Genomic DNA, 140,710 nt, shown 5'->3' on the forward strand with positions numbered 1-140,710 from the left:
GATCCCGGCCGGTACCGGGTGCTGTGTCCCGGGGGATCCCGGCCGGTACCGGGCGCTGTGTCCCGGGAGGATCCCGGCCAGTACCGGGCCCTGTGTCCCGCGGGATCCCGGCCGGTACCGAGCGCTGTGTCCCGGGCAGATCCCGGCCGGTACCGGGCGCTGTGTCCCGGGGGATCCCGGCCGGTACCGGGCGCTGTGTCCCGGGCAGATCCCGGCCGGTACCGGGCGCTGTGTCCCGGGCAGATCCCGGCCGGTACCGGGCGCTGTGTCCCGGGCAGATCCCGGCCGGTACCGGGCGCTGTGTCCCGGGGGATTCCGGCCGGTACCGGGCGCTGTGTCCCGGGAGGATCCCGTCTAACACCGGGCGCTGTGTCCCGGGCAGATCCCGGCCGGTACCGGGCGCTGTGTCCCGGGCAGATCCCGGCCGGTACCGGGCGCTGTGTCCCGGGCAGATCCCGGCCGGTACCGGGCGCTGTGTCCCGGGGGATCCCGGCCGGTACCGGGCCCGGTGTCCCGGGCACTCGCCCCGCACTCGCCGGGATCATCCCGAAGCGGCCCGCGAGTGCCCTCCAGTGGTGCCGGCAGGAAGAGGAGGAGGAGGAGGAGGAGGAGGAGGAGGAGGAGGAGGAGGAAGATGATGGCGAGGAGGACACGGCGGCGGCACCCCCGGGACGGGACCGGGGGGATGCGGGTGGAAGCCGGGCGCAAAGGAGGGGTTGGCCTGAGAAGCTGAGGCTGCCCCTGGATCCCTGGAGGTGTCCGAGGCCAGGCTGGATGGAGCTTGGAGCGCCCCGGTGCAGCGGGAGGTGTCCCTGGCCATGGCGGGAGTGGGGCTGGGTGGGCTTTGAGAGCCTCCCGCTCGGCCCGTCCCCTGGGCTGCGCACGGGGGAGGTCACGGCCTGAATCCTGTGTCCAGTTCTGGACATTGAGGGGCTGGAGCAAGTCCAGGGAAGGGCAACGGGGCCTGGGAAGGGGCTGGAGCAAAATTCTGGTGAGGAGAGGCTGAGGGGGCTCAGGGGACATCTCGACGCCGTGACAGGAGGGTGGAACGAGCGCAGTGTCAGCCTCTTCTCCCCGGTAACAAGCGACAGGGTGAGAGGAAACGGCCTCAAGTTGCGGCAGGGGAGGTTTACATTTCGTAATAGGAAGTTTTTATGTGGAGAGGGTGGTCCGCCTTTGGGACAGGCTGCCCAGGACAGGCACCATCCCTGTAAGCCCTCAAAAACCGCTTGGATGTGGCACCTGGGGACACGGTTGAGTGGTGAACATGTTGGCGCTGCTGAGGGAACGTTTGGATTCGATGATCTTGGAGATCTTTCCGCGCCTAAACCATTCTGTCACTCCACGTCATGTCGCCGCTCGCCGACACGCGGATGCGCGGCTGCCCGGAACCTTCTTGCGCGGGGCGCGTTTCCCGCGGGCGGCACGGGCGCGCGTACCGAGGCGCGGCGGGGGAGCGTGTTGCCGGACGGACCGGGGCGGGCGCGGGCCGCCATGGCGTCGCCCCCGCTGTCGGCGGCGGGCGGGAGCGGCGGCGAGCTCAGCTCGGGCTCCGAGGCGGCGGCCACGGGCGCGGCGCTGCCGGACCGGGACCTGCCCGCGCTCTTCGAGCAGGCGGCAGAGCGGCTCCCCTCGCTGCTGCCCGCTGCCAGCAAGGAGCAGCTGCTCTATCTGTACGCCCGCTACAAGCAGGTGAGGCGGGACCGGCCCACGGGCTGAGCGGGCCGGACCGGGGGGCGAGAGCGGAGCGGTGCCCCGAGGGGCCGGGCCTGGGCTCTGCAGAGGGGCTGCGGCCCGAAATGTGTGTGCCCAGGAGGGAAGTTGTGTCCCGGGGGGATGGAGGTGCGGGGGTGTTTTCCTCCGGGACAGCTGCGGTGGGGGTGGATGGAGTCCGGTGGGACAGACCCCCCGAAATTCGGGAAATCTGGGGGAAGAATGGTTGGGGAGTGCCCCAGCGGGAAAGGAGCTGGCGGTGGTGGTGGGCAGCAGCTGAACATGAGCCCGAGAAGGCCGAGGGCTGTATCAGCCGTGGTGTGACCGGTGGTAAATAAGGCAGAGAAGAGAAATTTTCAGTTCCAGCAGGACCAGAGCAGTGAGAAACCCCCTGTGCTGGGCATGGGTGAGGCTGCACCTCAAATTCTGGGTTCAGTCTGGGACTCCTCGATTCGGGAAGGACCCTGAGGTGGTGGAGCATGTCCAGGGAAGGGAACAGAGCTGGGGAAGGGTCTGGAGCACCAGTCTGGTGAAGAGCAGCTGGGAGGGCTCAGCCTGTAGTAGAGGAGGCTCAGGGGGAACTTTGTTGCTTTCTACAACCCCTGAGAGGAGGTTGTGGCCAGGTGGAGGTCGGGTTCTGCTCCCGAGTAACGTGTGACAGGACAAAAGGAGATGGCCTTGAGCTGGACCACGTGCAGTTCAGGCTGGACATCAGGAAAAATTCCTCACTGGAAGGGTGGTCAGGCATTGGAAGGGGCTGCCCAGGGGAGGCAGTGGAGTCACTGCTCTTGGAGTTGTTTAAGAAATCACTGGACGTGGCCCTTGGCACCGTGGTCTGGTTGTCACGGTGGTGGTAGATCTAAGGTTGGACTCTGTGATCTCTTTTCCAACCCAAATGATTCTGTGAATCCATCACCCTGGTGGCTGTTCCTCACCTCTCACCCTCGCTCAGCGCCGGTGGCCCTGACACTGCATCCTTTGAACAGGAACCAGACTCAAGTTCTGCCAGCAGAGGTCCAGGTTGGATAGTAGGAGAAACTTCTTGCCCGAAAGAATGGGCTAGTGGGCACTGGAATGGGCTGCCAGGGAAGTGGTGGAATGACCAACCCTGGAAATGTTCAAAAACCGAGCAGAAGCAGCACTTTGCCATGTGGTTTAGTGGGAATGGTGGATGGTGGTGTTTGGCCAAAGGTTGGACTGAATGATCGTGGAGGTCTTTTCCCCAGTTAATGATTCTGTGGTTTGGCTTTGGCAGAGTCCACAGTGGTTGAAATTGGTGTGGAGGAGCAGCTCCCCACCTGAGCTGGTTGGTTCTGGTTGTAACCTTGAACACAGCCCCCACTTCCCCTTCAGTCTGGGTGAGCTGAGCAAGCTATGGGGTGCATCCTGTTGGAATACACAATGTAGCTTCTTCCTTGCTCCCGTGGCAGAAGTTACATAAAACAAACCAAACACAGCACCAGTTGCAAAGGACTGTAACAATCGTTTAACTCTGAGAAACAGAAAACTGTAAGTGTTGTTACACCCAGAGTATGAAAGAATAAAACTATAAATAGAGGCTGGATGGAGCTCTGAGCAACCTGTTGTGGTGGAAAGTGTCCCTGACCGTGCCAGGGGGTTGGAACTAGGTGATCTTTCAACCCAAACTGTTCTGTGATTCTGTGGTTCAAGTGTGTGGCAAGAGGTGCTGCCTCAGCTTGAGAACGGGATCCCACTCATTTGGATGAACAGACAGAATTGGGTGTGCACATCTTCCATATGTGTTCCTCCCACATGGATTACCTGTGTCCTACTACTGCCATGTATAAGTGCTCTCAGTTTTTCTGTGCAATATTTAATTATCCTCTAAGCTGGCAGCTCCCAGGCTGTGGTTTGTGAACCAGTAATTATGTTAAAAGCAGGCTGGTCACGTGAGGTTTTGTTTTCAGACTGTGCTTAGTGCTTAAACAGGACTCCAGGTTTCTCTTTCCCTCGTGAGAAAAAGGAGGGTAGGAAAAAAAGAAATACAAGGAGAATTTTACAATGCCCAGGATGAGAGGAAAAAGGTGCCTTTTCTATAATTTTTTGTCTGTATTCTCAGGATGCTTGTTGCAATAACATCTTTATTTTTTGCTCTGTTTCAAATGCTTTGTGACTATCCTAGGTGGAAATGGGAAGGGATTGCTTGCTTGTCAGCTCATGATTGTCCCCAGACTACAGAGGGTTTCCTGGTGTTAGCTCTGTGAGACCAGTAAGGAGTTTAATGTTAAAAATTGCAAAAATCAAAAGCTGTTTCACAAGATTTTTGATACAAGTCAGGAAAAGCTGACAATTAACACTTTGTCAGCACAGATTTCCAGTTGCTTTCCACTGAGAAGAACAGGGCACTTCTGTGTCCTTCTCCTGTGTCCCTGACCAGCCAGGATGTGACAGGAAGTGCCTTTGTGCTCCTTGGTTTCAGGCTGTGCTTGGCTCCTGGATTTCTGTGCCTCCCCAGTTCAGAAAGGTGCCCCCCCTGTTACAGAGTGCCTGGCAGTGCAGTGCTGGCACTGGAGATGGGAGAGGTTTGCTAGCACAGCCACTGCAGGATTATGCTCTGCTAACTTGAAGTTTTGCAGCATTTTGTGCTTTAAATTAAAACGAGGATGTTTAATGCAAGTTTTCTGTGTTTAATTACAGCAGCCATATCAGGATGCATAACGAGCTGCTGATATATTGCCCCCAGTGGATGGTGGAATTGCTGGCACACAAAGGTGCTGACTCAGATCTGTCCACTGTCCTTGATTTGGCATCCTTGTCTTTTCCCAGTTTAGTGTTTTGTGTCACTAAAGGCTTTGATTTAAGGTACAGCATCGTCATAAAAGAGGTGACAGTAACAGCTGAGCTCTCTGTTAAAATACTGTGTATAATTTATTTCAAACTGTTTGGGTATATAGGCATTTCCCTGGAATTTTATTACCTTTTATTGGAGGCCATTTCAGGATTTTATTACTTTTCTCTCTGATTTTGTTTATGTGTCAGAGACCTGAAAATAAGGGAATTGCTTAGTTGTCATCTCCAGTGAGGTTTTTAGAAGATGTTGCTGAGTTTATGACTCTGCCCCACAACAGGAGGAGCAGACTAGTCCATAAGGCTCTGGACTGGGACTGATTTTTCTTCCCTTCCATTGCTTTCAGTGTGGCTTTGGGCAAATCACTAGTCTGGGCCTTGTGTCTGCAGTGGTGAAGTGAAGGGAGCACTTGCCTGTCATGGGGAGTGTGTAAAAATCTGGGGTTCAGAAGGTGCAGAAATGGAGAACAGTGTAGCAGTGCTGATTTTGATTGGGGGGGGATCCAGAACTCACTGGAAATTACTGGACTGGGAAAACTGCCCTGCCAGGAGGAGGATGTGTCCATGTAAATGTTGAGTGGTGCTGGCAAGCTGGAAATCCACTGCTGATGGCAAAACAGGGTCTGTATTCTCTCCCAGTGTGGGCTCAAGGATATGATACCACTTTTGCATGATGTCTTTCAAGTATTGTGGGATGTGATGCCACAAGACTGCCCTGAACACAGGAATTTTTGCCTGTTGCATGGAACTGTGCCATGGCACTGTCTTGGTTGTTATCAGTGGATAACAACCAGGGGCATGATGTCCCTGGGACATGCAGTCCCTTGGACATCACGACCCCCCCTTCTGTGGTTGGTGTTTGCTTGCCATTCCTTACCCCCCATTTTCAGTCAGGGCTTTCCCATGGGTTGGGACAGAGCTGTGGACAGGAACAGGCAGGAATTGCTGTCTTGAAAAAGCAATTTAGCTTACTTGGCTTGTGTACAGTCCTGCTGTCCATGGAGGTTCTGTTCCTGTTATTGCTCCATAGGGAGGCTGCAAATACAATTCACCTTACAAGATTTACAATCAGGTAGGAGTATTTGGCTGGAACACCCTGCTGTATAAATATATTGGCAGAAAAATTAGCCAAGGGCCATCCAGGGAGGGAGAACCAGTCGTGGAGTAAGGTGTGAGGAGAATCTCAAGGTTTCTCACAGTGTGGAGCAGCAGCTGAAGGTCTATGGGGATGGTGAACAGCATTAACACATCTCTGAGCATCTCTCCCTCTTCTAAATGTCATTGACCTTCAGCTCTCAGGTGAAGGCCCTCATCCAAATTTATTTTGGCCACAGATGGAGCTGGCTGCAGACACGGCCTGTTTGGGGCTGCCTGGGTCATGTTTGTGCTGCTCAGGAGAATAGTGCCTGCAGGCAACTCTGCATGCATGCAGAAGCAATACCAGGAAGTTTTTAATGCATTCTGCCTGTCATGTTCTTTTAATGCAGCTGATGAACTGTAAGTGAGGAGAGCTGAGCATCAAGTGACCAGTCAGCACCCCAGAGACCTTCAGTAATTATTTTCTGGACACAGAATGAGAAAGTCTTAATTTAAAATACTAATACAGGCTCTTGGCCTTGTGCTGGCTCTGGAGTAAAACAGCTTTTGAGGTCCTTTAGGGAAGTAGCAGGAGGACAGAGTCCTGCACAAAATTTTGCCTTTTTTGTCAGTATTGGCATGTTTAACTCCCCTTCCTCAGCTGTCAGGCTCGGATCCTCTTTTATGTTAAATTCCTCGTTGGTTTCTCCTGCAGCAAAAAGAGAGGAGCCAAAATCCTGTGTTTTATTCTTTCCAACAAAACCACTGCAAGCCTTTTTAATGTACCTTAAAATAGCAAGCAGGGCACAAGTGCACTTTTTTCCCCTCTTGATGGATGAAATTTAACTACTGTTCCTTGATTTGTGTTACTATCAATGTTACTAACAGTCTTCCCCAATGCTAGAACAGCCTTTGAGTGCCAAAGCCCCAGAGAGGAAACTGCTGTCGTGTTTTGATGATGGCAGTGGAAAATTAATATTAAATCAGATTTATTTTTTTATCTATCTTGGCCAATTTCTGCAGGTTGGCTGTTGAACTAAAGAATTGCCAAGCCGGCGTTTTCCATACAGATAATGAATTTACATTTTATTCCCTAGTTTGTTTTGCTTTTTAAAACAAGTGGTCCAATCCACCTCAGAGCATAGAAAAAAACATTTAGGCTACATGAATTGTGACTGATTTATAGAACTTAACTGTTGCTAGCCTATTCTCCTATATCTCCCTGAAATGCAATATGTTGTTTTAAAGGCCAGCTAAGATGTTCTAATTTGGATGAATTGATCACTGGGAGACAGTCAGATGTACAGAAAATTAATTTCAGTTACAGTCACTCATATCTTCTAACACTTGAAATGAAAACATAGTGGAACTAATAAATATCTCTCAGCACGGGCATGCTCTCTTTAAAGCCTGATTAATGCTTCCATCCTCAGCATAAAATCCCCACCCTGGTAAGGTGAAGAATTGTTCCTTGATTTAAGCACTTCACCTGCCTGAACACTTGGGCATATTTCATAAAACATTTGCTGGATGCAGTTTGGTTTTGCTTGGCCAACAAAACATTTCTCCAGAAGCCTTTTCCCACCTCCAGGGTGTACCTGTGTCCCCTCCCTGGGGTCCCCATCTGTGCTGTGTCCTGTCTTAGGGGGCCTTGCTGTGGTAACTGCTTCCCAGGAGCTCTGCTGTGGCTCAGCTCTGATTTCTAGCCTTTCACCCATCATTCTATGTAAAAAAAATTTTACATGTGGAAAACTGCTCGAGTCCCACTGGCACTGAGTTGATTTGACACTGGCTATGACACTTTTTTCCATGTATCTGTCCCTGGGTTCTGGCTCGTTCCCTTTCTTCCTTGTGTTTTTTCATTTCACCCCCCCTCCCCCACACACACAAACATTTTAATTTCTGCCTTCCTTCTGACAGATTGGCTCATCTCTGGCACTCAGGCCTTGACTTGTCTCTCATGCAGTGCTTCCTGCAGCCAGGTGCCTCGGAGCAAATTCAGGAGCTGCCTGGCATTCCTTTGCTCCAAGTTTGTCTCCTTGCCTTCCAGAGGACCTTGAAAATAATTAAGCAAAGTCTGTTTACTCCAGCTTTGTGCAGAAGCAGGTGAATTTCAGCAGTAATGAATAATCATCTCTGTGGAAACCCTAATCAACAGAATTTTTCTTTATCCTGGTGGAGGATGAGGCATTTGGCTGGGTAATAAACATAACATTAGTGAGAAATCACTCCCTGGTTATCCCTGTGGGTAATACATGCAAAAGAAATGAGCTGCACAACAAAATTGCTTCCTGTGCATCATGCAAAGAAAACCCAGGGATGCAGAGGTGCTAAACCAGGGGTGAGATGGGGTTGATGAAGTTGTTTCCCAAAAACCCCTTTCTTCTGGCCTTGTGACACAGTTCCCTGAAACCATCAGAACACAGAATTTTCCTTGTGCAAATCCCCTTTGTTTTGTTCTGACAGAAGGAAATTTCTTTTCTTTAGGTGAAACTTGGAACCTGTAACACCCCCAAGCCAGGCTTCTTTGACTTTGAGGGAAAGCAGAAATGGTAAGAGGAAATCCTTGTCACTCCTAGCAATTCTGGCTCTGCATTTTGTTCCATCTTGTCTCATCTATAAACAAATTATGGACCTAGGGGAGTTGCCCCTGAAATGGCTTTAAAATTCTTTGTTTAACAGGGAAATGTTTACTGCTATGCCTGATACAGATGTGAAATACCAGAATCCTTTATTTACTGTCTTCATCCAGAGCTGGCGTGCAATACAGCGAAAGTGTGAGAGCAGCTGCAGCTCTGTGAACACAAACTGTGTTCCAGCCTGGATCAGGATCCCCTGAGAGATCCTTTCTCAGCAGAGCTGCACTGACAGTGGTCATTCATGGCCTCAGAGAAAAGGTGACCATTTCAAGCTGAATGAAAGATGGCTTTGCACGCCCTGAAAGGATTTTGATGAATCTGTTTGCTGTGTTCCACTGCTGTCATTATAAAAACACCTCGTGCTGTCTCTGAGGGGCTCACTGATGTTTTGCTGTTGCTCCTAGGGAGGCTTGGAAAGCCCTGGGAGATACCAGCCCTCACCAAGCTATGCAGGAGTACATTGCTGCAGTGAAAAAACTCGACCCCAGCTGGAATCCACAGGTAGGAAACGTGGAAATATCATTAGGAAAAACCAACCAGCATTTGTCTTTGGGAAGCTGACAATGGTTCAGCTTCTCACAGGCTTTAATTGCTGCATGGCAAACTTCATTTTGAAGAGATTAAAGTCTAAATTCATTTCTAAAACTCTCCTTTTGTTATGACTGAAGCACGAAGAACCATCTCTCTCATTCATAATGATCTTCATTACAGCCAGCGCATGCACAGGCTTGGTTTGGCTCTAGTGATCTAATTTATTTTGCTCTTATTGGTTCATGCTGTATTTAGCATGTAAAGATACTTTTTATCCTTTTCTCATCCTTCTCTTTTCAACTACTCTTTAAATGTTGATCAATAGAAAGCAATCTCCATGAAAGTGACATGAACTGAATGATCAATTCTAAAAATGTTTCCTTTTTGTTTCCATGCAGCAAATTACCAAATCTGATTATGATTAGGTACTCCAACATAACAAGTCTGTATCTGTGTGTTAGAGGGAGACTGTACTGTCATTTTAATTAATTTGTCTTTCATCTACCAGGTTTATTACTTGATTGAATCCTTAAGGATATCTCCTGTTTATAGACTGACTTTTATACAATTTTTAGAGAGGATTGCTCTTTAGAAAAAGTATAGCCTTTGAAATAGAGTGGAGATATTTCACTAATAGTAAAATGCTGAAGGCATGGTGATTTCTTCTCATGGTAGGAAATTTGTTCTTCTATACTCCCGTGCTTTGGAAGCAAAATCCTGTGTGGGCACAATCTTGTGAATCAAGAATTTGATTTTGAGTTGTCTTCTGATGCTGTTATTGAGGTTTAAGGATATTTTTTTTTTTTTTCACTAGTGCATGTTCCATGCCATTCATGGTGTTTTTGCAGCAAAGGCAGGCTGTCATTTAGAAAAAATCCTTTTTAATGCCCTTGGAGAAAATAGTTTTATGTGCTGTGCAGTTAGCCAAAGTTGGCTGCTTGCCGGGTAAATTCTTGTCCAAGCTAAAATTCTCATACAGAAATAAAGTAATTTGTAAAAATCTATGTATAATCCTGAATGAAGTAAGTGTCAGGTGAAGCACATGAATATTAATTTAAAAAATGAAAAAAAAACCCAACAAAACAAAATACTCAGTGCTTTCCTGGACAAATTGTTCAGCGTGGTGACAGGTTTAGCTTTTTGGGTATTCCCTTCACTTCCTTGCCTCAGAGAAATACTTACTGTCAGAGCTGTGAGCTTCAGGTTACAAAACTATCAGCCAGAAAAGAGGTGTAATATGTTTTTACAAAATAAATATTTTAAAGAGCCCATACAGCAAACACAGAGAGGTTGGCAGCACTGTTCATCCCCTCTTCCCCTAAGGTGAAGAGGTTGTCTTAGCAGAAAATGTAATTTAAAATTTCAGCATTGAAATAAAGTTGGATTTGCTTTCTTCACAAGAATTCACCTGTCCTTGTTGCATCATCGTTTTAATTCCACTTTTATAGGACCAGAATGCTTTCAGGAATCCTCTCTGATGCATCTTGTGCTGCTCTCCCTTTTTTCCTTTTCCCCACCAAATCCACGTTGAGGAGCCACGAGAGGGAGCTCTGTTCTTTAAAATGATGGAGATGTATGTGTCAGAGGATGGAGATAAAATAGCTACTTTAGTCTTCAAATTTCAAATTGGATTTATAGAAAAGAGCTGTGGGTACATTACAAGGTGCTTCATCACTGTCACTGTGTCTCCTTTACATGCTCATCTGCTGTTTTCCTTCAGATTTTTCTTATGTACCATAGATTCTGAATGAAGTACTCCAAATGCTTGGTTTGAAAGCAGTATAAAGTGCACATTACAAATTTGAAAACTTTGGCTTTCATATAATTATGAATCATAAATAGTAATTACAGTACAAAAGTGTTCAATTTCTTGTTGTGTTGTGCATCCTTGTGAATTTTGCTATTTAAAAGCTTTCTCAATGTTCCCAACTTTTATCTCAACCGTTTATCTCACCCATTAAAATTGTTCTTTTGTGTTATTTTAAATTCTCCTCAGTCTCCTGTCTCATATATTTGCAAAACAGCTTAATTATCTTGATCCTTCAGTAAAATGTTAAGCTTAAAACCACTTATTTTTTTCATAGGTTCATCTTTTCCTCAGCAGATTTGCTGCTGTTCTGCAGCCTTCAGGCTGTCAGTGTTTATCTTAATAAATAGAATGGAACTAAAGGCATTATTTCTTGTATAGTCCAAATAGATCCACTTCTTCATTCCTTTTTCTTGTTTCTCCATTGATTCATTCTTTCATATTGAAATTTCTTCATTAGTACCCTTCCAGCATCAGATTTTACCTGCTTTAATTTAGTATCTTTGTTTTGGATGGGAAAAAAAAGCCCTGAAGTAAAAGGGTTCTGGTGCAATAGGTCTGCCCTGAATTTGGGTCCAGAAGCAATAAGCACTCTCACAGCAGCCCAAACCTCACCTGCTGCTTCCTATTCCTGCACTGACTTTGGAGTACCCACACTACATTAGGAGACAGCTGAATGTGGAGAGGCAGCAGCATAGCTGATCTCTGCTCTCTGAAGTTTCTGTGCCATTTTTGACTGTATCTGCTTGGCTATTTCCAGTGTGGTTCAGTTTCTTTTTCACCCTTGCTGCCTGCAGGTTGTCTCATAGTCCTGCCTAATCTTCTCTTTCAGAGCTTTTGTCTAAAACCTGGGAAAAAATTATCATACTGTGCACTTTTTTCCAGCAATTTTATTTCCTGGAAAATCTTCAAAATGAACAGGTAGCCTCGAGGGTGTTTGAGGTGAGGTCCATTGTCTTTACATCCAGGAAGCCACGGGAATCTCATGGCTGTGTTGGTCTAGAACAATCACAATTGCCTTTCAGGACATTCTGCAATCCAGCCCTTCTGTGTGGCATGGTTTTACTATGTGTTGGGGGTTCTTTTGCTCCTTTTCCCAAGAACAGCTGTTAGTAGGAGGTCAGGAATATTCTTTTCCATGCTCTATCCATTCTCCTCTTGATGCAGTCTTCCTTCGTCATCTTCTACCTTTTAGCACATCTCTTGTTTCTTGTGAGTCATTCCTTTCAGTCTGAAGTTCCAGGCAGTGGAAAGGTAATTGCTTGGACCAGCTCAGCTCTATTTGCATATTTCAGAGACATCACCTGTCCTTCAAGTCTATTCACTCTTCTTCCAGAACAGAGAATAATTTATGAAGGCATTCTTTTGCATTCTCCAGCCTGAAACAGAAACATTTCATGCCGTCAACACCTCCCACTGCTTCGGGTCCTTTACAAAGGAAGATGTGTCCTGGCTGTTCCTCTTCTCCTATGTTCACCTGTCCTCTTCCTGCTTTACTGGCAGCAAATGACAATTGCTTTTGGTGGCTTTGGCTGGTGTGAGCGTGGTGGTGACACTCACCTGCCCTCCCTGCCAGCCACCGTGTGCGTGTCCCTCTGGCTCTGCATTCCCACTGTCGTGGTGCTGTCCTGCAGCCTCAGCAGTGGGCTCAGGGATTTGGGGAATGTCACCTTCAGAAGGTGGGTGTCACCTTCAGAAGATGGGTGTCACCTTCATGCAGTCACTTTGTTCTCATGTACATCGCTGCATAATTGGGCACTTCAGTGCTTGCAGCTTTTGAGAGTCCTATTGTTTCCAAATTCTCATCTCTCTTGTGTACTGGATATCACAAATCCCCGCTGGTTTCAAGTTTTTCAAACCCAAAGAAGCAGAAGGAGGCCAGCACTTCCTTTCTTAGCATTGACCAGTCCCTTCCACCGAAACCCTGTCGCAGGGGCAGTGGGTGGAGGTGTGACACCACACTGCAGGGGTGGCCGGGAGCTGTTATTGATCCATTCTTGTAACGAGATGGTTATATGGCACAGCTCAAACAATAAAAATAAATAATAAAAAAAGCATCCAGATTTGCTCAGCACATTTAGCCTTCCATTTGCTGATTGCAATTTTGGCATCGCTCGGTTCGAAATATTTCCTTTTCCTATTTTGTATATTACATATTTACCAGTTCAAATCTGAACAGCTTGTCACTACTAACTTCAGTGGCATCCTTTCCCAAACACTTACATTCTTCTTCCTGTTTGCTTTGAGTGCTGAAACTCCCAGGAGGACTTAAAGAGTTATTTCTATATCAGAGTTTAAGAAGTTGGCATTTTAACTTGTTTGACTCGGCTTCACCAATAATGCTGTTAGTAAAATTTCTGCTGTGTAATGAGGAAAGTTGGAGATAGGAATCTGAAGAGCAGAGACTTCTCTGTAAGGGAAAGAGAGCTCCTCTTCTGATGTTTACAGGGGAGAAAGTTGCCTGTGTTTTTTTAAGTACTATTCTGTGCCTTGTTTGAGTAGGGGAGGATTTAATTCTCTGTAGTCTGGCCCAAAGAGTGAATGGGAGTAAAATCTCTCCTATGCTGGGTTGGGGTGGGAGCACCAGATCATGCCAGGAGAGGACCCTTGGGGGACAAAAAAGGCTCCTGAAACAGAAAACAAACTTCAGAGTGAATAAAATAGCAAATCCACAATTGCTGCAGGCTCTGGGCAGTCCAGTAAGCCAGAAAACCTTTGGGAATAAAACAAATGGATTTGTCCATTGGGTGTTTTTGCAGGAAGTACTGCAGGGGGCAATATTTGATAAGGTGGGTGGCCAGGTGCCCTGTGCCCAGGGCTGGGCTCCATCCCTCCTGGTGAAATAACCTTTCTCTGTCACATTTATGTGCAATAAGCAACTCAAAACTAAAATGTGGGAAAGAGAATTTGCAGTTCAGTGATACAGTGAAAAGCAGGAGAAACAATTCCCTGATTTGCAGAAGAGCTGAGGTCTGTGTGTGCTTTTGGCTGGTTGCACCAGGTGTTAACTGAATTATTTTAATAATTGATTTAAATTGATGAGCCTTAAATTGTGTTTAAGTTAGCTCTCCAAGGCAGCTTAGAATCTCTGTAGTGTAGGATCTGCAAGAGAACTGAAAAATTTCTGTAATGACTCAAATACAAACTCTGTTTCCAATGACATTTAAAAAAATTGGAAATCAAAACTTGAATTTTTCTTAAATTTGGATTCATTGCTCAAGTCTGCCCTGTTGATATCTGGAACAAGAAGCTTTGATCTTTTGCAGCTTACAGGTTTTATGTCTGGTCAGCTTCTAAGAATTAGATTAGTGGCTGGTAAATGCAGTTTCAGGCTGAAATCTTTGGATTTCTTGGTTAGTTCTGCAGGCCAGCAGAATTTCTTCTGGAAATTAAGAAATGCATTAGAAAAACTGTTGTCTGTAAACAAAATGAGTGCACCCATCGTGTTTTCCTGTTTTGCCTATCAGTCAAACAGATGTCTCCTTTGATAATCTGGCCCAGCAGCCACTGTTTGTGCTTGGGAAAGAGCAGCAGAGTGGTGTGGGCAGGATTACAAGGGGGATGGGAAGAGCAGGAGGGGAAGGGACCTGTTTGGGTCTCTCTCTGCCTGTCACCAGCAGCAGTGAGCTCAGACACCTGCTTTGTTTGGGGAAATATCTCAATTTATGGCTTGCTGTGCTGCGAGGTCAAAAACTTTGAAAAATAGCGACTTTATTTCTTTTGTACTATAAAAGCAATTTAATTGCAGCGTGTAAAGTGGGCACTAATCAAATGATGGCTGTGCTCCCTAAAGCTTGCTGTCCTGTGCTAATGCAGCACGCTGGGAAGAGGAGCTGTGGAGCAGAGCTGCAGGGGCTTTGCTCTGCACATTTCTTTGTATGGATCCTGCTGTGGCACTTGATCCTTAGGGAATTTAATATCTGACTTTTTGTTTGGTTTTTTTTATTTACCTGAATGTTGTTGATAACAATAACAATCATTTCTAACAAAATATGGAAAACAAAGATCACTGTTTGCTCTACTTTTTTTTTTTTTGAAAGCTCTTATTTCAGTTGTGACCACATTGGAAGAAGCATATCACTGAAACAATTTTTAAACTCTAATCAAGCTCTTCCCCTTTGAAAACAAAACAAAGCCAAACCATCAAGCCTGTATTTTTTTTTTATTAGTATTCTTTTAGCAGAAAATTAAGTGCTAGAAATTAAGATTAAAACCAGAAAATGGATCCACCCCAGGCTTCTGGCTTTGGGGTGTGTGAGACTACAGTGTCCTCTGGGTTTAGACAAACTGCTGAGTTGGTTTTTTGGGAACCACATTGGGGTATGTAATAGTTTTTGAGGATTTTATATCCTGAGAAGGTTTAGTTAGCACACAGAGGGATCCTTCTGTATGAGGGACAGTGTCTAGCATGCAAGTGGGGTTGGTGGAGAGTGCAGTTATTTACTGTGCATGGCTCACAAAACCTTGCAGTTTGGTACACTTCACTCCTACTTGTGAAACTAGAGGTCTCACACCTTATTTTATCCAAGCTGGAAAAAAGGCAGGCACTTTGTTATCTGCAAAATTAGACTTAAAGTGCTTTGCTTTTGGAGCTTGCTTTCAGAACCAATTTATCTTATTAGAAAGGGGACACTTTGTAATTCCTGTTGTGTCAGAAACTAAAATACCACCCTACAAACATGAACTAAATTTCCCCATTTTCCACAATTAAAGGTGGGTAGTGTTGTTTTGCTGCATCTTCTCATGAGGAGTGTATGCTGATGCTGAAAGTCCCTGACACAGATCCTGCTCACAAAAGCTGTCCATAGGTAATTTGCTGCCTTTCTGTCCCTTTCTTTGCAAGGACCTCATCAGCCAGGCATTGGGGAATGCTGTGCTGGTGGGGCTGGGATTTTGTTTGTGGACAAGTTTGATCAATCACAGGGTTTTTTATCTCCTGCAGCCTTTTATTGTACAGCACAAAACAAAGTGCCAGAGCCACACTGTTGTTTGGAATTGTGGCTCTGGCAAGCTGTGCAGAAGTGAAGAAGTTAAAATGAACAAGCATTTCATACTAGAAATATAAACAGCTGGAATATGTGTCAGCCTCCTACCCCCTGGGAGTGTGTTGGATTGTTCTCTTTGATTTTACATCTCTGCAGAAATTTATGGTCTCAGCTCCTTTTATTTATGACATTCTGATCCTCGACCAAGCGATTGATTGAAATACAACAGTGCCAAGCTGCAAGTCTGTATTTCAGAGAGCCTGAAGTTTAGGAAGCAAACCAGCAATGCAGTCATGGATTGAAGGCTGCCCTGAAATCCTGTACAGGGGTTGCCCACATTTCTATGCCCCTAAGCTTCTTCAAAGGAGAGAATTATCGTGGCAAGGGTTATGCCTCTTCTCTCTCCCTCCTTTTAAGCTGCCTGTTCTTGCTGAAAATATACTGTATGTTAAATATGCAATCATACCAGCCCTCCAAGGGCTAACTTTGGCTTGTAGAGATGCTAGTCCTCGTTTTTGCAGCTCAGATCCAGCAGTGTTGATGCACTCTGGTGTTAGTGTGCTGTGGGTAGCATAATGTATTCCCTTGCAGCTGCTTGGATGTAAGAGTAGTGTGGGGGGGTCACTATTAGTGATTTTGGTTAAATATTAATATTAAAATATTTTTCCTTTTGAATATATCACTGAATTAATTTTCACCATCTTGCACTGATTACAGAAATATTACAGAAAATACTATTTGGGATGTATTGAGAAAAAAAAGAATAATTAGAGGCTTAGCTCTGCCTTGCTGAGTGTGCTGCTGCAGCAAAGTGTGGCATCCCAGCATCATGATTCCTGGCTTGCAGGTGGATGAAGACACTGCATGCTAGCCAGATACACCAGAGGCAATTGAAGAAAACTAGCAAGTAAATTTATATATATATATATAATCTCAAATTACTGGCATACAGTGATGACATGATGTAACAGAGTAAGACAAAACACTTTACTGTGTAACTTTCTGTGCAGTAGGGAATTTGTTGCTTTTTTGTTATCCCTGTAATCACTGTCCAGAAGTAACAGGGTCTGTTGTCTGCCTGCAGTCCCACAGCACCTGGTTCTTCTGTCATCCCATGGCTGTGGGATTGGAAGCACAGGTTGCAGCTGAGCTCTGGGATCTTAGAACTTCACTTGAGCTCTCCTAGCTGAGAGAGCATGTGTCAGGGACCTGATCACCAGATTAGGTGTCAGTTGCTGCAGATCCTCTGATGAAGGTTGTTGCTTCTGTGGCTGAGTTGACAGAAAATGGTTAAATACTGATATTTCCAGGGGAACTTGGCTTAACCTGAGGTGGCAAGGTTGAACTTGTTAAAATTTCAGACCAGAAGCTGAAATGACTAAGATGCAGCCAGAGGTGCCCTCTGTCATTTCTGCCTTGAGGTGGCAGTTTCTGGCAAGGCAAGGAAGGTGTGTGAATGCCAAGTGCAGCTTTCATTTGTTGCAGATTTTAGCAACAATGCTGCTGCTCCTCAGCCACAAAAACGTGAATGACAAAAGCATTGAAGAGCTCATTTTTGTGAAGTAGCTGTGTGAGGCTGGAAGCAGGAAAGAGCAGTGTTGTGACATGAGAAATGACTCCACCAGCCATCAAAACTGTCCTGTGAGGTTCATTTCTGTACTGAAAACTCTAAAACAAATCGGTACATGATGCTTTTGGTAGTGCTGACATGATAAAACTGGGGGCTGGGAGAGCTGCAGGGTGGGCTTGGGGCAGAGCAGAGGTGTTGAACCAAGCAGGAAGCTGCCATGGCAGGTCAGCAGCTTGAGGCAGAGAGCAGAGCCTCAGGGGGAACAGGAGGTTTGGAAGGGGAGGAAGAATAAAGAGGAAATTGCAAGGTGAGGTGAGGAGGACCAGGAGGGCAAGATCTGCTCTCTCTGCCCAGTTCTAGCAGGGGCTGGAAGAAGGTGACCATTGAGGTGCTCTCCTGCCCAAAGCATTCTGTGGTTTCTGATGATGATTCCTGCTGCCCAGGTCGCTTCCTGAACAGGAGAGAGCCTGCCTGGCACCCGTGGATCCCAGTGTTTCCCTGGAGTGCCCAGAAACATGGGAAAATCCTGTTTATGGGATAGCCAAGTGAGGTGGTGAGTGAGGGTGGGAGGAGCAGGGACTGACTCCTCTGCTTGTGGCATTTAATAGACATTCCAGAGGGGGCTTTGACTTGCTCTGCTGCTCTCTTGCTTGCTCTGCTCCTGAAACTCCTGCTCCTATTTTGCCAGCAACCCACCAGGCTGGACAGGCAGCTTTAAATTGGGAAAGGCTTAACCTCTAATTACAAAAAAATCTGATTTTTCCAAGTAATTGAAGCTGTTGCAAGACTCTCAGCTTGCTGTGTCAGAGGCTCTTAAAAAATTTCAGGAACTTGGGTAGAAATTGCAGGTTTATCTTACAGTGGAATATTTAATACATTGATGTTTAGGTGTGGAGCTGTAGACAGTTACTTGAAAGCATTCAAACACAGGAAGGGTCTGTGTACCCTGCTGCTTCACGTGGCAGGGCAAAGGCTGGGTTAAAAGAGAGAGTGTGTTAATTAAAAGTAGCTTCTGCTTTTGGGTAAGAGAAACCAGATGTAATTGTTTTGTGTACAACATAAGCTATAGCATAAGTTAGCTGTTTCTTTAGTGAAAATACTGCTTTTTGAATTAGGACAAGGTTAAGTGGCTATGTTTAGCTTGTTCTTTACAGGAAATATCAAGGAAGTATTGAGTGTAATTACTGGAGATTAAGATTTTGTTTGGATGTTAACTAACAGGTTGGTTAATGTCATGTAAACGCTATTTGTCTCTTAAATTGGAAAAAGTTTTCCTTTAAAAGGACAGCTATTGTCTCCTACTTGGATATTTGGACACTGTTGTACCAAATTACTCCTATTCTGAGGAAAGGTGGCACTGCTCAAAGGTCTCTGGAGCATCCTAGAGGTGCTTTGAGCTGAGCTAACCAACACAAAGGCAGGGAAAGGCTCAGGCACAGCCTCAGTGCTCAGCACTAAGGGCTGCTGCTTCCAGATCCTGCATCCCTCTGGCTGAGCCTGCCAAGGGCTGAACTGTACATTTGGAAACCTCCTTGTTCCTGCTTGGGACCAGTGAAGATCTCTTCATTCTGCCATTCCTGTGCCTGCAGACCTCATAAATCCACACTCTGCCTTCACAACTGAGATGTGCTGTGGGAAACAAATGTCCATGGCACTGCTCTAGCAGCCTCAGAGCTCTTCCTTTCACCAGTGGGGATGTTGGCCTCTGCAGTGATGTCTGGCCAGAGAGCACTCCAGAAAGCAGAGGATGACTGCTGATGCCCTTTATTTCCCAAAATTTAGGGTTGCATTCAGTTTTCAGGCTTTAGAGCACCTGTTTCATCCCAAGCCATGGCGTTATTCAGTATTTCCAGCTTGGCTCAGAATATTTTTCATGCTCCTACAAATGTCTGTGTAAATCTCTATAAATATCTTGTATTAAATTGACAAAAACCCCCAACAATTACAGTACAGGCTGTGTTTGTGTCTGTAGCTTGGTCCCCTCTGCTTGGGCATTGATGGGTTTTCATACAGGTGATGGGACAGAAGGGATTGATTGCTCCAGGACTGACCTGCTTTCCTTCATGCTGGAAGGGTCCAAACAGCACCAGTGACTTCACCCTTTGGGCTGCAGGCACTGGGAACATGCAAGTTTTGGCAGAGTCCATGGAAAGAATGAGGAAAGGAAACTGCTGGTGGTCTTGTGCTTTCCATCTCCATGTCTGCTTTTCCTTTTAAAAAAAGTGCTCCACAAACCAAAAACTGTGGAAAGCCACTGCTTCAGGGCTTTTTTTTTTTTTTTGAGCGTAGCATTTCCTTCCTCTCATATGCTAAAATGTGTACAGTGAGTCATGAAATCACAGCTCCTAGCAAGCATTAGACTTGCTCAAAATGATGTTACACATTTTACATTTATTTCCCTTCCCCTGACTGTCTTTACTACTAATTTCCAACTGTGATTATGGTGCAGTTATTAATTAAGTCGTTAGAGTTAAATGAGTAATCTGCAAAGCTTTGCTTTAGATCACAGCACTATTTAACTATGACATTACTTATAGTATGTTGGTTTTTAATTTTTGACTGTAATCTGGAAAGTATTTTCCCTGTCTTAAACAGTGTTTTTTTAAAGGGAGATTCTCTGATGAGACTTAAAAGAACCAGAAAACTTTACGTAGACATTATTGGAATATTAACTAAACTGCCACTTTAATATTTAAAACAAACAAAAAAATTAAATTAAAAAAACCCTTCAACCCCACCGTGCTGGCATTTTTCATGGGCACTTTGCTCAGATTGTTCAGATCCTCAGTGGGTTCTTGAAAAGGCTCCAGGTGCTGAGTCATGTGCACGCTGGGGCCGAGCTGCTGCTGGGAGCCAAGAAGGATTGTTGAGAGAGGAATATTAAAATATTCTGTTTATGACAGTCATTAATAGGGCTGGTGTGGAGGGTACGGCAGCCTTTTGTGAAAGGGGGTTTTGCAGAGGCTGTCCTCAGCCAGGAGAGATTTGTATCTTATTTGGGTGTTGTGGGAATCCATAAAACCAGAGGGTTTGGGGAAAGCTGCAAAGGCAGGCCTCAGAGACAGCACAACTGTGATTGGAGCTCAGCAGCAGCCATGAGACTGGCCAGCAGAAAAATTGTGTAAAAAGTAGAAAAGTAAGGACAAATAGAACAATGGTCTGGGTATTCAGGCTTGTCTAGGATAACTCCCTAAGCTGCAGAAAAGTTTATCTAGTGAGATATTAGGAAGTTCTAAGCTTAATAATGGAGCTCTGTGCATTGTGTTATAAGGCTTACAAGCAGGTATTGTATTCTAAATAAGCAAGCATTGTTTAACCAAAGGTACCTGTGCTTATAGTGCTTGGATAGAACCACTGTCAATGTGCTTCTGCTTTGTGTGATTGGTCAAAAAGCTTATAAAGTGAGTTGTAACATTAAGATGTTGGTCTGCTGCCTGGGATGTGAGCTGATGGCATCTTCCCATTGTCATAACCATGGAATGAGAGTGATGCTGGAAAATCGAACAGCTCAAGGCACATTCCACAGCAGTCCTGTCCCGTTTGTGATTTGTACATAAACCCCCGGCTGGCAATAGGTGTTCCTGCCTTGCAGTGCTTGGATAGAACCACTGTCAATGTGCTTCTGCTTTGTGTGATTGGGCAAAGAAGTTATAAAGTAAGTTGTAACATTAAGATGTCGGTCTGCTGCCTGGGATGTGAGCTGCTGCCGTCTTCCCATTGTCATAACCATGGAATGAGAGTGATGCTGGAAAATCAAACAGCTCAAGGCACGTTCCACAGCAGTCCCGTCCCGTTTGTGATTTGTACATAAACCCCCGGCTGGCAATAGGTGTTCCTGCCTTGCAGTGCTCCGTAAGGAGAGTGAGAAATGCTGAGCTCCTATCTTAGTCCGGAAGGAAGGACTTGATGAATTTAAACAATGTCAAACAACGCCTAATTGTATAAGTGGTTAAAGATATATGTCCTGTGGTAGCATCACCTCCAAAGGGTTAATATTTCCCTTCGCTCCCGCTGCAGGTAGCGTGAAGTTCAGCCGAGCTGTGAAGTCAGAAGGGTACAGGTGGAGAATACCTTTGGAGGAGAGCATTGTTTGTCCTCATTTCACGCCTCATTAGCCGCGCTGCCGGAGCAGCCTCCCGCTTTGTTCCGGGCTCAGGAGCCTCCCGCGGCGTGCGGGGACAAGGGACATCACCCATCCCAGGGCTCTCATCTTCGGACCACCTGCGTTTGGGGTGGAGAGCACCCTCCTCCCCTTGGCTCTCCTGGCACTGGCCTTAACTAGCGAAGGAAAAGACGGCAGCAATTATGGCACAGACAATTAACGAGCTTCTAATCTCCAGCCTTGTGTGTAATTGCTGCTGTCAAATACAATTAGTCTCTGCCCAAGTTCCCTTCCCGGGGGGATGGCCAGGCCGTGGCACACGGGGAGAGGAGGGGGGTGACTGTCTGAAACTTTAGGAGAGTTTGCATTTTCTTGTTGTTTCCCCAATAATCCTCGCTCCTCAAATAGAGAAATGTTAATCCAGAGCATTAGGGGAACATGGTGGCCAGCAGAGCAGGTCTGCTCTTGGGTCTGAAGGGTCTTCTCTAAAATTTCTCACCTGAGACTATACCAGCTTAATTACAATTCAATCAGCACATGTCAGGGATTTACTGGTACCTTCCTGTGAGCCTGACAGGGCTCCAGCACATCACCTGTCCTTGCAGGTGTAGCTTGGGGAGCTGGGACATGGGCCAGTGTTTCTCCTACCCCTGCCAAGCAGATCTCTGTGAGCATCCAGCAACTGCAGCTCCTCCAGGCTTGGTGGCTCAGGACCTTTGGTTGCACTTCAAAGCCCTGCAGCGCTTTGAAAGGCCATGAGAGATCTTGGTGGCTTCTTTGGTGGCTGCTGAAGGCTGCCACATTCCTGCCAAGGAAAGTGCTGCTGTGTGTGCACCTTGCAGACAGGTACAGAGCAAGGTGATGTGTCCCTGTCCCCAGGGCTGGGTTCTGTGCCTGCCTGTGCAGGAAGGCCAGGGAATGTGCCAGGCTGACACCTGCACTGGAGGAGCAGGTGAGCTGGAGAAAGGTGAATTGTGCAGCACAAATGCAGATTGGAATCTGCACTATGCATTTGCTGCTGCATGAATGCTTTGACTGGAGTCATTTTGTTAGGAGTATTCCTTGTCTGCATCCCTCAAAGCTGGATACAGCTGCTGCTCTGGCTCAAGCTGCATCAGAGGAAGAGGAAGAGGAAAATAATACAATAAGTAGTGCAGACTTCTTCCATGCAGTGTGGTGCCTCAGGTGTGAGATCCTGATGCATCACTCTTGTTTAAGTTGTCTCACTTTTCTGTTTCCAAGGTGCCTGGTGCTGAAAAACCTCACTATTGACCATTTTAAGGCATTGGCCAGGATCACTTTGAAGATAAGTATTTTGATGAGATGAACCTTTTTTTTTTTGCTGATGGCTTTCTCTTCTTCTCAAATATGTATTTATGAGAAGTTATTTAAAGGTTTTGAGTGTGGAGAAAAGCCAGAGCAAGATGTGAGGGAACTGGGGGGATGATAGATGTGCAGTGCAACCCAGCCACATGCCTTGCCAAATAGCTATTGCTGTGTTTGCTGGGTGTCTGGGCCTGCAAAACCAGCCAGGCAGAGTTCCCATGTTGCTCTGGATAAAACTGAGATGCCCTACATTTAACCTATGCCTGGGACCTAGCTCTTCTGTTAACTGGAAATTATGGTCTTTCATTTTTTTTAAAGGCTTCACTGAAACTTGTGCTGTTCCTGCTGTTTTGTAGTATTTCTGTAGGACTTCTCTGTACCTTCCTTCTGTCAGAATTAGGAGTCCCTTGCCCTGCATGTAAATAGCTGTGTCCCGGTCCATCCCAGCTAATCACTGAGAGTGAGTTCATTTGCATATCTATGGCTACTGCTGGCTCTCGAGCTTGAAGTGGGTCATTGGGAGGACCCATGAATTTGCCATCTTGTTAAATCTGTTGTAGCCTGTTTTGTGTAGATTGGAACAAAGCTTGGGTGTGGAAATGAAAAACAATCCATCTCTGTAGTGTCTTCGGGGATAGGGCAAGAGAGTGATCCACCAAACCAGCCCCTAACAGGAAACTACTGCTCCTTCTCTTAAATGATAATTTTCATCCCACTCCCCAAAAATGCCTAAGGAAAAATTGATCATTATTGCAATCATGGGAGACTTTTGTGACAAAACCCTCACAAAGAAAATGTTTGTCTCTGATTGTTTTGCATTTCCATAATGCTTAGTATGATAAAACCATCTTCTCTTTCTCCTTTATTTTTCAATCATGATTAGGCTTTAATGTTGTTAAAGCTTATAAGTGAGTTTGAGCCACTGTCTTGTTGAAGAGAAGATGGAGCTGAAATTTTCAGTGAGGCATTGGACAGGGTTTTTAATGTGTCTGCCATTATATGTTAACCTCTGAACTGGGACACGACGTCTGTTTTATGGCTGACAACAATTTAAAAGTATACATCTTGACATGGTGGATAAAGGAAGAAGGGGGAGTGGGGAAGAAAAAAAGAATTAATGATGTTAGCAAATATTAGTCCCTGTATTTCCATTCAGCTCCAAAAGTGGTTGTCAGGCTTTGAGGCTGCCTGGAGCAGCATTGCCAGTGACAGCCAGCCAGGATGCCATTGTCCCTTGGATCAAGCTGGGCTGTTATTGACAAACCCAGTGCACTGAGGCAGGGATGAGGATGCTCCACTGTCTGTTCCTGGGGGAGTGTGGCTTTTCTCCTGGCATTCCTGGTGGCATTTGAGAAGGGTAGTTCTGGGCTTAGTGGAGTGCCCTGTGCCAGTCCCCGAGCCCATCTGGAGTCAGGGGGTAGAAGATGTCTCTTCAGGAGTACATTTGCTGCATGCTGAAGCCAAGATTTGCCTGTGATTTTTGCTGGGTTTGGCCAGCCAGACCCACCCACCAAAGTTAACTGTCACAGGAGCAGTGACTTTGACATCAGCCTTAATTGTACGCCAGCCACAAAGAATTGGTGGGCAAGGGGAAAACATGAGAAATTTCACTGTTTAAGGCATGTCTTACCCTTCTCTATCATCTTTTCCTCTGTTTCTTATATACCACTGCCTGTGCTTTGGCACACAAGTGCAATCCTCCAAGGAGTCTTCACGTGCTGTCATAAATTCCTCTGTATTCCCACAGTTTTTAACTGGCATTTTAAGAGCAATGTCCTGTCCTTATTGAGTCCACAGCAATTTTGTCTTTCCTACAGCACCTCTCCTGCATGGTCCAGCTGTGGATGCTACTGCAGTCATCTCCCTTGGGTTCAGGTTCCAAATGATGGAAGCCCTGGATCATGCTATTCCTTAACTATTATTAGTTCCATGTGCACCTGCAGTGCTTCTGGACAGCACTGCCAGCTGTGAAAGAAATGGAGCTGGCTTAATTGAGAGCCACATAGTTAATTATTAGTGCCTTTTTAACAGAGGAGACAGGAAATTTGCAGTGTCAGTTTTTAATTTCATTGTGGTTTGCGAGGTAATGTGACTTTAAACTCCTGAGTCATTACCTGCATATAAGTAGCCCTAAAAGCTCTCTTTTGCAGTAAAAATTTCAAAATATTTAAGAAGGAAAAGGGCATCTGTGTTTTACTGATCCCTTCAGCCAGGATAAACAACAAATAAAAATACCAGTTCTTGTCAGTGCTGACAGTAGCTGTGACGTGATTTGGAGGGAACTGCTGCTTCTTGCTCCACTTTTTGTGTCACTGAGTTTGGAACATGATGCTCAGATACTGTGTGGAAGTTCTGGCAGGCTGGGCAGCAAGGATTTTGGAAGTGGGCAATGAGCTCATGGATAGGCAGGTTGTCAAAGGCAGCTGGAAAGAAACCAGTTTGTGTCTGCACTGAGAGAAACCGGTTTGTGTCTGCATAGAGAGAAACCAGTTTGTGTCTGCACTGAGAGAAACCAGTTTGTGTCTGCACAGAGAGAAACCAGTTTGTGTCTGCACTGAGAGAAACCAGTTTGTGTCTGCACAGAGAGAAACCAGTTTGTGTCTGCACTGAGAGAAACCAGTTTGTGTCTGCATAGAGAGAAACCAGTTTGTGTCTGCACTGAGAGAAACCAGTTTGTGTCTGCACTGAGAGAAACCAGTTTGTGTCTGCACTGAGAGAAACCAGTTTGTGTCTGCACAGAGAGAAACCAGTTTGTGTCTGCACTGAGAGAAACCAGTTTGTGTCTGCATAGAGAGAAACCAGTTTGTGTCTGCACTGAGAGAAACCAGTTTGTGTCTGCACTGAGAGAAACCAGTTTGTGTCTGCATAGAGAGAAACCAGTTTGTGTCTGCACTGAGAGAAACCAGTTTGTGTCTGCACTGAGAGAAACCAGTTTGTATCTGTGCTGCAGCAGAGTTAACTCTTTTGGGAAGCCTGGACACATTCCCCTTTGAAAGCCCCCTGAGGATGAAAGGTGGAGCCTTGTCTCTGTCTTCATGGCTAAATACATGGAGAAAACAGAATATTTTCCTGGACCTTCTTCATAAACTTGTTCTACATATCAAGGACTGTGATGGAATAAGCTTGCTTCAACATTCATAAATTGAATATTGAATTACCTATTTCTGTGTGAAAGAGATGAGATAAAAGCTACTTGGACAAAGTAACTTGTATATGGATTAAAAACCAGAGAAGTTTTTGCCTGAGTGTTCTGGGAGAGCCTTTGTCACTAAGTTTCCTGATGACCTTATGTGTACTCAATCAACGTGATTAATCTTTGGTAGAAATGCATTCGTTGTGCAAAGAAGGTGAACTTAATCCTAGAAATCTTTTTTTTTTTACAATTTCTGCCTCTAGAAAGATTAAATGTATTTTTTGAAATGTTTCTTCTGACTTGGAAAAAAAGCAACGACCAAGAACTAGAGTGGGAAGAGATAAAAGAATATAGATTAAACATTTTTTGCAGTTTCTGACACTGATTGAATGCCCATCATCCCTCTGTATCAAACAGGATAGGCTAATAGTAAGTATAGCTTCATTGTATAGGAATAACTCTTCTGTGCACTTTCAGGTGATCTGAAATTAATTTTATTTCATTAGTGGAATCGAAGTAATTGATGGACAGTAAGTTTCTCTGCTAAATAATTTTTTAAGAGGGGCACTGCACTGTTAAGACTCTGAAGCCCTTTGCCTTGAAGAAGGAGAACTTCATGTCATTTTCTACTCTAAATTAGAAGGAGCCTGCTTGCCATGGAATAGTCTTCAAAGCCAATTTCCTTTCCATGTATTCTTATAAAGAAGTTTGTAATGTCTGCAAACCTAATGTTATGGCTTTGGGCTGGTGCAGGAGAACTGAAAGGTGGAACTGGTTGGCTCAAGCTGGGCAGAATGTAGAAGTGAATGTATTATAGGGAGCTAGTACATTGATCAACATCTTTCTAATTAGGATTCTGATGGTACAGCAGTGCTTTTGGGTGTAATGAAGGGATGAGATGGGATAGAGCACCTCTCCTATGAGGAAAGGCTGAGAAAACTGGGATTGTTCAGCCTGGACAAGAAAAAGCTTCGGGGTGATGTAATGGTGGCCTTGCAGTATCTGAAGGGAACCTACAAGAAAGATGCAGAAAGACTTTTTACAATGGCTGGAGTGACAGGACAAGGGGGAATGACTTCAAATTGAAAGAGAGTAGGTTTAGATTACATATCAGAAAAAAATTCTTCCCTGTGAGGGTGGGGAAACCCTGGCACAGGTTGCCCAGAGAAGCTGTGGCTGCCCCTGGATCCCTGGCAGTGTTCCAGGCCAGGCTGCACAGGGCTTGGAGCATCCTGGTCCAGCAGAAGGTGTCCCTGCTCATGACAGGAGAGTGAAACTAGATGAATTTTAAGGTGCCTTCCAACCCAAATCATTCCAGGTTTCTGTGATTCTGTGTATTGCAGCTACAGAGAAGCTGCAAGAGGCTGGAACTTTGCTCCTGGTCTTTTTCACCCTAGGTGTGTCACTCTGCCATCACAGGAACCCTCAGACCTGTCCAGTGGCAGCAGCAAGTTGCAATGAATGGGCTGGTTTTGTGAGGAATTGCTGCTGCTGCAAATTCCAAACCTCTTTTGGCTGCTCATACTTAATGCCATGGAAGAGTTGGGGTCTCTGGTTTCCTGCACCCCCTAACTGGGTCAGACTTTCAGACAGCAGGCACTTCCCCCTGCTGAAAGTCTGGCATCAGTGGAAAGTCAGGCAATTGCAGATCCCAGGCTGCAGGATGGTTTTTTGAAAAGGTGGGCCTGGGGCTCCATATCGATCAATCATTATTCTAATTGTTCATTTCTATTATGGTGGGAATCATTCAGAATCCTAGAGTTCCTGGGAGTAAATCATTTGGAAATGCTGCCCATTATAAAATTTAATTTTAAATCTATATTAAATAGATTTATAAAGGCAAGCTTTGCAATCTAGTAACAGAATATTATGCTGCCTCACAGAGGCTCAGCTTTTGGGTCCTGAGGGGCCAGGGCTGGGAATGAGAGGTGGGAATATGGTGGGAGCCAGGATGCTGGACCAATCTTTCTTTTTCTTTCAGACACCAGAGAAGAGGGGAAAGGAAAGCAAAACTGTATTTGGAGGCCCAGTCATCAGCTCATTATATCAAGAAGAAGAAATAATCAGGTGATTATCTGTGCTGGAATTCGGATAAAAACTGTGTTTTTCTAATGTCATTTTTTTAAGCTTTTTTTTTTTTAATATTGCACAAGTGTGGTGGCAACTACAACAGGATAATAAATGACAGGAAAGAACTTTTCAGGTCCATAATCATTTAAATCAATATCTGCCTGTATCATTGCCAGGTAGTAACCTTTCCTTAGCACAAGATGTGGGGGAAGGGCAAGGCTTCCCATTTTTCAGTTATATGGCTTTTAAAAAAAGGCAATATTGGATATTTTTAATAGAAAGCTATTCAGGCACTACCTTTTCCAAATAGTTATTTCTTTACCAATACATTCATTAGGGACTGCTCAGTGAAGGTTTTAGTGTTGGACAATGTTTGCCTTCAGGGACAGTTTGTGCCTTATATCAAATTAATTTTTTTCTAGGCTCTGCAGCTAGAAAAGCCAGCTCTGCATTTACTGAACTAAAGTGGCTGCTACTTAAAACTGACAAGGTGCAAGTAATAAGTGACATGAGCTACTGAATAAGGACACCTGGATGGTTTTTGTTTGGTTTATTTTTCTTCTGTTCCAGGCTACTAATCATGGGTATAATATTAAAATCCAATACCTAAATGATTTTGTGGAGGAAATTTTAGAGTACTGTATCATATTTTTAGTTAAAATGAACAGTCAAAGAAGACTAAATTTTTGACAGTGTTTCCCATCATGTAGTCACCCATTTACATGTGTAAATCCCATTTTTTAATGAATGTCTTGCATCTTTTTACATCCAGGAAATGTGAACACTGATTTCTCAACATGCAGTCTCCAGCTGAAAACTTACCTAGAGAGTTAAAACTCTAGCACAGCATTTCTTTGACTTGCTGTCACAAACCAAGGAACAGAAATGTTGATCAGGTGGCTCCAAACCTTTTGCAAAGAGCTCAGGTAGGAATGGAGGCAGCTGTTGTAAGCAGGCAGGGTGGCAGATGTGTGCTTGGCAGTAATGCAGGCATTTCCCTTGGGATTGCAATCCACTTTGGAGTGGAGTGGAGTGGAGGGGAGGACTTGGCCAGGAATAGCTTCCTCCCCTTGCATGGAGAGCCAGCACATCTTTGTCTTGCCCTGGCCCTTGAGCAGAGGTGGTCAGGTGTGACCTTGGTTTAACACACTGAGGAATGGCACTTCTGCTGACCACCAGCTCTTTTTTTGTCCCTGATCCACCAGTGCAGGTCTCAGCCTCACAGTTTGACTTTGTGGTTTAGATCATGATCAAACTGTGTTTGATCTCACAGTTTGACTTTGTGGTTTAAATCCTGTTCAAGCTCTCCTCTTAGGGGCAGAGCAAATCCCTACTGTGCTGTCAGTCTTGGTTATCCCAAGTGCTGCCTATGCCATTTCTTGGGTTTGAAATACAGAACAATGTACAGAAAAACAGAGTTTGCTCTGGTTGCCTTGACCAGCCTAAATCTTTTCATGTGTTTGTTTTTATTTCCAAAAGTACAGCTGCAAATACATTTTTCCAAACATACCATGAGGAACATAGGTGCTGTTTGTTTAGCACAGCACAGCTGTCCTTACAAATGAGGCTGTAGGCAGGTGCAGTCTCCCACACAGCTGGAACAGGGTGATTCTGCTGGAATTTGTTGAATGAAGTGTCCTGACTGTGCTGGCAGAGTGGAAACTCATGTAGTCCATCAGCTCAGTTTGACTGCCAGGCATCAGTGTCTTCCTTGCAAGACAGGAATGAGCAAGTGTCACCATCATCTATCCCCAGAGCTGGACAGCTTCACATTTCCTGGTTCTTTTGTCTACTGTTCATTCTCTTCCTGGAACAGGGAATAAACATGCAAGTATAGACACATCTCTAGTGTGATAATTCCACTCATAAAAGCATAGCCTTAAACAGCAAAATTGCTCTGGTACCAAACCTGTAAGCAGATAAACCAAAGAGGGAGTGGCTCTAAACATCAGGGTTGGTGTCCAGGTTTGTCTAGAGCAGGTATTGGTTCCATAGCTATAGAGAAGGGTGACTTTTGTGAGGCTCTGAGTGGTTACTTAGAAAAACATTAGCTTAGCATTCAGTAATACTACATAAAACAGAATGTTATCATAAAAAAAAAAAAAAATAAGGCATTTTCTGTAGAGGAAGAACATGAAAAATTTTAAGGGGAAAGATCAGCTTGATCCAAGATAAGCTTTAACCCACTGATTGCTCTGGGTAAGTGCTGTGCTGTCAGTTCAGTGTGTATGTGTGTGCTCCCTCAAAACCTGCTGTCTGAGAAAAGGAACTTTGCTGCAGACTCTTTTATTGACTCAGTTATCCTTGGTGGGTCCAACAAGCATGCAAAAATTTGAATAGAAATCAAACCACTTTAGGTTTTTTCCCAGCACTGTTGATAGGTTAAGTATTTTCTTGTTAGAGGATCACTAGAGAGGTCAGAATAAGTAAGAAAAACCCCTTATTTTGTGTACTAAAAGCTAAAACTCAAGTCACCATCAGCCCTGAGTCCTGACAGACTGCTGGAAGCAATTTTTCAGCAGGTATTGCTCTGCCAAACACAGCCTACCATGTGCCCTTTAGGATTCTGCTGATCCAAAGGCAGGAAAAGGCTGTTGATTTATCTGGACCTCAGCTTGCACCAGGAGAGAGATAAGAATGCAGGTGCAGAGTTTTGAAGGGTCACCAAGCAGATTCACTTGTTTTATTCGTTACCAGAACCTTTTGAACAGTTTATCAAACAATTAAAGCCCTCCAAGCTGTTGCTGTGTAGTATGAAGAGGAGAGATTTTGTTTTAAATAGAATAAACCCCTCTTTTCCTACCAGCAGTAGTTAGCAATAAAGCAGCAGTGCCATTGATTTCAAACTGAGTGTCTAAAATGATTCCTAAATAATGCTTACATTCCTTTTGTGGAACGAAATGTTTGGGGTTTAGGATGCAGATCTGTAAATGATGGACAAAGTGAAGTTACCATACCCTGCCCTAAGTGGATCAGCAGTAGGAGGAACTCTGGTGGTTCCAGGGCCACTTTTTTTCCTTATCACTAATTCTCTCAAATGTTTCTAATTGAGAACAAGATGGAAAAATGGTCAGTCTGACTCACAGTACATTGCACTGATTCCAAATAAATTCAAGAGCATCCACAGAAACAGGTTATACCGATCTAATTAAATCAATTTAGAAAGAGATTCGGGTAAATCAGTGCAATCTGTGTGTTCATAGATCAGCCCTCAAATCAGGAGAAGGTCTCTTGAGCTAATGAGGCGTAGCAGTTATTTACTTTGGGGTACTGGGCACTGGTCATCAATTAGGAGTCATTAATAAACCCTGGCAATAAAAAGCTCAAGTACCCCCAGTGAGTAATGGGGAGCAGTTGCAGGATGTATTAGCATAGTGCTCTGCCTCTGGGTTTCTCTGCAAATCACTTATCTCCCTTCAGGCATTGCATAAAACTCCTGCATGCTGGTGACTGATGATGGGACTTGGAGGTTCCCTTGGAAGGAAAAATTTAGAAATTATCAGTGATTTCAGGCTGGGTATAGTGGTTGTTTGGGTTTTTTACTGCTACATAAAGCTTTATGTCCCTTTTCTGGTCTTATTACCAGAACAAAGCAGTAGTAGTGGAGCACTGTCGTGATCAAAGCACTATAATTGGAGTTTCACAAACCTGGGAAATGACCAGTGATCTGAGGTTGACTGATGTGTTACCAGTGTAAATCTCATCCAAGACACAATCTGAGAGATGTGCCAAAAATACCACAGCCTTGGAAATCCAGCTTTATTTTTCAGGGTTTTTTTTAAGCCGGGGCAAGGAGTAGGCAAGTTATAAGTGTTCAGGAAACAAATACATTGATTTGGCAGGTGGAGAATGAAAAAATAACATTGCCAAATGTCCGTGTCCCTTTCCACTTCCACTGGAGGAGCCTTCCTGCACTCTGCCATGAGCTGCTTCCCCAGGGCCTTGGCATGCCAGGATGGGAATGACACCTGCCAGTCAGCACAGAGGCCTCCCTGAGCTGTGTTTTACCTCTTCCATCCAGAAGTTTGCTGAAGAACCCCTTTTCTGGTCGAAACTACCACCCTTCTCCAGCCATTTGGGAGCAACCCCAGTCATGAGTGGGGCAAACATTTAGGATGTGGGTGTGGAGCAGGCCCCCCTGGCAGGACCTGCCTGCTGCCGTGCAATCCATCAGAATTGTATTAATCCCACTAACGCAGCCGCCATCTGGTCCCGCTGCCGGGCCGGCTCGTGCGAGCCCCCGTGATGGATGGCCCTGGGAATTGATTAGTTGTTGTGCGAGACAAATGAACTGTTTTGGCAGAAAATACCAGAGGTCGCTGCATGTGGTCAGGCACAAAGGCTGCTGAATTTTAAAGAGCTGCTTCCAGCATCCATTGCAAGGATGCTGCTTCAGAGCAGTGACGGCTTTTGGGATGAGCTAAGTGCTCCAGAGCACGGTTGGGGTTTTGTTATCTCCCTCCAGCCCTACTTTTGGGAACACCAGCACTGGAAATGAGTGTGAAGCTGCAGAGACCTGTTGGGAATTAAGGGCTGGTGTTGTGCATGTGGGTGGCTGCGCCACAGATGTGTCACTCACTTCAGTGCTGGGCTGTGCAGTCCCTGTGGAAGAGCTTTCCTGGTTCTGCAGAGCTCACGGTGTGCTCAAGCAAAACACCTGTGGGTCCTGGCAGCTGGGACTTGGGGCTTTTCAGGTCACTGTTGCTTAGAAAGGGGTGCTGTCACGGTGATGTTCAGCAGACCAATCTTTTGAGTTTAAGATGATTGCCAAGGTTATTGCTTCCCCCTTTTTACTGTCCCCGGAGCGGTGACCTTTGGGGCTTTGCTTTGTTGTGCAAAGGGCTCATCAGGCCTGCCTTTCCTTTGGAGGGCACGTCCTTCTGTGGTGGGTCCCACTCAGCGTTTTCCTGGCCGCCTCCTGCGTGGTGCCGTGCCATGCAGTGGGTGGGGAATTGGATGATGACACATGTCCCGCCATGTCCCAGTGGCTCTCCAAGGGATGGCACACCAGTGTGCCGGCAAGTGGGCAACACTTCCCTCGGGATGGCCTGCCGGCTCCAAATAAACTTGAGTTATGGATTTATTCAACTTGTAAAACCTCAGCTGGCATAAATAATTGAGAAAGCAAAGGTTTGTCTGTGGAGCGTACCTCAGGGACCTGCTCCTGCCTCCCTCCCTCCCACCACCCTTTCTTATGAAAATGATCCCAGTTGCACTGATAGATAATAACAACACCAAGCAATTAAAAGCTATGGGTGGCTGGAGAGAGGAGAAAAGGTTCAGTTAATGAGCTTTTCCTCTTCCTGTGCCCAGGAGAGCCTCCAAAGTGACGAGGCGATTAAAGCAAAGAGATAATTATAGATTATGTGAAAATGGGTCCCTTGGGGGCCCAGGGCCCTGCCATAAGCAGCGAGTGTTGCGAGCTCCTCTGGCTCCCCGCGCACGTCCCGTTCCGCTCCGCCGCCGAGCCGAGCCGTGCCGCTCCTTGGGCCAAGCCACCTGTTAGTGGCACCCGGGGCCACTCCACTGCAAATCCACTGGGATGTGCCTTGGACCAGCCCCAGGAACGTGGGAGAGGATGCCCAGACTAGAGCCTGGTCTCAGTCCTCTGCCCTGAGCCTTGCGTTGGAGGTAACCTGTGGAGGGGGAGGAAGGGGACAGGGCAAACCTGGAGGGTGTTCTCTGCACAAGGGTAAAATAATGGGAATTTCAAATCTCTTCTTTGCCCTTTTCAGTAGCAGCCTTGGTGCTGTTCAGAAAGCAAGGAGTTTTACAGCACTCCAGATAAGAAGGAAATTATCAACTGGCAGCAGATCTTTTCCATGAGCTGTTTTAAACCTGTTGGTTTAACACATGTGTTTTGGACAGCCTATGGAGAAAGCTTGCAAAGCCCTTTAAGCCTGGGGAGAGATGACTTGGTTTAAGTTCTTCCAAATCTTTTTATTCAAGGATGGAAAAAGCTGCCCATGTGTTATTTGCAGGCAACAGGTACACTTCAACTCATCTTTAAATCAGAATTACCGTCTCTTACTGGGAAGTGGAGAGAGCACAAGGAAATAGCTTTGGGGGCCAGCAGCAAGGGAGAAAAAAACCCCTCTGGCCATCCTCAGGAAATAGATATAAAAACTCCACCTGCCTCTATTGACAGGTGCTTGCTGACTTGAAGACTCCTTTTTATCTCAGCAATTTGACATGGAAAGATGATTGCATCCAAGTCTTCCTTTTAGCTACAGGTTTTGCATTATTGTGCACATCTCCATTAGGTTGAGGTTCATGGTGTTTCTCATCTGAAGATGTCCTGAATACTGTATTTTTTATGTAAATTGAGATTTTTCTGAAAATACTGATGGAAATGCTATGGGTTCTCTCCCCCATAACATGATCTAAGCATGTCTTTGCACTGTCACTTCTGTATTTCTCACATGTTTTTGTCTGGTTTTTGCCTGCTTCTACCACTCTCTGGGCCTTGCTGCTGACTCTTACCAGTTTTATGAGGAGTGCAAATTCCTGCTAGCAACAGGTCTGATAAAATCATTACATCCTTTTCCTGTACCTACTACAGTGGAGGTGTTATTATATACACATACATACAGGTAAAATAAAGGAAGGGAAAAAAACAGAGTTGCCAAGTTTTCAAGCTCTTTCTTATTTGTACTGTGTGGTTTTCAATGCAAAGTCAGCAAATAACAGTAACTTGTCATTATTCCATTCACACCATTCAGGAAGAATGCCTTCCCTAGTATTGGTCCTTCCAAAAATCTGGGTTTAACTCCTCTGAGCTCTTTCCTCAGTTTCCCTTCCTGGTTTTAGCTGGATCAGGTTGTTTTAAATGTCTGGAGTGCAGCTTCATATGATTACTTTATTTGTAGGTAAAATGTTTTCATTGTGGCTGGAAAGAGCTTGTTTCTCTTTGTTAATATTTATAGAAAAGTTGGATTATAATATATGCTTAATTTTTTTTAAGGAGGGCATCAGGAGCAAAGCAATGGTTTAAAGATTGAGAAATAAATGCAGAGTAGAAGAACGAAATTTCCCGAAACCTTATCTTCGGGTGGGGAAATTGGTATTCTGGATTAATTCCATTGTGGACACTTCTGAAAGAAAAGTGGCTTTTTGGAATGGGGATATATAGAGCATTTGCAGAGTTGGTTATTCCAGAAAACTAAATCATATCCAAATAGCTGTGTCAGGTCATTTTCCCCTTACAGACAGTAATATCCTCGGGAAAAGACATTAAAAGTCCTGTCTGGAGGCTGTGGTGGGAAAATGGACTGGTTGTGGTAGGTCAGGGCTGCTGTGCCCTCTCAGCTGGCACAGACCCTCTGGAAGCTCCCTGTGGAGCACAGTCAGGTGCTTAATGCCTGCCATGTCCCTGCTGGTACCTCTGGTGCTGCCCTGTGAGCTCTGTCAGGGCTCTGTAGCGTGTGGAATGATGAGGTGGCATCACTGTCAGGGAGGAAAGGGCACAGCCAGAGCTCATGGTTATGACATGGAAAATCACCCAGGAGTAACTGGGGGTGGTTTTGAGCCTCTCTAGTGAGAGGGGATTGGGGTTTGCTTTGGTGTTCTGGAAGAAAGAGTGATCTGTATTAAATGAGGGAGGTGTGGCTGTGCAGTGGGGAACCAAGTTCCTGTACAGCATTGTTTGAAAAGCAGCTTCTCCCAAAAGGCTGCTGTCGGCAGCCAGGGCTGTGTTGGAGAGGTTGGGCTAACAAGGTAGGACTGGAGGGACTTCCCAGCATATCACATCAGCCCTTGTTAGCAGGGGCAGGCATGTCTTGTGACCTCCATCATGAGTCTGTCAAGCTCCATCTCGAGCAGTATAAGCTTTTGCCTTTTCTAATCCCACTCTGAGATTCTTTTTTTCCCAGAATTCAAGGTAATTGCATTTAAAGAATTCAGTGATCTGTTTCCCAGGAGCCTACGTGTAACGAGCGGGCAAGTCCTCCAAGGAATAAGTTCATGACAAACTGGTTAAGAAACTGGGAGCCTCCTGTAATATCCTTGGGCCTAAACACAGAGTGTGGAATCCTGTGTGGCTCCCAGCTCTTCACTGGAAAGGTGCAGCTCAGGTGTCTCTGCAGGGACTGCCTGTGTACAAAGGGTAGGGGTGATGTGCTGGAGAACAGTGCTACTGAGGGAGCAAGGTGAGAAGAGGAAGTGACTTCTTTGGAGAAAGCAGTGATCTGCCACTGGAGCAAGTATCAGTGCTTTTTCCCACCTTTTTCTGGCACCCTAGCACGACACAGATGCTTGAGGTGTGAAGAATCAGACTGTATCTCAGCAAGCCAGATGCATAACTATAAAAGACAAAGTCAAAGTTGGGTCATGGTGCTCTGCAGAGGACATGGCCTTGCTGGCATTTCATTTTTGGGAGACTACAGGTTGAAGAGTGTCACTTTTTCTTGGTAACCCATTGCTCAGAAATGCCAGCACTATCTAGATTTTACTTTTCCTTCCTGGTGTTCTTCAGCCTGCGAGGTCAAGAACAATGCAGATGAACAGAAGTGTTGTTGCCTTTTACCACCAGGGGATCAGTTCTCAAATTTCCCTGTTGAATTTCTCCTGCCCACAGCAGGCTGAGCTCCTTCCTGGGTCTGAGCAGCTCCAGCAAGCTCCCTTTTGTCTGAGTAACTGAGGCTGTCAGTCTGAGTTCTGCTGAACATCCAGAAGGTCTTTAGTTAAGGTGATTGAAAACTGGGGATGTCATGTGAGGCAACGACTCTGTGTTTAACTCTGGTGAAGCTGCCTAGTCCCAGAGCAATGCTGATGGGCTCGTGTGAACCATGGTTTTCATCTGGAAACTAGGAAGAGGGAGGATTATGTGGGCTTTTTGGTTTTCTTCTGGAAAACCAATGGCCTCTTTTCTTTATTCCCTGCTAGCAGCACAGTGGTATCACTGTACTTATGCCTAAAGGTATTATTCTTGCAAGAATCTGTGAAGGGTCTTAACTTCATTAGAGGTGCTGTTTGTTTGGCAGGAAAGGATGGGAGTTCTACTGTGTCTGAAGGCAGAGTATTGCTTTTAGCTGTTAGAAGAGCTGTAGGTGTGACTCAATCACCTGTGACACCATCATTTGATCTTTCTGCCTGCAAGCACTTCTAAGCCAGCCCTTGCTGGTGTTGTATCCAGGATCCATCCAACATGTGTTCAGCCAGGGACAGGTTGCTTTGCAGGTCTCCTGTTTGTCCTGCTGTTCTCTCCAAGCCATGTCAGTGGCCTCTGTCCAGGGTGGATGGCACTGGATGGGACTTTGTTGTGACCCAGAGTGACTCTTACAAGAAGAACAGCTTTAGCCTTTTCTCTTCTGTGGGATTGCAGTGATTTATACCAGAACTTGAACATGGATTTTTCTGGCTGACTTCATACATGTCTTGTGCCATTTCACAGGAATAAAATGGCATTTGTCTGGACATAATACTGTTAAAAACAACCTTTGTTTTTCTAGGAAGCAGGATCTTCTGTTCCTTAACTTGGGGGAGGTGGGGAAAAGCACATTATTCTGCATGTGCAATACCAGATGCCTGTTTGCATCCAATGACAGCACTGAAATGTCTGTAACAAAGTTAGAGCATATAATGTGCATGTGGCCTTTGTGTTGTGCAGTAACATGGTACTTCTTTTGCTTTTGTTTCCTGAATAGGGAAGAGGACAAGAACATTTTTGATTACTGCAGAGAAAACAACATTGACTATGTAACCAAAGCCATTCAATCAAAAAAAGTGGATGTGAATGTCACAGATGAGGAGGTATGGAGAAAAGATAAGGACCATCAATCTTTTATCTGTTTTGTGTATTAATTCACTGCTACTCCTTTTTAAAATTCCATGGATAGAATTGTAACAAGGTGCTGCAACAGTTGGACAAACACTGCTGCATTTCTGGTAGTGTGGATGTCTAACTGTGGGGCTGTAGCATGTCAGATCAGAAACTTAGTTTCTATATTATTCTCAGCAATACCAGCAGCCACTTGCAAAGTAAGATCTTCTGAATACCTCCCTTTCCCCACTTTGTGCACTAAATGTGGTCAAACAGAAGTAGGAAGTGAGGGAAATAGCTTTTTTGACCCATGCAGTCTGTTCAGGTTGAAGGGAGATTTCTGACATGCCACAAGCTTTTCATCATTTCAGACAGAGGGGAAATGAGTTGTGGCATTCACATTCTCTGAACAGAGAGACATAATTCTCTCTCTCAGAGCTTTTTCCTAGAAAAACACAGAGAGAAGAAGAGAAAAACAATTCTTATCACTGCTTGCTATGCCTGTTATTTTGCACATGTGAAATGTGTTAAAATTGTTTACCTAAAATAATTTGTCAATTAAATTCTGCTAAAGATTGTTTTGTTTCCTTAACCAATTAAAAAAAGCTGTGTCCTGACTGTCGGGAGACAATCACGAGTTTTCTTTAATATTCTTTAGTATTCTTTGTAGTACAGTTATAATATAGTATAACATAGTATAGTATAATTAATATAATATAATATAATATAATATAATATAATATAATATAATATAATATAATATAATTTAATATAATTTAATATAATATATAAAATATAATATAATATAATATAATATAATATAATATAATATAATATAATATAATATAATATAATATAATATAATATAATATAATATAATTAATATCGAATTTTCAGCATTCTGAATCAATAGAGTCAAATACCAATCATTTCCTTCATCAAGAACAGCCTAATTTTACTATAATGAGTGACAGAGGTTTTCCAGCTTCCCAAAACCAGTGGCATTGTCCAGTTTTTCTCTGCTCATCACACTCAAACCACCATTTCCCCACAGGGAGGTAATACAGGCATTGCCAGAAACCCCAAGACAAAACAGTCTAAAACTGTGAATTGGCTTCATCCTTTTTTGGTAAGAGCAAACACCTGGTGGGGGCAGTTTCCTGTTGATCCTTCAGGAGTTGTGGCCGTACCAGGTTTGTCAGCTGGGTTTCCCTGCTTGCACACTGCCACCTAGCCCTGTCCCTGGTCCAGCCTGAGCACAGCTCCTTCCAGCACGTTGTGTTTTGGTGAACAGATGAAGTGCTTAGACATTCATAGACTGAGACGCCACAAATTCAGTTGGGTTCTCCTGTAGCTCTAAGCAGATTTCTGCCCTCTGAGCCATGACAGCCCCGGCTGGGGCTCTGAATGCTGATGGCAGGGCCTTTTATTATTAATCAGGAATTCATGTGAATTAATTTTCAGAGGAGAGGAGGGAGGGTGTTCACAATCAGGATTGGAATTTCACATCATAAATTCAATGAACTGCAACTGTCATGTGCCACGCAGTTGCTGCAGCAGCCCTGTTCCTGAGCTCCATCCTCCTCCTGCTGATCACAGCTTACAGGAGGAGATGTCCAGGGCAGTCCCACAGAAAATGCAGCTGGAGTCTGTTCATTAATAAAAGCTCATTTTTAGGATCACATGCTTACAATAAGTGCATGTTAGCATTGCTTTGTTTCCACTGCAAGATACTCTTTTGTAATTAGCAGCATTCAGAAGCTTGTATTTTCCTTTCTGTTCAAGGAATGTCCTTGTTCTGTTCAAATATGCTTGTTTTCAGCCAGAGAAATACTGTTTTAAAAAAAATATATATTTTTATTAACTATTTTAGTGTTACTGTGTAAATACATCCTGCCAAATCCAAAAGCTGCCTCACCTGGCTTCTGGACATAATTCACACTATCAACCCTTTGATTTAAATACCTCTAAATTGAAAATATCAGCAGGGTACATACCAAGATTTAACTTCTTATGAAACAAAATCTACTGAAGTACCAAATAGGCTCGTGCTAAGCTGCAGAGACACTCAGCTCAGCCTTCCTTGAACAATTAAGACTTGGCTGGGGTTTTAGGGTGTTTAGATTTTATTTTTATGTGATATGGTAGTACTCCATCTAATTGTATTCCCCCCTTTTTGTGCAAACCTAGAAGAAATCAGTGAAAGGAGAGGAGAAAGAATAAAAATGTAAAGTGTGGATGAGCCAACTTGGTCAAAGCAAAAGGATTTCAGAAAGGGCAGCAGAAGATCCTGGGGTTTAGATAGATGCACTGGGAAACTTCCAAAGCATAAGTGGCTTTCTCCCCAGAAGAAGTAAAGCTCTTCATGTGCAGCATGCAGGCCAGCATACTGCTAACAGTTTGGATATGATAAACTTCAATTTAGAATTAAACAAAGAACCTAATGACAGTAATCATGTGCAAGCTTCCATTTACTGGATCTAAATTGCCCAGAGTTCAACAGAATTGCTTGCATTCACTTATAAGAAGTAGCACAGACTAAAACAACCTGTTTTCCTTGTGTATGTCAGCAGGACTAATGGAATAAGAAATGGACTGTGGCTGTGAAGTCACCCCAGGCACATCCTGGGAGTGTGGCTCACTTACTACCTTTTTAGAAATAGGATTTCTTCACCTTCTAACAAACCAGGAGCTGCTCAAAGGCAGAGATGAGTTACTTTTGTAATTTGTGCCAAGGGCTGTGGAGGTTGTACCTAGATAATTTTTTTTTAATTGTTGGATAAATCCCAGTAAACAAACATGTTACCTGTGTGCAATGTCTAAGTCCTTGCCAAAACCTTAATGAAAGGCATCTGACAGGATGCTCACTTGGTCCCTGATCCTTGTGCTTTTGAGACAGCAAGTGCCAAACTGGTGCCAGCTTGCCAAGAAAAGGACAGGGCGAAAATGTATTTGAGGAAGGGTCACATACTTCTGGATTTATAGGCTTTCTCCCATTAGAAAAGCTTTACCAAACATTTCAGAGCTCTGAAAGTGATTGACTTCCAAGTGAAGTTTACCTGTGTAATTGTAACAACAACCCTTCCATTCACTGTTTCTGCAGTCACAGGGGGATGCAGCCATTCTGTAGAGATCTGTCTCTTCTTAATTACTGCTCATAGAACACTTGCCACAAGTTAGAGTGGCTCATTGCTACCCAGCCATTATAGCTGCAAGCATGGTGCCTGGAAGTGTAGTTTTATACTGTAGCACATCCATTCGGTTTGGCTTTGTTCTCCCCTTTCTCTGCTCAGGCTAATTGATGTGAAAATCATTCCCATCCATTTGTCTGCCCACTCAGTGTATGGGAGACAAATCCCTGTCCTGTGCTTTGTTTGTGAACACCCTGTGACTTGGAGCTGAGCAAAATTGATGTGCTGTTGGCTTGAGAAACTGCTGCAGGAGCTGGCCAAGCTGGCAGCGGTTAGCCAAGCAAAGCTAGAAGATTTAGAAGGCAGGGTTACTGCACTGGGGCTATTTTTATGCTTTTATTTTTAATACTTCAAAGGTGGGGGGGAAATGCATCTACTCTCAAGTAAGTTCTGCAACAACTGTTGTGTTTGAATTGCAGGGAGGGAGTACCTTGATGTTTGCATCTAGCCAAGACCTCACTGCTGCAGTGCTTTCCTACATGAAATTATTCATGTTGCTTTGAGTCTCTCACTGCTTAATGAAATAGTCATGTGGGAATTGTTTTGGGAAAGCTCAATCTGTGGCCCTTAAGATTTCTGCCACATTATTTAAACACACAAACACATGCTATATGCTGATATCAAGCATCAGCTGGGCAGACTAAAGAGTTTTTCAGTGTGCAGAGGTGATATCCCTGCTAAGCAAAGACTGGGGCTGTATGTTCAATTTAAGCTTGACTTATCACTATTTTAAGAAAGACATGGGAAACAAGTGGATTTTGTAGCTGTATAGCTGCCTAAGTATGTCAGCTTCAACTATTGACTGTTATTCTGATTTTCTACAAATAATTGTGAATATTATCTAGTTTCCATAGAGCCATTAAGGTTGAAAAAGACCTCTAAGATCATCAAGTCCAACCATTTTAAATACCAAATTTGTAGTAATGCTTTTTGTTATGCAATAAGTGGGTTGAGACTCTTCTGGAGGTATTTTTCCTTCTGCATCTCCTGGTGTGATCTTGCACAGAAGGTCTCCAAAGCCCCTTGCACCCCGTGTCCAGGGCGTAGCATGCTGCAGACATTTCTTGGGTGGAACGTGTCAGCTCTTTAATAGTGCACAATTACAATGCAGAGCCATTTAAGGCACTAATTAGAAAATATTGTATCCATTTAGAGTTGTGGAGAAAATATATAGGTAAGCAGAGTGTAATTACCCAAAGTGGAATTGGCCCAAGACTTGAAATCCATACTCCTGCAAATAGCACAAGGAGATTTTTAATGACTGTGGATGATCAGGCTTCAGGGTTTTGTCTTGTTCAGCAGGCACCACGTGTAGCAGAACCAGCCTGCCAGTATCATGGGCAGGAGCAGTTGCACAGTGCTCTGGTCCCCCTGAGCTGTCACAACAAACTGTTGGTTTTCCTTTCCTGGACTTGGTCTGAGCCAAGTTCAGCAACAATAAAATAAGATTCTCCTTGTCCAGAGACAAATGCAAACCAAGATATTTTAGCCCCTAATCTGTAGCATGGATTTCGGTAAAAAGGATAGAAGTACCTTTATTTTATCATGTAATTGTACAATGAATACATTTGAATAATTGCAATATTATTCCTCTACACATATATCAAGTCACTGAAATAATCTGTTGAAGTATTTCTTGCTGTTGTGCATATTTCAGATGTGCCTCTTCCTTTTGAGATAAACATCTGTGGCTTGAAAAAAGTTGGTATTTGTCCAACTGAAATCCTAAGTCTTAAATAATTACCAGTTCCAGAGATGAGTTAAGGATGCTACACATGAATTAAAGATCTCTCCATACTTACCAATTGTTTTAAGTTGTACTCTTTCCCCCTTGTAGACTTTGATAGGGGTGTTGAGTGCAAGAATATGAATCATTAAATGGCCTGTGGATGTCATCAGTGCTTCCATAGAAAGTCACTGTCAGAAAATTCATTCCAATGCAAGCATAATCAGTGTAACATTAAAATTACATGTTACAAATTAATTAGTCGCTGGGTCAAAAAGAGTGAATTTCCTGACTTAAGATCATGCTCTACCTCTGCTGGCCTGCCCAGGAATGTCCAGCAGAAGCAATGTGAGCTTTGGTCACAGGTGTCTTCTGCCCCTCCTGCTTTCTGGCACTGTGGCCAGGAAATTTGGCTCTGAGCTCCCATTAGCAGATAAATGAGTTGCTCACCTTGTTCCCACTGCTTTGTCAAGAGATTTATAGCCAGGCATGGGCTAATTTAAATGATTTCTTTTGTGAGGGTCTGTGACTGTTTTCCTTGGCATATTGAAAAACACAGGTCAGCCTGATGGTGTCACAGCTTGAGGGAGGTGATTCCTGGTGATCTGCAGGGTGATTTCCAAGAAATTCCCTATAAGTGTGTACTGTCCTAAACCAGGAGAGACTGATAGAACATTAGGGCTAATTTGCAAAGTGTATTTAGGAGGTTTTCTTCTTTGTTTGCCATCTCAAACTACTTTGAGTTCACTCAAAGTAGTTTCACAGAATCACAGTAGTTCACAGAATCACTGGGTTGGAAGAGACCTCCAAGATCATCGAGTCCAGCCCAGCCCCAACACCTCAACTGAACCCTGGCACCCAGTGCCACATCCAGGCTTTGTTAAACACCCCCAGGGATGGGGACTCCACCACCTCCCTGGGCAGCCATTCCAGAACTTCATCACCCTTTCTGTAAAAAACTTTTTTCCTAATATCCAACCTGTATTTCCCCTGGTGCAGCTCCAGGCTGTGTGCTCTGGTTGTGTCAGTGCTGCTGGAGAAAGAGCCCAGCCCCAGCTGAGCACAGGCACCTTTCAGGAGCTGTAGAGAGTGATGAGGTCACCTCTGAGTCTCCTTTTCTCCAGGCTAAACAACCCCAGCTCACCTTTCTCAGGGATCCTAAGCTACTTCCCATGCCCTTGGGCATGCAGGAAGATCTGAACTCCCATTACATCCATCCCGTGGTGGCAGACACCTGTAGAAAAGGGATGGGAAGAAAACTCTGAAGGTTTGGGAAGTGCTGGAGGTATGGATGCAGCAGCCTGCCCAAAAGAGGACAGTCAGGGGTGCCTGACCAGACATCCAGTTTTAATCTTCTTTTCCAGCAGAGGCAGGACCCATGGCTTGAGTGCTTCAGACCTGCCAGAGGAATGAGCTTTTGGGGACTTGGCATCCAGGTGACTTAGGCAGCACTGAATATCCTACCCTTGCTGTGTAAGTCATTGCTCCCAGAAAAGTCAGAGGTGCCAAAATCCTAAATCTATACAGCAAAACAAATAATGTGCTGGCTCCTGCGTTTCATACTTTGCTTCTTTTCCCCTCTAAATTTCTAGCTGGCTTGTGGGTGTGGTGCTAAATCAATAAAAAATTGAACTATGTGTCACTTTTGGCATTTCTAGCATTTGTGTGGAAGTCCAAATCACCAGTAAGTGACATACTAGTATTTTTTTGTATTTTTATTAGGTCTGTGTTAATTTTAGAATTGGTGCTTATTACTTAATAGCACGACTGATTTTCCATGGGTTTTGGGGGTTTTTTTGCTTGGCTTTGTTAATTTTCTCCTGGCTGTTTCAGGGCCGGGCTCTGCTCCACTGGGCATGTGACAGAGGACACAAGGAGCTGGTTTCAGTTCTGTTACAGAACGCTGCTGATGTGAACATCCAGGTAAGAGGAAGCACACAGGTAAATGGGATTGATGTGTTACACAGCCTCCTGACCAAATGTTTCCATAAATTCTGAATTCTTCCCAAACTCCACAGCAAGTTCTCTTGGTGTATTTATCACAGAAAAGCTGCTCCATTCTGGTGAGACCCCACCTGCAGTGCTGTATCCAGCTCTGGGGCCCCAGCAGAGGAAGGACATGGACCTGTTGGAGCAAGTCCAGAGGAGACCACCAAGTTGATTAGAGGGGGTGGAGCACCTCTCCTATGAGGCTGAGAGAATTGGGATTGTCCAGCTTGGGAAAGAGAGGATTTCAGGGTGACCTAATTGCAGCCTTCCAGTACCTGCAAGAAAGACAGAGACTGTTTACAGGATTGTGTAGTGACAAGGGAGAACAAGTGAAACGGAAAGAGAGTAGGTTTGGACTAGATACTAACAAAAAGATTCTTCCCTGTGAGGGTGGGGAGGCCTTAGCACAGGCTGCCCAGAGAAGCTGTGGCTTCCCCATCCCTGGAAGTGTCCAAGGCCAATTTGGACAGAGCTTGGAGGAGCCTGATCTAATGGAAGGTGTTGCTGCCCGTAGCAGGGGTTTGGAACTAGGTGATCTCTAATGTCCTTTTCAACCCAAACCATTCTGGGATTCTCTTACAAGAACATCCCAAAAAAAGTAATCTGAGAAAAATAACAAAATTTTGAGCCACTGAGGTTTGCAGCCCACATGTCTGAGCTTAGCTAGCACCAGTTTTAGGATGTCTGAGCAGACCAGGTTTTGACCTAAACTGGTTCAGCCACCACTTTGCAAACGGTTTCTTCCAGCCAACCAGTCTGCCAGTGCTCCTGAGTCAACACTCCCAGTTCTGTCAGCTTGTTGTAGTTAAGGGCTGGTCTTAAAAGAAAATGTGATTGTATTCAGAAATAATTGTCCAATATATTCCTGTCAGATTACGACTGACTTCTCTTTACCTTCATGGAACTTTTTGGCTCTGCTCTCCTTCCCAGTTTGGACACAGATACACCTTTGCTGATGAATCTTTGAGCTCTTACTGGTGAGATCTGAGCAGCCTTCCACAAATGCTTGGGTAATTTGTCAGAGGTGCATGTGAAGCAGAGCTGCAGTCTGAAGGCTTGTGGGCAGAGCTGAAGTGTTCCCAAGCTACAGATAGCTGTGTTGTATTTACATAGCCATCAAATTGTGGAAAAGTCTATCTTGCCCTTTCCTGGGCAGAGTTTCTGGTGGGATGGGTATGAGGAAGCACAGCTCTCTGGTGGCTGGTGAGATCTGTGTGTTTGTGCTTAGGGCTGCAGGGTTTCAGCTGTAATGGATTTAATAGGAGTTTTTCCTGACACAGAAGAGGGGTGGAGTGAATCCAGTGCAAATGGGAGGCTTTGCACATCCTGTCCATCTCCTGCCAGTCAGATTTAGGGAGTGCTGTGTTGGATACAGACAGGAACAGCTTTCTGTTGCAATTGGGAAGGAATGGAAGCAGGCTCCTGCCCATCCCCTTCGCCCTGGCAGCCTGGGAGATGGTTCTGGATTCTCTCTGAAGCATCTCTTCTCTTTGACACTTGTCTCATTCCATTGGAGGTAAGGTTTGACTCTTAGAAGAAAAAGCAAAAGAGAGATTCATCGTATTTTTTCCCCCCAAGTATTAATTTTCTGTTAAATTCTTCTCTTTTCTTTTTGATGCATTGCACATTTTCTAACCAGATTATTTTTGGCCAGTAACAAAAGGTTAATAATAGCCATAAAAAGAAAAATCAATCTTTGATATGTTTTTCCCCACCAAAGTAATAAAGGAGAATTTTTTATAAAGGTCTCTATTTTCACGTAGGTGTGTTCCCAGAGAAGGCAGACACATTTTTATTTTCAGCCATATATAAATTGCAATAACATTTCAAGACTTTGTGACTTAATGTTTATTTCTCCTTTTTTTTTTTTTTTTTTAATTTTGACCTTTACCCTGGAAGAATTCACATCCAAACCAAAAGCAGGAGAAATTTTAAAAGCAACCAGAAGGAAAAGGGAGAGGGAGAAACTCTGGCTTCCTAACAGGCCATAAACACCACAGCACCTGCTATAACACATTACCAAAAGCACTAACAGTTAATGTGTAGGCTGTCAAGAGCAGTGGGTTCAGTGTCAGGGGATATCTGGGGAGTGGGTGATGCTGTTCTTCCAGAGTGATGTGCTCCCAGCAGAGGTTTCCTTCACACCTCTGTCAAAGCAGCCTCCACAATCCCACCTGCCTCTCCAGGTCTTCAGGAATTCTTCTGTCTTGTTCAGTTTTGCAGCAGCACCTTCATTCAGGCAGCATGAGAGATAAAGAATAAATTAGGGATAATGAGGGTTATGAGCAGGTAGTGAAGGAGAGGAATGCTACAGACCAATTTTTTTTTAATTGCCTGTGTTTTAGTAGGCTTCTAAAAAGTTAGTCAAACAGCATGACAGATTGATGCTCTCTTCCATTACCTTTTTAATAAATGTTCTTCCATCTTGGCTCTTTTGCAGCATGCTAAAGGATTTTAGCTGCCCTAAGCAGGCAGTGACAGTGGTGCTCTGCTGTGTGACCTGGAGCAAGCCTTACCTGCTCACTGTGCCTGTACATGTGCCTTAATACATTTTTGCTGCCTTATCTTAGTTGCCTTTATACTGTCAGTTGTCAAAGTACTGCAGTGTCTGGATCAAAAGGGTCTGCAAGAGTCAGCTTATTGCTCTTTGCTGATAAACAGCTTTAGGAGCAGGAAGAGAGAGGTCTGGTGGCTCTGCTCATTCTTGTAGCATGCTCAAACCCACTTTGTTCTGGGAATAACCCCATGCCCCTGGACTGCAGTGATCCAGTGCCTGTGCTTTTTGTTTCAGCAGTGGTGCTGCAGTTTCCAAAGGGTGGTCACTGAAAAGCTGCAGCCACTGAATCCTCTGCTTGTTCATAATTAGCTCTAATAGCACATTTGAAAAGAGGTGCTAAAGCAATTGCCATGGGCAAGGGAATACAAAAAGGCAACAGGCTGCTCTGCTTTGTTGAGAGGGGGCGTTTGTGTAATTGAATTACCTAAATCTCCAGTGCCAGGGGCCATGTCAAAGTGGGTGGTGGGATGGTGTTTTGGAGCTCTGCTGGAAATACCCAGAGCTTGGGGCTCAGCCTGAGAAGAGCCTCCTTCACTGGAGCTGTTTGCCTACACCAGCAACATGGCAGTTGATAACATCATGTTAAGGTAAAAGATTCTAAGCATAACACAGTGGTAACATAAGAGTTATGAAGGGGCTCAGCAACACGATTATAATATCCATTTCTGGCTTTAAAACATAAGAAGACACAAATCTTCCTTGCAGAGGATGAGCAACAAAGGAAAACCCTTTTCCTCTATGGGGAGAGCCCCTTCTGGATGTGAGGTGCTGCTCAAGCAGCTTTAGAGGAGCTCCTTTAGTGTATTTGGGGGACATAAACCATAGGTGTTCCTCCTGGACTTCTTGTGGCTGCATTTTGTTTCATTTGTGGGTACACTGTACTCCAAAATAATAATCCATGTGTTCATGGCATGCCCTTGGGAGTGTATGGGGAACTATCTGGGAGTGGTGCTCAGCAGCTCAGCTTACTCTGGTAAAGCTTTTCAAGCCTATCTGGCCACTTGAGCAAGTCTTAACGTAAGTATTGTGAGTTGTAAAGGGAACTGTATCACTTGACACACAGGATAATTAAGAGCTGTGCACATATCTATGAGGTAGAGCAGCTGAGTTTAAACCATATCTAAATATTTTATGATTTTTAAACTTTGTTGTGCAATTGCCAATGTTACAGTAATAACGTTATGTGCTGATTTTTTTCTGTAATTCTGACTAAAAGGATGGAAAAAGCTGTAACTGATCTTCAGTTTTTATTTCCTGACTTTTCACTTTCCTGGTAAAGTGCAGATCAGTGCACTAAGACTTTAAACCACTGGTCAGCAAGTTCTCAGTAGTCACTCATGGACCCTTCAGGTGTTTGAGAAGGAAACTTGAGACAAAAGCTGAAAATCACCAGGTTAAGAAAGCTGTTGCTAGTATATGTGTGGTTTATTTTATTCATTCCTATATAGTAGTAATTTCAGTGAAAAGCATCTGTTGTCTGTGCTGTCTGCAGAGAGCATTGGTTGACTTTTGGTACCAATGCTGGATTTGTATCTTGTACCAATTCATGCAAGGCTGCTCAGTCATATTTATGCACTGGGGTGGTGCTTGTCAGCATATTTTGAGTTAGACTTGGGGGGGGTTTTTTTCCTTTTTTTTTTTTTTTTAAGGCACTTAAGACAGTCTGAGGAGGCAACCATGTTACTTTTCTCCCAGTTCTCAACTTCCCTCCTCTTACTTGCATCCTAACACTGATGATCAGAGTGTTCCTGGAGCCATGGAACATGGAGCAGCCATCCCCTTCTAATACCTTCACTGACTGGGGATTAAAAAACCAGAAAAAACCTTTTCAAATGAAGACAATACAAACATAATAAATGGCAGGGAGGGTTCATCTCCCTCATGACTCAATCCTTTTCAAACAACATTATTATTGACTGACCTATTGGTTGCCAAAAAGGAAAATCAATTGTACTAGAAGTAGTTGCTGGGCCACAGATCACAGTACTAACCCAGCAGAGACACGTTGATTTTTATCAACTATCCAAAGACTAATTTCCACCATTAGCTAAAAATTAAGTAAAAATTATGGATATGTCGAAGATTGCTAAGATTGGTGGTCTGTTGGTTTTGTGTTTGTGTGGGTTTTCTGTTTTTCTGCCTGACTCTTAAAAGGCTTCTGTCTGTGCAGGGTAAAAAGAAGAAAGGAATAGTCAGGCCTGCTTGTATGCCTGCTTTTTTTTCTTTCCATCCTTCTTCATTTGGATTTCACAGCAAGGGTCTTGTGTTGGAGGCATGTAGATATTTAAAAATTAAGCTGGTCTCAGCAAATGTGCATCCCTTCCCTGCCTCCTGCACCAAACTAGTCATGCTCTCATGATCCTGTGCCTGTAGGGAGATGGAGAAATTGATGTGGATGTTTTGGCTGTTGTGACCAAGGACAACAGGCTCCATCTACATATCTTTGCCCCTCCCCAGTGACATGGGGGATGCAGAAACACTTGTGGGTAGGGTGCCAGCTGCCAAAGTCCTCTGCTGTTATGACCATTCTCTAAACCTGGCTGAGATTAAATAGGAAGGCGAAAGCCTTGTGCCCTTGCAGTTAATGTCCTTAGGATCAATTTCTCCCTAAATATACTAAAAGCCTGGCTCATAAAGCCAGGAGGGGTCCTGTCCTGGACTTGATACTGCAGCAAAGCTTTGGCATAGGTATGCTCACAGCAAGCAAAGGATGTCACTGGTACTGCTGAATTGACCACTGCTGTGGGAGGGAGCTACAGTGGCAAATGCATGGGGACACTAAACAGAGATGAAAAGCAAAGCAATGAGAGCAGATTTATTAACCACAGGAGTGTCCTCATTCCCTTAACCACCCCCCATCCCCATCCCTGTCTCAGTATTTCCGTGGTCAGGTTTGTTAAGCAGATCTCTGAAGACTCTGCAGCCGTGTACCCCTTCAGTTTTGACACTGCTGCCTGTGGGTGTGAAAGCCATTAGCCAAAAGAAAGGAGAGATCTGCTTAGTGACAGAGGGTAGCATTCTACATTAAAGCATTGACATGGTGCCAGTCACACAGTTATTACAGGTGGCACAGCTCCATGTCTCCCCTGCGGGTCTCTCTGTGGAATGTAGATTGGCAGCAGGTTGAATGTTAAATGGTCACCACTCAGCAGATGCTGTTTTTACCTACTGGGAGAAAAGTCCCTTTCAGCAGAAACATTTGCAAAATATTTGCACTCTAAGTATATGCTGGGAAAGGCAGAGATTTATCCCTGGTTTGCTCCTTAGCTTCTGAAGCCACCTCAGGCCTCATCAGCACTAACCATCAGTTGTACAGATGATGAGATGTTTCCTTCTACTTGTCCAGGCTGGGCTTTTTTAGCATTGTTTCTTATCTTCCAGCTTGACATATGCAGTCTTTGTTTCTTCTGCTCCCTGTAGACAGATGAATCATTGCTTCATGGCTGGTGCAGCAGAGCAGTTGGCACCCTTGCAGGCAGCCCATGTGCAGCACTGCCTGCAAAGCAGCTCACCAGCCAGGAACTGCTGCAGGCTCCTGTGTCCTGCAAAACCAGAGCTTGAAAAGTGAAATCCAAGAGCTGGCCCTGAAAAAACTCGCCGTGGTCTCTGCTGCTTTTCCCTCAAAGTCTAAAACTGCTTTTGGGGTAATCAAAAGTCAGGGTTTAAAAAGCCAGGACCGAGGACAGTGGCACGTGTTAGTGGCTTCTGGGCCTTGTACTGTGCAGAGGGGAGGGGAGGCATTTCCATGGCCAGTGCTGGGCCAGGAATGCAGGCTGGCAGAAAGACACAGTTTTAGCTCAGGGAGCCTTGTGCTTGATTCCATGCCTGACACCACAGCTCTGTTGTGGTGCTCTCCCTGTCAAGGCTCACAGTAGACAGAGGCCAGCAGCAGCAGTGAGCTTTGAGGTCAGTGCAGGTGGCACCGTGGAGGAGAAACAGGTATCTTGTTCCCTCCCCACTGTGTTCATGTGTCCCTGCAGAGGCAGGAAAAAGCCTTACCTTGAATGCCTCCCTTTGAGGACATGGGATGGCCCCGTGGCCCTTGGTCCCAGGGTCATCTTTGAAATCAGCATGTGTTAAAACACCTGTAATTCCTGAGGTCATTGTTGGAAATGCTTTAGCCCCTCATTAAGGTGTTTGGGTAACTGCACAAACAGGATACCACTGGCAGCCAAGCTGGTTCTTCAGGTGAAGCATCACCCTAGGAATGGTCTCTAATCACCCTAGGAGTGGTCCCTAATCACCCTAGGAATGGTCTCTAATCACGCCAGGAATGATCTCCAGCCTTGCTTCATTTCCTATGGCTTTGGTGTCACTCCTCCCTGTCACCACCAAGCCATCAGCTACTCTTTGCTCAGGAGAGATGGTTCCTAGAACATCTTATTTTACCATCAGCCTTTTGGAAAAGCTTTCCCTGTTTTGAAGAAGTTCTGCCACTCACCTTCTCAATTTGAAAAAAGTTTCAAGGCTTTACTTCCAAATGAAATTTTGTATTCATCTGTTGTCAGTAGCTGTTTCTTCTGGTTTGCTCTAAAAATCAAAACCAACAAACCCACACAAGAACAAAAAAACAATGACAACAAAAAACCCCAATTCTAGGTAAATCATTGGGGCATCTCAAATTTGCAGTCTTCAGCACAAAGTACTTTTAAGCTTTGCTAAATAAGATTGTTCTAATGCTTTAGATATTGGGGCAGTAACCCTTTACACTTATTTTGGTTCGATTTTAAGTAAGATTTTTCATTATGGTTGAAAAATCCATGGATTGTAAGTGGCAGAACAGCAATGAAAACGGCAAAGCTAATTTAGTAGGTTCCTGTTTCTCAACTTGCACACGTTATTTTTGCATCCATGAGGACAGTGTCAGTGCAGGAGACTTTCTACCTCACAGTCATGTCTCTGGTGGCAGGGAAGAGTGAATGCTTAGGAGACAGAGTAGGGAAAGCATACAGTGATAATTTCGTATATTTTCCCAGAATTCAGGGCTTGGAGGCTTCCTGAACCACTGTTACTATTTTTGCACTTCTGGATTTTTCTTTGATAAATTTCTTTCATCCCTCTTTGAATTCCCAAATATGTGCTAGTGGGAGTCCTGTAGTTTAACTGTGCATGTGCCTTGCATTTACCATGATCATTTCATGTGAGACCCCATTTTTCTTGTGTAATGAGAAACAGTAATTGTTCCCCCAGTTACCTTCTCTGTCCTGCTTTTGACTTTCTTGGCTTGCTTGATTCCCCTTGATCACTTCTTTTTCAGACTGAGGAGTTTTATCTGTTTAATCCTACCCCATTTGGAAGCTGCTCAGTAACTTTGTCACTTGTCATTCTTTGGATCATTTCTAGTTCTTTATTCCTTGCAGATGAAGGGAGCAGCACTTCTCCCAGTGCCCAAGCTGTAAGTGCAATATGTGAGATAATAAAGCAATATAGTCATGTTTTATTTCCTTTTTTTTTCCCCCAGTGTCTCCTTGTTTGTTTTTTATTAACTGCTGTTGAATTCTGAGCTGGTGTTGTAGAGCTGTCTGTAATAACTCATGATCTGTCTCCACAGTGGTTGTATTAGCTAGCTCAGAACCTATTGCTCTGGATTTAGACTGAAGATTGTTTTTCCATATGTGCATTACTTGGTGTTTTTTTAGAGCTGAATTTCATCTGCAGGCTTTTCATCCTGTCACCTTTAGATCCTTTTGTAGCATTTTACAGGCAGCTTTTGGTTTAAAGGACTTGGATAATTCACTCTTCACTCCCAGCCTGCTTCCCCTGTTCCCTTCTGTGGGCTGAACAACCCAGGCCCTTGCACTGATCCCTCAGAGGCTCCAGCTCTCGCCAACAATTGTGCAAGCTGGTTGTTTGCTCCTATGCAATCTCTAATTTTGCAATCACTTCTCAAGCAAAGACCTTCCCTCTTGCTCTATGATAGCATCATTTAATAGTCTTTGGTGAGAGGGTGTGTCCAGAGGCTTTTGGAAATCCATGTGAGCAGGCATCCCCACTCGTGTGGGACAGCAGAAGTCTTGGGACACCAAAGGCTGGTGCCATCCTCTCTCTGCCTGTCACAGAAAATCTACTCAGTTGCTCCCTTTTGTAACAAAACAAGTAAATCCTATCTTGGAATAATCTTCTAGTTTATCTAACACACCAATGGACTGTCTCACCTTAGGCACTCCACGTTGCAACGAGTCTTCCCTCCTCTTTTAACAGTGCTCAGCTTGGCTGGAATAGAAGTTTGTTACAAAGCAAAGGCCTGAACTTCCTTGAAGGTGTGTTGAGGCTGTGTGTGGTGCTCCTTCTCAGGCTAGGAGGTGCCTGTCTGCAGGCTGGGTACCAGCACTGGAAGAACTGTTGAACTTCCATCATCTCAATCCTTTTCTGCCGTTCCAGCCAATTAAACATTAAAATGGGCATGACAAATAAGTGTTTGTTTATGGGTCAGTAACTCTGGAGTGTGGCTGTGACATGGCTGCCGGAGACAATCCATTTCAGGGCAGGCCTGGGCAGCCTGACATCCTGGGGTGTGTAATTGCTTTTATAGGGAAAGGGAAGCAATAAGGATAATGCAGCTATCAGGCCCCGACTCACTAGTTCAGAAACTTCCCCTTGCCAATCAAATTCCTTTGGTATTCAACCAGTTTTAGGCTTGTTCCAAAGGCATTATTGTGCTGTCAGAAAATATCCTGATGGATATATGCATTCTCTCCAGTGTTGGATGTTACCTTCTTGGTTTTGTCCACCAGCCAGCCCTCAGTGCACACTTTATGGCAACAGACAGGCCTGTCTTGTCCCTCTCCCTTGCTTCCCCCTCCCCTATTATATTTTTTTTTTCAGCACTATTAGATTATTAAATGCTTAATGACTATTCCATTCCTGCTAACTATACTTTTGATGAGCTGCAGCTATAAAACTTTGTAACAGCGAAGCGTGTGTCTGGTTCCTTTATAGGAAGGGCACATTTGGGGAGCTGAAGTAATGGGGGATAAAACTCAATTAATGAATAGAAATAAAAAGAAGTAAATGAAGTAATCAAACTCAGAGAAATTAGTATTGGCAGGTCTTAAATGATGCTCTTGGATGAACAATCTTTCAAAATCCTTCCTTGTATGCCGCTGCTGTCTCTTTATTTATTATTAAAATAACATGATCCATGAGGCGCTCGGGGTGACTCCCAGCCTAGCTAATTCTAATTAATCCAGTCAGGGAGAGCAGCAGGGTAAGTGGAGCAGTCTATCGGATTGAAATTCATAACTTAATTGAGGTCAAAGTCCTGGGTTGGGAGAACAAAAGTCTTTCACTGGGACCAGGCAGATCAATAGCAATAAATATCTGGCTTGGATGCAAGTAGCTTATAGTGACGGATTATCTGACACTGGCCAGAGGTCTTGGTCCTGTTCAGGGCAAAGTCCTATGGCATGTACAGTGGAGGGTGACTTTTGCCAGTGTTCCCTCCAAAACCCGAGACAACTCTTGAAGGACTCGTGGGACCCTCAGGAGAAGGATGTCCATACAGAAGTCCACATGAGTCATGCTGAAATTTGATTTCTCAAGGTACAGGTGTCTCATTGGTAGCACAAGGGCAAGTGTCACATTAGTGCTGATGGAGGCTGGAAGAAGTTGCTCAGGCTTACAGGAACTTGGAGCTAAATCACAGTTTGTCCAGAAAATGACCTTTAGGATCAGGGGAAGCTGAACCGTGGATGGATGGGCTTTATGCCAAGTCTGTATTTATAGCACGTTTACATAGGAGGACAGAGGAAGGTTGGAAGAGGGAAGTGTAAATAATCATTAAGTTGGGTTTGTAGTGTGAGAGAAAACAGCAGAGGAAGATGTGGTGTTGCCTGTACTTCAGAAAAGCATCCAGTGTCTGCTGTGACCTCCAAAGTGATCTGTTCCAAGGGCTTTGCATGTGCTAAGGATGGCCGCTTTCCCAAGCCCTTGCCCAAGCATGAGTTTGGGCATTGCCTGAACTCCCAAACCAGAGAGGAAGCCTGAGGTCCTGCCTGGGATCTGTGGCCTTGCACTGTGCACACAGCTTTCCCTGGGAGTGGGCACTGAAATACTCATCAATACCAGCAACTGCAGAAGCTTCTCTGAACTTTGAGAGAAGCAGGTCCTTCGGCTGGAGTTCAGAATTAAAATGCAATCTTCACCTAGGCCGTTATTAATGCAACATTTATGCAGATTGGAGTGTTCTGCTCGTATCCTCTTTGCAGAGGACAAATCCTGCTGTGGTCAGCACTTGATACATCCCAGATGGATGTTGTTCTGCCAATGCACTTCAACACAGCTTGGAAGAGAGATGGAAACCGCAGCTTGGACCCAGCCAGGGACTTGGTTTGAGACACCTGCTCCTCCCATTAACACTGCATGGGTCTAAAGCATCTCTTCTTGTCCAGCTTGTCAGAAATGTTCAGAAGATCTCTTTGCCTCCACAGGTCAGGTTTTCAGTTGTAGGGCAAAAGCCTTGGCTGGCCAGGTGTCAGGTTTTAATGTGATGAGCAACTGTTGGTTTTTCTGGGTGTATAAATGGTAGTTCACCCTTTTGAAACTGTCTCTGGGAAACACCTCTTGTTTTCCACTGCAGGACATTTGTTTTGTGTGGACAGAATGCAGGGAACAAGGCAGCTGTTCAGTGCATAAATATAAATATATGTACACACATACACTTGCTTTTACCATATACTGCTGTTTTTATCTGCTGCTTGCTATTCCACTCCTTTCCTCATTCATGTCCCAGCCATGGCACAACCTCCTCCTTCCAAGCTGGTGGTTTCACTTGTTAGAACCCTGGTTACTGGGAATTTTAGACAAAAACAAAAAAAATCCATTATTCACTCTCCAGATTCTTGGATTATTTGTGTGTTCCTGCTTCATTCCTGCCCAGCCTGCAGAAGAGCAGAAAGTTCCTAAGGCTGTTAAACACTGCAAGCAAAACTGCACTGGCAACTGTCATCAAGGGGAGAAAGGGTTGAGTGATTTATTTTGCTCAATATAAAAGCTAACAGAAAAATCCAAGTACTGAACAATGCATGACTGAACGGCAAGATCTCGTGAGCAACGCATCTTAATATACAGAACTTTGAAATTCACTTTAGTTTGAGTCATGGCTCTTCTAAGGTTTAGGAGGAAAATAATTTAGAATATGAACATTAACATTTTTTCCTCTTTATAGAGCCACACCTGTGATGCAAGTGAGAGAATTTGCTTTTTTTTCATTTGAGAGAAATTACAAGATCTGTCCATTCAGAGCTGGATTTCCACAGTTTTATATGTTATTAAAAACATAGCAGTAGATGCCCAGATCTGTAGAATATCTGTGGATTCTGTGAAGAAATTCTGTTTATGGCTCTTTTAGAGTCAAGTTTAGGTTTCTAATTCTCCAGTTTTGCTACAGAATCCCAGCGTGACCTTGAACAAGTCACTTGATTTCTTTCTGCCGTGGTTTGCCATTTGGGAAATGGTGGGGCAAATAATCGTTCTTTATCTCATGGATATAACAAGATTATAAAAATATGGTACTTTTAAGAACCTTAGAAAACTGATGAAATGAAATTAAACAGATCCTGCAGTCCAGATAAAATGAGATGAAACAAGCATGAAACTATTAGTGAAAGAAATGTTTCTTTATCTTCTGCAAATAAAAATGCAAAGTGATTAAGTGGGTCTTTTCTAGCTATTAGCAATAGCAGCTCTAGCCAGCTGACTTCTGCCACCCTTGTAAATTAATTTGTGGGATACAGTCCTGAATTTAGGATCCTCACAATAAATACCCTTAAAAATTTTGTCACCTTCTGTGATGCACAACATTACTGCCATGACAGTACTGCAGTTAACTTGCCCTGCAGATAAAAAGTGGCTGCTTTAAATGAGATGCTCTAACACAATGCTTTGCAAATTTCTTTTAATTGATTTTTCCCCTCCTCCCTGTGATATTTCCTGCCTTTACTGTATATCCAGCAGTATTTTTGTGAGGCAGGGGAGAGGAATGGGAATAAAGTTAAAGGTTTTTCTTGTCCAGGACAGGGTTGGAGGTCTGGTGGAGCAAAGCCCCCATGTCCTGCTGCTGGCAGCAAGGCTGAGCACAGTTAGTGATGAGCTTTGTGTGGCTGTGAGGTGCTGGAAGAGGAGGAAAATCCCAACTCAGACTGTGGGCATTTTCCTTCCCTGGCTTGGTGACTGGATGAAAGAGTCTCTCTTTCAGCACAGCTCTCAAATCCAGGTAAGGATTAATGAGCAAAACAGGAAGGGAGGAGTTTGGACTGGTTGACTTTATCTAACACAGAAGGAAGACAAGCAGAGTATTTCAGAAAGCAGTAGGCTGGAGCATGGTACAAAGAAACTTTGACATGTGTGCTGGGACTCAGCCAGAGGCCAGGTTACCTGTGTTCAGGAAATCTCAATTTACTCTTCTTTTCTTTTAGATTTTTTGTTGTTGTGTTTGTTTGTTTGTTTGTTTAACTCAAGTTTTAGTCACAATTGGACTGTGCAGATGAAATCTGGATCAGAAGCCAGATCTGCCAAAGCTGCCTGGTTCCCTTCTCTGTGATGTCCCATTCCTGCTGCCATTGTGGGGATGTTTTGAAGCAGTGCTCACAGATTACATGGTAGTTTGGCTTCTGAAGTGGTATGAAATTGAGCATTACACTGTGAATTCCAGTGGTCAGACTCAGAAGAGATTTGTAAAGTTACGGCTCAGCAGTTGCAAATGATCCATTTTTCACAGCTTAATGACCAAGGGCTTGTGTTTGCAGTGATGGGAAGTGATCACACACACCCTTACCTCCAGCACTAATTGCAGAGTAAAAGAGGTTCATTTAAACCTTGGAGGCACTTTTGATCTGGGTCTTTCACAGCAGCAGGAAGACTCAGAGCTGTGGTGACTTTAAATCATTCATTTTACCTCTCAGGAGGAAAAGGTAAGCGTGGATGTGCTCAGTTTGCTCTCATCAGCTGGAAAGAAACAACTTGCTCTAAGCCCAGTCAGCTGGGATAAACCACAATGTAAAGGTTATAAATGTGTATTGAGACAAAAATGGAAGATTATATGAACTAGTCATTTAGACATGGATTTTAAATCATCCTTTTTTTGCCTGTCAGTACAAGTGTTCCTCTTGTTCCCTTTTAAATTTTAAGTCAAGGCATTAAGCAATAGCAAAGACATCCCTATCCCAAAGAGATCATCTTGGCACCAGATCCAGTGCCACAGGTAGTGCAAATGGGAAGGCTGACTGAATGGAAGTACAAGAACAAAACAGAGATCAGCAGAAAAATGGAATTCTTGGCTCATGGCTTCCCCAGGCAATGCCAGACAGCAGTGACACGGAGGGTCATGGCAGAAGGAGTCTTAAAGGAGGATTTAAAGGATGGGAAGGTGTCATTACTGAGGACTTCTGGCAAAGGATAAACACGTGAATTCCTCCCCTAAATCAATGGGACTTTTACTGGCATGTGTACTAGGCCTGAGTGTGTCCCTTGCTGGGATCAGTTTAAAAAAAAAACCTGCAAATGCTGCATTTTACCACTGGGAGGAAGAATCAGTGATGGAGAAGAAATGGGAGACTTTTCATAGAGAAAAAGAGAAAACTGCTTCATTTGCATAGGAATGTATCCCAGCTGTACCCCATGCAGAAAACATTTCCTTCTGGGATAGGGTGGTTTAAAAACACAGTCACCCAGCTGCAAAATTGGTTCTGACCCAAGCAGACAATGGCACTCATTTCTGGATGGATGCTGCTTTCAATCCTGTGCCCAGCTACTGAAAACACCTGGTAAAGTTCTGGTCTCCAGGACATCATCTTCCAGTTAAACATAGGAGTTTGGCTGGTTCTAAACAAAGAATTTCTGAGCACCATTCCCAAGCTGGGGGAATTGTCCATCTAGATTTGCCAACCACAACCCCATCTTGTTTGATGTGGCTGCTTGATGGCTTCAATGGTAGCATCTCCTCCCTCATCAGATAGCACAGAAACACCTTTTCTATCATCATTTGGTCTTTGAGACACTTGGTTTGTAGCTGGTGCTACACTCCAGTGGCTCAGGTGTGTGTCCTGAGAATCTGGAGTTGTAACAAGTCATAGGTGATCCAAGAAATCAGAAATACCATTTTGGGGGTGCCTGGTGGGCTTTTAGCAAAAATCCAGGCAGATCTGTGGTTCTTTGATCATTGTTGGCTTCCAGGAAACACTGCTGTGGAGAAGTAACAAGGCACCAAAAAGGAGGGCCTCACCCTGTTTTGTTGGCTTTAATTCTCTTGGAAATGTGAGTTCTAGTTATTGTTACTGCCACTAATTTATATCCTACCCTAACCTTAATCTAATCCAATATCTAAATTGTGGTGTCCTGGCCAGGTGTGGTTTTTCCTGTTCCAACAAGAGCCTTTTTGTTTCTTCTCTTTTCAAAACACTCAACCAGTTTTCACCTCCATTTCTCTCCCATGTTCTTCAGAGCTACAGCTCTATAAAATGTTAGGTTTTATCTCTTCAATACCATTTAGGAAGAAGAGAGGAATACAGGAAATATCTGATCTTTAGCACTAAGGGTTCTTTTCTGCTTTTAAAAAAAAATCCTAAGCAGTGTTTTAGCATAAGATTCAGAAGGTTTCAAAGAGACATCAGTTAAACCTGCCTGCTCAGTGAGAGCCAACAAGTGGATCTTTCAGATGTCTGAGTGTTCCCTGGGGGTTCACATTATTAATATCTGCCTTATGACAAGGTGGCTGTGCTGATGCCAGGCTTTTTTTCCCAGCCAGCATGATTAATTTTTCCTTCCTTTCTTAATATCTCTGAGCCAGATGCTTCTAAATGTCCTCACAGGGTGGATTGCTGTTCTTAGCTACTCCTCCTTCCCCCCTACCCCTTTCCAACTAATTCATATAATGGCTCTGAAGATGCATTTTGTAGCATCACAAAAAGCAAAACTGTGAAAGCCTCCTAAGGTGATGGACTCGACACGTGCAGCTCTGGCCTGCCGACGCTCCTGGTGGGCTTGAAAGCTTCCTGCCAGGTAGTCTGTCAAGAACATTTCCCAATTCAGAGTGTGCTTATTTGCCTAGCACTTTACAGATTATATCCATGCAGAAGTGCTGAAGTGCAAGTATTCCTGGTGGGGAGGTTGACAGCAGGGTGTTGCACTGACGTTTTGGAGACAGGAAGTTTTGGCCGAGGCAGAGGAGGAACGTTTGCATTATTTATGGAAAGTGCAGTGGATCTTCAAGCACTGATTTATTTTAAGGGCTTCAAAACATTGTGGTACTCAAAAAGGTCTTTGTTCTGCAAATGGAAATTAATTCTCCTTCACAGGTCTGGTTCCACAGTGCAGCTGCATGGGCCTGAGTGGTACCAGCTGAGAGGGAAGACCTTAGCAGGCTCGACAGCTTGTTCCTGAGGTGTTCCTGCTTAGCAAACTGATATCCATCAGTTTCCTCCATATAACAGATTTGTGGGTCTTCTGTGTTTATCCTCAGTCATTAGTGCATTCACCTGCATCTCAGGGGATTTTTGCTGGAGGAAGCAAAACCCATAAAGAGAATAGTTAGTGGTTAATAAATTAAGATTTAGTTGTTTCTTCTTTGTGAGTGTTAATACTGTCTGTGCTAGGTAGATCAGTGCATTAAATGATGGAAGTCTTAATTTAAGAAGTCTAGAAAATAGCATTTCTTAATTTCTTGTAGGATAAGCTAAAATCTCACATCTATTATGTTCTACTGTTTGGGGGTGTTTTTGCAATTTAACAGTGGGAGAAGGTATAATATAAAGCAATTCCTTTGCCAGTGCAAATAGAGCTGTAATTAGGAGAATCAAGTCTTCAGTTTTAGTCTGAAGTTCAGGTTTTTTGTGAGAAAATGAGGATACTAAGAACATCCTGAGAGTAAGGATGCTCTTTAGAGCATGTTTGTTCCATAACAGACAGCTGGCCATTTAGCCATGTGTAAGGCAGCCTCAGACAGCCCTTTGGCCCACAGCAGTGTGGGAATTAAGTTAAAATTAACCTGAGTTTGGAAAACAACTAGCACCACTTTATTTGTCAATTTAATTGAATTATCTGACGCTGTGTAAGTATGCTGACCCACAGACGTAAATTGCTCCACCCTACCCATTTCCCTCCTTAATTCTCTCATGCTAATGGAGCTGATGGGATGTTGACTGCACAGAGAGAGAGGCTGGAAATAAAAGAGGCTGGAAATAAAAAGGGACTGTTCCAGCCTGCTGCAAACCTTCCCCTTTGGTGAAATGCTCTGAGTGCCACAGCTGCACTAACTGCACTGTGATCTTTGTTGCCATTAAGCTGATTATATCCACAGAAGGATTCATCCAACTAATCCCACAATGCTGCAACCAGTTGCTTTACATTTAAACACTTTTTTTTTTTTCCTAAGAAATAAAAAGTCAATCAGGCTTCACCAGATTCTCAAAATGGTTCAGGCTCTTACAGGGACCCTTTTTTTTTTTTTTCTGTTTGTTTAATAGAGGAAAATAGGACAAAGTAATGGGCTCCATGCATTAGTGGATATGCTTAGTTTGGGAGCCTGAGGTGTAATTTGGGGTGAAGGTGCTGTGTGTGACTGTACCTTTGGCACTGCATCACTTTGTGTTTGGCTGGGTGGCCATACCATAGAGCAGCAGCTTTGCATCCAACAGTGACTCTTAGGAGGGAGATTCTGACAGGTTAAGATTGACTTAATTGATTTAATAATCAATTTATATCTAGTTCTTACTTATTTTTCTAAGGAAAGGTTGATTTTCATTGGTTAGTAGTCATTAAAATGTGTTCATTTGCAGCTAAGTATAACCTTTATAGTAAATTTAATTCTTCATTTGCTAATCAGGTACACAATGTCTGCCCATGTTTGCTTAACTATGTAGTTCAACCTAGTCTATTAACATTCTTGATTTTTGCATTTGAATCAGGATAGAAAACAACAAATGAGACATTTCTTCTGTTAGACTATTAGGTTTTTTGTTTTGTCTTGTGCCCAAGTACCTCTGAATAGAATTAGAATTTAATTTTAAAAAAACCTTTACAAGAAAATTTTAAAATGCTTCTTAAAAATAAATTTAAATCACATCTTAAATATAGTGTGTTTGGTTTTGAAAGGAAAAAACTAAATAGAATTTTCTTTGTATTTATGAATTACATACTACTTAAAGGAGACTGTGTCTGGCACATTCAGGTAGTCAGCTTTCCTCAGGTTTTGTTAACAAAAATCAGGGATTTCAGGAGAAAAAGCAAGGAGCAACTGGAGAAAGGCCTTGATTCTGTCATTAAGCATTCAGTGTTGGATAAAGTTGTATCCTCTTTTTTCATGCTGTCTGTTGTCTGCCCTGAGAGTTTGGGCTGGACTTTGGCTGAGCAGCAACACTTCCATGTTCCAGGCCAGCTGGGAGTGGACAGAACATCCCGTGCCTTCAGCAGCATAAATCACAGAGCATTGTGCCTTGAGCCTTACCATGATTTTCCTGCAGGATTCTCCTAATTCCTTGTCTTCTAAAAGCCATTCCTTCAGATTTAGTCTGTATTTATCACTCAGCTGCTTTAACTTTTTACAGTTCTCCCATACTACAGGAAAGGCTGTTGTACACAAAAGCATATGGTCATTCCTTCCAGCTCCTCAGCATTTTAAAGCCCTCTGCTGTTGTCTCATACCTAATTTTTATCCATTAGGAGTCCAAAGCTAGTCTAATACCTCAAAAAGATGCTTAGGGTGACTTAGCAGAGTTTGACTTGCTTTAGAAAGTAGCTGTCAGATATGTGCTGCTTGAAAACACACATCCTTTTACACTGAATGTATGGATTTTATGGAATTGTATTCTGTTGGGTCATCATTTGTGGTGTCCTAACTTTGAATCTATGAGGGAAGTATTTTTTTTATTCTAGAGAGGCAAAAAAGCATTGGATTTCACCCTTCCTAGGCACTGATTGCTACCAACATTCTTTGCCCTCATGGAAGCTTCTAAAAAAGAATTGTTTCATGATTCCAAGTACAAACTTTAAGGGCCCATTAAAAACTGGTGAAACAAATGATATCAATTCCTTTGGAATTTTTGTCTTTAACACTTGTTTCATTGACCAGGAGTGGTTAAGCTGCCTGCAAGCAGAGGAGGGAGAAGACTGAAGATAACTGTGCAAAAGTAGGTGCCAGCCCAGCCACGGTGGCTGGCAGAGTCTGAGTTCTCAGCTTTTGGTTTTCAACTTCAATGTTTGCTTCCCATATCACAAAGTGAAAGCAAGAGTGTCCTTCAGTGTAGACTTGGGTGAAGCCAGATCTTAGAAGACTTAGTGTGGAAAAGGACAGTGTGTCCTGACAGTCCCAGCACAGTGCTGGGAGCTCAGCATCCCAAAACTAATCCTGCCTGTGGGTGCTTTTCCTCGTTTGACCTTGAGCAAGTCAGACAGTGGGGCTTCTTTGTGTGTCTCAGTCTGTGTAACCACCGTGGGAATGCTATGTGTGTATATCCCTGGGTCTTGCCTAGATTAATAAATCAATATTTGTAAAGTAAGGCTTGATAAATGCTAACTGTATTACCACGTCTACTTGAACCCTGTGCAGAACTTTGGGAGTGTGCCTGCATTTCTGCTGTGAGTGGATGGGGCCCAGGCCAGGGTGGTCAGCAGCCACAGAGACAGGTTTGGGTCATTTCCTTCCTCCCATGGGACTGCCTGTAGCACATATCTGCAAGAAGGTCTTGAATACAACTTTTCCACTTAACATGCTCCCCCATCACCCACTGTCAGCAATGAGATTAAATTCTGTGCGACTGCAGAGGACGTTGCATGATTAAAATCCTCTTTTAGAAATTAATATGTACTATGTCTCCCCAGCACTGTGCCTCCTCTCAGAGAAGGGTATTGTCTCCTGAGCACTCAAGGTGTGAAAAGCCACCCAGGGAAGCTGTCTATCTTTGAATTTTATGCTGTTGCACAGTTGCTCCAATGAGAGCTACAACTGCATAAAAATCGCAGGGACTTGGGGACTTCTCCCTTCACAGGGTCACGAGATGTGGGGGAAGTTTTGCAGAACAATTAATAGAATAGCAAAAGGAGTGTGGGAACTGGAAGTCCTGGTTACAGGACTTGAAGTTCTGTAGGGAGGGTAGTCAAAGTCATAAATCACCTATTTTCCTTAGGAAACCTCGGGTGTCCTGGGAAGAAAATAAAACTTTGTTTCCAGGTATTGCTCAGCTTTTCCCAGCCTTACTGCCTGTATCAGCCCAGAGAGATACAGTGATCAGGGCATTTATTAGATCCAAGTTTAGTATTCATTAGGCATCAGGCATTGATGCAGCCCACAGAGGGACTTCACTTGCATAAACTCTTGGTAGATGGAATTAGGTGTTCAGGGCTGCTGCATTCAGTACAAACTGAAACTCTTGAGCCATCATTTCCAGTCTGCTTCAGGTCCTGGCAGTCTTTGTGGCGTGACCAGGATGTGCAGTAGGGTGAGTTTTCCTGAATTGATTGGTGATGGCTTTCTGATGGAGCTTTTCTAGAATCAGCTGAAACTGCCCTCCAGGAGTTTGAGGCACAGGGACAAGTTCCCCAGCTGGAAGGAACATGACATTATACAGGTGGGGAAACCGAGGCACAGGGTTTGTCCCATTCTCTACAGCAGAGCTTCTTCTCACCATGCTGGGTAGTCCCTGTCTCCCCAGGGAAGACAGGCTGGAACCAAGACTCTGAACACAGATATTTTTACCACAGGGACTGGATTATGTGGCAGGCTGGACTTGTGCTTGCTGCTTCATGTTCTGAGTGTGGGTTTCTGCTAAAGCCTTTCCCTGGCTGCTGGCAGGCTCCTGCCTTCCAAGAGCTCAGCCCTGTTCTTCCTTCAGAAAACAGAGGATCTGGAGGAATTTATACAAACTCTAACTCAGAGCAGCCCTGTGGTTTCCAAAATTTTATCTGCCTTTCCAAAGCTTTTAGCAGAAGGGTTGATTTGGGTCAAAATGAATGCAAACACTTGTGTAGATCATTTAATGTTTAGGTTATGGACCTGTTAAAGCAGCAGGATCATCCCTTTAGATTACCCGTGTAATTCCTAGTGAATATTTATTTTAAAGATACTTCAGTGCCCTCAGTCATTAGCAAAGATTGGTAATGCCTCTCACAGCTGCCAGGCTCAATGCAACAGCATTTGTCAATGGGAAGGCTTCTCCTTTTGTTCCCTCTCTTTTGGTTTGTTTGTTTTTTAACATTTCTCCAACTCTTGCCGGCTTAATCCCGTGGGCTCACCTCTAATCACTGGGAAGCCTCCGAGCTGCCTTTGCAGTGCTGATTTCCCCTGGAGCAAGGCCGAGGAGGGAGTTCAGTCCTGGGCTTTGCTGCTGCCTGCCGAGGCTGTGGGGTGGCCGGGCTGCGGGAGGACGGGGCCGGGCGGGTTCAAGGACGCGCTCCCGCTTTAGTGTGCGCAGACATGCTCCCGCTGCCTCCCTGATTGGCAAGGTTAACTCCGAGAGGCTGCAGCTTTTTCAACTGATTTGATTAGACCCACTACTTTATCCCATTCCCTCCCCCACTGCTTGGCCCACCACCTCCTGATCCTTTTAACACAGCCCCTGGTCCAATAACCAGCCAGTCTGATTTTTTTTTTTTTTTTTTGCTTTTTTTCCCCTACCCCTTTTTTTCCAATTTTAGTGCTGGATTTTGACATTTTGTAAAATAGATTATGAAACCCTACAGGGAAGATCAGTAGGCAGTGTCTTGGTCTCAGGGCTGGGTTTTATTGGGACTGTTTGAGAGGCTGGGAAGTGCCTCCTCTTGCTCGATTTCCTGGGTTCTGCACCTTTCCCAGCTCTCAGTGCACCTGTGTGAATTCTGGAACAAGAGACTGGAGGCTCACATACCCCAGCGTGGATGCTCATTGCCTTCCAGTTCCTCTTTTCTCTGTAAAACCAGGCTTGGGGAGAATTACACACTCAAAATGATTTGGCATCCCAGGTCCTGTCTCACTGTGGTATGACATGTTCACTGTCTGCAAAAAGCAACATGGACAGCGTGGATAGAGACCTCCCATATTCCACAGGAGCAAAATAATGGTGTATTTTAGTAGCAAATGTGACTAGCTGGGGCTGCTTTGGGACATCAGAGCACCCATGGCTCCCTGGCTGGCTGACAGTGGGATGAGCACCATGGGGCTCTGAAAAGCTGTTTTGGCATTAATGCCCTCAGCCCTTGGGACAGCAAGGCTGGAGTGGGCACCAGCCCAGCCTTCAAAGGTGTCATGGTCCTGTTGCCATCTTTAGCCAGTGTGCTTTAGCCAGTTTACAGTCCTGGGCTCTGCTTGTGATATTGCCCTGTTTGTCTTCTTAAATATGCCAGGGGAATGGGGAGCCTTATGTACAAAAGTGCCTCTTGACAATTCTCCCTGGCTCTCTTATAAATAAGTGAATAAAGCCTAAAAATGACAGGCTTTTCCAAAACCTGAGAGTCCCAACTCACAGAACAAAATCACTGGAGACTGAGCAGCACTGCTGAATTTTTGGTAGTCCCAGACTGGTCCAGGGAAAGCTGCATCTCGTTTTCACTTGCCTGTTTGTTCAGCAGACCTGATCTGAAGTGGTGTGGGCTGTTTGAGCAGCTCAGTGCTGACAGGGACCAAATCCAGTGACCAGGACCGACCCTATGGAGTCACCCTGGTGAAACAGCACAGAATGCAGACAATCCCCTGCACACAAGGTATTAAATCTTGACATACTGCATTACTTAAGAGGTCTCAGGGAAAATTAAAACCCTTTTGACTGGGTTTTGCAATGCAGGGAAAATTTTAGTGACATTTAAAAGGTTTCTCTTGTGTTCCTCTAATGGGATAAATAAAAAAAGGCTTGTTTTAGGCCAGCAAATGGGGGGACAATCCAATTTCCCTGATTCCATCAAGACACTCTTAAAGCATTAGCTTGTGCAGTTTTAAAAAAACCCGCAACAGACTGAGTCCTCTGCCTGATGGCTTTGAAAAGTGTCCTGATGTGGAGGTATTTATCCTACACCACATGCTTCATCCAGGCACTCCAGCAGTGCTTGGAAATATACTCCTTTTTTATTAAACTGTTTAGGAGGACAGCATGCACAGCAGGAAACACAAACACCAGTTTATTATTTACTGCAGCCATCCACACTGGGGCTGTGCTCAGACTAATGTGTGATGACATGCTCTTTAAATTTGCTGGAAGGGGAAAAGGGTGGCATTAACTTTCTGATGGAAGGCTGATACCTAAGCCTGCCCTTAACTTTATGTTTTTAAGGGTGATTTGGGCTCAATATAAATAAAGATTCCCCTGTGGAATGTTTGTTTCCATCAGTCAGAAAGATTAATGTATCAACACTTACTCCAGAGGGGGCTCTGGGGATTGATAATGGGAGATATGGAGCCTTTCACCTCTAGGTCACTGGTTCAGCACTGCCCCACATCAGCTGCCACCACCAGCACCTGCCATCTGCTCCAAGGGGCTGGGCCCAGTTCTAGGCCCAGCTGGTCCCAGTGGGCTCCCTGGGCTGCTTGAGGAGGAAATGGGATGGAGCTGCTCAGCCCAGCCCCAGATGTGGCAGCAGCCCCAGCGCTGAGCACAGAGCCAGCAGCACCAGGGAACTTGACCTTCTGCCACGCTTGTACAAGCCATGAATGGAGAACCTGTTACCCCTGCCCTGTGCAGAATAACTCATTGGAAGAGCAGGACAGCCCTGAACATAAATCTGTCTGTTATAAAGTTGGCTGAGGTTTTCCCTGGTTGCCTCCAGTTCCTGCTGAATTTCATTAGGAACATCTCTATTATACAGCACAAGGAGAGAGCAAGTGTTGCCTCTAGACTTTGAAAGAGCCCTTTAAAGTGAAGATCAATTTTGCATCTCACTAAATACCTAATGACAGACCAAACTGCAAGTACTTAGTTCAGCTGTATTTTAATAGCACTGTGGCTCCATGGAGAAATCCCAGTTACTGATAGGGTTTGATGTCCTGAGGCAGTTTTCTCCAGATATTTTTCCTTTTTCTTTCTTTAGTAGTAGCACTTCATTAATAGCTGTTTGGAAACCTAACTGTCTGTGAATAAGCAGTACCAATAAACCTTTTCCCTCACTATTTATTCCTCCTTTCTTCCGTTAGGAAACAGCCCCAGTGATTACAGACTGAGTTTTCATGTAGTTGTACTTGGTGGAGCATGAGCAAATGAAAGAGCAGCTTCATGCCTTATAAAATAACAAATGGTAAATCAGCTACTAATACAATTCACAGAGGCTGCTAAAAGGCTGCTGGAGGTCACAAAAACAGCAACCCTTTGAGGTGATGAGATGGGAGCTTCTTAAGTCAACACATGCAGTTGGCTTCTCCCTGGCAGTGCTCCACTGGGGGCAGGAGCCAGGCTCTGATGCCTTCCCCCTCTGGCAGACGGCTGCGAGTGTGTGAATGTCCTCTCTAATTCCAGATTAGCCACAAAGAGGAGTCGTCATCCTTAAGGAACAGGCATGCTTGGAAAGGAAAGGCTGTCTGGAGGCTGCAGGGCACAGCGCTATCCTCAGCTGCTTTGAGATGTCTGAGCAAGGTTCTTGGCACTAAAGGAGGAGAGAAAAAAATGTGCTTTTCATGCTGAGGGCTGTGTGCCACTGGAACTCAGCTTCCCTGCTAGCCCAGGCTTTCTCAAGCTTGGCTTAATAAAATCCAGATCTCATCTGATGAGTTCAGAGGATGCTTCAGAATGTCTCAGTGTGGAAAGTGCTGATTTTGCACACCAAGCCAAGGAAGGTTTATGGCACTAAAAGAGTCTCCAAAGTCTTTATCCCCCCTGACTTGAAGGAGAAAAAGCTCCTGAGCTGTTAGCAGCACCTCTGCTCCTCCTGCAGCACATTGTGACTTGGCTTTTATTGCAACCATGCCTGTCCTCACGACACAACCTCTCTGACAGTGCTCCAGCTCTGCCCTGGCATTCCTGGGCATTTCACCTGGGCCTGCCTTTGCCCAAATCAAGGGAATCAAACCCGTGTGTTTGGGACAGGCATTGCTTTAGCCCACACAGGAGTGGTTTTTCTGCTTTCCTCTGGATTTTTTTCTCTCTCAGGGTCACTCAGTTGTTGGCTTTAAATGGCAGTTTCCACAAAGAGGACATATGGAAAGGCAGAGTGGCAGCTCTGAGCCATTATAATTGACAATCAAAAGTGCAACATCTCCTCCATCATGCAGGGGTTTAGGTCCAAGCCTGCAGAGGAAAAAGGGTTACTTCCAAAGCCCTGAATCCTTTTAAATAAATATCAGCCAGCATTTGCCTTAGAGTCAGCACCAAGCAGTGGCAGCAATGTTCTCCCTAATCAAGCCTCCTTCTCTCTCTTTACTGAGGTGGAGCCAGTGGCTGTTGGCTTACTGGTTGGTGCTGGATCCAGCCCTGGTCCTGCAGGTTTGCAGCCCCTGGGCAGAGCCTGGGGCAGCCATCTGTGGGGCAGCAGCACTGATGGGCCACCTCTGCCTCCTAATCTCCCTGCTCCCCTCCACACGTGCTGTCCTGATACCCGACAGCCGGTCCCATGTGGGCATCGTGCCAGCAGTGACTTTACAGGCTTTGTGGCAGAGATTATTTAAAGGAGATTAACCCTTCTAAACCCCTTAGATTTTAATTATTTCTGTATGTATTTATAAAACCTGCAGTCTGCTAGTTCCAGGGCACGACTGCCCCAGTCCCTATCCTTAACCTGGATTCTTGAATGTACAATGCACCCCTATTGCAGGGCAGGAGCTGGGCTGGACAGGGCTCATTGAATTTATTTATCTATTTATTTAGTGCCAATCTGGAACAATTCACATCTGGGATGAAAATTAAACATTATGGTTTCCAACTGTAAAAAGAGCTAATAACTTGAACCACTATAAAATACTAATAGGGCATTAATTGAATTGTTTGAGTTGATGAGGTGTCTCTGGCTAATTATTTTGGTTAGGGCAGCTCTGTCATTAATGCCTCCCCACTGCCCACGTTGTGAGCACACTGTGACACACTGTCTCTCTGAAGACAGGACTCTACCTGTAAGGTTGATGTACTGGAAGCCAGGAGAGGGAAGGACTGTTTCTTTCATTCAGTCTCCTAGCAAGTTTATTATATGCATAATAATGTTATAAGACACTGCAGTCTTGAAAACTGTCATGACTAGAAGCTACTAGTTATAGAAGGGGGAAGAAAGGGTGTGCACTTCCATCCTTTCATGCTTTCTCTCCTATTAGTCATGTTAGTGCTGGGCTAACTAGTTTGTTAGAGTTAAGGAGGGATGGAGGGAGTGTTTCCACTCTGCACATAAGCTGTAAAACCCAAATACCACTGGAAATACCTTATTTCTGCTTCACAGCACAGCCTGGCTTATCTTGGGTGATGCACACCTTGCAGGCTTCAAAATATAGAATGGTTTGGGTTGGAAGGGACCTTAAAGACCATACAGATCCAACCCCCAGCTATGGGCAAGGGCACCTCCCCCTAGACCAGGTTGCTCAGAGTCCCATCCAGCCCACCCCTGAACACTTCCAGGGATGGGGCAGCCACAGCTTCTCTAGGAAAGCTGTGCCAGGGCCTCCCCACCCTCACAGTAAGACCCTCACATACCTGCCTGTTTTGTAAATGCAAGCATAAAGGGTGAGTGCTGGAAGCAAAAAAACCCCAGGGCATTATGGAACCCAGTGATGTGAGAAAAAAAAAATAGGGTCATTTTGAATGAATTCCTTAAAATCAGATTATTTTTATTTATTCTTGTCTCCTGAAAAAGGAAATAAAGGCAGACAGTGCCAAGGACTCCATAAATAAATTTTGTTCTCGGAGAATCTCTTTAATATGCACACAGTCCTGCTTCTGTGGTAGTGAACATTTGACCAGTAGCAATTAATTTCTTATCACAGTCTTTCTATGAGGTAAGAAAACATTAGTGTCTCCATTAGGAGGTGGAGAACAGGAGCTCTCCAAGAGCAAATGACGTGCCCAGCTTCATTCCCCTGCCCCACAGCTTGCCAAGAGCTGTTGGAGGGAGAGGGCATTGCAGAGATGCCTCTCCTGCACCACAGCTGAATGTTCCTTTCCAGGCAGATCCATCCTGCTGATCAAATGATAGACTCAGAAAACGTTCAATATCTGTATGTTTCAGGAGAAGTATCACTGAGCTGATGAATTTTCAGCAGCTTACTGTGAAGCATACAGCATTCCCTGTATTGGCAGGTGGAAAAGAGAGGAGAAAAAAATAATAAAGGTCCCTGGTATGAATCTCTTGTGTGTGGAAAGGGTGAAAAAGAAGGTTTCTTACAGAAAATACCATGACATGTCAATGATTAGGCAGAGTATCCCAAAGGTTAATAAATCTTTTCTCATTTAAATAAGTAGGATCTTCAGCTGAAGGTGCTGGACCCTGCCTCCAGCCCTGGGGAGGGGGGAGCGGGGAAGCAAAGGGTTAAATTTCGGGGCTGTAGAAGCAGATTGTGTTTTCCTTCTATGATGTGGGCTGACAAGACATCAGTATTCTATTCATCTGTTGGGAATTAGGCTGTTAATCCAATCAATGACTCTTGAGCTAGCTGCAGCCTGCCTCCCCACTGGGGAACAATCGGATCAGACGGGAGATTGTTTAAGAGCACAGAGCTCCCGGTGTCAGGTGGAATTTCCAAGCGTTCCCTAGTGAATTGGGGATGGGAAAGCTGTCTCAGCCCATTTATCCTGCCCCTTAAATAAGCAGGTATCTGCCTCAGCCATGCTAAAGTGATAAAGCAGTACAGGAGCACTAACTTTTATGCAGGGAGGGGGCAGGGAAGCCCCCTGAGAAGAGGATTATTAACATCCTGCCCTTTGGAATATCATCCTGTCCATAGCTTGGGATGGCATTGGCATGGTTTGCCCGGGGCTGGCTCAGCCACAGCACTGTGACACTTGTTACAGGTTTAGGCACTGACTTCTCCAGACACAGTTTTGATCCCCGCAGCTTCCTGGCAGTTTTTCTATTGCACCAGCACACTTGTTTGATGAGCAGCAAGATGCCTGGTGCTGAAAGTAACAAGCAGTAGCAAATACTATTTGGATAACCTAAAAATATGTCCAAATACACAGCTGGGCACAGAGTGCTGGCTGCAAAATGGGTTGAAAATGCTCAACAGCAAAACATCCCTGCGAGTTTCAGTGTTGCTGCATGAGCTGCTGCATGGGTTCAGAAATCAGTTTGTTCTGCAATTAATGACAGCCATGTCTGCAGTGGGATATTGAGAGCCTGTATCTGTGCCAGCAGCGCTACATGCTGATCATAGTAGATGTGATAAATCCCACTGAAATTGCACTTGGAAATTTAGGTAGAGCACCAGTTAGAAACTAGGGCGATGAGGGATTAGCATAACCCTGGCACAGTGAACTCCTCGGGCTGGGGGCCTTTGGGAGCATTAGCAGATGCAGGCTGTGGGAGGGAGCCAGGGGTGCTTCCTGGGCATCCTCTTCTCTCTCAGCTTTCTTAGATCTGCTTTTAAGTGCAGCTTTGTAAGCAGAGGCTTCTCCAAATTAGTAAATGAACCACGAGTATGAGCTCCAGCAGTGAATACAAGCAGGGAGGTCCCCAGACAGAAAAATCCCCAGCTCAGAGGCTTGCCTTTAAAGGGCGTCAACATCCCTCTTCCCTTGATCATAATTTTGAATCAAACAAAAGCTAATGCAATTTTCTTTGCCTTTCAGTAGCAGATTGTGCTGTAAGGGTTCATGCCATTAGAAATGTAATAATTGCTTCTCTATGCAGAACTAATTTATCTGTGAGGCACTTAGAAGATAGGCCAAATGATGGCCTGGCAGTAGGCTCTGGAGAAGGGCCCAAGAGGTGATGGTAAAAACCAGTCTAGCACCTTCCATCCTGGGGGATATCTGCCTGGCACAGTGCAGGAAATGGTTAGGATGGGAGGAATGAGCAGAGGAGAGAGCTGGGAGCTCTTGGAGAGGGACAGCTCAGTGAGAAAGGGATCTCTGCCAAACCTGTGTGCACACACAGGGGAGGTGGGAGAGCTAATTGAGGAACCAAACTTGAGAGGATGCCTTGCACTTGTCAGCCTGGGTTATTTGCAATCCCTAAAAAAACAGCTGTTCATGACCAGTGCAGGCTTTTTGGTTTTGCTTCTAGCAGAGATTGCTCTGTATCCTTTGTCCCATGGTGTTGGTCCTATTGGCATTGGCCTGAGCTGCCTTGGAGTTGGGACCAAGGATGCATGTGAGGATGTCTCCTGCTGAATCATCTGGTGGAGTTCAGACTGGTTCTGTTTCCCCCCATTGCCTGGTTTTAGTATTGGTGAGGATTAGCATGTAAATTCTGGTGTGCTGAGCTATAGCCTTACCCTCAGTCTTCTTGGAGAGAAAATTTCAGAGAGAGAATAAGATGATGATGAGGTTGAAGTAAATTGTTGGGAAGTTAAAGTCTAAAGTAGAAACAAATGAGAAATAAAACCCTTTTTAAAAGTGGAGGGAAGAATTTTCCTGCTATTTTTCATCTCCCTGGCTTGAGTGAGTCTGTGTCGTGAGGCTGCAGAGATTTATATTACAGCTCCTAAGCATCTGTGCTTGTTCAGAGTCTGTATTATTCTGGCCCTTTTTATTCACTCACTTTCTAAAGATGTAGTGTAAATATTTGTCTTCCCTCTGGCCCACGGCGCGCCCAGGACCCAGTGCTGTTAAACACTCTTATCACCTCATCGTTCTTATCTCCTGCGATCCCTGCCAGCATTCCGGAGTCTGTCAATGGGAACGAGCCCTGCACCTTAAAAGGTGCCACAAATGAGCAGAAAGGAGATATGGGGGGAAAAGTACCTTAAAATAAAGAGCACACGTGCTACCCCTCGAAAGGGCAGGGTTAGTGTAGAGGTTTCCTGCTGTGCTTGGGTCTGTGCTTGGGGAGGTGGCTGAAGGTGTTGAGGTGAGGTCTCGGTGTGGAGCAGCACTCAGGGAGGTGTGGGGTCCCCTACACATCCTTGTGCTGTGCCCCAGCTTCATCACCAATATGGGGTCAGGCTGGACCGAGGCTCACCCAGGTAACCAGCATGGATTTGTTTTTCCTCTTTCTCCGCTGGTGCTGAACAAAACAGGTGAGATGGTGGAAGAGGCAGTGTCTCCCTCCAGGCCACCCTGCCACTGCACACAGCCTGGAGGGCGAATGAAGCAGCTCTGAGCTATCAGTGTTTCTACAGCACCGCTTTTAAAACTGTCCCATGAAACCACAGTCAGACACTGGCCAGTCAAAGTCTACTTGAAATGGCAAATTATGTCTTAACAGAGTGCACAGCATCTCAGCGGGTTTAGCCAAGCCATTTCCTTGTCTCTGCCCTTCAGTCCAGACCTTGTGTTAGGTTAAGCAGGGAACAGAAATTCCCAAGGAATGAACATGGGATGGCAGCACCAGTATAATCCCATCAGCTATAAGACAGAATTCATGTGCAGCAGCCACAGTACCACTTAGCAGATAAGACAGTTGGTCCATCTGCGCTCGCTCCATCTTCTCCCATTTCTCTTGCTTAAATTTCTCAGGAGCAGAACAAAATCCTGTTATCCAATAAGTTATCCACTGGTAGTTGGATTTTCATTGAGTGACATCTGTCACAGACCATGCATGTAGGAAGTACCAGTGATTTTGTAGCATCTTTGTTTTGATGGGTTTGGTAGGCATGGACATTTGGGGTCTCATCTCCCTTAAAGGCCGTGCAGCTCAGCTGTCACCCTGACGTGGCCGGATGTGTCAGGAGGCTGTGGAAGCCACCAGGGATAGCACAGGGCATTAGGAGGCAAGAGGAGATCTTGGAATCAGATCTGTTGGTGGTCAGTAATGTGTCTGGGAGACTGAGCACTCCTACATTTGAGTGTGTCATGGTCTTTCCTTCCTGGTCACTTTCTGTCTGCGTGTGTGGGTTCTGCCATTTCCACAAGCCCCTCCTTTTTACAGATGGAGAATTGCTAAAAGGGCTCTGGGATGAGGGCCTACCAGTGCCTTGCAAGCCTTTACAGAAAGTATATTGCTGCTTTGAGCCTGGCTTTTCCCCTCTTTCGTGATGAAGTTCACTGAATCAGAACAGGTTTCCTCCTTTTAAACCTGTGACAGTGACATTTTCCCAGCTGATACAGAGGCATGAAAGGGCACTTCTCAGAGGCATCCTGGCTCAGTGTTGGCCCAGAGCTGCCTGTCTCCTCTTCCCCATTTACCTTTACTCAGCACCTTCTCTTTGGTCCATCTGCTGAGAGAATCCATCGGATCACTGCCAGCATCTCCCTGCTGCAGAGGATGTGCTCCAGATGCCCTGTTCCTATCTGATGCCAGTAGGGTGAGGACAGAGGCTTGTACCTGCCCATGTGTTTGGGATCATCCATCCTAACACAGACACATCTTGGGAGAAGGACCCTAAGATGCTCAAGAGGCCTCTGCTTTCTGTTGCACATCAGGAAATACCCCTTGCATCAAGGCCAGCTACAATTCATCTTCACTCATCTTCTGCCCATGGTGTTTGATTGCAAAACAGACACTTGCAGCGCCTGGCAGGCAATATTTGTTTCACATAATATTTGTTTCACATAATTCCCACAAAGGGGGCTGTAATCCTGACTTTCACAGCCCATCTTTGATTAGTCTCCAGGTGTGACCATTTTGCTCTGAAGGCTCAGCATTGCCATACCTGGAGCAGCCGGGTACATCAGGCTGCAATTAGCCACGGTGCTCCAAAAAGCCAAATCAAAGAGGGATTGAGATCAGCAGCTTCCCTAGGGCTTTCAAGGCCTTTAGTGAGTGACCACACTAGAGCTTTTTCCATTTACCTGGATTAAAATTTGTCACAGAGGAAATAGAAGCAAACAGCACGGCATCTGAGAAGTGTAACAAATAGCATTTGGCCACTGGGCCGGCTCAAAGCAGGAGGAAAATCCGCAGCGTAAATAAAGTGCAAACCATGTTTGCATAACATTGGATTAATAGTTCTTTTTAAAAACCACACTGGGATTAAAGGGATGCATTTCCTATGCCGAGACCTGCGCTCCCTCCTTAGCCCAGCAGATGCCAGGAAGTACATCTAAGAGAAATAAAAAACCTTGTTATCCCCAGCCAGCTGCTGAAACAGCAGTGCTTTCTGCAGGCCTTTGGAAGAGGAACAAACGTCTCTAGGATTCCTGGAGCAGCCCTGTGTGTTTTAATAGGGAGTTCTGCAGCAAAGCCCTCCTGTGGGAAGGGGTTTCTGCTGCATGGCTCCAGTCCCATTCACCTGTGGGTTTTGTTGGCTGCAGTCTTGGAGGTGGTGATGCAGAGGGGAGCTGGATTCCCATCCCCCAGCCCACACATTTGACATCCTGCCTTTCCAATAACTCATTCGAGCGCTCCCACCTCTCCTTCCCCAGCCCTGCTGAGTATTTTGCTGAAGTCAGTGCTGGCCCTGTCACTCCTCCAAGCAGCCATGTTCTTAAGGAGAGCTCAGGAGCACTGGCTCACACTGGTTACCTTAGTGTGCAATAATCAATGGATGCTGGCTGTGATTCCCTCAGTTCTTTGGTTTGTGGTACCATCCAATGACACCCAGTTGCATTGTGCTCCCCACAGTCTGGGCAGAAATAGGCTCCTGAAGTGAGGCATCTTCAAACACTGCTCTGAGTGACGTGAATGGGAGGTAGTGGCACATGGAAGGAAAAGTCAGACCCTCCCACCCCTTTGCTTGGAAAAGACATGAAATGGGCATTTAGGCAGCAAATGCCTGTTACATCTGGCTTTTTATTCCTGTTGCTGCTGTGATTGTCATGTTGGTGCAGTGTCCCAGAGCAAAGTAGGGCACCTCCCATCCCAAAACACAGGTCATTCCTAATTCCTCAGCCCAACAGGTTTAATATCAAACAGAATAACACACTGGGAAACCAGAATACTTCCAGCTATGAGTGGAATTTCAGCCTGTTTTCCTGTTCTTTTCTCTTCCGCCTGCTCCAGAATGTACAGCAAACTGTAGAATTTGCACCTTAATCCCAAAGATGATGGCAATTAAAAACTTAAGTCTCCATAGACAGATGCAAATAAATTAAGGAGACAGAGAACTGAATTAGAGGCTAATCCTGGTTGGGGTAGTGAAAGCAAAGGGGCCAGTAATTCTTTCCTTCTGTTATTTCACCTGTTCTGGTGGCAGGATGAGGCTGGTGGCAGGGTGAGGTGCCTGGGTTTGCAGTGCTGGATGTGAAGCATCAACTGTGGTAGAGCCCTGGGGAGGGGACACAGGAGTTTGGGAAGGGGACACAGGAGTCTGGGACACACTTCCCAAAGCATTACAGCTGATGCAGTGGCTTAAGTGTCAGCTGGACCAGGGAGCTGTGTGCCAAGACCTACAAATCACACACCTTGCTTTGCGCTTGCTCTGCAGGTGTTTCACAAGGATGAGTTTGGCAACTTGCTCTCATCCCTGAGCACTCTGCCCTTTCCTGACTTGACAGAACTTAAGCTAGGTATTGGGGGAGACTTAGTTCTGAAGGCAGGGCCTTAAGATTTATTCAGGTGGAAGAAACTGGGTTTTCCCCTCTGTGTGCTGCCGTGTGCTGAAGAGCTCAGCGCACTGAGCTGTGTGAGCATCCCAGTGCTTTACCCTTCTCTCAGGTAGTTGGCCAGAGCTGGGTTTGCACTGAAGCATCTTGCACTAAAGCACCAGGAGTAGTGAGAATCCCAAAGTGAGGCCATAGGACTGAAATCCTTCATTTTTATGGGCTGGAAGTGATAACAGTATGAACTGAATTATACTCACGTCATGACGTGATCCACGCACTCTTATGGGTGGATAGATATTGATTATCCATCAATAGGGAGTGATGGTGGATGATGATTCAAATCCCAGCTGTCAGGTAGCTGGGTGTCCTGGCTGTTTGTCTGGTCAATTAAAACATTGCTGGGATTCAGCCTATTTATTTAAAACTGGGGTGTATTTGTATTACCACAATGTTACCTACACCTCTAAAATCAAGTCTCTTTCTCTTTTTCAGGATGGGGAAGGCCAGACTGCACTCCATTATGGTAAGCTGCCTCTAAGCTTGGCTGTTCCTTCTTAGTGTGGATTTGTAGCTGGAGTAAATGCTCTATACACAGAAAACAAATTCCAGGAGAAAAATGAGCAAGGAAGCTGGATTTGATTAACCAGTGGCTACCTCCACTAGCAAATCCCAGGATGGTAGGGGCAGGAACCTTGGGAGAAGATTGCTACCCTCCCTTCATTCTCCTCTGCAAATGTCACCTTAAAGCCTTCCTTTTCCCTCAATTAATGATGCAGAGTTTCCCTGTGCACCTCTGTGTCTCCAGGATGTTGGTGTGCCACCTGCAGAGCCAGGAGGGGCTCTGGTTAGGGGATGCCAAATCCCTTGGCCTTCAGGGAGGGTCCCTGCCAGTTTTAACTGGTTACAGAGGTCAGGGGAAGGGGACAAACAAGGTGGCCTCCACCTTCATGTGTCCTGGTGACAAACCTGTTTGATCACAGCTGAGAGAGCAGCAGCTTCTCTACTACCAAAATCAGCAGAGGCAAGTCCCAGCTGGTGTCCCTCCTACAATTACAGGCTAATTAGATACGTGATTTAATTGGAAGATTGTTCTATCTTCAAATGAGAAGAGCAGAGACTGAAGTGATGTGTGTGGTGCTGATGTGCGGGGAATAGGAAAAAAGTATCAATTTAATCTGGATCATAATCTTTTTCCCAAAATTAAGACATAGCCAGTTATTGTCTTGTACTCTCTCTTGATGCCTGTCATGGTAATTAAGAGCATACTTGTCATTCTGAAGTGTTTGTGTCTTTCTCTCTCTTCTTGATCTCTCCACAAGGACATTAGCAAAATAGCAAAATTGCTTTACAGACATCAATCCAAGGCACAGCATTTGGATCTGGAGCTAAACTCCCAGATTCCAGGGCCCCTGAACCAAGACTGTAGTTACAATAATGTGTGATTTCTCCCTGTAGGATCTTTCCTGTAGGATACTCAATTTTTCAAATTCCCAATCACTGTGACTGGAATAGTGAATCTGTTGCTTAGCACAACGTTGTCCACAGATGGACAGCACTTAAAATGCCACAGTGCCTCTTTCTCTTCCTAAGCCATTCCACACTTCGGGCATTCTCTCTCCTGGGAAGATGCTTTCCCAACTCCAGGACTGAGGAGTTCACAGCTGGTTGTGCAAAAGCATAGCACATGTGTAAGTTATCCAAGAGCACTTGCTTCAAGCAAGCCCAGTGTGTGAAAGGAAAAGGTGGATGCATCACCTGAGTTTAAATTCCATGCAGATGGATCCCTCTGGCTGGGGGCTGAGGCAGTTGTTCAACACAAGCAAACATAACTGATATAATGAACATTTTTTCAGAAATGGTTTCCCTGATCCACCCTTCCAGGTCAGGTGTTTCAATATCTACAGTTTCCCAGGATTTTCTTTCCAAATGTTTGTGAAGTGTTGAAATCTTTTCTTCCCCTTGAGTATTGTCCTCTCTCTCCTCCCTGTATATCATCTTTGGGAAGCCTCTCTGGGTCACTGGCACACAGGTCTGGTGTTCCCACGGGTGCCCAGCTGTCCCTGGTGGCCGTCACTGCCCCCAGGACATCCTCATTCCCTTTCTTGCTGATCTGGCCATAAATCACCCGAGCTTGGAAACAGCTTCTTAAATGGGTGACTGGGTTGGATTCAAGTGGCTGTTGGCCTGAAACTGGAGCTCCCTGTCCCCTCCCAGTCCCATTTCAGTCAGCACTTCACAACCGAGTCATTAATTGCAGTGGGGAGGCAGGAGAGCCCCTGTGGACACCAGCTCTGAGCAGAGCAGTGCCTTCTCAAGGCCCTCCCTTTTGCTGGAGTCCAGGGAAGGGTTAAATCCCATCAGCAAGGCAGTCCCTGCTTTTAGGGTGTCTGCATCCCTTTTTATGAGCCGGCAGCGTGGCCTGACAGCTGTCCTTGTGGTGACAGCTCTCCTGATTACAGCCGGTGTCAGACCGCATCCTGCTGGGGGTTGTAAATCCCGGCTCCTTCCGACGGCCGCTGCCCCCGCCTTTAATCGCGGGTTAAGCGGAGGCCAGCGGCGGCCCCGGCCCCGGGGGAGCCGCGGCTGGAGCCCTGGCTGCGTGCTCGGTGCTGAGCAGCCCCTTCTCCTCGGCTCCTCGCCATCCATCCAGCCGCTCGCGGGGAACACTGAAATCATTGCTGCCGCCTCTCCCAGAGGAAATCAAGGCTTCTCCGAGCAGCGGCGGCCGCGGAGCGGGCCGGCTCTGCATCCTCCCGGGCGCTCCGGCTTCCCTGCAAAGCGCCATCTGTTCGGCCCTGTCTGCGCCGCAGGGCAGTGGGAGGGGACGCTGGAGGGAAAATAAATAATAAAAAAAAATTCATCATCTGAACCCTGAGGATTAATGGAGTCGGGAGGCGAACTTCGCCGAATGGAAATTCATCTTCACCCGTGCCAGTGTCAGGGCTGCCGCTCTGGCCCTTGACAAATCGAGGGTCCCAGGGTGTGATAAATCCAGCAGCTCTGCTCGTCCCCAGGGATGTCCCCAGCCTGCTCAAGGACATGGCACCAGACGAGAAAGCCACCTTTCCCTGTGGGGACCAGCTCCCCATCCCCAGAAGCTGCCCCCATACCTTCCTTGGCACCTCTGGAAGTCATTTTCTGCAGAGGGATGTGCCCCCCTTCAGCTCAGCCTCACCCACACCCCCATCTACTTCCTCACCGACCTGTTTCCCCTTTTTGACCCCTTTTTTATCCTTTCAATATAAACTCCAATCACACATTGAATTTATTTTAAAGAGACATTACTGCTTGTCCTTTTGGATCAGAAGACTGCAGAGTAATGCAAAAGACACTCTAATTACTAAAGGAGTCAGTCGGTTGCTTTATAAAAGCACCCAAAATATGATTAAAACCATTTGCTACCAATGCAAGAGGAAGCTGCCAGCTTCATGGCCTTGTCAGGCAGGTTTTGGCTTCACTGGGGTTTGAGTTGCACAGGCTGAAGGGAAGATCCAGGGTCTGGGACTTCTGCCGATGTCAGCCAAGTCCAGCTCCTCAGTGTTAAGGGTTTTCCTGATCTTCCTGGTTCTTTTCTTTAGCATCCTTAGGTAAGACATCCTAGGACAGAGAAGAGCTCAGGTCGAACTTGACTCTATATTGGCAGAGAAAATGAGGACTGAAAAAACCAGTTGCTAGTAAAGGTGTGAGGAGTAAAATGTGTGCCATTAACAGCTGTCCCAGGCCATGGGCACAGTCACCTGGAGCTGATGCTCGAGGAAGTGGTGGCCAGCAGCTATGAACCATCTGAATTTTGTGCAAGGAGAAGGGATGGACAAAAGTCAGGAGTGAGGCAGTACTGAAGATGTCATGCCTGGGATGTGCTGCCTGCTCCCTGGGAGGGGCAGGAGGCAGGTGAGGGGCAAGGGCTTACAGATCCATTATAGATGGTGAATGCTTTATAAATTCTGGGTACAGAAGCAGGCAGGGAATGCTTTCCCAGGTGGCACTTTGAGGGTCCCTGCAGTGCTGCAGTAGCACTCTGGGGCCCTTCCCAGGCTCAGTTTCCAGTCCTGGATGTGAATGAACCTTAGCCAAGATGTTCCAGGCTCGCTCTGTGTCCCAGGTGATGCCCTGCAGATCCCTCGGCTCCCAGCCCCTCTGACTGGACTGCAGGCTCTGGCTGCTGCTTGCACCCCCTCAGGACTCCTGGCTTTGCATTGCTCTCGCTCTGTCCCCTCTCCTTCCTGCGCACCGCTCGATCCACAGCGATACTTTGTGTTCCGAGCCCCGCCGCGCTCTGCTGCTGTGCCGGGCCAGCTGCTGAGCCGGCGTTTGCTGCCTCCAGCTACAGCCACCGCTCCAGAAACGCCCGCGCCGCCCCCTCGGGCCAGCATCCCCGCACTAACCCTTCCCTTTGCCCCCCCAGCTGCCACCTGCGAGTTCCTGGACATCGTGGAGCTGCTGCTGCAGGCGGGAGCCGACCCCGGGCTGCGGGACCAGGAGGGCTGCCTGCCCGAGGAGGTGACGGACTCCAAAGCCATCACCCGGGCTCTGCAGCAGCACGGCCCCGGCCAGCCCTGACCGGGGAGACAGAGATGCTCTGCAATAAACACCCCTTCCCCCCTCCCTGCTGCCCTCCCCAAACACCTCGGGGGTTCCAGGGGACCTTTTAAAGCACAGAGTCTGGCTGGGCTCTCCAGCACATGCCCTGAGCAGGATGGCATCGGAGCTTGGCATGTTCTGACGTTCATCAGTATTTGAGGGGAGAGGGAGAGGGGAGAGGGCCTGGAGGAGGCCCCAAGTGTTATTTTAAGGTATCAAACACGAGTACTGTATGGGCTGTCTCACCAGAGCAGCGTGGGCTGACCTGTCGGCTCCTCCGTGGGGATGCAGGGCCAGGTGAGATGCTCATCTCTCCCGTTCAGGCTGAATTTTGGGTTGCTTGTTTGTTTTTTTCCCTGGGTCCAAACAAATAATATAAATAAAAGCACAGTGTTGGGATCATGCCTCGATGTGTTTGGTTGGTTTGGGTTTTTTTTTTTTGCAGAGGGTGACTTGGAAGCCATAAGAATGGGAGGCAGCTCAGTGCAGCCATAACCCTTGGGAAGTTCTGCTGGAGCTCTTGTCCTGGGGAGGGAGAGCTGCAAAGACAGCAGGGTCATACAGGTGTCTGTCTGTCCGTCTGGTTCTCACACAACACGTGTTGCTAATCAGCCTCTCCAAGCTGACAGGACTTTTACCCCTTTGTTGGATTGAATGGCTTTAAACACCACCTCAGCAGCTCCAGGGCCTCCTGCTATGTGTCTGTCCCTGGAATGGCTCCTCCAGGGCTGAGGTCTGGTAATAGCTGAGCACAGATAAACCTGCACCCACCCTGCCACCCTTCTGGGTCTGTCTCAGACACTTCATGATCTTCTCAGCTGGTCAAGTACCCAGAAGGAGGGAAAAATGTGCCTCGTGGCCATGCCTGGGTGGATGTGGGCTGACCACGGGGTTTAGTGCTGCCTCATCAGCATCCCAGCTGGGCCCACGGAGCTGCAGGGCTGGGTTTGTGCTGTGGGATAGCTCCCAGCTGGGAGCAGGCTGCTGCTCTGGGGGTGAGTGGCAAGAGGAGCCTGTGGCTTCCCTGTGGGATATTGCCATGAGTTTGCTTTTCCCAGACAAGATTTACAACCTGGGGGGAGCAGAGGAAATCTCCATGGCTGTGACAGGAAGCTGCTTGCCCCGTTGGGTTCTGCAGCACATCCAGAACATAACTGGGAACATTCCCTCGGCTAAGGAGTGCCTGGGCAGCAGGCACACGTGGGATTTGGCCTCTCACAGTGTCTGTGGCTCCTGCCAGTGTTTGCTGACGCTGACAAAATCACTGTGCTGGCTCCACCACACCACATACAGCACAGGCCAGGCTCCGTGGTGGGGACAAAATGGCTTGGGCAGGTTATTTCCCAGTAACTTAATATTAAGCAAGACCCCCCATGGCTTCTGCCCCCCTTGCCCCTGCCCAGGGCAGCTGCAGGCTGGCGGTGGCCAGGCTCATCACAGCCTGGCACTTTTGCACCAGGATGCAGATGAAGCAAGGAGGCCAACCCCAGTAGTGGGGTCACACTGACTTTGGTGGCACCAAGGTTGGGGACAAACAAGGCCACCTCTCTGCAGGGCAGTAATGCACAGCCACTGCCTGCCTTGATGGACACGCTGGGTAATAAAAAATCTCTGTTAAAGCCGGATGAAAAGCAGCAGCCACGGTGCTGGTGCTTTCAGAGAGCACATTTGGGGCCGAGCGCTCAGGCCTGGAGATGTTTATAGCACTTTAGGTCTGTTTGTGAGGTTGGAGCCTTTCCAAAAAAAAAAGAAAGCAGGGGTGGGGGTGGGGGGGAGGAGAGAAAGACATATATTATTGTTTATAATCTGCTTTATTCAGCCAAACCTTTCCCCCAGCAGCCTTGCAGATTGCTGTTAAATCCCTCGGTGCCTTTAACTACCCATACAGAAAGTGGTTAATGTGCATTCGCCCTAAGCTTGGCATCTACTCCAGGAAATCACTTTAATTGAGAAGCATTAAATGTTAAAATGATTAAAATATAGAAAGCCAACACACCGGTGCCCATGGAGGGGCTTGGAGCCCTCTGCCCCTCCTGCCTGGCATGGCCCTTCCATCTCACCTGTGCCCACCGAGCACTGTGATGGCACAGCCAGGTGCCCACTGTCGCTGCTGCCAGGGGGCAGGAAAGCTGTGCTGCCTTGGACTGCCATGTGGCAGCCATGGAGATTCCCACCCCAAACCAGGACACAATGACCAGTGCCACTGGTTCCATCACCCAGGGATGTCAGTGCCACCATCCAGACACGACCCTGGCAGTCCTGACCCCAAAGAGCCAACACTGCCGGAGCAGGCGATGCCAGTGGTGAGCACTGCCCTCCCACCGAGGAAGAAAATCCCAAAGACAGAAAATCCCAAAGACAGCAGCTGCTAAAAAGCATCCCGAGTTTATTTGCCATCGCTTTCCCTCACGGCGAGGGGGTGACTGTACACATCTCATGCCAACACACTAGAGGCAGGGTACAAAAGCAACGCCCTGGGCCCGAATCCGGGGGCAGTTTGGGGGGATTGTTTCTCCCCCAAGACATGGCAATAAATAAGGTTTTATTCTTTAAAATTTTTTATTACTATTCTTTTTGTTGGGTTTCTTTTTTTTTTTCCTTTTTATTCCCCCAGGAAACAAGACTCTCACTTTCTGGAACTGTACAAAATTTACACAGCAAGGGGAGGAGGCATTTGGCCTTGTTGAAGGGGGATGGGAGCAGCAGGCACAGCTCTGCCCCGTCCCCCTCTCCACCAGGGCTGGCAAGGCCGGGAGCTTGGCACGAAGCAGCACCCAAGGCTGGGGAGGGGGAGGCACATGGATGCAGCTGGGGCAGCTCCTGCAGCACCAAGGCACCCAGTTGGGGGGGCAAGGAAGGACAAGGACAGACCAGTGATGTGCTTTCTTGTGTGGCTTTTCTCTTTTTTTTCCTTTTTTTTTTTTTTTTTTAATTCTTTTTTTTTTTCCCTCTGCTTCTGGAGCCTCCACACCTCTGGAAGGAGCCTGGACTAACTGGATCCACCCCCAGCCTGCCCTGAAGGGCAGCCTGGGATCATCAACATCACCCCAGAGACAGAGAGGGTGGCAGGCACCCCATGGCCAGGGCATCCCTGTGGGGCTGGGGCAGAGAATGTGGAGCTGGATCTTATCCATGGGGCTGGATGTCTGAGGGTAGGGGGTGTGGCTGTGCTGGGGGAGATGGGCATGTGGCTTTTGAGCAAGGGCTAGTGCTGAGTGAGCCTGGCCAGAAGCAGAGCCCATGGGGCTTGTGGGATGTGCCAACGCCGCCGGGATCCTTCCTGGCTGCCTGCACTCACCCTTCGGTACCACCAGACCCACGGCACCAAAGGAGGAGGGTGACCCACACCAGGAGCATCTCACAGCCCAGTCGCCTCCCCTTCCCACCACCGCGCAGGTGCTTCTGCAGCTGATGAAATTCCTGTTCCCCTGCGTGGCAGGAATTTTTTTGCAATGCCCTCAGAGCAAACGTTGCCCACCCCTCTCACCCACCCCTCCGATGGCTGCTCTGCAGGTGCCAGCCCCGGGCATCCCGCCTGGCCCTGCCATGGCACAGCTTGGCCAGCGGGCATCCCGGGCTGGAGGCAATTTTTTTTTTATTCCTTCCCCTCGCGTGACCATGGTACAAAGCAGCGACGCTCCTGCGTGCCCGGGGATAAATCAGGGCCAGGAGCAGGCAGGATGGTCCCTGGGCAGCGGGGCAATGGCCCCGGCAAAATAAACCCTTCTACAATATAGACTTCTCTTTCTGCGGAGGCTCCGGGCAGCGCCGAGCTGCGTTTCAACACCATATGGAAAAATAACTCTTGAGAATAGCAGCGGTGCTGGGCAGGGCGTGCGGGGCTGGCGCGGGTGCCGGGATGGGCTCTGCCGCCCCCGATTGTTCTTCTTTCCCTCCCGCCGGCCCCGCCGCGGCCGGGTCCCCGCCGTGCGCCGCCGCCTCTCTTGTGCTTACACCCAAAGGCATCCGTGCCCCCCGCCCGAGCACAGCCACCCCAGCCATCGCCGGCGCTGTCCCCCCTCCCTGCAGCCCTCCAGGGCCAATTCCCATGGGGTCTCCTGGAAGGGTCAGCCGCCGGCGGGTGCCCTCAGTGCTGCGCTTGCGGGCCGGGGGGAGCGCGGGGGGCCGGGGCGGGGGCGAGCAGCGCTTAGAAGGGGGGGTGATCCATGTCGTCCAGCCAGGAGGCCGGGCTGGTGGGAAAGTCTGGGTACCCGACGCTGCTCCCCGTGGAGATGTCGGAGGTGGGCCCTCCCCCGGCCATGGCCCGCAGCGTCTGACTCACCCCCTGCGCCCCGTGGGCCACCAGCCCCAGGCTGCCGTCCATGGCGTAGTCCAGCCCGTTGAGCAAGGGCGGGTGGGCCGGCAGCGACGAGATGGAGGACGGCGACTGCGGGAGGCCGTAGGGGCTGCCGTCCCGCAAGTCCTGGTACGTCTGTCCCGTGCCCTCCATGGAGAAGCCGCCGTTCAGCAGCTGTCCGCCCGCCACGTCCCCCACGGAGCCGTAAACCCTGTTGTTGTGGCCGAGCTCGGAGAGGATCTGGTCGTCTGCAGGGGACAGGAGGGAGAGCGGAGGCGGGGGGGGTCAGCGCCGGGGGCAGTCCCGCGGCCCCCCGGCCCCGCTCGGCCGCCGCGCTCACCGCGGAAGCTGAGCTCGCTGTCGCTGACGCCGCAGTCCTCGGCCGAGCTCTCCTTCTCCAGCTTCCCTCCCCCGCGGCTCCGCTTCACGCTCTTGTAGAACTGCCCCCAGCGATGCCGCCCCGCGTCCTTCTTCAGCCGCTTCTCCTTGGCCCGCCGGTTCTGGAACCACACCTGGAGCGGGCAATGGGGACATCGGTGGCACCGCGGCACCCCGCCAGCCCGGCAGTCCTGCATGGCAGCACGCCTGTGACCCAGCGCCTCTGCAACCCAGCGTTCCAGCATCCTGGCACCCCTTACATGCCAGCGCCCCTGCATCCATCCCAGCGCCCCTACATCCCAGCATGCCAGCACCCTGGCACACAAACATCCTGGCACGCCAACACCTACACCCCCACGCAAGCCAGCATCCCTGAACCCTGCAAACCTGCGTGCCAGCACTCCTGCCCTCCCACTCCCGCACCCCCAAGCAACCCAGCAGCCCATCATCCCCGCAGCCCAGCTTCCAGGCGCCCCAATGCCCCTGTGACCCCTGCATCCTCCAAACCCAGCCCCCCAGAGGCTGCATCGCCCTTCTCTCGGGGCAGGGTGGCGAGGGGCACCCGCGGCCTCACCTGCACGACCCTCATGTCCAGCCCCGTCTCGGAGGAGAGCTGCTCCCGCACGTGGCGGGCGGGCTTGGGGGAGTTTTTGTAGGCGTTCTTCAGCGTTTCCAGCTGCTTGGCCGTGATCGTGGTCCGGGGCCGCTTCGCGCCCGCCTCGGAGTCATCTGCGAGCCAAGGAGCCGGTACCAGCCCCGAGCGGCAGCACACCCTGGGGAGCATCTCCCCAAAAGCGGCTGCCCCAGAGACCGCAGCGCCACTCCCCGCGGGTAGCCCGGCGGGTACAGAGCCACGGCCGCCCCCGAGCGCGCCGTGCCCCTCTCAGCCTTTTCGGGGTGCCTACCGTTCTGCTTGGCCGTCTCGTAGTCCTCCTTGCAGACCAGCCGCCCGTCCTCCATCAGGTAGAACTCGTCGCCCGTGGCCAGCTGCCGGCTGCAGATGATGCAGGCGAAGCAGTGCAGGTGGTACACGAAGTCCTGGGCTTTGCGGACCACCTGGGTCGGGGGGATGCCCTGCTGGCACGCCGTGCATTTGGTCCCGAAACGCCTGCGGGGAGAAGCGGGCGACCCTGAGCCCCCCGGCGAGGTGGGCTTTGCCGGGATGGGCAGCGGGAGAAGGGGCAGAGTTTAAACCAGCGATCAACCTTATTATGCATAACACTTCACACGGCGGGGGTTTATCTTCCTCAGAGTGAGAGACCGGCCTAATGGAGCCGAGGAAGGTTTGATTTTAATGATTCTTTTAACTAATGCTTATAGGCTGCCTGATTTTTCCCCTGCTAGGACAGTACATATTTCATCCACATTAATACCAAATAAATTAATTACGCCGCCCCGCTGGCGTGATGAATCCCAGATTAATGCAGAATGATGGGGCTCTTACACCGTAACGATGGCCTGACAGGGGCGTGGGGTGGGGTGGGGCACGAGCAAAGCTGCCAGCGCGGCTGCAGGGAGTGTGCAAGGGGGGTGGGAGAAGCGTGGCAGCAGCGTGCAAGGTGGGGGTGAGAGTGGGAAAAGAAGTGTGGCAGGAGAGCGGTGCAAGGAGTGTGGGAGCAACGCGAAAGAAATGTGCAAGGATGGTCCAGGAACGCTGCAGGGAGTGGGGAAGGTTCGTGCAGTGAACGTGAGCGTGCAAGAATGGTGCAGAAAGTGTGCGAGAGGAGAATGCACTGAATGAAGGGTGACTCGTGCCTTGAGGAGGAAACCAAAAGTCAGTGGATGTTCCACTGGTGGTTTTGGTGACAGATGTTGTGGCACTCAGCCGGGGCAGATCCCCACCTCCTACTGCCTCCACAGGGCTCGGCGAGGTCTCCCCTGCTCCCCAGAGCAGCCACAGAGCACCACAGAGCCACCCTGGCACTGCAGCAGCCTGGGTGACAAAGCTGTCAGAATAAACCAATAAATCTGCCCCGTCGGCTTTGAAGGAGCAGGAACAGGAACACCCCGAGCAGGAACAGGAACACCCCGAGCAGGAACAGGAACCCAAATCCCTTTGGCCCCAGCCCGAGGCTGCAGGGACAGGCGGTGGCATTTGAGTGCCGGGGGAGTGCAGCCACTCCAGGCACCTCTGGCTGTCCCCTGAGGCCCGAACAGTCTCAAAAATCACCCTCAAGCCCCGTGACTGCTCATCCCCTCCAGAAATCCAGGGCACAGCCACCAAAGCTGGGTCTCTGAGACTGTCCCTGAGCCACGCAGGTGTCACCCAGGGATGGGTGGCAGGTACTGGGCAAGAGCGGTGCCAGCAGGGTTTTGGGGCGCTGGAAGCAGAAAGTGAGAAGGGAAAGCCTGGTTTGACTCATTTTCGGGACTTGTATCCTAAAGGGAGAGTCCCTGGACACCTGCAGGGGACACCTCAGCTCTCCTGGAGCCAGAGGGGAGGGAAGGTGGAAGAGGAAGGGGGAAGGAGGGAGAGGGGTGGAGAGGAGATGGAGGAGAGAGGGAGGGAAATGTGAGGAAAGGATAGAGTGGAGGATAAAGGGAGGGAGGGTGGGAATGGAGGGGAGGAGGAAGGAGGGCGGGAGTGGGGGGGAGGAGGAAAGCAGGAGTGAGAGAGGGATAGGATGGAGAGAGGATGCTTTTCTGCTCCCAAGGCTGAGCTGGTGGCCACTCTGCAGCCCCCATCCCCCGCCCATGCACCCCCTCTCACAGAACACTGTAAAAGCCATTTTTAACAACTGTCCCCACACCCCGGGGTGCTTCCACATCATCTGGGGACACAGGACCCAGGACAGAGCCAAGGATCAAGAACTGCCATTCGGGGGAAGGAAAAAATAAAAGACAAAAAAAACAGATCAAAAATCGATCAGATCCTTTCCAAAGCAGCTCCTGCATTGCCAAGTGCCTCCGAAGTTGGGCTGAAATCCTCACGTCCCCTGCAGGTTCCCCACCCCGAGATCAATGAGCGGTTAAGGAAAGGTGAGGTGCGAGCGCCGAGCTGCTATTGATTGGCACCAAATAATCCAGGCAGGACCTCATCTGAGAAAGTCGCTGATCTTTCAACTCCAATTAGCATTGATTACCCGCACCTTTTGGGCGACTATTTAAATGACTCGGAGATTAATAGGCTGGAAAATATCAGAAGTGAAGTGTTATTACCCTGGCTGGAGTGGCCGCTTTGACCGTCTCCGGGAAGGAGAAATCCGAGCTGCATCTTTGGTCCTGATGCCTGATGAGCATCTGGGAGAGCCTGGGGATGGGAAGGCAGGGAAGTCCTGTCTAGGGACTAACCGTAATGGCTTCAGGATTGCGGCCAGGGATGGTGGGGACAGCCCGCGTGGCTGGTCTGGAGTGGGAGATGATGGCACGAGGAGGTGGATTCAGTCCCAGAGGGGCAGCAGCTGCTGCATCCGAGCAGTGAAAGGCACCCCCCGGCCGGGATCCAACCCCCAGCAAAAAACCTTCTCTATCCCTTGGGAAAACTCCCAAATTTCACCGGCAGCCAGAAACCCGAGCATCCTAAAGGCAAAGTCAATTTTTAATGGGGAACGGGTTGTCCTGTCTGGTGGGAGCAGGAAAATGCCAAAGCTGGGGCATCGCACAGCTCAGAGGCAGCTGCCGAGGCAATCAAATGAGGATTTCACTCTAATAGGAGCAAAAAAAGGATTAAAAAAAAAAAAAAAAGAAAAAGAATGGGGTAAAAGGTGAAGGGAGAGAAACAGCATCAGCAAATGCCGAGGAGGCGAGGGAGGCACTCGGGAGGAAGAGGCAGCGCTGCCGGTGCCTTGCGCGGGTTTCTCCTGCCCTCTAGCTCCGAGCGGAGCCGGGGCCACCGCAACCACGGCAGGATGTCACCCCCGGGGGCCTGAGCACCAGCACGGGGGAGGGACAGGAGCAGCAGGGAGATTTGGGGCTTTCCCATGGTTACATCCCGACAAACAGCGTCCACTTGGCAGCAGCTGCAAAGCGCCGACATGCCCTTTATTGCCACAACAACAACAACAACAACAAAAACGAGCTGCGGGAAGATTTGGGAGAAATTATGCTCAAAATTCAGCGGTGCGCTTGCTCGGCGGGCAGGGAGGTGCCGCCTTTGGGGGGAACTACTCACTTGAAGAAATCCTCCTTGCAGTAGACGCTGCCGGCCCGGGAGAAGCAGCGCTCGGCCAGCTGCATGTGGCAGTCGGCGCACTTGAGGCAGGAGCTGTGCCAGTGGCGGTCCAGGACCTTGAGGATGAACTTGTCCAGGATGTGCTGGTTGCAGCCGGCGCACTGGGGGATCTCTGCCCGAGAGGATGGAGAGAAGAGCAGCGTCAGCCACCGCAACCCCTCGGGGCTCCCAAAACCCTGCCCGGGCACACCCTGGGGTTTTTGGTGATGCCGCCCCTCACATCCCCGGGGTCCCGGCGCATCCCCCTCTGCCAACCTTTGCCAAAAGCCGCCGGGACAGCCCCGGCTGGCTCGGACAGACACACACAGGCGGTGCTGTCCCTCCCTGCAGCCCGTTTTTCACGCCGTGTCCTGCTCTCCGCCACGCGCTTTCCCCGCCTGCCTCTCCCCTCCCTCTGGAATGGCACAACCACCGAGCAGGGACTCCGCTTGTTGCCCCACTCTGACTCACACATATGGAAGCAGATGGATTTGGGGGGGGAAAAAGAAAGAAAAAAGAAAAAATATTAAAACAAACAAGCAAACAAACAAAAAAAACACGAAGCAAAAAAAAAAAAAAAATTAAAAAGGAAAATTTTTAAAAGGAAGAAAGGTTTTAAAAAGGAAAAAATATAGTTAAAAATGCAAAAAAAAAGGAAAATTATTAAGAAAAATAAAATTATGAAAAAGGGAAAATATTTTTTTAAAGGAAAAAGGTATAAAAATGAAAAAAGTTTTTTTAAAGGAAAAAAAGACAAGAAAAAATAAAAAGAGAGGAAGATAAAAAAGGGAAAAGATTTTTTTTTAAAGGGAAAAATATTTAAGAAGGGAAAAAAATTCACAGGAAGGAAAAATGTTTTAAAAAAAGGAAAAGGAAGGAAAGATTCAAAAAGGAAACAGGAAAAAGGAGCGAATTAAGCAGAAACAAAAAAAAAAAGCAAAAAGAGGAGAAACAAAAAAGCGTGAGGGAAGAGAGGAAAGGAACGGTACAAGGGAGGAAAAGAAAAAAGGAAAAGGGGGGCAGGGAGAGAAAGGGGAATGGGAAAGAAAAAGGGGAGAAAGGGAAAGAAAGAGGAAGGAACGGAAGAAAAAAAAGAGGAAAAGAAAAGAAGAGCGGGGGGAAGAGAACGGAAATAAAGGCGGGGGGCGGGGGGAGAAGGAGGAAAAGAGCACAGGGAAAATCTCATCTTGTTCCAGCCTCGATCAACATTATTTCAAAATCCTTTGGGGTCCTGCCGCGTACCTCACGCGAGGGCAGCTGATCCCATCCCTGCCAGGCTGGACCGTGACAACCCCAGCGCCCCTCAGACCACGGCCACTGCTTCTGCCGCATTAACCGCACCATAAATCAAAAACTTAATGATTCTACGGCTTCTAGAGGTGCCTCTTTCCCTCCTTGGTTTGGGAACACCGGGACGCTTCGCTGCCCTCCCTCCAGCACCCGGCACCAGCCGCGATTTCCAGGCTGGGTTTGTGAAGCCCTTTTGGGAGCTGCTGGCACCGGCGGTGGCACCAGCGCAGCACCGGCCCCAGGAAATTCTTCTGGGCCGTTTCACAAACGCGTGGGCACCTCCAGGAAACACGTTTTGTGTCTAAATGATTATTTATGTAAACACGGGTGCGTTTGCGTGCACCCGTCCTACACTCGCACAAGCCAACAGAGAGATTTCCCCTTCCTAAAAGCAGCGACGCAGCTCAGTTTCAACAAGCAAACAACTGCAGCCGAGAACAGGGTATCTTCAAATTTCCAAAGAAAACTAATTTATTTTGAGAGCAGACCGATTTTCCTTCCAATTTCGCTGTAGATGCACGGCACCATCCCCACGCACAGGTGCCTGCGTGTGCAGTGATGCCTGTGTGCACACACGGGGATGATGATAATAATAATAATAATAATAATAATAAATAATATCGACAATAACAAAAGGAGGAACTGCCAGGGGCACCAGGAGATGTCCCTCCGGTTTGCAGAGAGAAAATATCTCAAATTCAAGCCCTGCACCCTGCTTTGTGCTTTGCCACGGAGGCAGCTGCCTCCCTGCCTCGCATTTATTGCGCTCGTTTTACCTGAATTATTTTATAGAACAGGAATAAAGTTAATGGGTACAATTGGTACGTCAGGAACGAGGCGCTCCCAGGCTGTCTTTGCCCCCCAGCATTCCCTATTTGTGTGCACAGGGTGGTTTGGATGCTCCGCGGGGTGGGGGGACACGGCCGCGGGGCCCCCCTCTCCAGCCGGGGACCACCCGGGCGATGCAGCAGCCTCGCTGCCAACCTCTCCCCGGGGGGAAATCTGGGGGTCCCTTCTGCCCCGGGAGGGGACCGCACATGTGCATCCCGCCAGGATTTGGCCGGATCCCACGAAAGCCCGTGGGCAGATCCGCAATCCCCCGCCTCCTCCCCGCGTTCCCTCCCACGCACCCGAGCCATGGCCTGGCCCCCGCCGCTGCCGTGATTTATTAGCGGCGGGTCCATCTTCCCATTCCCCGCTCCCCGCCCCTCTCCCCGACGGGAAAAATTAGAGAAATATCGATTGAAACGAAACAAACCGGCCGGTGGCCGCAGTAATCCCCCAGACCGCAAGAGCCCCTCCGGAAGGGAGCGGGGGGAGATGCGGGGGCAGCGCGGGGGGATGCGCTCCCCGCCGGGCACGGCGGGCCACGAACAGCCCCGGCCTGGGGCAGCCTCCTGCTCCGGACAGACAAACCCCCGGCCTGGGGCAGCCTCCTGCTCCGGACAGACAAACCCCCGGCCTGGGGCAGCCTCCTGCTCCGGACAGACAAACCCCCGGCCTGGGGCAGCCTCCTGCTCCGGACAGACAAACCCCCGGCCTGGGGCAGCCTCCTGCTCCGCTCAGGGCAAGGGACGGACCCCGCGGATGCTGCGGAATGGGTGTCCGGGAGTGCGGAGCCCAAAGGGACCCGGGCCGCCGGTACCGGAGCCTGCACCGAGCCCAAGGAAAGCGCCGGTCCGGGGATTTCTTCAAAAGTCTTTCTGAGGGGAGGAAACCTCATTCCTTCACACGCAAAAACCTTCCAATTCATTTCTCTGCTGCGGGCAAACGACTGTCTCGGCGGCGATTAATCACTCCCCCCGCTCCAGCCCCTTGGCCGGAGCCTGCCGGCAGCCGGGCAGTGTTCCCGCAGCCTTTGGCACGAGTTTTGACTCCGGTGAGATTTGCAAAACAATATTCATAAATAATATTCGGAATTTTATTTTTAACAATCCCGTCTGCAAGGCTAAGCAAGGCCTGTCGGGGGGGGTGGTGGGGGGAGAGGCTGCTCGGCTCCCCAAAATCCCGCAGAAAGAGATGCTGTAGGACACAGCGCTGCTAAAATTAAGAAACTGGTGGCTAAAGAGAGAGGAAAAACCGTGATTTAATAGCGATTAAAAATTAAAATGTCACGGATTTTCCTCTCACACGCGATGAAATATCGAGGTGCTGCTGGGGGCCTCTTGGGAAGGGGTTCCCTGCCCAGGGACAATTTCCTCTGGCTCGGAGGGGGCCGTGTTCTGTGTCACTGAGGCAGGATCAGGCCCCAAATCTGTCACGACATGAAAGCAGGCGGCTGGGAGCTGGCAGCGGCCGCAGGGCTCAGGCTGGGGCAGCGGGAAAACCACAGGAGGATGATTTCCAGCAGCCCAGTCTCATCTATTTTCTTTCTGCCTTTTTTTTTGCAAATAAATAAGTATAATATTAATTATTATTATTAATGTTGTTATTGTAAATAATAATAGCATTACTAGAGATACAAATGGTAAAATAATAATAATAATAATAATAATAATAATAATAATAATAATAATAATAATAGTATCTCGTTGGAATCTTTTCTGCTAATTCTTGATATCCATCAGTCAGTTCAGGAATGACAATGTCATGGGCAAGGGAGTTTGGTGGCGCCGGGAAGAGCCAGATCAGGGAGTTATTCTGGGGCAATGCAGCTCCACGGTGGTTTGGGCACCTCATTTTTCTCTTAAATCAAGGGATTCCGAGGCCAGAAAAGTGACCCAGCTACTCGGAACCGGCCTGACTCCGAATACGGTGGTGGGACAGACCCTGCGTGTCCCTGTCCCTGTCCCTGCACCGGCTCTGTGCTCCTGACCGCGATTTTTCTTCCCCTCTGCTGCGGTGAAATTGGTTAAACGGGCCCTCCTGTTTAACCCTGCCGCAGCTCGCCAAAGGGACCGAACCGAACCGGGGGATAACGGAGACAGGTCCCCCGAAGAGCCGCGGCAAGAGGGGGCACCGAAAAACCCACGGAAAACGAATTCCAGCCGCCCGGGGGGGCGGGCCCCGTGCGGGGCACGGAGCGGCGCGGGGGCTCGGCGGGGAGCAGCCGGAGGTGGGGGAAGCTGTCCCGGAGCGGACACCCCCGTGCCACCCATGCCCCCGGACCCCGGCCGGGCTGTCCCGCGCCTCGGGCCCGTCCCGTCCCTCCTCCCCCGCCCCCCCGGCTCCCTCCCCTCAACTTTCTCGGCGCCGCTGTTGGGGGGCCGAGCATCGCCCTGGTGGCCGCGGTGGGGTCCCCCCATTCCGGGAGTGCGGCTCTCGGGAACGGTTTGCGAACGGGGAGAAATAATAATAATAACTATAATAATACAATTCACAATAACAACAGCAGCAGCAGTACCCGGGCAGGTGGCCGCTCGCGGAGGCCCTCTGGGCCGCCCGCAGCCCCAGGGCGCACCGGGACACGGCCGAATCCCACCGGGATCCACAGGGGGCATCCACAGTGCCCGCGGGATGTCCCCGCGCGGGGCTCGGCCCTGTAAGGACCACAGGGCTGACAGCCCCCGTGGCTCCCCCACAGCTCGGCTCTAGCATCCCCCCTCGGGGTGCACCATCCCCACCGGGCTCCATCCAGCCGTGCGCACCCCCACGGAGGCGCTACCTGTGGCTGCAGGGCTGCAGGCACCCACGGAGACACGCGGGGGATTTTTGGATGGACGCGGGTGCGGCGGCATCGCTCCGCGGGCCCCGCGGCGTCCAGCCGGGCTCGCCATCCCGGTACCACCCCGGTACCACGCCGGTACCATCCCGGTACCATCCCGGTACCGTGCACGCACGGCCCTGGGTCCCTTCCCGCCGCCGCCTGTCGCGATAAACGATATAACGACATCAGCGGGGTGTCGTGCGCTGCGGGTCGGCGATGCGCGGGGGCGGGCGGGGGCCGGGGCCGCGCACTCACACTCACACTCACACACAGTCACACTCACACTCACACTCGAATTCACGCTCACACACGCACAGCCGGAGCCGCGCCGTCCTCCCCGTCGGGGCCGGGCCCGCATCGCTCCGCTGCCCGCCCGCCCCGGGGCACCGCTCTCCCTCCCGCACCCTCCGCATTGTCGCGTCCGCGAACGGCGCTGCACGCTGGGGAAAACGAACGGAAAGTGCAGCACCGGGAGCGAACGGGAGCGGAGGCACCTGCCCGCCCGCAGGGCGCTGCCCCGCCGGCCCGGGGCCGCCTTTGCGGCAGGGAGCGAAGGAAGGAGAAGAGAAAAGCGTCCTTACGTTGCACCGGCACACCGAGGATCTCGGGAAGCCCCTTGACAGCCCCTTCGGCAGCGAGCGCAGAGCTTTGCATCATTTTATTGGCCCGGGGGGCGGCGGAGGGGAGAGAAGAGGGGCGGGAGAGCCGCGGGCCGGGCCGGCGGAGCCCGGCGGCGGGAGGTGGCGTGTCCCGGTGCCGTGTCCCGGTGCCGTGTCCCGGTGCCGGTGCCCGCCGGTGCCGCCCGCCTCCCATTCATTCCCCTGCGGGGAGCGCGCCTGACGTCACCGCCCGCAGGGGGGCGGGGGCGGGACGGGCCCCCCACAGCCAATCAGTGCCCGCTCCGCGCCGCCGGGGGCGGGACCCGGGGCTGGGAGGCGGGGCTTGTGTGACTGGGCGGGGCCTGCGGGGAAGGGGCGGGGCGGGGCCGGGGCCGGCGGTGCCTTTGGGGACAGAGAGGGACGAGCCCAAGGCCGCGGGCGGGCTCCGCTCCCGGGGCTCCAGGACCTGCTCCCGCTCCATGGAAGGCGTTGGCGCGTCCCCGCTGCTTGCACAGCCCCAGCCCTGTCCTTGCTGCCGCTGGGAATGGAGGCTTGGCCAAGGGGCTCTTCCGTGGCCCCGGCGGACAGCGGCGCATCCCGCGGCACCATGAGCTACTGCCCAGCGGCTGTCACCCCGCCATGGCCAGCTCTGCTTCCACAGGGCGCTGTGACACAGCCCTGGGGGCCATGCCGGTGGTGCCTCCGCAGGGACACATCTGGGCATGGACAGAGCCGGCCCAGCTCGGCAGCGCTGCAGCGTGCCCAGCCTGGCAGCCCGCTGGCCGTGGTGGCACAAGGGTGGCAGTGCCGAAGGGCTCGATGTGGCTGCGGCTTCCGTGAGGATCCTCGTGGGGCTCTGCTGAGGGAGAACCCTGAGACAAGGCAGCCCCCACCACTGATGTGGCGGTACCTGGCAGCCAAGGGCTGAGCAAGGAAAGTCACCGAAATGGAGCTGAAGTTAGGGTGGGTGTCCCCAGCATCGCCCTTCCCGATGCTCGCCGTGTCACCAGGTCGGGGACAATGATGTCAAATGTGCTGGGCCATCCCGCTCTGCTCAGAGAGCAGGGCGAGGCTCCCGAGGTGGCGCACGGCGGCTTCTGGCAAGTGAGGGGGGATGCTCCCCCAGCCCAGAGCACGGCCACCCTCAGCTCAGGTGTGTCCATGCCAAGCCTTCGTTCCCACACTGTTAGGAAGAGGATTTTCCCACCTGAAAAAGCCTGAAACCCTGCCCAGTCAGGAAATGTGCAGATGGAACAAGCCAGCAACCGGAAAAAAAATGTTTACAAATAAAAGTAATAAAACCTAAGAAATGTATTAAGCCTGATGGCTCCTTGGGAAAAATTTGAAGTTTTTCTATGAGATGCTGGGGTTTGACCCCCTCAAAGTTCCATTTTTACCAGCAAAGCCCCTTCCCCCTCATATGGCAGCTCTGTGCCGAGACCAGTGCGCGCTCATACAGGAGAGAGCTCAACGCTGCAGTTCACCGAACGCCAAAATCTGCTTCCCACCCCAGGGAGGTGGATCCCAACCCCGCCCATCCCATCCCGTCCCATCCCCTAAATCACGCTGCCGCTCCTAAGTGCATTAAGCACCGCCCGACCCCGGCCGCCCCCGGCCACCTGCGCTCCGCAGCCCCTTGGGGCAGGGGCCACCGCGTCCCCCCGGTCCCCAGCCAGCCAGAGCCTGGCTCCCAACACGCAGAAAGGCAGGTCCCTCAGGCAGATTGACGGGAGAAGTTCAGCCTGACTCGCGGACAGACGGACAGACGGACACTGCCCCATCGCCGCCCTGTCCTGCTGCTTTGCATTTCCAGCCTATTTCCCTAATTATTCCACCGCTGCCGGGAGTCACCGCGGTCTCCCAGCTCTCTGGCAAGCTCTGATTTATCTCTCAGCCGGGATAAGAGCTCCCTCCACCCCCTTCTCCTCGGGGAATTCAATTTTCATTCATTTTTCTGCTTTGTCAGATTGATCCAGCCCCCTCTCCCCTGCTCTGGATCACTCACGGAAGCGATGAGCGGGCAAAGGGAGCCGCACAGCACCGAGCCTTCACCTTGGGAGGGAGGGAGGGAGGGAGTCGGGGGGCTGCCACCACCAGAAGACCACCCCACCAACATCTTCCCAGCGCTGGCTCACACATCTTCCGAGTAGAGCCTTCATCCCTTCCTCTCCTGGTAGCACGGCTTTGTTCCCCTCCATCCTTCCTGATGTCCATCTGTTCCTTATGTTAGTGGGGATCTTTTGGTCTCCTTAGGGATTTTTGAGATCACTTTGGGCTTTTTGGTCTCTTTTGAGTTTGTTTTTCCTATCTCTCAGGAAGGAGAGGGTGGTTGAGATGGGCATGAGGTGCTTGCCCAGCAAATCCTCTCTGTGCCCCCCAAAATGCTGCTGGGTCCTGGTGGTGCCCAGGGAGGGGGGGTTATGTGTGATGGGCATGAAATATTCCCCCTCCAGGCTTTTTCCACCTCCCAGAGCTAAATCAGAGCTAAGGCTCGATGGTGACCAGCCTGCAGAAGGGTGATTTTCATCAGGTTGCATTTCTGGGGCACTTTTTGGGGGGCTCTGGCCTCGCACAGATGCCCTGTTCCTTCCTTGGCATTGCCTGGAGCCCTGTGGCCCTGCAGCCAGCGGAAGACACGAGCAGCAGGAGGCGATGATGCAAAACCCACAGAGGAGCAGGGACGTGCTCCCACACCTTCCCCGCCGGGGTTCACCGTTAATAAAATGCAGGTAAATCCCAGAGCCTGTGACAAGAGGCAGAGCCAGCCTCCCCTCGTGTGCCCCAGCCCTGGGCACATTGGAGTTAGGGTTGGCTTGGACACTGTGGCACCGAGGAGGACATCCGTGCATCGTCCCCTGGCGCAACAAGGGGGTTTCTAGGCAGAACTGGGGGAGATGTAAAGGAATATAAGGAAATATAAGGAAATCTGGAAACGATAAGGTCCTGACTCATGCCTGGGGGGTGCGAGTGCAGCTCTGTCTCAGCCAGCAAACCCCAAACGGGTTTGGAGGTGCCAGGGAGCTGAGCGTTGTGCCACTCGTGCAGCGAGTTTGCCAGGTGTCAGCCCAACTCTCAGAGTCCCCTCGTGTGACAAAACCAGCTCCTCCAGAACAAGGTGGGGACATCCTTGCAAGTCCAAAGCCGCCTCTTGGCATGAAGCCACCTCCCCTCTGGGCAGCACCGGCCGTAGCACCCGAGCCCCACCGCCCCCCCAGGTCTGAATTATCCCAAGAATTGCCCCCTCCCACTTACATCCCTGTTGCAGGACAGGCACACCGAGAGCCGGGTACTCACCAGCAGCCAGGGAAGCCTCTTCCCTCGCAGGCAGGGGCGTTGCTAATTGTAATTGAAAATTAATCGGCGCTCAGCGAACCCCCGGTGGTTTTATGGCTGCAGCGCGGGTGGAGAGAGGATGCCGGTGGAGAAAGGCTCTTCCCTGTGCCGAGGAGGGAAAGGGAAGACGGGCAAGGCTGGAGGGAGCGAGCGCTGAAGGGGTGGGAAGGTGCCTGGGTGTGCGGGGGGCTGGCCACCGGCCTCGCGGAAAATTAAATTGCACTTGAGGGTAAATTGTATTAGGGAACAGCGGCCGCCCCGCGCCAGCCTGCGGCCATTTGGGTAATTAGCCCCAGGGACCCCCAGGCTCGTGGCAGTGCCGGGAAGGGGTGACCCCATCAGGGAGGGCACCTTGGGGGCTTGGGCTGGGGTCTCCAGGACAGCCTAGGCCACCTGTGAGCGTGGCCGCAGCAGCTTGCTGCTCCCGCCGTGCAGGGCTGAGGGGGGACCTGTCCCCAAGTCATCCCGAGAGGGGGACACAGGGTGGGGGACACTCCGAGACCTGCAGCAGCCCCTTTGTGCCTTGCACTGGGGCTCCCCGGTGTTGGAGGGGGACACCCCGGTGCCACAGGTCGGGAGAGCCGGGGCCGGGAGGATTGGGACTCCACCAAACAGGATTACGGAAAGTCTATTTACTAGACTCTCTTTTTCCTGCGTGCACAGCAGCTTTAGGCTGCGGGCCTGGCGGGGATGCTAATCTGGGCATCCCGCTAACCCCCTTCCGGCAGCGCCCACCTCCCCGGCCCTAATCCCCCCTCCCTGCACCTGCCGCACCCCCTGCCCACCCCATAGGGGTATTTTGGGGCTGAGGTGACCACGGGCAGCCCCACACCGCAATCCCTCGGTCCCACACAGGGGAGCAGCTGGCGGGGGGGGGGTTATTGATGCTGAGGGTGAGCCCCCCAGGGAAATCAAGGAGAAGGAGGCAGCAGAGCTGCAGCGCTGAGACCTTGCCCATCCATCACCCGGCGGTGGGCAGGGCCGGCACCCGGCTCGGGGGAGCCAGCCCCGCTCCGCGCCGGGACCAGCCCGCGGAGCTCCGCGCACGGGACACGGCCAAGGCCGAGCTGGCAGGACAGGGGTGCCAGCCCCACAACGCCTGGAGGCGTGACCACGCACAAACACTACAGCAAAGACGGAGAGAGACAATTTATTTCACGGGCAGGTGAGGGAGTAAGGGCTGCAGGAGCCAGAGCTCCCGGAGCCAGGGCAGCGGCAGAGCTGGGCGCCCTCCTCCCCAGCCCGCCAGCCCTCGCCTCCCACCTGGGCAAAGTAAAGATATCAAGAAAAAGGCTCCAAATCGGATTGACACCCCCCCTCCCCCTTAATAAAGTTTATTATCGGCCGGGCTCTAATCCTTTTAAATCCCCCATGCAGGGGGATGGGCCAGGATTAGGGGAGGGCAGCGTAATCCCAATGAATTTGTTACAGGGGGATTTAGACAGCGCGGGGAGAGCAGATGGCCCCGGCCCTGGCTCTGGAAAACAACCATTTTCCTTAATGATTCCTAACAAGGATAAAAGGGCAGAGAGAATCGGGGACAGGCACAGGGGGCCCACACCCACGGAAGTCCTGGTCCCCAGGGATGCTGCCGTGTGTCTCCCTGCTCGGGACCACAGGCATGGTCAGCACTGAACTGCAGCTCCACAGCTCGTGCCAACTTTTTTTCCAGCAGCTTCCTGGCGTTCACATACTTCCTCTGCCTCTCCCCTGCTTGAGGAGAAACCAGGAGCCATCCCAGCCCTGGGGATGTACAGGGGGCAGCTGCCTGGAGGTGCATCATCCCCAAGCAAAAGGCAAGAGAAAACATATAACAGTTATTAAAAATATTGAAAGGATTTTTAAACCAAGGGCTCTGCCCGGGGTGGGGTGGAGGCAGGAACAGGGACATCAGGAATGGGGTGGGGTAGTCCAGCATGCCCTCGTGGCAGGGACCAGCAGACACAGCAGGGCAGGGCAGGCATCGGCAAAAATAATTTATTCCACTAAGACAAGCAGAGAACGAACAACAGCGTGGGGAGGGGGCGAGCAAAGATGGGGAGGCCCCGGGCCACATCTCAAAGAGAGGGGACACAAATTGCATCTGAACCCATGACTGCTGCCCCCATATAGCAGTGTCCCCTTTTTGGGGGGCTGCACCCTCCTGGCCCCACTAGTGGTTGGACCCCAATGGGCTGCTCTGCAGCACAGGGCTGGGCTTCCCAGTGTGAAACCAGCCCAGTGCCAGGGAGCGTCTGAGGGCAGCTGGGTGGACAAAACACAAACCACCGTTCATGTCCCAGCTCCCACACGCCCAAAAACATGGCACTATGACTTGAAAGGGGGATGCTCTGACACCTCCTTCCTCCCAAAAAGAGCCTTCCACCCCCTACCCTGGGTGAGACAACTGCCTTGAGCAGGACAGCTCCTGAGGGGGACGTGCCAGACCCCTGCCCGCTGTGGGACAAAACGCTGTCCCAGGGGCGTCCTGCCTCAGCAGCTCACCCACCCTAGCAAGACCCCCGGGTCCCCCAGCCCCTCTCAGGCCATGGGGAAGCCAGGGCGGCCTTTCCGGGCGCGGGTGCGGAGGCGGAAGAAGGTGTACATGCCCAGGAGGCACATGGAGGACAGGAAGTAAAGGGCCACGCACAGGCTGATGTCCAGGCGGGAGAAGCCCAATCCAAGCACCCGCAGCCAGGGGCTCCTCCGCAGGCCCTCCCCAGCCTCCTCCTCATCCCGGAGCAGGACGCCGGGGGCGCGCCGGCGCTCCCTGCCTGCCGCGGCACCGCGGGGCAGGGCCATGGTGTCCCGCTTGCTGATGCGGCGGCGCCGGCCCGCGGCCGCTCGCAGCGCCTGGCTCTTGAAGTGCTGCTCGCTGAAGGAATCCAGGTCCACGATGTCGTCGCCGCCCTCGCGCAGCTTGGGGTTCAGCCGCACGATGCTGGGGCGCCGCGGCTCGGGGGAGCCCGGGTGCCCCGGCACTCTCGCCTCTCCCTCCGTCTCCTTTTCCTCCTCTTCTCCTCTCCCCCTCTCCTCTCGCGGGCCCTCCGTGCCCAGCCTGGCGCCGGTCTCCTCCCTGGCCACGGGGATGGGGTCGGGCTCGGCATAGTCCATGTAGATGTTGGCCGGGGAGAAGTGTGCCTTGAGGAACGTGACCACGGCTGGCTCCTCCCAGGCATGGACCCCCCGCTCCTCCTTGTGGCACTGGGGACATAAGTCCGGCGGAGGCCACTGCAGCTTGGGGAACTTGGGGTCCTCCGTGTCACCTCCTGCAGGGACCAGAGCCAGCGAGGGGGTTAGAGGGGACAAACGGTGCACTCTGGCCCTGTATCAACACCCCAGAGGATCCAGCAGCTGGGGATGGGGACATTTGGAGGAGCCTCCTCAGGAGGAGGGGTCGTCCAAGGGCAAACAGCAGCTTTGGGAAGCTCCCTGTAAGGAGCACGCAAGATCCAACTGTATCTCCAGGGCAGTCTGATGTTGCGTGACCAGCTGCTGTCCCCTGGGATGGGGAACAATAACAACGGGATGTCCCCACTGCTACACCCTGCAGCCATTTACCAGACCCACCCAGGAGGAGGGATGTTCCTCCACCTCAGCTCCCCTGCTGGCAGCCCCCCTTACCCGCCAGGCGAGCGTTGACCTCGTTGTGGTGGGACCAGAGCCAGAGGATGGCCTCCTCCCTGCTGGCCACCTTGTCCATGGACTTGGCTGCCATGGCCTCGAAGTGCTCGGCGCACTCCTGGCAGCCGAAGAAGTGGCGGACGTAGCAGCGCATGGTGCTCAGCACCTCCAGGGGTAACTCTGGGGGAGGCAGAGCAGGGGGGTGAGTCTGGACCCCCCCGTGCCACCACCACAGTCCCACAGCTGAGGTAGCAGCCCCACACCCCAGCTCTGTCTCTTGTCCCCCCCATGGAAACTGGCCCTGGATGAGATGAAGAAGGAGCGGGGGGGGGAAACAAACCTTTGTCCACATGCAGCATCCCTACCCATGCCAGAGCTCAGCTGGACACTCCCTCCCTGAGCCCCCGATGCCCCCAGGGACAGCAGTACCTTTGTCAGGGCCATTCTGGGCAGCTTGGACAGTCAGCAGGTGGAAGATGGTCCAGAGCCCACAGGGGTAGCCACGGAAGTGGCGTTCACTGCCCTGGCAGCCCACCCAGGTCACGTTGCTGGGGAGCACCGAGGGGTGGGAGGCCTGGTGGACAGATGGACATGGTGTGATGGGGCTGGCAGGCAGTGCCAGCTGGGGGGCAAGGGGCAGGGGTAAGGAGAGCAGGGGCTAGGGGTCCCCATGGGCATCTTACATCTCTCTTATTCTTCATGGCCTCCTTCAAAACTGTGCGGGGCAGCTCGGGCTCTGTCCAGTTCCTCAGCCAGGCATCCAGAGTCTGCAGGTAGGTCTGCACGGAGGGGCGCCCTGGGAAGTACTGCAGAGGGGGGAGAGGGCTGAGAAAAGACAGATTTCATCCTGGGAGCAACAGGGCAGCCCACAGGCGCTGGGCAGCACCAGCATCCTCTCTGCTGGAGAGCAGCGCGGTCCTGGCAAGGGTTTGGTGCCTATCTCTGAGGGGCTGGGGTCTGCAGCTTGTCCCCCCACCCCAGCTGGCAAGTCCCCTGTGTGCATGTTCAGGCTCCAAGCCCCAGCCCCAACTGAGGGAGGCAAAAAGCCACTCTGTCCATAAGTCTGGCAAAGCCGATTAGCAGCTGCACTTTAAAACCACTCCTGGGAGAGGAGCAGCCTGGCAGCCTGTGCCACCAACAGACAGACAGACTGACCTGTGGGGAAGAGGGGACATCAGCACACAGGAGAAGTGATGGAGAAGTGAAAAGAAGGAGGAGTTTTCTGAGTTTGAGTTGTTCTTCCAGGCTCACGGGGAATCACATGAAAAGACCCAAATTTGCAGGGGAATTATCTGTGACCTGACAGTTGTGCTGCAAACAGTGGCCCCTGACTCTTTGGACAGAAGGCTTTGCTGTGTGATCCCCTGCCTTCGGGAACCACTTTTCCCTCCAGGAGGACTTCCTCCCTTCTCCTTTCCTTTAATACCTCTTGGAAGTGCAAGAGTTAAGGCTGGGACCTGCTGGCTGAGCTCCCCCAGGCTGAGCCCTGGGCTGCAATCCTGGGGATGCTGCTCCGTCCTGTGGATGAGCAGGGCAATGGCAGTGCTGGCTCAGCGTCCCCAGGGAAGCACCAGCACCCACCACCCACTGCCACAGCTCATCCAGGGGAAGCTTTGCAGGAAGAGCTGAAAATGGATCAAATAAAACCATTGCTGCTCCTCACCACCCCAGCACACTAACACCCATGGGCAGCAAGCCAGTGTCAGGGGGATTTATTTCCCTATATCTGTGGTTCACATTGAAGGGAGAAAGAGTGAGGGCAATGGTTGGACACAGGTAGAGGAGCTACATGAAGGTCTGAGGACTTAGGTCTGGAGCTCTTTCCTGGGGTAGAGCAGATGGGGGTGGGAGCAGGGGGGGTCTTGCACATCAGTGAGGGCCATGCAAAGTCCAAACTGAGCATGAGACCTTGGGTGACAAAGGAGGGAGCAAAGAAGGAGGGCATGGCCCCAGTCTGCCAAGGAGCCTGGGCTGTGACAGGGATTGGAGATAGGGCTCCTGCAGGCCCAGTGGAGGAACCAGTCAAATGCAGCAGGACTCTATCACAGCAGGAAATTAAACTGCCCTGCTTGTGCTGGCTCAAAGCTCTCAGTCACTTCAGCTGTGCCAGGCCCAACATAGAAGAAAAAAGGAGACCTTAAATTAGACTTGTCTGGAGTCTGACTGAGAGTGGGAGTTCCTTTCCTGGACTATTATCAAAGGAGCCTGCAGAGATTGACTCCTTGAGCTGAGCATCCAGATCAGAGCGACAAACCCCTGTGACCATCCTCTGACACTCCAGCAGGTGACAGCCTCTCTTCTGAAAAGACCTCCTACAAGTGATGATCCCACTGCCACCAAAGCTGGCAACACACATCTTGTTTGAAACACTCCAGCACCCCCTCTTAGCTCCTACTGGGACTCTGGGCTGAGTCTGGAGATCCACATGGATGAGGACTGCCATGGGATACACTGAGCACACAGGGCCCACATCAGACTGCCACGCTCCACTACCCGTGAGTGCTGGGACACGGTGGCCCGCGCTGTTTACATTTCATAAACAGACAAATGGAGGCACAGGCAGTTCCCCTCCCAACACCCAGAGCTCCTCACCTTCACCAGCGTGGCCACGTAGCACTTGAAGGCAGCCAGCTGTGCTCCCGACAGCGAGGAGGGACGGGCAGCCTCCACCCGCAGCGAGTAGTGCAGCGCGGACTCCAGGTCGGCCATGTACAGCTTGGAGCTGGGGAGGGCAGAGCAACACGAGGCCCCATCAGCCACGGAGCCAACCCTCACCCCAGGGCTCTTCCAGGTCCCAGCCCCTCTCCCGCCCGGCCGCCGTTTGCCCAGCAGGGGGAGGGGTCTGACCGGTCGGCTCGCAGAGGATGTGCCACGCGGTCGCTGTCGTTGAGGGTGCTGGCCGTGGCGTTCAGCTTGTAGGAGCCGCGGGTGATGCCCGTGAGCGTGCGCAGGTAGTAGGTGTAGAAGGAGCGCGCCTCTATGTGCCTGCCAGGAAGGAGAAGCCCTGAGTCCTGAGTCCCTCCCAAAAACCTGACCCCAAGGAAGGAAGCCAAGGAGATGAAGGCTTTGCCGAGTGGGTAGTTCAAGCCTGGGGAGGGAGCGTGGTGTGCTCCGTACTCTCCACCTGCCCCAGCAGTGGGCAGACTTACACACATCCTAGAGCAGAGCTGAGCCCCAGGTAGCCATATCATGCCACCTCCAGGCAGACGTGGGAAGGGAATGGCTCAGTCACAAGGATGTTCCGTTGTTTCAGCTCCAGCCAGGGCTGGCAGTGCAGTTCAGTGCCCACCAGCAACCTCCCACCAGCCTTCCCTACTCAGCCAGTCCCATTCCTAACGCACCTTCCCACAAGTACAAGGGAGCACAGAGAGATGGGGCACAAGGCTGGCACCCCACCTGCACCCCAGAGCCACCCCGCCGTGCCCCACACTCACACGGGCAGGCGGGAGAAGGAGCCGTTGCGGAGGAGCAGGTATCCAGAGGGGAAGGAGGTGACACCAAACTTCTGCACGAGCTCCTCCTCGCTGCTCAGCACCCTCCTCACCGCAATGTTCTCATACTGCAGCATGTCCAGGGCCACCTGCAAGCCCCAGGGTCAGATGTGGGTGGGGGCAGAGGGATTCCCCAGCCCCACCAGGGAGGCAGCAGAGCTGTTCAGTGCCCTGTGTAACATTTGGCACTGGCTAAGCTGTATGCAAGCTGGGCAGGGAGGCTTCCTGGTGAGAGCTGCCCTGCCACAGGCACCCAGGAGTTATCAGGTAGCAGGCACGCAGGCTCCAAGAGAAGTGGGGGAAAAATGGAGCTGTACCCACCTCTCTGCCCACGAAGGAGTTGCTCTTCTCAAAGATGAGTGCCAAGTACTGGTCCTTGTTCCTCTGGAAGAAGGAGCGAACCTCCTCGGCGCTGCAAGAGACAGGAGGGCGGCAGCAGGTGCCTCGGCATCAGCAAGGATGCTCTGCTCTCCCCCTCACAAGGAGCTCCAGCCTTGCTCACTGGGCTTTGGCAGGGAATGCTGCTGCAGGATCAGCCCCACTGAGCAGGCAACTCCTCCTGCTGAAGTTTCCAGCCTGGTTTTCTGCTCTGGTTCACAGGCTTTGAGAAAACCCACTGGGCTTGGCCAAGGAGGTAGAAAACAAAGCACGGGCAGGGCAGGGCAGGGCAGGAGGGAGCTACAGGCTCACCCAGGGAAAAAAACCCAGCAATGAACTTGAACCAGGGCTGGTTTGTTTTTTTTTTTTTTTTTTGTCTCAAACTCAGAGGCACCAGAGTACCTGAGGCTTGACCATTGCTCTGGGAAATCCAAAGGCTCCTCCTCATGACAATGCAGCAATTGCCTGCATCCAGCAAGAAGGACAACTCAGATACCAACATAATCCCTTTTCAGGACAGGAAAAAGCTTCCAACACAGCCTCACTCAGCATGGTATGACACTGCCATGTCCCAAAGAATTTGGGGCCCAAGAATTGCTTGCTCTAAGTAAGGCTGATGAGCAGGTTCATTAGGAGATGTGACAACATAGCCCATCTCATCTGGGCCATGGAAACAGCTCTGCACTGGCCAGGTTATCTCCCTGGGACGTGGGTGATGCAGTAGCTGCTCCTTGCTCATTCTGGGTTCAGGATTTCCCCAGAAACCCGTTCCCCATGGTACAGAGGCCATCCTGGCCCCCTGCTGCCCCTACCTTGCTGGCTCCAGTGGAGGACAGGCGGGTGGCCAGGCATCCTGGCTCTGCTCAAGGTTGGTGATGATGGCGTGGCGCAGGTCCTCAACAGTGGCACTGGGATCTGCAGGGGAACAGGACACCAAGGGGTCAGCCCTGGGGAAGCTAATCCCAGGGGCTGAGCCAAGGGAAGCTGCCTGGAGCTGCCCCCCAGAGCTCCCTGATATTGCAGCGTAAGGGAGGTGTGGGCAGCAGGGCCATTCACACCCAGGGTAGAAAACCCCATGGCTCTGAATACTCACTGGTAATCCTTATCCCATCCTCTGGCTTCTTACTAAAAGCTCTGAAGAACTGAAAGGGAAAAAAAAAACACAAAGGGAAACCGGAGTGAGTGTTTGGAGTGGGACAGGAGGCAGTGCAAGCCAGCAGGCTGAGGCTCCCGGCAGACCAGCTCTGCCCCAGTTTCCCCACAGCATGCTAACTGACATCAGCCAGCACAGAGGGAGCTCCCAGCCATGTTCCCATCTTTTGGGGCATCCCCCCAGAGAAGAGGGATGCAGGCATGGGCTGGCTGGGAGCCATGTCCAGCCAAGGGCTGAGCACTGGCAGGCAGTGGAGCAGGTGTCTCCATGGGTCCCAGGGAGGCAGCTGGAACCTTCCTGGTCCTGCAAACCAGTCTCCCTGCTCCAGAGCTCTGACAAAGTAGGAAAAATAGGGTTTTCCCACTCCTGGCCTCCTACAGTGGCTCCGGTACCCAGGGCAGAGCCAGAACAGCAACACCAGGTTGCATCAGCCAGGTGTTTGCTTTGCAGGCTGGGCTGGGAGCTGGGACTGTTTGCAAAAGGTGCTCGGCAGGGACACAGGATGTGAAGCAAGTGACATCTTGGCACGGCCACATCAGCACAATGTCCCTGCCCCAGGAGACGCTTCCATCAGTGTCCCAGGGCAGGGGGCCCTCGGTGAGACCCCAGAGCAGGACTGGGGCCAAGCCAACCTGCCTGAAAAACCCCAAATCTGGCCCCACCTAGAGCTGAGCCTGTAAGCTGGGACTGAGGGCATGTCTGATAGAACCCTCATCCCTGCCCTTTCCATCTCAAGGCAATCCTAGTTTAACTGCTGGTTGTGGCACCTGGAGTGCTTTGGCTTTGTGGCTTGTGTTGGAGCAAGGCTCCGTTTGCAGCGGGAAGCTCTGCAGAAGCTGTGTTGACACAGCTAAAGGGCTGGGCACAGGCCCAGGAGGAGAGGTGGCTCCTTGCCAGCCAGCTCAGGAGGCTCCCAGGAGTTCCAACCTCCTGCAGCATCCCTGTGCCCTCCTCTAAAAACCTGTGCCTGCAACCTCTCTCTGCCCTCAAGCAGCCTTTCTTAAGTGCTCCCAACTCAGGATTCAGAGTCTCCCTCATGTTAACAGAGATCCAGCCCGTGTGTTTCACCACAAAACACTGTTTTGGCTTCCCCCCCCCACCTTGTTGCTCCATCGCTCAGCAGCTGCACCGGCTGCAGCCAGGACACAGCATTGCTTTGGGGAAGGGTGAAACAGCTTCAGCCTGCAAAGCCCCAAGGGGAGTATTTTGGTGCAATACCCCTGTCAATCCGATTGAGCAAGACAAGGGACAGGCCAGAAGGCAAAGCGCAGCGAAGCCCAGCCAGCAGCCGGCACACACAGCCTCACCTTCATGGTGGGGAAGCCGGTTATCCCGAAATCGGAGCACACTTGCTGGTTGTCCTCGTCGGCACAGTCGATGGCTGCCAGGATCACTGCAGGCCTCCACTCTGCGGGGACAGAGGATGAGGTCAGCACAGCTCAGCACCCCCACGGCCCCAAAACCACCCTCCTCCTCATGAATGCCTGCAGAGACAGGAGGGATCTCCAGCAGGAGAGATCCTCCTGTCCCAAAACCACTGCTTGCCCCTCACAGGACAGTGACGGATGGTTTCCAAGCCCCAACAGCAGGGCTGTGCTCTGTACTGGTGTGTGGTGCCCTACTTTCTAGGCAGCAGGAACACAGGGAAAGCCGTGTGAGGCGGGAACTGGCTTTGCACGCCCTGCTCTGCCACTGCTGGAGCACAGGCAGCTCTACCCAACACTGCCTGCCCGGCTGGTTCTGCCTGTCCAGCCTCTGCGCCAGCTCCCGGGAAGAGGACACCAGGAGAAGGGGAGGGATGGCTAGCCACAGCTCGGGGAGAGCAAGGAACACAGGCTCCAGTTTGTCTCACCCCAGACCAAGGGCACAGCTCACAACCGAGAGGGAACAACCCTAAACCAGCAGCCAGGCCAGGGCATTGCAGCAGAGCCTGCCCAGGTTCTCTGCGTCTACTCCCCATTTGTGACTCCCCAGCGGAGCCCAGCATGCCCCTGGGGTAAAACACACGAACAAAAAGGGGCATGGAGGTATTTTAAGCAGCAGCCTCTGAAAACCAGCAGGAAAATGGAGAATAAAGCTCTAAAATGGTTTCTTTTTAGTGTAAAGGACACGAGGTGGAGAACGTCCTGCCTCATCCTTAGAGTGGGACAGGGAGGGATATGGCGCTGGCATGCAGACAGAGCCCATGCTGCCCTAGGCAGGAGCATGCTGGAGGCAGGGAAACACTGTCCCGTGTCGCAGGTGACGGAACAGGTGAGCTGCTTCCCACTGCCCTGGCACTCGTGGCACAGGAGAGCTGGTGACGAGCCCTGCTGCAGGGAGCCAGGCATGTTCCTATACTCATCTGCACGTGGCGTCCACAGGTCACCCTAGCATCCTCCCCGTCCAGCCCACTCCTACGAAAATCCACCCGTGGGAATGGCAGCGAGGATGCTGAGCAGCACGGGGGTGGCTTCCCCGCCCCGCCTCCACGGGCACACCATCGGCGCTCGGCCTCCAGAGCAGGGAGCCCTGGGGGAGCCCTCTTTTGGAGAGGGGCCAGGAGAGCCGGCATTGCCCCGCAGGGCCCGGGCACGCACCCCATTCCTCACATCCTGCCCGCTGGGGAGCTCTGACGGCATGCCCAGGGAGGGACGGCATCCCCTCGGAGGGACGGGATGCCCGGCCGGCCCCCTGACTCATGCGGCAGCCAGCGCGCTGTATCAATTAGTGCAATAACAGGGAGAAGCCGCGCGCACCCCGGGATGCCGGGAGAGGCAGGATGAGTCCCGGCAGGACGAGGGGCCCAGCAGCGGGGTGTGAGGGTCCCCAGGCGGGGCTGGCACCGGCCAGGCCGGGCATCAAGGTCAAAGCCGGGAACAAACCAGCTGGGATCAGCGCCCAGCAACCTGACGTCCCTATCTCTGAATGCACCGGGAGTAGCGGGGCTCAGGGAAAGTCTGGGGGGCAGCGGGACCTTCCATGCCTGGGCAGGCTCAGCCTGAGCTTTTCCCTGCCAAAGGGGGTGCAGGGATGCTGCTAAGCCAGGCCTGGGTATGGTGGTGGGGAAACCTGGACACCGAGAGGGCGCAGGGCCTTCCCAGCCGGCTGACGTTCCAGGGAGGCTGGAGCTGGGCCGCAGGGGGATCTTGGGGACCGGACAGAGGGTAGGGCAGAGCGGAACGGGGGGCGGCGGTGGGAAGGACACGGGATGCAGAGATGCTCACGGGAACGAGGATGCAGAGCCCGGGATGCAGGGAGGATTTAAGAGTGCGGGCGGAGGGGAGGAGGACGACGACGGGGCAAGGACGGAGGAGGGATTGCAGGATGCTCCCGGTCTTGGGAGAAGCGGGACTCCCTGCGCAGGGGCACAGGGAGGAGGATTTAGGGGTGCTGGGATGAACAGAGGCGCAGGGGGAATTTGAGAGTGCAGGGGCAGAGACACCGGGTGCTGACGGAAGAGGACAGAGACAGGGATAAGGGGTGGGGGGTAACAAGGTCAAGGGCACGGGAGGGATCGCGGAGCCGATGGGGCAGGCAGGCGGGGATGAGGGCAAGGGGGGCCAGCGCGGCCGGGGACTCACCGCGGATGTCGTGGGCCAGGGCCCGCCATGTGGGCGCGAAGTGGATGCAGTGCCCGCACCAGGAGGCGAAGAACTCGACGGCCCAGGCGCTGCTGGAGCCCAGCAGCCGCCCCTCCGCCCCCGGCCCCAGCAGCTCCAGCGGGTCAGAGGCCGAGTAGAGGCGGCCGGGCCGCGCCGCGGGCACCCGGAGCAGCAGGAAAAGCAGCAGGAGCGGCGGGAGAGCCGCCGGCCCCCCGCGGCCCCCGGCCCGCGCCCGCCGCCGCCACATCGCCCGCCAGGCCGGGCGGCACCGCCCGGAGCCGCCTTTAGCGCCCGGAGCCGCCCGTAGCACCGCCCCTGGGGCGGGGCCGGGGCGGGGCCGGGGCGGGGAGGCCCCAGAGCGGCCGCGGGCAGGACCGCGCACCCGCTGCTCCGGCCCCGGCCCGCGGCAGGCCTGCGGGCCCCGCTCGGCCCCCTCATGTCATGGCGAGGGGCCAGTACTGCCCTCCTCACCCCCCACCCTTTGCTGCGGTGTTACCCTTCCGTGAGGGGACAAATGGCACGAAATGGTACAATTCTGATAAAGTGAGGACTGCACAGGGAGGTGGCGGAGTCAGAGTCCCTAGAGGTGTTTAAGGAAAGAGCAGATGTGGCACCGAGTGCCAAGGTTTGGTTGGCAGGGTGGTGTTGGGGCGCAGGCTGGACTCGGTGATGTAGGTCTTTTCCAAGCCAAATGAATCTGTGATGCTGCAATGGCGAAGGCAGCTGATTCAGCCCCAAAATGCATTTTGTCACCAACATTAGCACCCCGAGGGCAGCGGCCTGGTCAGATGCCCTGACATCAGCCAGCGTCACTGGGCAGTACCCGGACACCCTGTGGATTGGGCACCCTGCAGACATCCCTGCCCTCTCCCAAACCTACCAGCAATACTCAGCAAGAATATCCAGTGACACCCACAAATTCCAGCTCTGCATCTAAAAAAAGCAGCCTTCTACCTCCAGTGGCCCCTTCAATGGAATGTCTTCAAACTGAGAGTTAGATTAGATATTAGGAAAATAAATCTTCCCTGTGAGGGCAGTGAGGCCCTGGCACAGGGTGCCCAGAGAAGCTGTGGCTGCCCCATCCCTGGAAGTGTTCAGGGCCAGGCTGGATGGAACTTGGAGCAACCTGGGCTAGTGGAAGGGTTGGCAGGATCATGGAGCTAGATGTTCTTTCAGATCCTTCCCAACCCAGGCCTTTCCAGAATTCTGTGATTCCATCCTCCCGGCCAGGCCAAGCCGTGCCCTTGCTCACGCACACACACACGTCACCGGCTCCCGGCCCCAGACGGAAGGTGCCCGTTGCTCAGTGCCCCGGGGCAGAGCCAGGCACTGCCAGGGTGGACACAGCCCCAGAATCCAGCCCTCCGCTCCTTCCCCAGCCCCTGAGGCCAGGGAACCTCTGGCAATGGGGGTGCCCATGACTGCTGAGGGCTTGTTGCTGGCTCTGTCCCCAGGAAGGCCATTATCCATGCTGGGCCCCACCTAGGCATTTTAGGCGGACTTGCCATGCTAGAAAAACAAGCCTGCCAGAGCCCAGGCTCGCTGAGGCAGTGGAGGGCAGGGGCTCCACACGGGGCACAGCTCCAGGAAACGCCAGGGCTCCCGGACACTGCCTGGCCTGGGGGACGGAGCGTGGTAGATACAACCCAGGGGATTGCTCCCACCCATCTTCTGTGGGTCCAGGCTGATGGGAATGGGGCCAAAGATGGTCTGCTCTAGCCCTGTCAGCTGTAATTAAGTCCTTAAGGGATTATCATGCCTCATTGTCTAAGCAGGAGGCACAGAGACACAGCCCAGCCTGTGCAGGGCTGCTCTGAAAGGTGGTACCTCACTACTGACAGAGACTTTGCCAGGACTTGTCCTCATCCAGCTGGTGATTAAAATGCAAAAATCCCCATGTTCAGGGAGATCACCACCGTTATCTTCCCCCTAGGTTAAAGCCTTATTTTAAGGGCTCATCAGCTTGATTAGGTTATCAAGGTAAAGGAGAGGTGCTCAGCACCAGCGTAATTGCCAGCATCCTCCCCATCCAGCTCACCCCTTCCTCCCAGGCAGCCCAAATTCCTTGAATCCTTTTTTTAGATGCAAAAGCAAGGTGAAGGGGCAAGAGCCCACAGCCCAGCCCGGGGCTCCAGCTCCTTTGGAGGTGAGCCATGCCATTGCTCATCCCCGGGAGCCCTGGGGTGGGGATGCTCCTGCTTCCTGCTGCCCCGGGAACAGCTGGGCTGCTACCCACGACCCTACTGCCCACTTGGCACGTTCCATCCCCAAGGCTCCCCAGGTAATAGCCTCCTTCAGCAGCAGGGTGTGGAGTTTTCCAGGCACAGACTTGCCCAAAAATCCCTTTTTTTTTTCCTCTGAATGCTGCTGCAAAACAAGAGATGAGGCTTTTTGTGCACCTCAGACTGGGAAGAGACATATTTTCATTGCAGAGCACCCTGACACAGGGCATGGGAAGCCAAAGATGAAGCAGAGACTTTGAAACAACTCTTTTTAAAGTTGGATTTGAAAGCAACTAAGATGAAATAATAGCAGTCAAGAACCAGCAGAACTCTGGGGAGGTTTTAGAAACTCCCTCCCAGTGCTGCCAATGGAACCTCTGGCTGCCAATGGAACCAGGTGCTAGGTGGGGCTGGATGCCCACCTGCTGAGCTCCAGCCAGACCTAAAAGGGCAGCTTTAGGCTCCCACTGCACAGTTAGGAACGTGCTTGGTTTTCACAGCAAAGCCTTCAGTGCCTACCTCAGCATCCTTAACTTTGGGGAGAGTTGTGCTTCACTCCGTAGCAAGGCCATGGGATGGCCACAGAGATTCCTGTGCTGCACAATCTCTGCAGCAGCTGAGCAGTGGCTTTAGTTCATTAAGCTCTGAAATCTCCTTTCCCAGACTAACACCCAGCAGGAATCTCCTTGAAGTCAGTGAGGCGTGGACAACATCAACAGGCTGAGAACCTCAAAAGGCAGCCACAATCTCACCAAAATAATTTAAGGCCTGCAGAACTTGTTTTGTGCACCTAAAATGGATCATTTTCAGACACAAAGCTACTCAGATCCCCTCTGTGCTGGGTTAGAGAGGAGACAAGGAAAGAGTGGTTGGATTTTATGTGTTCAGCCCTTGAAGTGATGGAAAAGACTACATTTCAGAAAATGGAGAAAGGCTTTGATTGTCTGTTTTTAAAAGCATGAATCTGTCTATAAAATGTTCCGAAGACCCAGGACCTCCTCATTCCCCTTTAGTTGTGAAGGTTCAGGGCCACAGGGAGATCCTGAAATGGACTTTCTTCCTTGAAAATTATAGAACACGTTCCTACCTAATTGTGTGATTCCAGGAACTGACTCCAAGGAAAACACGCAACCAATGCAAGACTCATGATACAATCACGGCAACCCCGTCACTGGCATTTTGGAGCCTGCTCTGAGAGGTTTGCATTCAACACCCCTGCAAGCACCTTGGCAATACCAGCTGCAGAGGAAGCTCAGCAGTTTTCCTTTCTCCAGACTTCACAAGATGATGAACTCAAGGAAGTCCTCTTGGATCTGTAGCACATCACTGCTTAAAGCGTGGTCCTTCTGTGAATAAAAAGCCTCACTTCCCTTAGAGAGCAAGGGAAATTGTGCCACCTGCCACTTCCCTGACATTCCAGTCCAGGTGGCACTTTTTCCTTGGTGGCACAAGTCACACCTCAGCTGAGACATGGCTTCAGACAAGACCTTTGGCAGCACCTGTGCCACAAACCTGCCAGCTCTGCTGAGATACCTGGAGGAGATCTGAATCCCAACTGCTTCCCACCCTCTGCATTGGCTCTGCCAGGCTGACACCTGTGAAGATCAGGATGGCCCCTCAAAGCCCCCACTGGCAGCTGAGGATTGCTGACTCCACGAGACAGGCTTGGTTGGAAATCGTTGATTTCTACCTTTCAAGCCCAACCAGCCTGTAATAACAAGAGGCACAAAAGCAAATCTGGGATGCATTCTCAGGATGTGATGAATGTGTTCATGTAGTTCCCATCTGCAGAGAGAATACAGCAGTACCAGCCTCCTGCTATTCACCCTCTGCTGATTCATCCCTGCTCCAAAGGACAGCAGCCACGCTGGCCTTGCTCTTTTCAGAAGAACCCAGGGAGACCAGGAGGAACTGGCACTGTCATTGGTATGTCTGGGTAGGAAATGTTTTACCTGCAAATTTCATATCTACTAACAGTCATAAATGATTACCATGACCCAGGCTGCACAGAGCACATGTTTTCCAGTCCAGCTCATGTTCCCAGCTTTAAGGAGCAGATTGGAGGAGGCCACACCGCCCAGATTTGCCACATCATTATTTGGCAGGTGGTTTAATTGCAGTGCATGAAACTGAGAATACCACAGGGATGACAACGGAGCACTCCTCTCTTGCTCTGACAGTAGTCCTGCAACGTAAGCAAGGTCTCACCTTCCAAGGACTGCTATGCCCAATCACAGGTTCACTGAGCAGTGCTGGCTCCATCAGCCCTTGGAGCAATGCAGCAGACACAGACACTGGAGCAGGCTCCTTGCTGAGCTCCCCAAGCCAAGCCATGTGAGCAGTGGGATCCCCTGCAGCCTCCTTTATTTTGCTGGAATAAAGTCAAATTGTAGCTGTGACATCCCCCAGAAGTGGTGTTACTTCCACCTCCAGCAAATTCTCAGAAAAAATCTGAGTTTGAGTCTGTCTAGACTTCATGTAAAAGGAAGCCACTGGAAACCCACATCAGGGAGGGAACTCAGCCCAAGGGACACAGTAAGTCTTGTACAGGTGGAGCAAAGGGCTGGAGCAAAGGGGCCAAGAGAAACATTCAGAGCAGGAACTAACCACCTGCTCCTGGCCATCAGCACTCCTGGCAGGCAAAAGAAGGTATCTGTACTCCTCTATGCCCCTGGACCTGCCCAACCATCACCCTCCTGAACAGAGCTCCTCTATTCTTTTCCCCTTATTCATGAGGAGGCAGGAAGGTACAGAGCTGGGGCTAGGGGTTTTGTTTGCTCCCATTTCCAGGTCTCACAGGGTGCCTTTCCCTCCCCCACAGGACCGGCATCCCGGAGTGCCCTACACTTTCAAACTCCATTACATCTCATCTGCATTCCTGCCAGGCAATGGCCCATGCTCTGGGCTGGGTGCCAGCAGCTGGGCAGCCCCCCTCCTCTCCTTCCTCCACTTTGAGGAGCTGCTGGTGTTCAGCAGCTCCCCACCAACTCCTTTTCTTCTCAGGGCTGTGTTAATGAGAGCCTGGACATTGCAGAAGCCCTTGTGCAAGGCAGGGCACAGCACGTCTGGAGCAGAGTCAACATTTCAAGTGCTCCAGTGCACTGCCAGGCATTTTAGCACGTGGGATGGTTGCAGCTGGCACCACATCCCCAGGGAAGCACCTGGGAGTGGGCTGTACCTGGGAAGGGAGGCACCAAACAGTCCCACTCAATCCACAGTGCCATCAGGAAGGCGGCTGCTGGCCATTGCCCAACCCAGGAGTTTCACCAGCTCCACAGGTGAAACAGCTGTTAAAGGTAACCATGCTCCACGGGTTCTGGGAAGAGTGGCATGAACACCACGGGTAGAAAGTCAGTGACAAAGTGAAGTAACATAGACTTGCAAATGAGGAAATGAGAGCCTTCATCATGCTGATTGCTGGGCATCCTGGGCAAGGACAGCAGGAGCAATGCAGCAGTTTGCTGCGTCACCCGCCGGAGCACCTTGGCAGCACTCCCACAGCTTGAGCCCTTCTTAAAGGAAGCCTCTTCTTCAGCCAGAGAAGCACAGATCAGGGTTTTTTTCATCATGAAATGCACTCTGAGCCCTTTCCAGGGATGGATGCAAACAAAAAATTGTCCAAAAATACAGGACTGGTGGAGTAAAACTGCTGTGAGGCGAGGAAAGGCACGGCACGGGTGCTCTCCTGCTGCTCACTAATGAGGACACAGAGGCTGCAGCACCACTTGGCCTCAGACCTTTGGACATCCCAGGACCCACCACTGCGTTTGGCCAGTTCAACTGCTGAGCTCAGAGGGCTGTGACGTCCTCCTGTCTGAGGGCTGTGACATCCTCCTGGCTGAGGGCTGTGACAATGTCTGAGGACTGTGATGTCCTCCTGTCTGAAGGCTGTGACAATGTCTGAGGGCTGTGATGTCCTCCTGTCTGAAGGCTGTGATGTCCTCCTGTCTGAGGGCTGTGACCGTGTCCCCAGCACGCTCCATGGAGGACCAGCCCTATGGCACACTTGCACTGAGGGACTGCAGCAAAGCTGCTTCCATAATTGAAGCCTGAATGTAGCAAATCCTCCTCCAGGATGAGGTACCTCTGCTAAAGAAAAGCAAAGAAGAAATAATTGCAATGGTTAGCTCATACAGGTCCCCCCCATTTAATGCAAACAGCCCTCCCAGGCAGGTGAGGAGTTGATGGTCACACAGTGTCCTCCAAGCTGGAAAGACCAATGCTGGGTTTTGTACAGGGTCTGCAGTAAATGGAAAGCAAAGCCTTTGCTGGGCTGTCCATTAATAAAAGGCACCAAAACACAGCAGAGGTACCGGAGCAGGGGTGGCCACAGGCACTGAGGAGGCTCAATAAACACCTGTGCTCCCTGGCTCACACCTTCACACTGCCACTCCATCATCACATGCCCACGCCCGTGGTTTGGCACTGCAAGTGCCTGGCTGCCCTCTTATAAAGCTCCAGGACCTTCCATGTATTAAAAGTGACTTGGTTTTTTCCTTGTCCTGGAAAGAAAACAGCAAAGATTTATAAAAGTTCCACCAACACATAAAGTTTCCAGGGAGCAACATTTGTCCCTTGGTGAGGAAGGGATTGGTGCTGCTGACAGCAGCTCTGCAGAGATGTACCAATTTAGGAATACAAAACAAGACTGAGGTTCTGAAGAATGTAATTCCAAAACTGTTTTTTAACATAAAAATGTTTTAAACCATGAGTTTTTAAAACATATTTTAAATCAATATGTGCAAGGAGTAGTTTTTCTCCCAATGTGAACTCCTGCAATGATTGCTCAGTGCTATTTTCTGGTGTTATCAACAGTCAGCTTTAACAATAAGGAAATTCTTAAAATGTTATGATTATAATTAGGGCAACTCTAATGGGATTTTGTAGACTGTGATTGGCATCCCAAGTACAGCATCAGACAGAAAGGGGAACGTACAAGGGACAAATCTCCAGGACACAGTCAGAATTAGCAACTGCTTGGGTAATTAGAAAGCTCCATTTTATAAAATCCAAGAAACAAGATTAATTTATAAATCAGTTTATTTACAGATTTTGTTCTCTTAAAGTACATTTTGGTTACCAAAGATATTTACACTGGTGTACACAGGGACCATCCTGGTTATTTTACAGTTCTAAATTACAAAAAAACCTCCCCAACCCCTCCACATCCTTGGATCTGTCTACTGTGCAAAGCTGCTGTGGATGTGAACATGAGCTGAAACTGGCCCAAACCCCAAGTTACCAGGTTATTTACACATACACAGTAAATGGGTTTCCTTTCAGCATCTCCACAACACAGTACATGGGGGAGACCGAGCCTCCCAAAAGGCGGCTTTGCAAATGTGTATCAAAAGGCTCTGCAAAATCAAGGAAAAAAAAACCCCTTAGTAAATGCAGGTTAATTACAGTATTCCTTTTTCATCTGTATATAATTTTGCATTTAACACTTAAATTACAAATAAGTTCAATAGTTTGCTTTTCTCCATTTTAGTTGGTTTGTAAACACTTCAGATGCACTAAATAACCTTGTAAGATTCAACTGTTTGTCTGCTGAAAAGTACTTTGTTTTCCTAATATTCTTAAGGTAGCAAAGAGATATGAAAGTTGGAACTGCACACAGTTCCTCGCAGAATAGTCACCTAAAAGGTCTCTGTCACTGTGCTACTTCTGCAGGTACACACTTATTCAAGTATTGCAAAAAGCTAAGGCCACTTTTTCAAGAAAGGAAAAGGAACAAGATGGGATTTTTCAATCCCTCATTCCACCTTGTGAGCAACAAGCCTTCTCGGAAAGGCAGAAGTACTGATATTCCAGGGCTTGGCTCACAGAGCATCCTGCTGTTACAGAGGTACCCACACTCCGTGTTCCCACAAGCCTGGGCTTTCCCACCTGGATCTGAGATCCTTCCAAAGATGGAGCAGCATGTTCCCAGTGATGACAGCTGCTGCTGCCCCAAACAGCTCGCGGGTCTCAGCAAAATTCAAGGTCTGTCCCAACCTTGAATCTTCCTATGTGGTTACACTGAGATAACCAGGACGCAGAAATATCTTGTTCTTACAAAGGGAAGGTTGGGGAGAGAAGCAGAGAATTCAGCCTGTTTGTGGGACCTGTGGGACCCCAGGCTTCCCCATATCTCCTCACTAGCAGCCTGACCCAGCCCGACCCTTGCTTCATCGCAGTCATCATCAGTCCACAAGTACTCAACCCACTTGAGGTTTTGAACATACACTCGACTCAAAGCAACTCAACACACGTGAGGTATTGAGAAGGTATCACGTACGTTCAAGTCATTTTAGGGCTGCTCCTAGCAAGGATTGCTACCAAAAATAAATCAGTGATGTCTGCAAAGGAACCAAGCCATTACTTAGACGCAGCTTCCTTCTGTCCAAGCACCTATTAAAAACAGTTAGTGCTTCTGTGGAGGGTACTACAGCCAAAAGACAATGGGCACATGATCGCCAACAGGCCCCCATGCCCTGTCAGGCCTGACTGCACAACCTCCCCACTCCTGCTGGACAGACCAGAAACACCCCACGAGCCCCTCAGAAGAGCAAAAAGCCCTGGGGATGCAGGACAACCTTCTCAACACTGGCCACGCAATCTACAGAACAGAACCTGACCTGATGCTCCAGGTACAAACCGACTCTGCAGGTTTCTGTCCTCTTTCCATAATTGCTACCTATAAAAATAGCAATCCTTGCTATTGAAAGAGATACACCCAGGAAAGGGAATCTGAGGTGGTGACCCAATCAGTGACACCATGCTGGTTAAATCTAGCAGCTTTAGTTTGCTTCTGTCTTAAGCATCCAAGCGTTTCCTGGTTCAGCATCATGACATTTTACATGAACAAATGAATCACTTGAGAAGAAAAGCTGAGCAATGCTCCACCAAGACCATTTGACCCCAGCCAAAAGGCTCACTACTGAGGGACAGACATACATATGCCCACTGGAGGTGTCCCTATCCACCATTACCTCCTCCTTGTTCTTCCACTCGCAGAGCTCCCATGGATATGGCTCACCACTAACTCACAAGTGAGGTGCTGGCAACACTACATCTGAGAATCTGTATGGACCTCTGGCAAATCCAACACTTCCCAGTGCTGTCCCTGAAGAATTACCAGCTGTGTGTCATTGTGCAAAATGCAAATATTCCAATGATAGCTTTCAAAAAATCCCAAACAATAAACAACTCAACCAAAAAAAAAAAAAAAAGGTGGAAAAGAGAAACCAAACTGGAGCAGAGGTATGCACAGCAGGAAGCCCAAGAACCAAGCAGATGAATAAAACGGTTGAGATGCCCCTTCCATGCCTGTTGTGGGCTGCAGCATCTTTGGGGCACCTCTGAGGGCTTCAAAGTGTCTGTCTACACTCCAGTGCCTGGAGAATCTGACTTCCCTCTGGGTCTTGTCCCAGGTTAGCAAACAGGGAACATCCATTATTAAGGCATCAACGTTTGACCCTAGATTGTCTGTGTTCCTCCAAGAAAAACACTAGAACAGGAAGAACAGGAATCAGCACTCAGCAGAATGACACTGCAGATGAATCCTACGAAATCAACCATAATCAACCACGTAATATGGTGCAGAAGTTCTGGGAAAGGAAGGGAATAAAAAGAGCTGGGAATTTTCACACACTTTTTCAGCTCAGCCCCCTCAACTCTCCATTGTCTCTGAACCAGGTGCTTCGGTTTTCAAGCTCCACTCCTAGACCTGTCTTTGTGTCCCACCACTGGTCATTGAGGTTTGGCTGTTCCTACCTTCACCCCCTCGTATCTGCTTCATGAAGTTGGAGGTTTTGTGTGAAGAATATGGGGCTCTGGAAATTTCCAAACCAGATGCTCTCTCAAGTTTGTCTGTCTCAAAACACAAGACAGTGCAGTCAACTGCACAGGACACTCTCTTGTAATCCACTTAATAAATTATCTGAAAATAAATAAAAAACCCACAAGCACAAAACATGCAGACAAGTCAAGCACCAGGCACCTCTTTCTTTGGTGAATACACTCTGTTCTCTAAATTGTTCAAGTAACAGCTTCTCCAATTTCATTAGGTGACAGTAAGGGAGAAAGCTGAGGGATTGAAGGCCAAATTTTTGTGAGGAAATATTTTCCACTCCTGCATGTCTCGTGCCTGAGAAAATCCTGAGTATCCATTATCTGGGAGCAGCTGGTGCTCCAGGAAGAGAAGTGCTACACTGTAGGAGAAAAGTTGTCCATGGGCTCATCTTTCATGCTTGACATTAGGCAGGCTTTATCTTGCTCTGCCTCAGAGCAAAGCAGCAAGAATTCTTTACTTGTAGGCAGGAAGAAACATCATCTAATTTCCCTGGACTGGGCTGGCACCATGCTTGGTACCACATCACAGAAGAAAGATGAAAACCAGCTTCACGGAGACGTGAATTAAATAGGCTCTGAAGCAGAAGGAACTGATGCACATTGTTAGGACTGCAGGAGAAGACGTGTTAAGATTGTAACACTGTTCAGTATGGTAAGTCTCTCTTGATGACCAAAACCTGACCAAACTGTTGCTTCTCCAAATTACTCACATTACTAAAGACAAGTTGAGTACTGATGGCTGACCACCATTCCAGCAAAACAGCCAATATCCCAACTTAACCCAATCCTTTCAGGGAACAAGCCAAACATATCAAAGCCCCAGGCCGGGGCCCCGGGCAGCTGCTGACAGTTATGTGACATAACTGCATTGGCACATCAACAGTCTTGAGCACTCCTCAAAGCAGCCTCAAGTGAGGGATCAGCTTGTTCCAAACAATAAATCTGCTGTGAGGTCTTGGCAGCCAGTTCAGGTTCTTTTCATCCCATCTGAACTGCCTGGGAACCCCACGCGTGGAAGTCCAGCTGCAGCACGTGCAGGGAGGAGAACAGGTCAGGAGTCAGAGAGGCCTGTGACTCCAAGGTTGGCAGCTCTGAGCTCACTTCAGCACTGTCAGACAAGCAGTAGCCTCCTCTGTTTCTCGTTTATCTGGTTCAGTACATCAACAGTGTCTCTGATTAAGGCCTCGAAGATCCCATCTGCCAGCTGCATCTTGACACACAGCTCATCCTCGTCGTAGTTCACCCACTGCGCTTCTTCCTCGTGGAGTTCCTGCACCTTGGAGGGGAGAAAGGCAATAGAAACATTACAATTCTGTTGCTTTAAAATAATATTGCCTGCAAAGTTCCAGAAAGAGTCCAAAGCAGAGTGTGTCTGTCAACAACATATCTGTCTTTGTAAGAGATTACAGGAAACGCTTGGAATAGCAAAACGAACACAGATTGTTTGAACCAGGCTATTTCACTGTATGACTGTTTTCTACTTTTCACTGTAGCATCCATTTTAAAGGCTTTCATAGTCCTGCACAAGTTTTTCACTTGGAAGGACTCTGCTCATGGGATAGTCTTCGCCAACAGCAGAAGCTCTATTAATTAATTAGTCCCTAATTATGTTTTTGCAAGAAGCTGATTCCTTGTGGCTTAAACTGGTAAGAAGTAATGGAAAGGCCTTGAACAGGGCAAGAGAGAAAGAAAAGATTTCATTGCAGTTCAGTTTATATAATACAATAAGAAAACTTCAGAGAAACAACTAACTTCCAATGCTTCTGCATACAGAAAGACAAAATGCCTGCCTGTGTTATAAGACAGCATTACAACTCATTTGCACAGAATACTCCATGCTTTGTTGGATTTGACAGCATTATTACAAATGGAATTTTGCACCAGTACATTCAAAGACTACTTACTTCCTTTTATTACTAAATTGTTGACAAAGAAAATCCCCTTTTACTGCTCACTGACAAATAGGTGGTTTAGTATCAGAATGAAATATATAATTTCATTCAGCATATCAAGCCTTACTTGAGAGTCTCTCCAAACTGGACATCTTCAATTAAACTTATTAAAAATTTGTCTTACTGACCATTTCAGTATTACAGACAAACCTAAACACACTCAAACATTTTAGAAAAGAAGGAATGAATGCAAACATTACTTGTATTTAAAATGACAACAAAAGCCTGTTAAAAGCTCTGTCTCTGCTCAGCTTCAGCAGAAACCTCCTTTGCCCATAAATCTTACACTCTGAACTCAAAATACAATTTACAGTGTACAAGTGAGGCAGACACCTACACACTGCCAAACTAAGGTTAAACATACTGAAAAATCCACTAACCCAGGATCAGTATGTAATAGTGTTGTTTTCTGAGACAGAACATGAACTATAGCCCCAAGACACTCTCTTCCTTTTGCCTGAAGCTAAACCTCCCAGAAACTGGTGTGTTCTGAAGCTGACAGCTGCTGTGGCACAATGCTGATTCAATAACCCCAGCAGAGTGTGAAGCTAAAGAAAAGCCTGCTATGGGAACCCCAGGGAACTGGCACTGCTGCAGGGTTTGCAGCTATTCATAAGGTCCTGGTTAGAAACGGGGCTTCAGGCTGACAGCTCCTTTCTCCCCCTCTCAAGAGAGCTTGGGGAGAGGGGCAGGGATCTCATCCTGCAAACAGCTTTGGAAGAGTCACACTGCCTGCTTACAAATCTGTGCTACCACAGCAAGTGCCTCTTTCCCACACAGCTGTCAAGGAAGAGGCAGTAATGGCTTCATTAGGCTTGCTGCTAATAAGGAAGAAGCAACACTATTTGCAATCAACTTTGAAGGAGGGCTGTAGGTGAAAGATAATTTAAAGGGAAGGCTAAGAAGTGGTGGATAATCGGGTGTGGGTTTGTGTGGGGGTGAAATGTCTGAAAGAGACTCCTGAACACTCACACAGAAATATGCTGCCTGCAACCTGTATGTGCTGGCTGTAAATTCTGATAAAGTAAACAGCAGCATGTCCCAAGTCCTCCCATCAATAAAGAGGCATAAGACAGAAGCAGCAAATTGCAGACTGATCATGTGTTGTGTGTCTGCTTCATAGACTATTTAGATAAGGAAGAGACAGGGGTCATGAAAAGAAGAGGTGATGCTGAAAAAGGATTCCCTAAAAGCAGAAGTGATTTGGGAAAAAAACAACAGGGGGCTCAAAGGGAGAGGGTGAAGATGGCTGCTGCATGAAAGATCCTGGACATGGGGGAAGATCCTGAAGGTGAAGGAGATGGGTGGAGACAAATACCAGGGGATGCCCAGGGACCTTGACTGATGACATCCAAGGCTGGTAACCTGAAGCAGGTGCATGACAGTGACTGACAGATTTTCTGCCTGGCTCTCCCAGGCCAGCAGCCACTCCATGGCTGAAAAGTGAAGTCAAGACTTAGGAAAGGTAACACTGAGGGTGGGGGAAGCTAGTGAGTAAAATAATCAAGCAGGTTAAAAGCTCTGATCTCACTGGCCTCGAACAAACCCCAGTGTCCAGATCCATGCTAAGGTGCTGTTGATTCTGTCTCCCTGACAACTGTGTGATGAGACAATTTCTTTACTGTGCTCAAGCAGTGAAAAGAGATACAAGGGATAAAGAAGTAAATGAGAGAGAAGGTACTTGCTCCAGGCAGAGAAAGGCTGGATGTTTACCAGCACCAGAAAGAAAAACAGTATCAATTATTAATTTTCTCTTGCCTGTATCATTCCCCCTCTCTCAGAGGCAGAGGGCACAATTTCCTTTGGCATTAGGAAGACTTCCTCGAGCATGCTTTTGGAAAACTGCGAGAACGCGCAATCTGCAGCTGCAGGCAAGTCCTGTTCATGGTGTATTCAGAACACGTGTGCAAACTGCTGTGCTGCTTTGCAGCCCTGGCTGCAACATCTGAGCCAAGGCAGTTGTGACTCCTTTGTCTGGGAAAGGTTTGATCCATTTGTTGTGTTACCACAAACTGCTCCTAAGTAATTGAGACAGTTTCTTTAATATTTGACAACTACCACGCCTTGCATGGAAATGGGCTTTGCCTTTTCTTCAGTACTTTGCACTGTCTCATGACAAAAGTGAAACTTCACAAATTTGATACCAGGAAGCAAGATCTGTATACCAGAAAGAAACTGCATTTGGGTGAAGTCAGGAAAACTAGTTTTAATGAAACTGAATTCCACCCCACACAAAAACAAAAAGAGCAATGAAATGCAGAAGGCTGTGTGGTATTTTTTTCTGTCCTTTTTTTTTCTGTCTTTGTATGGACAATTTTTATTTTAAAAAAAAATTTAAAGAAGGGGGGCATGCACACAAAAGAAAAACTAGGAGATAACATGGTCACATGATCCTGCTGGCCCTCTACTAAATGTCACAGCACCTAAAGAGCCCCACTAAAGTAATATAATCAGAAGGGAATTTAGAGAGTGACTTAGCATGTTTTGATTTCTCAAGTTTCCTCTTCAAAAGCAAGAGTATCCCTAAAATAAACTACATTTAGGGAGTAAGTAGACTATTTGGGAGACTGAAAAGAATAAACATCCAGATATAGTATCTTGGATGAAGGCCAGCAGGAGGAAGGCAGGCAGGTGCATTCTCACAGCCCTCTGCTCTCAGAGTGCCTGGAAACCTTTAGACACAGCATACAATCAGCTTTTCACTCTCTTCTTACTGTGCATTCCCCTTGGGTTTAGATCTGGGGTGCTGCTGCAGTGGCACCTCGAGCTTTCCAATTAAGCCAGTTTGGTAGGAACAGTCCTGCTTTGTTGCAGAGCTTCTGCACAGAAAGAAACATTTTGGCTGTTAAATCAACAGGTCAGAAGATCAAGCACTTTGCAGCACTCTGCTGGCAAGCTCCTCAGGTGTGAAAACCAAACATAGGTTTGGCAGTATCATGTGAGCTCTGCTTTCTCAAGCTCCACATAAAAGAGAAGGGGGGCTGGCAGGGAAAGCAATGTCAGAGTTTGTTCTAGCCCCATGCAAACAGATCAGCACAGGGAGTTTTGGCTGAAGACCCAAGTGGAAAAAAAAAAAGGAGTGGAAACAACCTGATTGTCAGCACCTGAACTTAAATAAGGAGATATGAGGGTTCTTGCTGTAGTTTAAAAACAGGTTTTGAAAGATGCTGGCAGCCCTGATGTACCAAATGTACATTTGACATTCTCCACAAAGCACTGACAGCACACATGATAAAGGAACAACATGAAGGAACAAAAAGGGAAGAAAGCAAATACTTAGACATTGCTTGATTTTAAACAAAGTAGCTTTTCATAAATGTGAACTCCTGTACTTGTTTATTGAAAGCCAAGATTTGCTGTAAAGGTTAGGAACTGGAGCAAATATCCAGCATATCCCTGAAGAATCCCAATATAAATTCTTGTCTGAGCACAGAGATGCCTGATTGAAGACAAAAAGAATGCTGCAAAAAGGAGAAGAGGAAGATGTTCTGTTGTCACTGGCACTAAAACATGACTCACACATTGGTGTCAGTGCTGGGAAAGCACAGACCAAAGTGAAAATGCAACTAAAAGTGCAGCAACTGGAGGAAGCTGCAAAGCTCAAGGCAGAGCAAGGAGGCAACAGATTAATCCATCCTGTTCTCCCTTTTGTTCCCAGGAGGTGTGATGGCCAACCCTGAGGTCCCAGTGTCATAGAGATCACCAGGGCTGCTTCTCCCACTGTGCCCCTTCCCACAGGGATGAACTTCCACTGGGAATTAAATTCAATATGATAAACCCAGAACAGTGTATTCAGGCAAAATCAGGGAGAGAATAAGTTCAGTCAAACAGCCTGGCATTTGTTTCTGTGCCTAGAGAAGAAATAAAAGTCATGGCCAGCTCCTGGGTCAGACAGAACTGGACAGTCAGGTGCATTCAATCTTCTCAATATCACTAAAATACACAGTTGTCTCAACAGAAAACTGTGAAGGGATCTTTTCATTTTAGGGTTAATTTGACTTCAAATGGGAACAAAGAAACTGGGAAGAAACTGTGCTCTAATTTAAATGCAAGTAACAGAAGCCTAAGAATATAAATCTCTGTTTTCAAGAGATCATGTTTTATTTTAACAGTCATTGTCTTACAAGCATGAAAAGCATGTGGAGAATCAATGAGCTCACGTGTGTATTCCATGACATCCCCTACACACTGCAGTGCTGTTTACTGGCTACATCTTCACAAAAACTGGAACTAAGTATTGAATTGTGACTTTCAAAGATGGCTCTACAGCACCTAAACCTACAAAAACAATCTTACTTTCTCTTTCAGGAAATTGCTCTCTTGTACTACTTGAATACACTTTCAACAAAATGTGGAGAATCCTAAACCTGGCCTCTCAGTTTAGGGCTACCCCATCAGCTACTGGGGATAGGCAGCAGGTCTTGCACCTGTATATCCTCTTCTGGCCTTGGATCTGTTAACACAGAACTCATGACCTTAAGCTGGGGTTGACTAGGAGACAGAGAAAGCTGTCCAATACTTCATATTTCACTGAGATTTTAATAAAATAGAGTTCACTTTCTCTTGCCTTATCTCCTTAGGTTTTCAGTTAAAGGTTCCTCTGATAGTGCCTCACATCACACTATAAATTTGTAAGAAATGCCCCTGGACTGCCTTGTTCCTAAAGCATGGCATGCTGCAACCTTCACACAGTCATTCCCAGTCTTCAGCTGAAGTTTTATTACCATATTCTTGTGAGAACAAAATAAAATTAAACACATTATTTATTAGGCCAAACTTGTCAAAGCTCCATTAATCTTTGATATCTGGCTCTGCATGTAAATCACAGACTGGATTGTCTGAACTTCAAACATCACCTGAAGCACTCTGGATGCCTTCAACTAGAAGGAATCTTCCTTTCTAGCTGTGTTGCAAAAAATTTAGAAAGTTGGTACAGCTGCATAATAGCTGTAATATTAGATCCCTTGGGGATCTAAACATAGAAGTTTTTTGTGCACACTTTAACAACCTCTATATCCCAGAGTCAAGTGTATCAGGATGTATTGGGATCTGTAAATAGATATTCTATTTACATATAATTAAATCCCTGTGTTGGAAACCCTCCACTGATGGGCAATTAAAAGACCACATGACCCACAACTCCAAATTACTCATATGTGCTCGTGGTGTGGAATCAATTCCAGGTGTCATTAAGTGAAGCACAGTGTTAATGACAACTCATATTCCCAAGCAGAACCTTCACTATCATTACAGCCAATAAAGATGTTAACCTGGCAATACAAGACAACAAAGTAACTTTCAAAAACTGTACCAGACATGCTCCATCTCAGGCAGTTTTAACACTGAACTGTCTCTGCCCCTGTGGCAGCTGCATTCACTAGTTTAATTACATTCTCTTTATTACTTTAAATTAAATAATATTACTTCAAAATAAAAAGATTTTATATTAAAGTAAGAGGAAAAACATATTGCCATCTCAAAGAAAAAGTTTATTCCCAGTCATATATTTCATTGTTTCCTTCTGGAAATTCTTGCTTTAAACTTTTTGGGAGTGAGAGAATTTATACTGCAATCAAATGAGGAGGCAGAACTAACTCAAGTCACCTTCCCTCACTGGCACTGGACTTCTGACACCTCATGTACACTTTGTATTTTTAAACAGCATGAGTGAATACTGAAAATACATTCTTATGCCACACTTCAGTCTGGTGGACAGTACCTGACAAGATTGTTTGTTTCCATCCACTTACCAGTATGTGATCCACCCGGTCTCGTTTCTTCCGCCCAAATTTCATCATCTTCTGCCAGTCTGTTTTGTGGTTAGGCTCCTTCCTCAGGCTGAACAACTTCAGTACTTCAGCTGCAATGAAGTTCTACAGAACAGTAAAGGTGAGATTTATCACACTTGAGCTAAGAAATTAAAGGTATGCACAAAGCAGCTCCCATAAAAAAAGTCACACTATAGAATTCACATCAGCTTGGCAGGACAATTATTTAACCCAGAAGTGGGGGGGGAAACAAGACACCTACTGCTGTTTCAACCTTGAGAACAGACACTTTCAACACTACACAGAGGATTCTGACAATTTATTCTATGGGAAAACATTAAAGAAAAGCAGGCTGGGAATTTGGTTTCCTTGTCCTGTGCCCCTGCTGTCCCCAGGCACATGCTTCTGAAAGTCTTCTCAACTGACAGACTGATTTAGATGCTATTTCTTTCTTTTCTTTGCTTTCCTAGACAGTTAACACGCTGTATCTTCAGCAGGTTAATCAAAATTCAGTCAACTCCCTCAATTTCAGAAGAAACAGTGCAGGTGGAAGTTTTGTGTCCTGATGAGCCATATGGAAGGTTCTTTGTGGAGGGCTTTAAGGAAGACAGGTTTTTTCCCAATGTCAGCCCTGCAAGTTTAACCTAGGTCCAGTCAGGCTCTCATTTGTCCCCCAGGCTCTGTGATTTTGTCCTTACTTGAGCACTACTACCAACAACATGGAGGCCTCCTCTGGCTTGTCAAACACAACAATGCCTTCACTAGTCAAATTTTGGGTTCCTCTGAGCAATTCCTGCTGTCCTCAGAGAGGCTGGTATAGGTGTGTGTGTCTGAGTGAAAAATCTAGCTCATCCCATTTGGCCCAACCCTACCGTTGGATCCATTCCAATTTAGCCATACAGAAATCTGCTACAGCTGCAGGATGTCAGTATACCAATTTTATAAGATCAAGGTCATCCTGGCAGTTCTGCACAGAGGACTGAGGTTTAAAAACAACCAGTAGCAGTCATAAAGACAGGGAGGCCAATCTGTTGAGTAAAAAAGGACCATTCTAACAAATTTTCTTTCAGGTTGGTAATCTTCCTTTTCTCAACTCATCCCTTTGCTGGATCCACCTCTTATGATCTTTTAACACTCAGGTAAATGCCACTTCAGTGGTTTTCATCTTACTTTTCCTGCTCAACAAAGATTTCATCCTACCTTGATTTCATCCAGATCATTTGGATCTTTGACTCGGCGAAAATAAGCAGATGCAATCCTACATGGTTTCATCCAAATGGGCTGATTCAGATTAGGATCCTCAGCGAAGATTTCCCCAAAGATCTCTCTTGTTAAATCAAATACCACCTGAACAAAGGGAAAAGTAAAGGTTATGGCTTTTTTTTGTCCATGATAAAATTTTGGAGAGCAAGACCAAAATGCCTGAAGACCATACCTTTCTATAAACCTGCTTGTTTATGGTGTCTGTGTCCTGCTCTTGGAGGGCACCACTAAGATCTGTTTTAAGGCTGCAGCTTTGAAGATCGTGACCCAGCTCTTTCAGTTTCCAGAGCTCCTCAGCTGCTGCATGCACCATCCCTTCCACCTCCACTGCAGTGTGAGGGACCGCCAGGGGCTCCTCGCTCGGCTTGCTCGGCCCTTTCTGTGGCTCTGCCTGGGGCAGCACTGCTGGTTCCTCAGCTTGCTTCTGCTGCAGCTTACGGGAACTCAGGCCATAGTCCTCATCAAACCAGTCCTGGTCATCTCCCAGCACACTCAGGAACTCCCGGCTGAGCTCCAGCTCTGCCAGTCTCTTGGCAAGCTCCTCCTGGCCACTGGCACCAAACACGGGACTCTCCTGCGAACCAAGAGACACAGAGTAAATGTCACAGTGGTGTCACACCCTTGTGTCCCTCAGCTGACATTTTTAAATGCTTTACTGATGTAGTTAGCAAGAAATGGCTACCAAAACAAGCCATGCACTGGGATAAACAAAAATGTATGAGACACATACAGAACACACAGGTAATCTCCACATCATCCAACAGAACCCGGGAGAAAAACTGGTGCCACACCACATTCCTGATTCAAGCATCCCCAGTCAAAGGCACAATCAACTCTTAAAACCAGTGCAAGATGTCTGCTACTCACCGGTCTGGGGCACATGTCTGGAGAGGAAAGCTCTTCTCTGTCATCTTCCAAATCAGAACTTAGGAAGAAGTTATTCAGTCCGTCTGAAATCTGCTTTTCCACCTGCTGGGGTGGAGTAGTGGCTTCCTCCTTCACATCACAGAGCTCCTGGTTGCTGAGCTGGATTTTCTCATTTTTGATCTTCTTTATTTGCTGTAACTGATTGACTGTGTCTTTCACAAAATCTCTTAGTAGACTGTCTGTCAGCAAACTGACCTTTTCCAGTTGGTCTTTTGACTTTTCTTCTTCTCTAAGAGGCAAGCTGAGTTGTGCTTCTAACTGGTTCTTTTCTTTTGCTAGCAAATCCAGCAGTGGAGTTGCAGGCTTCTCCACAATGCCAGGAGAGTGATCATCTAACTTTTCAGCACATTCCTCTCCCAGTGTCTTCTGCCTCTCCAGTTTCTCAGAAAGGAAATCTGACATGTCATCCAACTGAGCAGTGGAAATCTCATCCACAACACTAGAAGTGAGAGGAGTGTGGCCTGCCTCCTCTTTTACAGCATCCTTCAGGTAATCCACCACTGACTGTTCTTGGGCAAATGAACCAGTAGCTACAGAAATCTCTTTTATGCTGTTTGCTTTAGATGACAACTCCTCTTCAGCCCTTTCCTCAGCTAAGGCTTCTGAAACAGCTGTGTCCACAGGAGCTTTATCCTGGGAATAGTTCTCTGTTGTATTTCTGCTCTGGCTTTCAGTTTCTTTCCCAGGTTTAGAACTTTCTCTATCTTTCTGCTCACCTGTGTGTTGTTTCTCCAGTCTATCATCAAAGAATGAATCTTCATCATCCTTATTTGTGTCTAAGTGGCTATCAACACTTTCAGTAATGTGAGAGATTTTCTGAGGAGGAGCAAAAATACCATGCTTTTCTCTGCATTCAAAATATTTAATCTCATCATAAGTTCCATTGTTGTTCCCTTCAGGTTTATCCAACTCCACACCAGCCCAAAACCCTTTGGCAAATTTAGTAAGCCCTTTGAACCGCAGTGTTCCAGGCTGGACTTTACTCACAAGTACTCTGTCTCCAATGTTGAAATTGGACAAATGATCTGCTTCTTCTGCGACTGAAGGCGAGGCCCACAGTGGTGAACAAGCAGGAGCCTGCTCTTGCTCCACATCTCTGCGTTCAGCATTCTTCATGAGCTCTGTTGGGGACTTCAGTTCCAGCAGCCTCTCTGAGTGCATGCTGCCAGAGACAGACCTGTCACTGAGGCACTCGCTGATTTCGCCATCGCTGCCCAGGCTGGTGGATCTGCTCGGGCTGCCCTGGGTGTGCTGGGACTGCTCCCTCAGGGACTTCCCGTTAGCAGAGAGCAGGGATCCCTCCAAGTCATCTCTGTAGCGCTCCCCAGGCAGCGTTTCTTCAGCTGAAGCTTGTTTTCTGGAAGAGGATCCTTCAAAGTCATCAGGGTACAACGGCTCTTTTTGACTCAAGGGCTGCTCAGAAAGCAGATCACCTTTTTCCTCTGCAGATTTGCTGAGTTTGTGAGAAGTCTCCTCTATGCCTGGGCCACTTACAGCATCTTTATTGGACTGTCTCTGTTCTAAGATGTCTTCTGTATCATGAAGACCTTCCACAGCTACATCTAACAGTTCCTTCTGAGAGAGTTTGTTTTCAGAGCAGTGATCCAGTGAACTCTCCTGTCCTTCATCTAACATCAGCAAGACGTCAGAACTCTCCACAGGCTTAACATCAGAACCTCCACTCTCATATTCCTCTGACTTTAAGTATTCCAGGTCTTCTGTAATCTCAGATTTATGGCTAATGCTAGGACCAACACTGGAGGTGTTTACCACTTTGTTCACTGACTCAAGACTCCTGCTAATGTCTTTCATATCTTTGAGACAAGCTGAAGAACTATCTGAGGAATCACCAGATCCTGCTCTGGAACTCTTTGGTAACACTGAAGCCAAGGAAGCTGTTCCAGAAGGTTCTCCTGCATGGATAGCTGTCACAGCCACCTTCTTGGTGTGCACAGACACAGATCTCTCGGTTCTTGATGACACAGCATCTTGGAGGAAAATAAAAAGTGAATTTCAGCAGATTGTATAACCCACATTGTTTTATTGCAAACTGCAATCACAGGGAACTAAATTAATATCAAGGTTTCTGTGTTAAAAGAAGATACAAACTGGTGCCTTGGAAACATATACTTCTGGCTGTCTGTCCTATGACAATGAGCAACTTCCAATCAGTTCCAGGGTTATAAAGCTTTCTTTCTACTTCTGTTCCTTTAACCAGCATCCTAAGGTAAGGACTCAGTTACTTGTTTGCAAGCCACAAATACAATGAAGATTAGAATGGGAGATAATGATATAATCATCAGCAGCAAAACAGTGAAAAGTGTCTGAACTCAAGTGGTAAAGGAACAAGAAACAAAAGAAAGTAAAAAGGTTGTCACTTAATTATGGTTTCATATACACCTCAGAAAGAGTAAACTAAATACTGAATACACAGGATTCTGCAAAAGCAGAATCCTGCTAAACAAAACTGCAAAATTACAGCTCCATCACCACCCTTTTATGAAGTCTCCATCCTCTCATAAAACCTCCTAGTGAATCAAGAAGGAAAAGGTTCAAGAATTTTCAAACAGTCAGTCTGCAAGATCTTAAATCTGTAGTATGGATTTTCCCAGTTACCTACCTGCATGTTCTGAAACAGATTCCAAAGATGTTCTAGATCTCTCTGACTCAGTCAGTGATTTCCAGTTTTTAGCTGTCTCAGGCCTAAGTTGGAAAAATCAAATTGCATGAATTACAGTTACACCAGAGGGTGATGTTTGGTTGGTTTTTTTTAATAGATAAAAATGGAAAGACAGGCATGTATAATTGTAACACCACACCAATGTGGCATTATAATTATAACATAAGTAGTTAGCTTTGTCAACATACTGTGACCTTAGAAAATGGGAACGGGGACAGATGAGAGTCTGGAGAGTCCTGGAAACTAATTTTTTAAAAAGATCAAAAATCAAACTTTATCTCTTTCCAGAAAAAAAAAAAAAGAAAAAAAAAAGGGAGAGAAAAGTTGGGTTGTTTCTGTTATTTTTTTAATTTGAATGCACTAAAATTGCACCATCTGCTGGAGAAAATGAACGCTTAAAAATACAGTAGGAAGTGCAGAAGATCAGTTGAATTCTCTACCCTTTAAAACCTAAGACCTAAACCAGATTTAAGTTGCAAAGATGAACAGGTTGCCTCACACAGTGCAGTGGATATAATGAGTGACCAAAATGGAAAAAAAAAGCCTTCAGGCTAATAATCCACACACAGAATTCTAGCAGAATTCTTGCATAACAGAATTTTTTTTTTTTTTTTTTTAAATTGAAAATAGAGCCTGAAAGGCTGGGCAGGAGAACAGTGAGGTGCATAAGATTACAGACATGGTAAATCTTATCTGTTTTGGGTAAATAGGTCAATTGGATACTGCTAATGTCCAGTCCTTCAAGGCACAGAAGTTAGCAGCTTTTCTTGTATCCATGGTTTTGGCTAAAACAGCTATCAGTTCCAAAATAATCTCAAAAAAAAAAGAAGGAGAAATCCCAGCTACCTGTGGAGTGGTGGTGCCTTGATCTTAGGTTTTTCAGCAGCAGCTGAGGATGGAGTTTTGATCTGAGGTTTGGCTGTTGGTGATGCCTCCAGATCTTGGCTCAGCTCTGCTTCAGTCTTCTTGATAAACTCATCGTATGACTGTACATGGAAACAATTCCAGCTGTTAATACACTAAACCACAACTACAATTCAACAATCCAAACCTAGTGAGTGGATAAAGAATACACTCAGTTTCTCTAGAAACCAATCTATTTAACTTTCCCAAAATCTACAGCTGCAATCCTAGAAATTTCAATGCTTTACTCCCAAAACCAAGTTACATGAGCACTAATCTTTAATCCCAGCTAGGACAGAATGCTGCTAGCAACCCATTACAGACAGACATTTTAAAAGGGAATGGTGTTTTTGCCTCAAGGCTCTGGCTCATAATTGGAAATGGTTAAATAGCCAGGTTGGATGGGGCTTTGAGCAGCCTGGTCTAGTGGAAAGTGTCCCTGCTCATGGCAGGGGGGTTGGAATGGAAGGATTTTCAAGGTCCTTTCCAACCCAAACTGTTCTGTGATTGTGTGTAATAGTCACACTTCCATCACAACAATGTGTCTTTCACAGCTGTTGATACAATATTTTGCCAACAACATCCATACTGTCAAGATTTATCTAAGGCTAAAGTCTGTTACTTTGCCCTTCTTTTGTCTCTTCCTGACCTCCAGCTGTTTGATCAAACTGGCTTCCTGGGCCTTCAGTCTCTCCTTTTGTCTCTTTTTCTGCTCCTTTTTCAGCTGGTAAACCACAGATTTCCTCTTCCGGAGCTCATCCTTCAGGGCCCTGATGCGTCCTTCGATGTCACTTTGATCAGAGGTGGTTTCTGAAAAAGTTACTTTTAGTCTTTACAAACTTGCACCTCACAAAACGATTCTGAGCAAAGCAATAAACAGTCATTCAGTAATTACAAAATACAGTCCAAGAAAAATGCCAAAGAATGTAATGCCAACATATTATTTACCATAGCAAGGCTCTTAAAGTGGGATTTCAGGTTCTAAACACTACCACGTGTGAAAGATATAAAAAGGTGTTGCATCTTGCTTAGTTTAAAAGACATAGTTAGGCTGTGATACAATAACTTGTTACCAAGTTTATTCACACCAACCACACGTTTATGCTCTTCAACATTAGCTGCTTGTCATGTTGGGTATTGCAGAAATTCATTTTTATATTTAAAAATACAACTTGGAACTGCACAGCAAAAATATATCTGAAACACAGGCTTACAGTTATAATACAGAGTTTCAAGTTGCAGAGGACACTTCATTGGTGAGAATGTCACTTGGGACAACAGACTTCAAACCAAGTATAAGTTTCTGGCCTATGCAGATTTTCTGTCCCCTAGACTAAATACATCTATGAAATACAGAGCTGACTGGCCAACAGCTGGAAGGGAAGTCTGTATGAACAATGCAGAGCTTGTCACAGCCCCCAGGTACTGAGATCTCTGCACGGTAACCCAATTCTACCAATAACTCAGCTGATTTTCTTATTTCTGCTGCAACAGCTTTCCTTATTTCCTGTTAGTCTCTCAGACTCTACACAAAGAATGCCTCAGTCTCTCATTAGTTGTTTTTTTCCACCCATGTGACATGTCCACTTGTTTCTTGCTTTAAATGTATACCAACATAGTGCAAAACAAGATCCTTGTCCCAGATTGCTGCTACCACAATTAACTATCAAAAACTCTTCAAAGTATTACCTGACACAGCCTTACTGGGGCTCCTCCCTGAGCTCATGTGCCCCTTCCTCTTCTATAACTGCAGCTCCCAAGAGGAGGATTTTGGCTGGTTGGTTTTCCTAATGCTCAGTATCACCTGTCCTGTTTTCTAGATGCTCATAAATACCCATTACTTTACTTGGTAGTTTAGAAAGTCAGTTACCAATATGCTTTGGTCAGCCAGCAGGAAAAGCTGACATTTCCCCAATCCATCTCCTTTTTGAACCTATAATGAAGGATTCCATTCTTAAAAATGGGCAGTAAATGCAATCAAACTACTGTATTCTTTTTGCATTAACAACTGTTGTTAACCATTTAAAGAATTTTAAAAAAACCAAAACCCAAACAAAAAGAATGGAATCTCTCTTGCTAATCAGGAGCCTTTGTGATGCCACTGTAATTAACAGCTCCTCCCTAACAATAAGTGACCACTGTGTAATTACAGCATTTCTTGATCAACTCATAAGGGAAAGATCTGCACATGCTTTCATCTTTGAGGACCTTGTCTACGCGTGCATCAGACTGACAGGGCAGTGACTTCACTGTTACTCAGCAGGCCAGAACATTTGTCTCTTTACAATGGAATGATTTATTGTGAAACCAGCACCATCCTGATCAGCTTCCCACCTCTTATACCTTTCTTTAGAATTTGAAATCAAAGACTGTCAATATTTTGTTTTATACAAGCTTATTTTTGTGATCACTGTTGACTGCTCTACATTTCATAATGGCTCCCTTATATGACTGCTGAGTCAGAGCTTTAAAATAACTTTTATCAAGGTGCTGAAAGCTTCACTGTGTTGGAAACTGCTCTCCAAACAGAATCCCAACACAGATTACTCAGTGCAAATACGTAGGTGTTTCCCACGGTAAGTTACCAACCATCACAAACAACAGCCAGTACACACAAGAGAACCTGCTAATTCTTTTTCCACTGAAGACTTAGCATGTTCCTTCTTGGGATTTTTATTGGTATCTCATTTGCTAATAAATATTTTATGGTGCTCTATCAGTTGCACTGCGGAAAACAAGATGTTCTAGAGACTGAAAGTGTGGAAAGGGTCAAAACAGACTTCCCAGGTGACCAGAGTGGATGATGGTGACCCACTGGAGGGAGCTCAGGAACCCCTGCACTCCACATGACTGAGAGCACAGCAGGGAAAGGGCTGCTCTGAACCACTTCACTTCCAGTATTCCTCCCCTCAGCATTTACTGGCAGGCAGCTTGGGTACTGGCTAAAGGGTGCATTGAGTTCATGCAGGAGATTTTACAGCCCAAAATGCCACCCTAGGCCCTATTTTACTGCACAAAGACCAAACCCTCCTCCACAAATAACCCCTATGCCCTGAAGCATCCATTGATTCTGCACATGGCAGAGCAGCCCCACAGGTCTCTCCCATATTGCCATGTAACAGAGCTGTTCTGCTTCTGGAGCTGGGTGCAGAAGGAAGGATTTTTAAATCCTAGGACCACCTTAACTATTGACTTATCTTCTTCACATGTGTTTGCAGAACCAGCACCGCTTTCTACAAGAGGATATAAAGTATAAACCTCCTTACATAAAGATCTTCTTCAGCTGAAGAGATCTAATTACATAATGGGAAAACACACCCACCAACCCAAAGCCTTGGCAATTTCCAGGAATTTGTCTGCCTCTCCACACCTGTGTCTGCATTTCAAGTTTGTTAAAAGCAAAAGTTTTGAGAAAGCAATATAAACCCAAGTGAGTATTACACTTACCTGACTGTGTCATGGATAAGGATTCATCAGACCAGTTGTGAGATGTCTGGTGGGACTTCACAGGTGAATGTAGCTGTCCTCCAGTTCTGTGGCTGCCTTTGCTGGAGTCTTGCTTTGATACAGATATGCTGCTTTTGGGAGGAGACTGGGAGAAAAAAAGAATAAATAAGTAATTGCAGTTTGAAAGTAAAAGATCACTGTCATCAGGAGCCACTTAAAAGGAGAGAACAGCATGACAAGAGGACATCTCAAACAGTGGTACCTATACAACAATCTTAAGAATTCAATCTTTGCTAGAAAATAAAACAGTAAAATGAAGAGCAGCAACAGCTGACTGCTTACTTTGAGCCTAGATTTCAATAAACCTGCTTAGGCTACTCTGCTACCACCTAAGTGAACTGACATGGCTCTGACTCACATGTGTTCAATACGTTTGTGTCATCTGCAGCAATAGGAACTCCTAGTAAATAAACTAATAAAATTAACCACTTCATGGAAAGGGTGCAAGACAACATTCTGAATCAGTGAAACAACAGAGCACTATTTTTCTGAGGCCAGGCAAAAACTCAAAGAGCAAATGTTCTTCTAAAATGCTGCTTAACGCTTCAACATTATCCTACAAACCTTTAACATGCCTTGGACATAACCTCTGGCACACATTAGCCATTTTATTATTATCTCCTCAGCAAATTTGCCAAGAAAGTATTTGTAATAAGTCTAGATAAGCAGTTCTTTTACCCCACAGACACTGAATTTTCTGTCTTATTGAGCACAGGGCAAAGTTATCAGGATGAAACTCATTAAAATTATCATCCAACTAGAAATAACAATTGGAATAGAACAATAAGGCAGAATTAAGCAGCAAGCAGACACAATCTGAAACCCAAAGGACTGTGCATGAGGTTACAGGTCTGCTTCTTCATCCTATAGCTACACTTTGGGACACATTACTTGCAAATAAGGCAAAATGGAAAAACAGAGCATAGCTTCCATGGCCTCAAAGAATTTATACAATGGCAACAAACTAGCCTACAGCTAATTCACACTGCTAAACTGGGTCAGTATTCCACCACTGAGCACTGCATACCTACGGGACATACGCAAAATGTTTTGCAAGACTACCCACAATTTTAAAAATATCTCAACTCTGTGCGGAAACAATATTTCCTCAAGACTTCAAAGCACACGTCTGATGCCAATGATTCCTCACAGTAATGTGAAATGGTATCATAAACACAGAAAACAGATCTAGTTAATAGTGTAATCTCAACTTAGCCAACTGGGATGGCAGTACTTGCCACTTCTCTGATCGTGTGTAAGAGTACAGAAGGCAGAACAGCTCACTCACCAGTTTGCCAGGTGATGTGGAGGACTTGAGATCTTCAGAATAAGCCATTTCTTCATTAATTGTACTCTGATCTGGGCTTTCTGGCTGGCCATGGCCCATGGGCTCTGATGGGACAGACTCAGCAGCCAGACTGCCAAGATCTTCTGGGATAGAGCTTTCACTGTTCAGATGAGAGCAAGAAGGCACTGGAGACTCTTCCTCACTAGCTGTTTCTGAGATTCAATGAAAGAAAAAACAAAGCACATCAGAACCATCTTACATGCAGAAGCTGAAGGCATGTAAGGCTGAAGGCATAAGGTTGAAAGGCAAACTTTGGATGCTGTCTGCAGAGAAAGTAGTAACTGCTAGCAGTACATGTCAAACAAACATTATTTCACTCACCTAGACAACTGGTGCTGAAATATTTAGCAAGAACAAGCCTGTTTAACAGAGAAGTGTGATTGAAAGCATA

General features: G+C 48.3%; 4 protein-coding genes across 14 annotated transcripts in view; 1 reads left to right on the top strand and 3 right to left on the bottom strand.

Moving 5' to 3' along the window:
* The first annotated feature begins 1,479 nt into the window (after positions 1 to 1,479).
* On the top strand, positions 1,480 to 82,410 carry ACBD6 (acyl-CoA binding domain containing 6). 6 transcript variants are annotated; one of them, XM_059854749.1, is made up of 10 exons: positions 1,480 to 1,692; positions 8,086 to 8,150; positions 8,642 to 8,738; positions 27,673 to 27,758; positions 37,406 to 37,511; positions 38,576 to 38,650; positions 43,803 to 43,874; positions 44,272 to 44,361; positions 77,923 to 77,953; positions 81,836 to 82,410. In XM_059854749.1, the coding sequence occupies exons 1-10, from the start codon at positions 1,495 to 1,497 to the stop codon at positions 81,988 to 81,990; spliced, it is 975 nt and encodes a 324-aa protein (XP_059710732.1). In that variant the 5' UTR covers positions 1,480 to 1,494; the 3' UTR covers positions 81,991 to 82,410. The 6 variants fall into 6 exon arrangements, 5 of the variants coding, with proteins under 5 accessions (XP_059710732.1, XP_059710733.1, XP_059710735.1 ...); XM_059854754.1 differs by lacking the exon at positions 1,480 to 1,692 and adding an exon at positions 1,914 to 7,704; XR_009487563.1 differs by lacking the exon at positions 81,836 to 82,410 and having other exon boundaries at positions 43,803 to 43,911; positions 77,923 to 77,959.
* Positions 82,411 to 85,680: 3,270 nt separating this feature from the next.
* Positions 85,681 to 92,654, bottom strand: LHX4 (LIM homeobox 4). The gene is made up of 6 exons (XM_059854856.1): positions 92,615 to 92,654; positions 90,798 to 90,969; positions 87,592 to 87,794; positions 87,261 to 87,415; positions 86,649 to 86,820; positions 85,681 to 86,556 (listed from the first exon to the last, which is right to left on the bottom strand). Exons 1-6 carry the CDS (start codon positions 92,652 to 92,654, stop codon positions 86,159 to 86,161), a joined length of 1,140 nt encoding a protein of 379 aa, XP_059710839.1. The 3' UTR covers positions 85,681 to 86,158.
* A 9,013-nt stretch (positions 92,655 to 101,667) lies between these two features.
* Positions 101,668 to 112,175, bottom strand: QSOX1 (quiescin sulfhydryl oxidase 1). Its single transcript, XM_059854755.1, has 12 exons — positions 111,893 to 112,175; positions 109,637 to 109,737; positions 108,270 to 108,318; positions 107,989 to 108,091; positions 107,120 to 107,210; positions 106,742 to 106,887; positions 106,155 to 106,292; positions 105,900 to 106,029; positions 103,991 to 104,113; positions 103,737 to 103,881; positions 103,308 to 103,487; positions 101,668 to 102,952 (listed from the first exon to the last, which is right to left on the bottom strand). The coding sequence occupies exons 1-12, from the start codon at positions 112,158 to 112,160 to the stop codon at positions 102,225 to 102,227; spliced, it is 2,202 nt and encodes a 733-aa protein (XP_059710738.1). The 5' UTR covers positions 112,161 to 112,175; the 3' UTR covers positions 101,668 to 102,224.
* A 6,982-nt stretch (positions 112,176 to 119,157) lies between these two features.
* The window catches only part of CEP350 (centrosomal protein 350), a 70,682-nt gene continuing 49,129 nt past the window's right edge, over positions 119,158 to 140,710 (bottom strand). For all 6 annotated transcript variants that reach the window (XM_059854762.1, XM_059854758.1, XM_059854760.1 and 3 more), the window contains exons 29-38: positions 140,260 to 140,471; positions 138,912 to 139,056; positions 136,114 to 136,274; positions 135,408 to 135,547; positions 134,502 to 134,584; positions 131,822 to 133,869; positions 131,127 to 131,528; positions 130,892 to 131,038; positions 129,674 to 129,796; positions 119,158 to 123,247 (exon numbers count right to left, since the gene is read on the bottom strand). In XM_059854762.1, coding sequence (XP_059710745.1) covers positions 123,083 to 123,247; positions 129,674 to 129,796; positions 130,892 to 131,038; positions 131,127 to 131,528; positions 131,822 to 133,869; positions 134,502 to 134,584; positions 135,408 to 135,547; positions 136,114 to 136,274; positions 138,912 to 139,056; positions 140,260 to 140,471 — 3,626 coding nt within the window. In that variant the 3' untranslated portion in view covers positions 119,158 to 123,082. The remainder of the gene's footprint in view (positions 123,248 to 129,673; positions 129,797 to 130,891; positions 131,039 to 131,126; positions 131,529 to 131,821; positions 133,870 to 134,501; positions 134,585 to 135,407; positions 135,548 to 136,113; positions 136,275 to 138,911; positions 139,057 to 140,259; positions 140,472 to 140,710) is intronic.

Source organism: Haemorhous mexicanus, chromosome 9 (assembly GCF_027477595.1).
Source record: "Haemorhous mexicanus isolate bHaeMex1 chromosome 9, bHaeMex1.pri, whole genome shotgun sequence".
Taxonomy (NCBI): Eukaryota; Metazoa; Chordata; class Aves; order Passeriformes; family Fringillidae; genus Haemorhous; species Haemorhous mexicanus.

Coding starts and splice junctions, on each gene's coding strand:
- QSOX1 (XM_059854755.1), bottom strand. CDS start 112,160: ATGTGGCGGCGGCGGGCGCGGGCCGGGGGCCGCGGGGGGCCGGCGGCT. Junction 108,092..108,269: donor GGATGGGATAAGGATTACCA/GTGAGTATTCAG, acceptor GTTCCCCTGCAG/ATCCCAGTGCCACTGTTGAG. Junction 104,114..105,899: donor ACGTGGCCACGCTGGTGAAG/GTGAGGAGCTCT, acceptor CCCCCTCTGCAG/TACTTCCCAGGGCGCCCCTC.
- LHX4 (XM_059854856.1), bottom strand. CDS start 92,654: ATGGTGCCGTGCATCTACAGCGAAATTGGAAGGAAAATCG. Junction 87,416..87,591: donor CGAGACGGCCAAGCAGAACG/GTAGGCACCCCG, acceptor CTTGGCTCGCAG/ATGACTCCGAGGCGGGCGCG. Junction 86,821..87,260: donor TGGACATGAGGGTCGTGCAG/GTGAGGCCGCGG, acceptor TGCCCGCTCCAG/GTGTGGTTCCAGAACCGGCG.
- ACBD6 (XM_059854749.1), top strand. CDS start 1,495: ATGGCGTCGCCCCCGCTGTCGGCGGCGGGCGGGAGCGGCGGCGAGCTC. Junction 8,151..8,641: donor TTTGAGGGAAAGCAGAAATG/GTAAGAGGAAAT, acceptor TGTTGCTCCTAG/GGAGGCTTGGAAAGCCCTGG. Junction 37,512..38,575: donor TGAATGTCACAGATGAGGAG/GTATGGAGAAAA, acceptor ATTTCCCCACAG/GGAGGTAATACAGGCATTGC.